The sequence below is a fragment of the Bos taurus genome, chromosome 15 (genome assembly GCF_002263795.3).
Source record: "Bos taurus isolate L1 Dominette 01449 registration number 42190680 breed Hereford chromosome 15, ARS-UCD2.0, whole genome shotgun sequence".
NCBI classification, from domain to species: Eukaryota; Metazoa; Chordata; class Mammalia; order Artiodactyla; family Bovidae; genus Bos; species Bos taurus.
The window spans coordinates 7,845,774-7,967,669 of record NC_037342.1 but is presented as its reverse complement, the minus strand read 5'-3'; the positions used below and the strand labels follow the sequence as shown (position 1 = coordinate 7,967,669).

General features: G+C 39.0%; 1 protein-coding gene across 3 annotated transcripts; it reads right to left on the bottom strand.

Moving 5' to 3' along the window:
• Positions 1-245: 245 nt before the first annotated feature.
• PGR (progesterone receptor) lies at positions 246-113,604 on the bottom strand. 3 transcript variants are annotated; one of them, XM_025002035.2, is made up of 8 exons: positions 110,887-111,077; positions 109,960-110,111; positions 56,372-56,488; positions 27,989-28,294; positions 17,631-17,775; positions 15,811-15,941; positions 3,643-3,800; positions 246-857 (listed from the first exon to the last, which is right to left on the bottom strand). In XM_025002035.2, the coding sequence occupies exons 1-8, from the start codon at positions 110,940-110,942 to the stop codon at positions 702-704; spliced, it is 1,221 nt and encodes a 406-aa protein (XP_024857803.1). In that variant the 5' UTR covers positions 110,943-111,077; the 3' UTR covers positions 246-701.
• Between the last annotated feature and the right edge of the window lie 8,292 nt (positions 113,605-121,896).

The following is a 121,896-nucleotide window of genomic DNA, read 5'->3' as shown; positions in this document are numbered from 1 at the left end:
CTCGTGATATACTTGTCATAACACTATGGCTCTCCTTCCTTAATAACCTCCTTAGAGATCTGTGTTTCAGATCTGGGAAACAGTCTTAACATATAAGCTGGTTTTCTTAGTTTGAGGAGCATCAATCTATTTTAAGAATTTTAAACTCTTTTTCTATATATTTTTTGCATTAAAAACCCTTTGGAAAATATGGTTAAGGTTATAAATTACCTTCTCACAAAAAAGTATATACACTCATATAGCTATAATTTTGCATACCAATTTGTTTCATTTTTGTAAATATAATCAGGGAGACAAAAGGAGCTATATAGAAAGAACATAGAACAGCTTTTTGTTTTTACGTGTAAGATTCTTCTTTTCTCTAAAGTAGCTTTGTTATATGTGAAAGATAAAAATGTCACCCGAATGATATGAAATGATATGGATAAGATTAACATTAACAATCACTTTAGTACTGTTTCAACCTTGCAAACTCTTAAGGAAAATATGGGTTCACAAAAACACTAAAAATCTGAATTATGCTTTATAAAGGAAAACAATTAAACCTCACAACTTTTCTTTGAAATTTACACAGTATGACACATTATAAATGTAAGGCTTAGAGAAAAACAGTAAAAACTCGTGACCTCATAAATCATGACCCCCCCAAAAAAAAAACAGACATAGCACAAAGTTTAATTTTTTAAAGATAAAAATGGCATTCACTTTTTATGAAAGAGAAGAGGTTTCACCATCCCTGCCAAGATCTTGGGTAACTGTGCAGCAATAACCTCAGACATCATTTCTGGAAATTCAACACTCAGTGCCCGGGACTGGATAAATGTATTCAAGCAGTACAGATGAAGTTGCTTGACAAGCTGTTGGTTTAACAAACAGATAAGAAACATGTAAGGAAAATAATACATTTCCAAACTATGTAAACATCAAAGCTTATTTTTCTAATAATAGAAATGCTTCAGATGTTGTTTTTTACCGAAATGAAAAAACTCCCTCCATTTCCAGAATAATATATAAGATACTACATACATATGATGAAACATTCTAATATATAGAAAGATTTCAAGAAATGAAAGTATTCTGTAATCCTATTGGATAAGCAGTGTGAACATTTGGTATATTTCAAGTTTTTCTGGTTACACATACTCAAGTATATGCATAATATATATATGCATAATAATATATATATGCATATATATTTCCATAAATGAAATTACTTTATAGTCTATTTCTTAATCCAGCTTTTCCCACATAACAATAGGCAAACTCTTCTATGTCAATACAAACAACCCAACCTGATTCATGTTAATCTAACTTTTTTTTGGCCACACTATACTGCATACAGGATCTTAGTTCCCCAACCAGGGATCAATCCCACACCCCCTGCACTGGCAGCACAGAGTCTTAACCACTGCGCTGCCAGGAAGGCATCATTTTAATCTAATTTTAATTCTGTCAAAATAATATTTTGCACATATTTTTGAAAGTCAGATAGTACTGCAAGACCTACAGGAGCAAAAACACAGATGCAACCACTTTGAATTACTTTAGTTTGGGTCATTTGATATTTACCTCTGTATTTCTAATAAATTATATTTCCCAAAGTTTACATTATTAAGATCCTATTAAATAAGGATTTAGCTTTCTTGTATTATACACCCATCTCCTCAACTACATATACTTTCTCTTCCTATTCTCTATATAGATATATCTCAATGTTTGACTAAATCAATATCTAGCATTTATATTATAAAAATTTTTATTGTTTCTTGCTGGATTACTTTTCCTTTCCTATATGAGTTACTTTAATTTTGCTAGTGCTAATCACCTCATGTTTTTCTGCTTTTTTTGTTGTTTTTTTCTATATTTATCACAAAGCCATAGTCAAATTCTCTGACAGAATTGTAAAAACGTACTTCAGTATGTTCATACAATTAGTAATATCTCAAATCTAACTTTTTTTTTCTTGGTGCTAGTACCCTGAAACCCTGTGCATTAATTACTGTGCTGGGACACCCCTTTGTGTCTCTCCTGGGTTGAATCTCATACTCCTTTGGCTTACACCAGGGTTCTGTTGTAAGAAATCCTGCAGATGCCCTTGAGAAAGGCTGTATTTGAGGTAAGGTCTAGGAGACCTTGAAAGTCTGAAAATACTTTCATGATGCCATCATATTTGTTTGATGGTTTGGCTGGTACAAAATTCTTTGAAGATTTTTCTTTCCTTCAAAATTCTCCATTATTTTCTGGGTTCCAGTGTTTTTGTTGAGAAATTCTACAACATTCCGAATCCTGATGATTTGATGTGACTTGCTTCTTTTTTCACTGGTATATTTTAGGATACCCTCTTTATTCTGGGTATGCTTAAATTTTACAATAATGTGCCTTGGTTCAATTGGGTTGAGTCTGTATACTCTTATGCTCAGAAAATTCATATCCTTCAGTTCTAGCAATCTTTCTTTTAAGATTACTTATGCAATTTCCTCTCCTTGATTTTTTCCACTCTTTCTTTTGGAGATTACTACGAACTAGAAAATGAAGCCCTGTGGGTTAATCCCCTAAATTTGCTATCTCTCTACATTTTCATATCTTTTTCTTTTTTGTTACTTTTATCTGAGTTTTCCTGAGATTTATATTTTCTGAGTTTTATATTTATATTGAATTTTTAATTTATGCCCTCCTTTAATTATCCAAAAGTATTTTCTCACTAAATGTTCTTTTTAAAATGTTTTCTAGTCTTTTTTCATGGATGCACCATCATTCTTACTTCTGTGAGTATTTTAATTTTTGATGCTTTCTTCTGTTATCTGCACTGGAGCTTTTTCCTTCAAGTTACATTTTTTTTTTCTGTTTATTTTGTTCTCTGCCTTACATTTGAGAGACTTTTATCTAAACGGCTAATAATTCTTGGCTGTTCACATTCAGCAGTGAGGCCTCATATTTGATCTAATGAGCAGAGAGATTTTTATGCCTTTATTATTTTAGCGTTTCTGAACACAGTAATGATAAAAGTTTGTATGCAATACATCTTGACTAAGATGTATTGCTGGATTAATTTCCAGAATTGTATTGTAATTGTAATTTCCAGAACCCTATATATTTATCCAGTTTGGTGTTAGGCATTTATAAGGTGTTTTTTTTTTTTTTTTCCTTCATGTTTAAGCAGTGAGGCATACATATCTTAAATACTTGCCTAATTATTTAAGATAAACCCTAAAAAGTGGGGATTTGAAAGAATGCAACCTTTAACTATTACCACACGCTGCTAGATTATCCATCAGCATTGTTGCTGACTTATAACTCCACCCAAAATGGTATGAGAGTCTTATTCTCCACGTCCCTATCTTTGCTTTTCCAGTTTACATAAAATATTTTCTAACTTAACATTTTGGAGCATTTTCAGGAATATGTATCACAATTCCTATCAACAAATTTCACAAATGCTAGTAAAAGGATATTTCAGTGATCTATACTGAAAATGAAAAAAGCACAATATAAATTGTGAGCGGTATGATGCAAGTACTGTTTTAAAGTCTAAGTACAAACAAATTTGATGAACACACATGAAGTAAACCTTGTACTTCACACTAAAGTAATAGATAGAATTCAGAAAACAATCACTGATATTCTAAAAACCAAAATACTTACATCATGCAAGTTATCAAGAAGTTTTGTAAGCTGATAGAAACGCTGTGAGCTAGGGACAACTCCTTTTTGCCTCAAACCAATTGCCTTGATGAGTTCTCTAATGTAACTTGATCTCATCTCTTCAAACTGGTTCTGACTTCTTAGTCCTTCTAAAGGAACTGTAAGAAGATAATTACAAGTGGCAGTTATGTTTAAAAAGATGACCCTAACACTTTATAATATAAATTTCTGAACTGTACAGTGATTTCTTTTGATATGCAACTCTAGAAACAAATACCTAAATAGAAAAGAGTGCTACTAACAGTTTTAGGACATGTAAAACTTCTAGGTCTTTTGAAGAATATGGTAACAACAACCAGGTAAGTTAAAGAACATCTCAGCTTATTTTAGAGCCATATTAATGGATTATGCATTTGACTTAGCATCTGCTCAAAAGAGCATCTGACATTATTGTACATTCCTGCCTCAAATATTTAGTTTAAGTTTACAACTACACAAATGCTGCATCTTTTTTTTTTCTTGTTTCCTGACTATTGATACAAGAAAAAGTCATTGATGTTTGCATTTTCTCTTATATTCAGCCACTTGGCTATACTTTATTTTATTTATGTACTCATTTATTAATATTGTTAACTCTAAGAGTTTTTGTTGGATTATCTTTTTTTTTTTTTTGGTATACAACAATATCATACTCAAATAATATCCTTATTTTCTCCTTTCCAACAGTTGTAGCTGTCATCTCTCCTTCATGGTTCAATACATTGTTTAAGTCTTCCAGAACAATATTAAATAATAACAGTAATGGTAAATACTCAAATTTTGTTGCTGATTTTATTGTTAAATGCCTCTCATTTCCATTATGATGTTAACTGGTAATTCACACTTCTACCTCAGAAACCTTTAGTTCATACATCCAAATCTTAGGCACAGCGCCCTGCTATAGCCCATTCTCTTGTTTCCACTACATAGTCAATAAACCTACAGCCTTTCTCCTAAGTCTTTCTGGTTCTTCTGTTGTGACCTGTCTGAGAGGTCCTGGTTGGTTTCTTTAGCAACTCTATTACCAGAACTCCCAGCTCCCTTATTTCCTTTTACTTCGGTCGCAACTGTCCCACAAACAAATCTTCAACCATAAGTGAAATTTCTGCAACTAGATCCAGATTACTGAAAGAAAAATCACATAATCTATGGATTTATGCATCTAGATATTTATGATCTTCACCTTTAGCAATATTTCTAGAGAGAAGTGTACTTCATTTGAGCAAAGTCAACTCTATGTCTCCAGCAAAGGTAGATAAATAAAGCTTTTAAAAAACCTCTTTCTTTATTCCCTGCATCCCAACAGACCTTGACTTCTACTTCCCTTGGTAAAAGAAGGCCAGAGATAATAAGCCAATAGAAACTAAGAGTTAACTCTGGTTTAGAGTCTTCAAGAGCTCAGATCCTCAGTATAAAAGGGACTTAGGTAATTTGGGCAATAGGACACTTTTGCGCCAACTGAAAACTTAACTGTATGTATATCATGTTGAAGCCTGTCTTGACATCAATGACTTTCTCTTGTATCAATAGTCAGGAGACAAAAAACAAAAAAGATGCAGCATATGTATAGTTGTAAACTTAAACTAAATATTTGAGACAGGAATGTACAATAATGTCAGATGCTCTTTTGAGCAGATGCTAAGTCAAATGCATAACCCATTAATATGGCTCTAAAATAAGCTGAGATGTTCTTTAACTTACCTAGTAAACTTAACTGTATGTGTATCATAACATATAGTGTTATAACATATAATATCATAACCTATTCCCTTTACTTCATATAGCAACTATTTTAAACATCCATAACTCTTTTTAACAATCCCAACCAATTTTCACATCTCCCTCACTCTTCACCATGACTATAAAATTATTTTTTCTTCTGATTACTGAAGTATTGTTTTCTCATTGGGCTTTAAAGAGCTGGAAAACTAGTAACCCAAAGCCTTCGACACTATCATCTACCTGTTGAGGACCAGACTTGAAGCAGTTATCCTTACTTCAGGAAAATCAGGCCTAATCTCATCCTGCCTCATGCTATTAGTATCAACCACTAACAACATGCTCCCAGGATATGATAATCTAATCACTAGGCTCTCATCCCATGCTCCTGGGATATCTCTGGAAATTATTCTCCTTTCTACTCTCTTCCTTAGATTTCAGATCTATGATGAACCAGCTGTAAAAAAGTTATTTCTATTTTATTTGAGCTCTTTATATTAATTCATTGTTTTCTTAATTATTACTCAGCATTACATGACTGGAGAATTTTCTCTGAGATTCTTATTGATTCCATATGTGGGTTTTCAGCATTTCTTATAAATATATTAGTGGCAAGTGGGAGAGAGTGAGTCAAAGGCAGTTAGCAATATGCTTGCTATTTTAGATGAGAATACTTTAAAAAATACTTATTTTTGATTTAGTTATTTAAAAACAGTGTGTATCAATTAGAAGAATTTTGAAAAATACTGAAAATACAAAGAAAATTATAAGTCATCTGAGATCCTACAATCCAATAGTTTGGGATATTTAATAATATTATATTGAGAATATTTACATAATTAAATCATTAAAATTGTTCATATATGAATGTTTTAATTCTCACATAAAATTTAATATCACAGAAATGTGTAGTAAATGCAAGTTATTTAATTATTTTATCATTCAACACTTGCATCATGCAATATTTTACTAATATAAACAATACTTGCACTCATCTCACACGCTAGTAAAGGAATGCTCAAAATTCTCTAAGACAGGCTTCAACAGCACGTGAAATGTGAACTTCCAGATGTTCAAGCTGGATTTAGAAAATGTAGAGAAACCAGAGATCAAATTGCCAACCTCAGCTGGATCATCAAAAAGCAAGAGAGTTCCAGAAAAACATCTACTTCTGCTTTATGGACTATGCCAAAGCCTTTGACTATGTGGACCACAAGAAACTGGAAAATTTTTGAAGAGATGGGAATACAAGACCACCTGACCTGCCTCTTGAGAAACCTGTATGCAGGTCAGGAAGCAACAGTTAGAACTGGACATGGAACAGCAGACTTGTTCCATGAAAAGGAGTACATCAAGGCTGTATGTTGTCACCCTGCTTATTTAACTTCTATGCAGAGAACATCATGAGAAACGCTGGGCTGGAGGAAGCACAAGTTGGAATCAAGATTTCCGGGAGAAATATCAATAACCTCAGATATGTTGATGAAACCACTGTTATGGCAGAAAGCAAAGAAGAACTAAAGAGCCTTCTGATGAAAGTGAAAGAGGAGAGTGAAAAAATTGGCTTGAAGCTCAACATTCAGAAAACTAAGATCATGGCATCCGGTCCCATCACTTCATGGCAAATAGAAGGGGAAACAGTGGAAACAGTGACAGACTTTATTTTTGGGGGCTCCAAAATCACTGCAGATGGCAACTGCAACCATGAAATTAAAAGACACTTGCCCCTTGGAAGAAAAGCTATGACCAACCTAGACAGCATATTAAAAAGCAGAGACATTATTTTGCCAACAAAGGTCCATCTAGTCAAAGCTATGGTTTTTCCAGTAGTCATGTATGGACGTGAGAGTTGGACTATAAAGAAAGCTGAGTGCTGAAGAATTAATGCTTTTGAACTGTGGCGTTGGAGAAGACTCTTGAGAGTCCCTTGGACTACAAGGAGAACCAACCAGTCCTTCCTAAAGAAAATCAGTCCGGAATATTCATTGGAAGGACTGATGCTGAAGCTGAAACTCTAATACTTTGGCCACTTGATGGGAAGAACTGACTCATTGGAAAAGACCCTAATGCTGAGAATGATTGAGGGCAGGAGGAGAAGGGGACAACCGAGGATGAGATGGTTGGATGGCATCACCAACTCAATGGACATGAGTTTGAGTAAGCTCTGGGAGTTGGTGATGGACAGAGAAGCCTGGCGTGCTGCAGTCCATGGGGTCATAAAGAGTCGGACACTATGATGTCATTTCTGATATTAAAGGATATATTCTTATAAGTGGAATTATTAGAGTAAAAGGTATTAACTTTCTTAACACTCAAAATATATATTTCTAAATTATCAACACTTCTTACTATTTATGTTGGGTGGTTGGTTCTGAGCAATTTTCATTTAGGGTAATCTTTTTTTTAGAGAGAAAAATAAAATATCATCTCATTTTCATTTCTCCAATTGTTAGTGAGGTTGAATAATTTTTTAATGCTTATGAGTAATTTGGTTTTATTTAAAATTTTTTTCTGTTTTGTACTCATTTTTTTTTGCACTAAGATATTTTTTCTAAGTTTGTGGTTTAAAGCCCAGTTTTAAAATATTTAATCAAAAAAAATAAATAAATAAAATAAAATATTTAATCAGTGCTGTAACTTTATTAAGGCAAAGAGTCCTACCTAGGCAACCCCAATTTTCCCATGCTCAGAAAGCCAATGCTTTCAATTTTTTCAACTATTTATTTTGGTCTTTCCTTCTTAAGTGACACCCTTATATTGCTGTTATTTGAATTCTTAACAGTATGGAAAATAGGGCTAAAGCTCTATTTCCATATTCCAGATCATCACCCCTATGCTGCGGCTAAGTCGCTTCAGTCATGTCCGACTCTGTGCGACCCCATGGATGGCAGCCCACCAGGCTCCCCCGTCCCTGGGATTCTCTAGGCAAGAACACTGGAGTGGGTTGCCATTTCCTTCTCCAATGCATGAAAGTGAAAAGTGAAAGTGAAGTTCCTCAGTTGTGTCCAACTCTTAGTGACCCCATGGACTGCAGCCCACCAGGCTCCTCCATCCATGGGATTTTCCAAGCAAGAGTACTGGAGTGGGGTGCCATTGCCTTCTCCGATCACTCCTACACCACAATCATATACTCACATATGAAGAACTTCCTGTTCCTCATCTTCCTAATATAAATTTCATAATATTTCTTAGCTAAATATTCAGTGTTTATTATTTTAGCTATGTAAAATGTTACCACAGTCAAGTCATATAGAATTAACTAGGATTTCTTTCCAAGCATAATTTTTTTGTTTTACTGAGAGTAAGTAATCATACCGATGGGTGTGAAGTGGTATCCACCTGTGGCTTTTGTGCTTCTCTAATTATTAGTGATGCTGAGCATCTTTTCATGTGCTTAATGGCTATTTGTAAATCTTTAGAGAAATGTCTATTAAGGCCTTTATTTTTAAATTGGTTTATTTTTTGTTGTTGGATTGTAAAGATTCTTTATGTCATCTGGATATTAATACTCTTACTTTAGCAGATATCTTTTTCAATATTTTCACCAAATCAATGGATTAACCTTTCTTTGTGTTGGGTCCTTTGATGCACCGAAGTTTTAAATTTTGCCAACATCTATTTAGGGCATCCAAGGTGGCTCAGTGGAAAAGATCTGCCTGCAGGAGATGCAAGTTCAATCCCTGGGTTGGAAGATCCCCTGGAGAAGGAAATGGCAACTCATTCCAGTATTCTTACCTGGGAATTCCAAGGACTGAGGAGCCTGGTGGGCTACAATCAATAGGGTCACAAAGAGTTGGACATGACTAAATGACTGAGCATGCACACAAGCACACTTCCTTTTGAATGGTGATATTTTTTCCTCTGCTTTTGAGAGGTTTTCCAACTTTCAAAGTCTCTGCAGCTACTGCTGCTAAGTCACTTCAGTCGTGTCCAACTCTGTGTGACCCCATAGATGGCAGCCACCAGGCTCCCCCGTCCCTGGGATTCTCCAGGCAAGAACACTGGAGTGGGTTGCCATTTCCTTCTCCAATGCATGAAAGTGAAAAGTGTAAGTGAAGTCGCTCAGTTGTGTCCGACTCTTCGCGACCCCATGGACTGCAGCCTACCAGGCTCCTCCATCCGTGGGATTTTCCAGGCAAGAGTACTGGAGTGGGGTGCCATTTCCTTCTCCAATGCATGAAAGTGAAGAGTGAAAGTGAAGTCGCTCAGTCGTGTCTGACTCTTTTCGACCCCATGGACTGCAGCCCACCAGGCTCCTCCATCTGTGGGATTTTCCAGGTAAGAGTACTGGAGTGGGGTGCCATTTCCTTCTCCAATGCATGAAAGTGAAGAGTGAAAGTGAAGTCGCTCAGTCGTGTCTGACTCTTTTCGACCCCATGGACTGCAGCCCACCAGGCTCCTCCATCCGTGGGATTTTCCAGGCAAGAGTACTGGAGTGGGGTGCCATTTCCTTCTCCAATGCATGAAAGTGAAGAGTGAAAGTGAAGTCGCTCAGTCGTGTCTGACTCTTTTCGACCCCATGGACTGCAGCCCACCAGGCTCCTCCATCCATGGGATTTTCCAGGCAGGAGTGAGTCTCTAGGCACTTTATATATATATATATTTCCAAGGATTCTTTTCTTTGTGTTATTCCTTTTTCATATACTCAGTATTGTTTCATGAATAGAATATGTTCTTTTATCTTTCTAAAGAAGAGAAGTGAAAGGCAAAGGAGAAAAGGAAAGATATATCCATCTGAAGGCAGAGTTCCAAACAATAGCAAGGAGAGATAAGAAAGTCTTCCTAAGTGAACGCTGCAAACAAACAGAGGAAAACAACAGAATGGGAAACACTAGAGATCTCTTCAAGAAAATTAGAGATACCAAGGGAACATTTCATGCAAAAATGGGCTTAATAAAGGACAGAAACGGTATAGACCTTACAGAAGCAGAAGATATTAACAAGAGGTGGCAAGAAGACACAGAAGAACTACACAAAAAAGATCTTCATGACCCAGATAATCACAATGGTGTGATCACTCACCAAGAGCCAGATATTCTGGAGTGCGAAGTCAAGTAGGCCTTAGGAAGCATCACTACAAACAAAGCTAGTGGAGGTGATGGAATTCCAGCTGAGCTATTTCAAATCCTAAAAGATGATGCTGTGAAAGTGCTGCACTCAGTATGCCAGCAAATTTGGAAAGCTCAGCAGTGGCCACAAGACTGGAAAAGGTCAGTTTTCATTTCAATCCCAAAGAAAGGCAATGCCACAGAATATTCAAACTACTGCACAACTGCACTCATCTCACACACTATCAAAGGAATTCTCAAAATTCTCCACGTGAGGCTTCAACAGTACACGAACCGAGAACTTCCACATGTTCAACTGGATTTAGAAAAGGCAGAGGAACAACAGATCAAATTGCCAGAATCTGCTGGATCTTAGAAAAAGCAAGACAATTCCATAAAATCCTCTACTTCTGCTTCACTGACTATGCTAAAGCCTTTGACTGTGTAGATCAAAATAAACTGGAAAATTCTTAAAGGGATGGGAATACCAGACCAACTTCCTTCCTTCCTGCAAAAACTGTATGCAGGACAAGAAGCAACAGTTAGAACCAGACATGGAATAATGGGCTGGTTCCAAATTGGGAAAGGAGTACAAGGTTGTATACTGTCACCTTGCTTGTTTAACTTTCATGTAGTTGTCATGCATCATGCAAAATGCTGGGCTGGATAAAGCGCAAGCTAGAATCAAGATTGCCAGGAAAAATATAAATAACCTCAGATATGGAGATAGGGCTTTCCTGGTGGCTCAGATGGTAAAGAATCCCCTGCACTGTGGGAGACCTGGGTTCGATCCCTGGGTTAGGAAGATCCCCTGGAGAAGGGAATGGCAAACCAGTCCAGCATTCTTCCCTAGAGAATTCCATGGACAGTGGAACCTGGCAGGCTACAGACCATGGGGTCACAAAGAATCAGACATGACTGAGCAACTTTCACTCACTCATTCACTTAGATATGTAGATGACACTACCCTTATGGCAGAAAGCAAAGAGGAACTAAAGAGTCTCTTGATGAAGGTGAAAGAGGAGAGTGAAAAAGTTGGCTTAAAACTCAACATTCAAAAAACGAAGATCATGGCATCCGGTCCCATCATTTCATAGCAAATAGATGGGGAAACAATGGAAACAGTGGCAGACTTTTTCTTGGGCTCCAAAATCACTGCAGGTGGTGACTGCAGCCATGAAATTAAAAGATGCTTGCTCCTTGAAAGAAAAGATATGACCATCCTAGACAGCATATTAAAAAGCAGAGATGTTACTTTGCTGACAAAGGTCTGTCTAGTCAAAGCTATGGTTTTTCCAGTAGTAATTGTGGCTCAGCTGGTAAAGAATCTACCTGCAATGCCGGAGACCTGGATTTGATCCCTGAGTTGTGAAGATCCCCTGGAAAAGAGAAGGGCTACCCACTCCAGTATTCTGGCCTGGAGAATTCCATGGACTATATAGTCCATGGGGTCACAAAGAGTCAGACACGACTGAGCAACTTTCACTTCCAGTAGTCATGTATGGATGTGAGAGTTGGACCATGAAAAGGCTGACTGCTGAAGAATTGATGCTTTTGAACTGTGGTGTTGAAGACTCTTGAGAGTCCCTTGGACAGTAAGGAGATCCAACCAGTCCATCCTAAAGGAAATCAGTCCCGAATATTCACTGGAAGGACTGATGCTGAAAATGAAACTCCAATACTTTGGCCACCTGATGCAAAGACCTGACTCACTGGAAAAGACCCTGATGCTGGGAAAGATTGAAGGCAGGAGAAGAAGGGGATGACAGAGGATGAGATGGTTGGATGGCATCACTGACTCAATGGACATGAGTTTGAACAAGCTCTGGGAGATGGTGAAGGACAGGGAAGCCTAGCGTGCTGCAGTCCATGGGGTCGCAAAGAGCCAGACATGACTGGGTGACTCAACAACAACGAAGGATAGCTTTTAAATTTCTCCATGGTCTCTCTTTCCTCTAAATTATTTTTCTATTTTGTCTTTATGTTTGATACCAAAGACCTTCCTCAGATGCCCTTGTTGTTTATTTATATTCAAGCGTGGAAACTAAAAAGCTGATTGCTAGTTCTGTTTGAATGAGTAGTCATTATAGACTGTAAGCTTTAGTGTAGGGCATTCTGGCTGAGCTATTTCAAAGAGAAAGCCTTGCTATTAGCATATTTAGTTCTTTTTTTTTTTTCTAGCTTAATAAATTCTTTATAAAAGAATCTTTCATTTTCCTATCTGTCCTTCCAATGAATTTTCAGGACTGATTTCCTTTAGGATGGACTTGTTGGATCTCCTTGCTGTCCAAATCCTTTCATTTTCCTATCATTTTCCTATATAAACCTGGATGACAGTGTCCTAGAGGACTGGTGATTTTGGAGGGTGTTGTCTCAACATTTGGTATATAATCTTAATCTGTTCACACTATCCCCCTTCACCCTCATCAGTGCCTGCAGTCTACCAACCCAACTGCCTTCTGTTACATCCTCTTCACGGAATAAACCTACAATCTCTGCCTTAGTTGCAGAACAATTGCAACATTGGTGGATATTTAGAAACACATTTTCAAGAGAACTTGGTATTTTTAATTCTACTTTCACTCTCATTAAAAAAAAAAGATCACTGTTATCACTAACTGCAAAACATGTTAGAGGTTCAGTGATACAAATCACGGTACTTGCTTTTTGACTTTTCTTACTTCTGGCTTAGAAACCACTTTCTCATTCAGTCACATCTGACTCTTTGAGACCACGTGAACTGTGGCCTGCCAGGCTCCTCTGTCCATGGGTTCTGCCAGGCAAGAATACTGGAGCGGGTTGCCATTTCCTCCTCCAGAGGATCTTCTTGACCCAAAGACAGAACCTTGCATCTTCTGTGTCTCCTGGCAGGCAGGTTCTTTACCACTGAACCACCCGGGAAGCCCTCCACTTTCTCAGGTACACTAAATTAGTTTCTGCTTGCTGGCTTGTGGGATTTTATTGCTACTGATATTTCTTTCATTTTATTTACTTTATTTTATTTTTAAAGAAATCCCTTGACTAATAGTTTTATGTAGTTTAAAAGGAACAATTATTAAAGTGTGTATTCAACCTGCCATATTTTCCTGGATATCTGTATTTTAATTTTTAATGGCAAATGGGTGGTTTAAATTCTTATCAAGTCATTGAACTTTTCTTTGGCCAACTTTTCTATTGCATATATTTTTAAAAAGTATTCTTTGAGATTTCTCATTTTTATTCCTTTTAGCTTATTTTTAACAAGCTAAAGTGTTTACAACTATGAGCCACTTATTTTAGGATACAATTTGAGCTAAATATTCAAACTAAGTTTTCCTCAAACATAAAGCTTCTTTTCTCAACAATATTTATTTGTTCCATACTCAAAGACTTCTACTGTTTCCATTATAGGATATAAAGTTCTAGTATATATAGTCTGATTTGACTAAGAATTCAGAGTATGTATTTTCCACATTATTAATTATTCTAACTTTCTAATTCTCTCCCTATCCCCATTTTTTTGTAATACTTACCTATTTTTTAAGATTTAAAGATGAGTTTCAATAGCTGTGCCAAGTGTCTCCTCAAAATCCCATTAAAATTTGTGTAGATTTTATTACACAAATTATTACATATAATGCTAAATAATTTATATATGTTTATATACATAGTACTATTCACTAAGTACATGATTTTCCCTTTTCTTAAAGTTGCAAATGGCTGAAAGCCTTGCCTTCCATGGTATGTGAGTGGGAGTCATGTGTATCTCCCTTCCTTTCCTTACAACTGCCTTCCCTTAGCACTGCTCTAGTGATTATGGAGGCAGGTGTCAAGACGCTGCCTCCATCTGCCTGAACACCTGAGCGATAACAATGAGTCTCCCTGCAGATCTGCAGTGAAAATATAGTAAGAAGAATAAGTACTTAAGCTTTTTGAAAGCTACTGAGGTTTAGGGCTTGTTTGGTTCCCTGCATAATGTAGCCTACCCATAAATACAGTTTTATGTTAATGCTATCAACTAATTTGGGAGACCTAGGACCATCTATGATATATCTACTATTGAATTCATTACGACCAAGGAAAGAATTGACAGGAGTTAACTGCTGCATTATTAAAGTTCTTTCAGTTGACTGTTGGCCAGTCCCATATCAATTCCTTTGTCTACACTGTGCTTTTTTTTAATCAAATTATGCTTGAAGGTCTGTGTTCCAGATAGAGTTTCCAAGGGTCGGGTAAAGGGCTATGGTTCCCTAGATCCTGTATTAATCTGTGTCTGGGCACAGACTTCATGAGGTAAACTGCCTTCTTAAGAGTTCAGCTTTTCTGCCTTTCCTCTTGATACGCTCCCCCGGCCCTACCATGTAAGATTCATGCCCCTAGAAGGAAATCCTTGCAGAAATCTTTTCTGAGAAAGACTCCTGTCTCACTTTCTACCCTCAGTTCTTAGCTCTCTGTGGTTTCCTTTCAAATCACAATGACTGAAGGAGGAACCAATTCAAATAGTCAAGGCTGAGTCTACCTGTGTGTGGGAAGGGCACAGGAAAGGGTAAAAGGTGGAAGCAATTTAAAACGTTTTCCACTCAGACCCTGGGAGATCCATGGAGGCAGGGGGGCACATGTTCTTTTTGTGTGAGAATGAATGAATGAATGGACGTCTGCCCACTCTTGTGGTGACCAGCGCTATTTCTTGGGGGTACACAGCTAAGGGGCGTTCCCTAGCTCTCTTGCAATTAGGGTGGACCAAAGAACGTGGGTGGAAGATAGTTCCAGATCTAGTCTTCAAACCTTCTCTTACTCAGTGCTCATCTTCTAGTCAGATAAAATGGAAGGCTCCAAGCTGATACAAAGGGTAGAGCCTCTGGATGAAAGGAGCCTGGGTTTTCTTGGCCAGCCCACTGGAGTGACTGTGAGTGGTCCATAAACTGTTATTATATTATGCTACTGATTCTTGCAGTTCTGTGTTATAACTGTTAGACTATCCTGACATAAAGTGAACAGTTACAAATAAAACTGTGTGTTTTATAGAGTAAATCCTTTGTAGGGTGGGGGTGAAGGGAAGCATAGTCTGTGTTTATGCAGTATTAATTAGTTTATAATAGTTAATTGGATGAATAAGAAAAAGTTATTTAATCATGTTTTACCCAAAAAAGAATAGAAACTGGCTTACTTGATGGGCTATTTTAGTATTAGGTGATAGATAAAATCTGAGAAATATGAGGTAACTTTATTATAGTCTATAGATGCTTCTCTTTTGCAGTTTCCAACTCATTAAGATTCATAACTCATCTATAATCATACAATAGTACTGTTGTTTGAGACTTCCTTAATGAATTAAAAATTGAAAAAGTAAATCTCTTGCATTCAGTTACTTATACATACTCACTTGTATTAAGAAGTAGCAATACTTTCATACAGAGGAATTCTTCTTGGCTGACTTGAAGCTTCACAAACTCCTGTGGGATCTGCCACATGGTTAGGCATAATGAATAGAATGATGACTCCTTCATCCGCTGTCTTGCACCACACACAACACACAAAAGAAAAGCCAACAGTGGGAAAAAAATAAACACACACAGGGTCTTAGCTAGTTTAGGTAATTTATGAGCGATTATGAGTTTTAGTTATTACCTGATTTATTGAACATGACTTTTTATAAACAAACTCAATATTTGGAATTTTAAATGTCTTCTAAATTTACTCACACTACTGGATTTTGAGGTTAAAAATTTTTGAAGTTGGAAGTTTATTTTAAATACACATTAACTAAAATTAATGTTGCTATTCACCTTTACTATCACATTTTAAAAACTTAATCCAAGAAAGGAGAGCAAAGTTGTAGCAGTTAAAAATGTGGTGCAGGAGAGAGCAGCTGCGAGGACACTGGCAGAGAGACACGCGGGTCGTGGCTGGTTGCACACCCCAGCTTCTAGCAAATATTTTAAAAAAAAATAGATAAATAAATAAAAATGTGGTGCTGAGAAACACTCAGAAAATATTTATTTACTGATTTTTTTTCCTTGTGGATAAAATATATAAAATTTTGTGTGCAATCCAATGGGAGAGTGAATTCACAGAAATTGAATAGTGTAGAATACTTCGGTGCATTCAGTTTAGAATATTCGTGTAAAATGGCTACACTGTGAATGATTTTAGAGGAAATATATGGTGATATAGAAAAGAGAACATTAGTAGCATTAAATAATTGACAAGACAAACATGAATTCTGAAATACCGAGAGCATTTACTTAAGGTATTTTCTCAGCTATGTACTGTTTTGTAGTATCTGCATTAGTCAAAGAAGTGATCAGGAATGGTGGGAAAAACAAGACAAAACTAGATTTGACTCAGGAGAGATAAAATTAATCCCAACCATCACTTGGATTCTTTGGCAAATTACGAAGTCTCCTCTGACTTAGTTTTCTGAACTGTGAAATAAAGGGTGCTGATTCCTTACAAATTTCAAGGGACTGTGGGATAAAATAGAATAACATATATGAAAGTTACCTGCAATCTCTAAAGTTTAGTAAAGTTTGGTAAGTTTAGTAATTTAGTAAGTTTAGTAAACTTTAGTATAACTTATCATTTTATATAATTCTGAGTCAACAGACTCAATTAAGGACAGTACAAATACTTTCATGAAAAGATTCTTATTCAGTTTAAAGTTATATGTAGAAAGTTAATTATAGTAATTCCAATATAATCAAGCAAATTGGATTCGATTTTTATTATCTTTCAATGTTTTAAATAAATTACCAGTCTAATTTATCCTCTAGGAAGACAAATAATATTTTCACTTTTTGAAGGTAAGTCAATACTTTTAAGCAAAATTATTCCTCTTTTACTTCATTATCTTCATTACTGCCAATGTAAAAATTTTAACTTGATAAACTAAACATTTATTTGGTCTTTAAGAAGACCAAATGTATTTCTTGATACATTTCTGAAGTTTAAGAAATTTTTATTTGTGACAACTACTATATATTTAAATAAAACAAAAAGCTCTAAATAGCAAATCACGGATAATACATTTTTACTAATATTGTCAGTTCAAGTTATATTTTGAGGTAGTTTCATGAAATATTTCAGGAAATTTTTATTATTTAGGACACTGGGTGTATGATCATCTACTGAAATGTAGTTTTCAAGATTATCCTACGTATACATTTTGATAACAATAACAACAAAAGTCAAGTTACTACTTACTCATTTAGTATTAGATCAGGCGCAAAATATAGCATCTGTCCACTGACATGCTTATAAGATCTCCATCCTAGTCCAAATACCATTAAACTCATCCAAGAATACTGGATGAGAGTTATTTGGTCATCAATATGTAAGTTCCGAAAACCTACAAAACAAATTTAAGAATAGAATGATCCCTGTGTCAAAAATCACTATGTCAAAACCTGAAAAATAAACATTTGAAAACAGATGTAAGTAGGGTATGCTCCAATACCTTGGCTACCTGATACAAAGAGCTGACTCACTGGAAAAGACCCTGATGCTGGGAAAGATTGAGAGCAGGAGGAGAAGAGGGTGACAGAGGATGAGATGGTTGGATGGCATCATTGACTCAACGGACACGAGTTTGAGCAAAAGTCTGGGAGATAGTGAAGGACAGGGAAGCGTGGTGTGCTACAGTCCATGGGGTTGCAACGGGTTGGACACGACTTAGCAACGGAACAACAACAACAAGGATAATGTTTTCAGTCAAAATGTTTATATACAAAAAAAAAATCAGGAAATAATAAAGTCAGAAAAAATTAAAAAGGATAAGAGATTGGAATTCATTAAAATTAGTCATTGTGATTTAGCATTTCTGGGAACTCACTAATTAAATCAAATGCATCATTCATTCATGCAACATTTATTTATGGAGAGTCAATTATGGACCAGGCACTGTGTTAAAATGCTGCGTTACAAAGATGAGTAAGACAAAACCCTTACCCTAAAAAGAATCTTAAAAGATAGAGTAGGTAAGAAGGAATCCACCAGGCAGTAGAGCAAGTAGGAAAACTGCCCCAGACAGAGATAATGCCAGAAGAAAGTCAGACTGCTGAGGAATCTCAATTCTTTGGGATTTAAACATAAATTGGTTTATTTTGTAAAACCCCTGTTTTCAGTTTTGCTACCTCTAATTTCTCTTTAACAACTCTTAATTAAAGTTTGAGTGGATTCCACAGGTTTCTGATCACTTTTGCTTTCTGAAACTTAATCCAGTTTCATTTTAAACTCCCCTATGGCTTAAGAGCTTTAAAGTCTGTATGTATATGGGTGTGTGTGTGGGTGTGTGTGTGTGGTGTGAGTGTCCTGGTCTTTCACACCTTCACAACCTCTCCCTTTTAGATTTTTCTCTGGTTTTGGTGGCAGAGGAAGAATGGCAGGAAAAGGGCAAATGCATCGTGACTTACATAGTCAGCGTTTTTTCCCAGCTCTTTCCAATTCTCTTTTTGCCTGCTTGGGGAAAGATAACCAGTTCAGCACTGATAACGTAAAGGAGGGTAAGGCAAAGAGGTGTTTGGAGGCGTGGGCTGGTGTTGGATCATGGGTGGTCTTGCATGCCTATGAAGCAGCAAGGGGAGTGATATAGCCTGATTTACACTATGCAGGGCTCACTGGCAGCCATGTGGAGGATGTGTTCAAGGGAAAAGGTCTGAAGTTAGGGAGAGAAATTGGGAGCTATTGCCAAAGTCCAGGAGAGAGATGATAAAAGCTCGAAATAAGTCAACAGGTAGGAGTAGAGAAGATAGAGCACATAGGAGAAAGGTTTAAAGAGTAAAATTAAAGAAATTGGCAACTGAATATATACAGATTGGAAAAAGAGGAAGTCAAATAGATGTTTCAGTTTTTACTTGAATGGTGCATGATGATGATAACAGCATTACTGAGACAAAATAAAGGAGAAAAAACAGGCGAGAGAGAAAATAAGAAAGCTTTGGACCTGTTTGAGGGACCAGTGGAAGATTCATTTCCATAGGAATTAGAGGTATGGGGACATATGGAGCAAAAGATATAAAACTCTAAATTATTTGTACTTGAGTACTTGAAACAGTAAAAGTGGGTGAAATATTTCATTAAAGGTATAAAGAAAACAAACATTTTGGTAGGATCATCAACCACGTTCTATAAAACTTTTTAAATAACATCTATTCCTTCTAAGACTCTGCTGAAGTCCACTTACAAAGGACCTATTTCAAGAGTCAAACTTAATTCTTTAGATCTCAAGTATAAAATAATTTTATTTCCTGATTTGGTTAATAATCTCAAAGTAAACAGAAAAGGCTATCTTTCCTTCATGTACTTCCTGCTATTCCCATCTTCGTATGACTAGCAGGAAGACTACTCTTTTCTTCCTGGAAATTCTTAGTCTCAGAGAGACTGAAAACAACCTTAGCACATATTCATAATCAGCGGTACCACGGCAGGTATTTGCCCCTTTAGAGGCAGCGGGACTTCCCTCCCACTTCCCGTCTCTTTTTCCCTCTATGCGAATAGCTTCCCATCGTTTGGTCAACCAAACTACAAAAGCAAGTACCCTACGTTCCCACAAGGAGGCTGGCTAAGGCCTCTGGTTCCCTGGGCTTGTGATCTAGGTCTGATCCATAGAATACCTACTATCTGGACTTTGAAGCAAAAAATAGTAAAACAAAGATCAAGATATGGGTAGGCTTTACTTATGATGGTGGTGGTGCCTAACGACAGTGGGATCCAATGGGGTCATTTGTGATTCTTGTCTTGGCCCTCCAGAGAGGCCTTGGTTTCTGTCTCCTCTTCAGACTTGTCCTTCTATTCAGTGAAGCCCTGACGTCTTTTCAGAAAATTATGTTTTTCTTTTTTGTTTGGTTTTTGATAGCAGGATGTTTTTGGTTTTTAAAACTTAGTAGCTGCTAAGTCACTTCAGTCATGTCCGACTCTGTGCGACCCCATAGACGGCAGCCCACCAGGCTCTGCCGTCCCTGGGATTCTCCAGGCAAGAACGCTGGAGTGGGTTGCCATTTCCTTCTCCAATGCATGAAAGTGAAAAGTGAAAGTGAAGTCACTCAGTTGTGTCAGACTCTTTGCGACCCCATGGACTGCAGCCTACCAGGCTCCTCTGCCCATGGGATTTTCCAGGCAGGAGTACTGGAGTGGGGTGCCATTGCCTGAGTTGGTGTTTATTGCTTACTTCCTGACTGACTCAGGTACAGAAAGACTCTCTAAAAATAACTAGCCAAGAAAAACTTGGCATGCAATTTTCATAATTCTCTCTTTATTTTCATGTCATACATGCATCTTGAAGTTCATGTGTATATATTACCTGTTTTTTTTTTTTAAATTATGAGTCACTCAATACATCTAGTACAGAAATGCCACTTGTAAACTACATACTTTATAGGCTTTAAAAAATGGGTAATTACTTCTTCCATTAAGTTTAGGATCATTTGATAAGAGATAAATAATAAAGTTTCCTAATTCCTGAAAAGCAAGACTCCCTCAAGGGAGGCACATATAGACTTGGCTTATTTTGGGTATGTTATAATATAAAAGGCAAATCTTGGTGAAATAAACTATAAAATTACCAATATTTATAGCAGAAAGTATATTCTATGTAACAGAATGAAAAAAAAAATCAGAAAAATAGCTTTATTTACTCCCCCTTTAAGTGAGTTTATCTGAGATAAGGGTACAATGGTAAATTGACTTTAACATGCTTAGTACAGAAGTGCAATTTTTTGAAGCCATTAACTGTAATATCATTCATTACTTTATACTGAAACAAAGACGGGAACACTGAGATCAAATTCCCATTGATGATAATGATCAGGTAAACTCAGTACTTTTGAGATGAGGATCAAAATGAAAACCTTCACACAGAGAAGTGATGGATGACCTGTAATTGTGTTCAACAAGTAGTAAAGAAAAATGCTCTTTCCTTTTAAGTGACTTGACCTGATAATTTCTGTCACAAACTGTCCAAGCCTTAATGCCTAAAACAAACTGAAAAGAAAGTGTACAGTAACACCTGGCCTACATGACCTTCTAGGTTCTCCTGGCTTAATCCCAAAGATTTGATAAAATATACCAGCTGTGCTCCTGTCAAAACTGTCATGTACTGAAACAGTTCATCTATAACAAGGGAAGAGCATCGACTATCTCAGCACCTTCCCACACAAGCACAAAGAAGCTTCAGCACAGCAAGTGTAATCACTACCATACGTTTGATGAACTTATGCACAAATGCGAACTTGAGTGTAAAGATTTAAGGCAGCATAGTTCTCAAAAAAGCTAAGGGACCTTCGACTCAATCTGGGGAGGCTTGGGGAAATCTTCCTAGGGCAAGCTGATTAGCATCCTGAAGACTAGTTAGGGACTAGCTAGGGGAAAATGTGGGAGAAGCGAAGGGCCACCAGGTAGGGAAAACAAAGTGGATGAAGAAAGGCTGGAAATTGAGCAAAGAGCTTTGTGGGAACCAAGCCTCAGAGGTGCTTGGAGTGGGGGAGTGAGAAAGAATGTAAATTCAGGAGCCGGAAGGACCTGAAATAGTAAGGCTAAGAAGTTTGACGTTGTTCTGGAAAGGGATGGGAATAATATAACAGATGATAATTGCTTTTGAAAAGATGATCCTAGTGGCAGAATTGAGGACTATCTGCGGGCAGTGTGAAACTGTGATAATAGTGTCAGTCGGGGGCTGTGGCTGAAACCTAGGGGAAAATGATAAGGACTTAAAATAGCTCAAGGTAGTAGCAGTGTAAACAGCATGTATAATGAATCATACATATAATAAGCAGAGTTGACAGAGGTGAAGGAGAAAAGTGAGCAAAGGATTATAACCAAGATTCTGTCTGCAGTGCCATTTCAAGATACAGAGAAAGGTTTTAGGCTCATGAAGTAGAAGGTCATGCTGGCTTGGAAGCTCATGTAGGTAGAAATGTGTAATAAGCACAATAAATATATAGTCCAATACTTCTGTAGAGGATCTAGGTTGTCACCATGTAAGTAGGAATCATGAGAATATAATGGGAGCTGAAGACAAGGCCGTAAGTGAGCAAATCCAGCCCTGCAGACTGAGAAACTACTGGAATAGAAGATGGAAGCAGGAAATGCCAAATTCATGGGAGAACAAGTCCACAAAGGAAACAGATGTGTAAATCGAGAGAAACATATCTGCCTGGAAGGGAATGAACGCTACAGGAAGAGTTTCAGCAAGACACGGCTCCTCCGTCATGGCTTCAGAGGTACGCGAAACATGGTAAGGGCTGAAAGTACTCATTTGATTTGACAAAAGATTTTGGTGACATTGACAATAGTAGTTTCAGTGAAATAGAATATTAGAAAATCATTTTTTAGTGTCTTCATGAAAATACTATCAAACCCTGACCTTACTCCAAGAGGGCTAATCTCATTTCTTTTCCATCACTTTTTTTTGGGAGAAGTAGTTTAATTTATTCATTGATTTGGGGACAGAGACAAAAATATTTTGTCATGCATGCAATGGCTATTACTGACTCAAAAGATATTTTGGCATGCTTCAAAGGCAAAAAAAAAAAAAAACAAAAAAAAAACAGGCAAAGGACTGTTCTAGTCTTCTGATACTGATGAATGCAAGTAGTCTGGCTGAAAAGTCAAATATGTTTACAAATGTCAAAGCATTGGCCAGAATATTTTTTTTTCAGCAAATAAATAGAAGAATCAAGGCAAAATTTATGCAAAGGAAATATTTCTCCTGAACCTCTCTCTCACATCAATTCTGCTACGATGTATTCTGCTAAATACACAGAATAAAGAATAAGGATGAAGTTGGACTGGGAATGAGTACTTAAACATTTAATATCCAAAGTCTACCCTGACTCAGCCCACAATGTACACCTCTAAATTTACTTTCTGCGATTCTCTCCGATATAATTTTCTCAGCGATTTCTTAATTCTTGGATGAGGAAACCCCCAGAACGCCAGTGGTGTTTGAGAAACCATATGCAAGTTGTATTCTCTCAATCAGCAGCTATTAACAATTTTAATTACTATACTGTGGGGGGAAGGTATGATAACATTTTTATGTTACTAAGGGACCTTCACTCTTCTAGAACCATTCTTATGCTGGTCTAATTCATTATTCACCAAACACACCTCATGATTCCCTTGTTTTACACCATCAGCCACACTATTCCTTCTATCCAGAATGCTTTCTCTTCTTAACACTATTTATCAAAGTTTCACTTCTCCTTCACGGTGTACTTTAACTGATGCCTTGTCTCTGAATCCTTCTCTTGTCCCTAAAGACAAGTTCTTCTGTCTCCATTTTTTAAAATCCGTACCTTACGTCACTTTCACACACTACTACAGTTGATCTTTGAATAACACAGATTTGAACATGGGTCCACTCACCCAAGATTTTTTTCAGTGCTATAGTACTATATGATCCATGGTTGGTTGAATCTGTGGGTACAGAACTGGTCCAATTTATTACTCACCAAACAAACCTCTTGATTTCCTCATTTTACAGTATTAGCCACATTATTCCTTCTATTCAGAATGTTTTCTCTTACCTATATGTGGATTCTTGGCTGCTTGGACAGTCAGTGCCCCTAACTCCCTCGCTGTACTAGGGTCAATTGTATAGCTGTTTGAGGCTTCCCTGATGGCTCAGATGGTAAAGAACCTTCCTGCAATGCAGGAAACCTGGGTTCAGTCCCTGGGTCAGGAAGATCCCTTGGGTAAGGGACTGCTACCCACCCCAGTCGGAGAAGGCAATGGCACCCCACTCCAGTACTCTTGCCTGGAAAATCCCATGGATGGAGGAGCCTGGTGGGCTGCAATCCATGGGGTCGCTAGGAGTCGGACACGACTGAGCGACTTCACTTTCACTTTTCACTTTCATGCATTGGAGAAGGAAATGGCAACCCACTCGTGTTCTTGCCTGGAGAATCCCAGGGACGGGGGAGCCTGGTGGGCTGACATCTCTAGGGTCACACAGAGTCGGACACGACTGAAGTGACTTAGCATAGCATACCCACCCCAGTATTCTTGCCTGGAGAATTCCATGGACAGAGGAGACTTGTGGGCTATAGCCCATGGGGTCGCAAAGAGTCAGACACGACTGATCAACACTTTCACTTTTTTGAGTATCTTTCATTACACTGTTTTGAATGTTCCTTAACAGAGGGAATACATCTTGCTCATTTTTTAAATTTTGCAAATATTATGCTACTTCAAGTTTCAAAAAGGAAAACATTACCCACTGAAGTTGGAACTAAGTGTCAATGTAAAATCATTCATATATAGATACAATATGTCAGAGACAATGTAACCTCAGAGATCACTTGTAAATGGACTGTCATGAGGCATATTTTGTGAGTCTCCATTAAATAGAAAAAGAAAGGTATTTCTGAAATAGTATGGTAAAGATGTCAGATATGCTGTGATCACCGTGACCCGTCGAAGACAAAGGAGAGCACAGACAAAGATGCAACGGGAGTCCCTGAGCAGGCAGCACAAGTCCTCTCGGGGGCTTGCAGCCACGCGTCCTGTGGCTCTCATGCGTGCTGACACCTTGGTGATGATCATCAGCCTGCATCTGATCTTTTTCCTCTCCCAGAGAGGTGTTTAAAATTATCTTTTTTTTTTCTTTGCAAAGTTAAAGGGCATTGGTTTCTTTGGATAAACATATATACCCAAGGAATTTTAGGTCTTGAACAAACACTTATTACATATGGTGTTTTCACTTCAAATCCCTACAGGTCTACTATTCAAACGAGCCTAACCAGACAACACAGGATATTGTGAATAAGTGCTGTCCCTGTTTAGTTTAGGGCCACGATTCCTTTCCCCAGAGCTTTGGGGCAGATTTCTCTTCTCTGATGCCTCAGAAGGCCTGAAATCTTAAGCTGACTCCCAAAATACACTTTCTGTTTGTGAAAGAACTGCCTGATCTACCTACATGTTTTCCGAGCAATATCTTTTTTTTTTTCCACTTTAAATAAGTAAACTATCAATAAGCTTCATTTAACTAAGTCCATCTTTTACAGACCAATAACCCTGTGAGTGGATAGATAAAAGAAGTTTCCCTTATGGACAAAACTGATGACCAGGTGCGAGGATGTGCTGCATGGCAATGCAGTGCCATCACGAGCCCAGCCTGCTGGCTCCTCTATCACCACTGAGTGAGGGTTGCGTCTTGCACAAAGGAAACGTGCAACAGACATTTCTCAAGTGACTCACGTGAACAAAGTTGGAGGTTTTTGAGCAGCTAGTAGTTTTGAGAGCAAATTGTTATACACGTGTCCTTCTGAGTCCTCCCACAGAGGTCAGTATGGTCACTCTGCTTCACTGACTGCTTTCATCATTCATTCAAATTACTCTCAGCATTCAGACCATAAAAATATGGTTTGAAAGACCATGGGCCACTCAGTACTTTGATAATTTTAATGCTTCCCTTATTATACAGTTAATGAAAACAACATGTGTAATACTGGTGATGCCATCATTCTTGTTTACTTATACACAAATTACATTTTGCAACATTAAAAAAGTCATCACCAAATGCAATGTGAAAATTTTCTCTCACTCTTTTGGAGGGTGTGTGGGGATCAAAAATCTAGACAGATAGTTGTATTTCAACTAAGGGGACTCAATTAGTTTTTTTCCAAAATGAATAAATTATCTTTGTAATTATAATTGGTTATTTTCTAACTTTGCCAAATGATAATAGAGTCTTTTTTTAACAGTAGAGAATCTACAAAATGAAAACCAAAGAAATATGAGCTATGTCAACAAAAATCAAAGAAAGAACCTTTCCAAATAATAGAAAAACATAAATGTTTAAATACATAAACACTCATATTTTAAAACTGAAAAAGTTCACCAATGTTATTGTAATATTTTAATAAAAATCTATTAAGTTTGATAACCACTTTACAGTAAACTTTAAAAAGAATTCAGAACTTTTCTAATAAAAAAAAAAATTACCTGTCCAAAGCCTTTCAACAAGAGTGAAGCTAATAAGAACCTGGGCGTTTTGATTTTTGATGTTACTTTATCTTCACTAGAATAGTGAGTTTAATTAACTTTCTCAACATGTATTTTTTTAAAGAGTCAACAAACAGGAATCTATTTTTCTTTCTGTCTCATGTAAACTTGACTTTTCAATAACAATTCATCTATTATATTTCAAACCTTTCAGGTAGAAGAACTGAGAAATAGTATTAAGGCAAATTGGGAAATGAATTCTTTTTTTAAAAAAAGGCTATTAAATTTACTTGGAGACTAAAATGTATATGTTTAATTCTTGATCAGATAAACTAGTCTAAAGGAGTATAAGGTTACTATCAGTGTGAAGAGAAAATAACTTTAAAAAAGGTTTTATTTCTAATTATGGGATTAATGCCTCCACAAGTAACTGTGTACATGCGTGTGAAATTGCTTCAGTCATGTCTGACTCTTTGTGACTCTAAGGACCGCAGCTTGTCCAGCTCCTCTGTCCACGGGATTATCCAGGCAATAAACTGGAGTGGGTTGCCATGCCCTCCTCCAGGGGATCTTCCCAACCCAGGGATCAAAGCGGCATCTCTTATATCTCCTGCATTGGCAGGCAGGTTCTTTATCACTAGCACCATTTGACAAGTAATTACTACGAATGTATTATTCTCTTAGCTCTGCAGTCCAAGGTTTAGCAGGTGAGAACTACATCCCTGTAATTCTTTCAGTCTCTTGGCTTCCAAGGAACTATGCTGAGAGAGCAGAAGTAACTAATAAAGTGACTAAAATCCTTTCATGACGACATAATTCAAATTGTCACTGTCTGAGTATAAATTCACAAAAATAGTGACTGGAGGTTTCTCTGTGTCCAAATTATTTGTTTTAGGTTTAGCAACTTTATTTCTTAATTGACTTTAGATACTCTGCTACACTCTGAATACTATTTTGACTTGTTATATGAATAGATACATTCAGTCTTATTTTCAACCACATGAGGTTGGTTAAATTTGGATTTGGAAGAATCCCATGGATGGAGGAGCCTGGTAGGCTGCAGTCCATGGGGTCGCTAGGTGTCGGGCATGACTGAGCGGCTTCACTTTCACTTTCCACTTTCATGCATTGGAGAAGGAAATGGCAACCCACTCCAGTGTTCTTGCCTGGAGAATCCCAGGGACAGGGGAGCCTGGTGGGCTGCCGTCTATGGGGTTGCACAGAGTTGGACACGAGAAGCGACTTAGCAGCAGCAGCAGCAGCAGACATTTCTGAGAAGATGGTCAATTTGTCTTTCTGTGAACTATGATACTATCTAGTAGATAATACAGAGTTATACTATTCCTTAACTGCTTCATATATGTAATTCTTGATTCATCAGCAAGACTCAAAATGTTATCTATGTCTTTTTTATTTCCATAGCACACAGTAGGGTCCTAGACAAACAGTATATAATATAGGGGCCTAGATAAATATTTTGAACTGCTGAAACACACACGACAACCCCCTGTTTATACTCCATTTAATTTATTGCGTGGCCTGTTTTATTTAGCCACCCACTAGTATGAAGCCATAGTAAAAATTTTTATTACATGCTATTATATACAAATTATTATTACCTGGCAGTGATTTAGACCACTTGACCACTGAAAGAAGTTGTCTCTCACCAAGCTGATTCAGACTTGTCAGCAGAGAGCTGGAGGTATCAGGTTTGCTGTTGTCATGTCCTGCATAGACCACATCTGGTTCAATGCTCATGAGCAAGTTGATCAGTGGGGGGATCAACTGCAAGTCTTGACTTGGTGAAAAAGTGATTCTCTGGCTTAGGGCTTGGCTTTCGTTTGGAATACCCACCGGCTGTGGGAGGGCAACAGCATCTAGTGTTCTCATAACTCTAACTTTATTGAACTTTTTAAACTTTCGGCCTACAGAGAAGGAAAAAAAAAAAGAAGAAGAAGAAAGAAAGGTCATGTAAATACACAGAAACTAAATATTCCAGCAGAAAATTATTTCTAATGTCTTAAAATTACAGCATTATAGCGTTATAGGTTTTGGTTATCAGTCTAATACAATGAGACCTAGTAAGTAAAAAGGTTAGGTCTCAGACATGGATTAAAGAATTAATTACAGCAGCATTCACTGGATAGGCTTGGGGAATTACACCAGTATCCAAGGCAAGGTTATGGAGCTTTGCAGTAAAAAAAAAAAAAAAAACATGTAGAAAAGACAAATGGCTCTTAGTAGAGACTAAGCTCAGTTTGGGGGGCTTCCCAGGTGGCACTAGTGGTTAAGATCCCGTCTGCCAATACAGGAAACATAAGAAATGCAATCCTTGGGTCTGGAAAATCCCCTGGAGGAGGGTACGGCAACCCACCCCAGTATTCTTGCCTGGAGAATGCCATAGACAGAAGAGCCTCGTGGGGTACAGTCCATAGGGTTGCAAAGGGTCAGACATGACTGAAGTGAACTTAGCACACACGTACGCAAGTTCAGTGTTGGCCAATATTCTGATAGGAGTATTAGAATAGTTATTACTATTCTGACCAAATTGTCCCAAAATTATTGCTAAAAACTGCATTAATTAAAACACAACCTTTAGTAGATGTTGAGTATTATTTTAAATTTTATTCTTTTAAGAATCTGTTAAAGGATATGCATATACACATGCAAACCCCACAAAATCTTGTACACAATTTCAGTGAGTTCACGATCAGTTGAAGTTCCCTGAAATCAATACATGGAGTAGTATGAGATCTAAGGACCCAAAATAAAGAACCTCATTTCTAAATTAAGGGGGGAGAGAGTCCGCATCTTGTGCTGGTCAGACCACATTTGTATTTGTAGACCATTTGTAGAATTTCTATTTCTAGAATTCTTTCCACTGCTGAATTGTGATGTGTTAGGAAGAAAAACGGGCTGACAGGAAGATGAGTAGAAAATCCGCCGTGTGAGGAGTGGTTGAAGGGGACCAAGATATAAAACTGGGCCACTGCTAGTTCCCAGAGGCCCTGGAGTGATCAGAGGGCAGGCCAGACTCCAGCCCCTGCCGACTCTTTGCCAGGCATGGGCTGCTTAATGGTATCAAGTGTCTGTGCTCTTCCGCCTGGAAAAAAAAAAAGGCTAAAGGAGGCTTGATAACGCTTTGCAATCATCTAAGCAGAGGTTGCAGTCGGCTGTCTTCAAACGCCTGTTCTGGCTCACAGACGTGTTTTCTTTGGCTCACACAATTCTTCCCAGAGTTATGAAAACATTTCTGAATTAGCTGGGTGGCAACAATCTGTTAAAGCCACGCTGCAGCTGCTGCTTTGGATGGGGCACAGACAGCCCGCAAACTGGTGGTAGGCCTTTGGTCAGGTTTCTTAAATTGAATCACTCTGCCCACTTAAATGACCTGCCTGGACTCGGCAAGCACTTGCTCTGGTGATTTCTCAGCTCAGGTATTGTTATTAAGAAAAAGGATTTTATTTATTCTATGGAGTCCCCCCAAACTATGTTAAAATCTGCAGGGGACAGATAAGCAAATGCCAGTCAAAACACAGAAAGGATCCAGAAGTGTTTAAGGAGATGAAGCAGGTTTCTTTGTGAAGGAATGAGTTCTTTGAGGGGAAGGAATTAACGTTTGTGGAGTATCTGCTTTATATATGTATCATGTTGCCTCACAGTAAGTGGGAATTATTAATTCCATTTATAAATTAGAAAGAAGAAGAGTAGAGAAGATGGCATGCCCAATATTAGAGTGATAGAACTTGGATGATGTGGACTCTGAGTTCAAACTCTTTCTCACACAATCTCCCTGGGTTTTCAGGCAAGGACTTCATGGTCATCTGGGGGGATTCTGAAAAAGAAGTTTAGGTGAGAGATGCTGGAAAAAAGCACAAAGGTTTGATTCCTTCCAATCCTAAAATATTGTGATTAACAGAAAATAAGACTTACACCCTTACCAGACTCTTCTCTCCCCAACAACTCCAACATGGTTTTCTTTTTAATTTGCATTAACCGCCTTTCTCTTTTTTTCATTTAAAAAATTAATTAATTTTAATTGGAGGATATTACTTTACAATATTGTGATGGTTTTTGGCATACATTGACATGAAACAGCCACAGTGCACATGTGTCCCCCATCCTGAACCCCCTCCTACCTCCTTCCCCACCCCATCCCTCTGGGTTGTCCCAGAGCACCAGCTTAGAGTGCCCTGCTTCATGCATCAAACTTGCACTGGTCATCTGTTTTACACATGGTAATATACATGCTTCAGTGCTATTCTCTAAATCATCCCACCCTCACCTTCTCCCACATAGTCCAAAAGTCTGTTCTTTACATCTGTGTCTCTTTGCTGCCTTGCATATAGGATCATCATTACCGTCTTTCTAAATTCCATATATATGTGTTAATATACTGTATTGGTGTTGCACTTTATAACTTACTTCAGTCTGTATAACAGGCTCCAGTTTCATCCACCTCATTAGAACTGACTCAAATGCGTTCCTTTTCATAGCTGAGTTCAATTCTGGTTTTATCAGGATTTGATTACACTATGAAACTATGTAATTTTACTGAAAACCAAAGCAAATATTTTACACTTTGATTAGTGTAACAAGTCTTATACACAAAATAAATTCCAAGACAATTTCCTAACATGTTGATTATACAAAGTGCAATTTGAATTAATATAGAAATGTTCACATTTCTGTTTGTGATCCAGGCTTTTCATGAATCCCAGTGAAAAAGAAGGGGGGACATGCAATAAAAGCAAAATTGAAAGGTGAACTAACATTAAACTAGATTATTTACGTATCTATCTTATATAATTTAACTTGATGCTCAACCATTTGAAATAAACACTAGCATTTCCATTTTTTAATATGAGGAATAGGTTTATAGAGGCTAAGTAATTGGCTAAGTTTATAGAGATAATAAATGCCAGAGTAGAGATATTAATCAAGGGTTAATTTCTTTTAGTCTTTCTTTTACTTACTCATAAAACATTTATTGAGTGGTTTTATGTGCTAGGCATCATTTAAGGTTCTGAAACTGCAGCACTGAATAATCAGACAAAGTATCTGCTTTCGTGGGGCTTATATTCTGAGGGGAAGATGGAGAGGACCTGTAAACAAATAAAGAGCAAGATAATACCAAACAATAGTGTGCACTATGAGTGAAATGGATAACAGTGATAGAAAGTAACCTGATGGAACAGGACAGAATTAAAAATGGTCAGGGAAAGACTATGGTCTTTCCACCAGACCACACTGCTGCCCCTTCATATAGCCTTTATTTCTCTAAATCTGTAGGCTAATGACTCTTTCAGAGCAGATCAAACAGTATATGTTGAAGGAGAACTTTGCACACCAGGGGAATTAACAAGAATTGAATACATGTACAGTATTATTAAAAGATGCTTTCCTGAAGCACTCAGTTCAGTTCAGCTCAGTCGCTCAGTCATGTCTGACTCTTTGCAACCCCATGGACTGCAGCACACTAGGCCTCCTTGTCCATCACCAACTCCCAGAGCTTGCTCAAACTCATGTCCATCAAGTCAGTGATGCCATCCAACCATTTCATCCTCTGTCATCCCCTTCTGCTCCTGCCTTCAATCTTTCCCAGCAACAGGGTCTTTCCCAATGAGTCAGTTCTTCGCATCAGGTGGCCAAAGTACTGGAGTTTCAGCTTTATCATCAGTGCTTCCAATAACTATTCATGACTGATTTCCTTTAGGATTGACTGGTTGGATCTCCTTGCAGTCCAAGGGACTCTCAAGAGTCTTCTCCAACACCACAGTTCAAAAGCATCAATTCTTTGGCGCTTAGCTTTCTTTAAAGTCCAACTCTCACATCCATACATGACTAGTAGAAAAACCATAGCTTTGACTAGATGGACCTTTGTTGGTAAAGTAATGTTTATGCTTTTTAATATGCTGTCTAGGTTGGTCATAGCTTTTCTTTCGAGAAGCAAGTGCCTTTTAATTTCATGGCTGCAGTCATCATCTGCAGTGATTTTGGAGCCTAAAAATATAAAGTCTGTCACTGTTTCCCTTATTTCCCCCATCTATTTGCCATGAAGTGATGGGACCAGGTGACATGATCTTAGTTTTCTCACTGTTGAGTTTTAAGCCCATTTTTCCACTCTCCTCTTTCACTTTCATCAAGAGGCTCCTTTAGTTCTTCTTTGTTTTCTGCCATAAGGGTGGTATCATCTGCGTATCTGAGATTACTGATATTTCTCTTGGCAATCTTGATTCCAGCTTGTGTTTCATCCTGCCTGGCATTTCACATGATGTACTCTGCATAGAAGTTAAATAAGCAGGGTGACAATATACAGCCTTGACGTACTCCTTTCCCAATCTGGAACCAGTCTGCTGTTCCATGTCCAGCTCTAACTGTTGCTTCTTGACCTGCATACAGATTTCTCAGGAGGCAGGTCAGGTGGCCTGGTATTCCCATCTCTTTAAGAATTTTCCAGTTTGTTGTGATCCATACAGTCAAAGGCTTTGGCGTAGTCAATAAAGTAGAAGTAGATGTTTTCCTGGAACTCTCTTGCATTTTTGTTGATCCAACAGATGTTGGCAATTTGATCTCTGGTTCCTCTGGCTTTTCTTGAAGCACTTTTCCTGAAGCTCTAAATTGTTACAATCTTGCCACCTCTATACTCCACCCCCTACAAGACCTGTTTCTTCTTCCCAAAACACATCTTGCTGCTGCTGCTGCTGCTAAGTTGCTTCAGTCGTGTTCAACTCTGTGCGACCCCATAGACGGCAGCCCACCAGGCTCCTCTGTCCCTGGGATTCTCCAGGCAAGAATACTGGAGTGGGTTGCCATTTCCTTCTCCAAGAGATGTAATAACTCATCTATCTACAGCTCATGACTGTGTGGCATGTGGGAAAAATGGACCTTGGGTTGGCCATATCCGTGTATGAATCCTATTATTTAAGAGCATTATATGGGGGGTAGATTATTTTATTTATCCAAGTATCGGTTTATTCAGCTTTTAAATAGGGAATCTACCTCTCAATACTGTCATCTGTCTAGATAAGATACTGTGTAAGGTATGTGGTCAAGTGCCTGGCATATAGCAGACACTCACTAACATTAGCTCTGACTTTTGAAACATGATTAGAAAGAATTGAGAGGAAGTGAAACTGTAACTTTGTTTGAATTTTCTGATATTAAAACATGTTCCTCATCAGGTATATTCCTCTCCCTCCAAAACCCAAGGAAACAAACAAACAACACAGGCTTCTATGGGCATGTATGTTTAAGCAATGCTGTGTTAGTAAATTTAAAGTGATATCCTTACCTTACTTAGTCCTCTATCTGAGAACCTTCAATACATTGTTTGGATTATGGATCTCTAAGAGAAAAATGTTAATATACCATGTTTTCCAAGTCTATCTGGCCTTTTTACTTGATGAAAGATCTGTTAGTATCTCAGGGAATTCACAGTTTGGAAAACACTACTTCAGAATATTTTTCTGTACGAGGTTTGCACATGAAATCAAGCCTACAGCTCATACGGTAAAGAATCAGCTTGCAACGCGGGAGACCTGGGTTCAATCCCTGGATTGGGAAGATCCTCTGGAGAAGGGAACGGCTACCCACTCCAGTATTCTTGCCTGGAGAATCCCATGGACAGAGGAGCCTGGTGTGCTACAGTCCATGGAGTCACTAAGAGTCAGATATGACTGAGTGACTAACACTTTTACTTTTTCACTATGAGTTGGACCTCATTAGTTCCATTGTCCAGCATCCAGTCTCTGACTTTTCTCTTAGCAAGTTAAATAAAACAATCAGCTGTTATTAAAAATACAGTTAACCTTAACTCCTTTTGACATTATATAAAATGTGAACTGTAAAAACACAGGTACATCTGCACCAAACTTTTAAACTGCCTTTGTTTCATCATAGAGCAAAATATAGAAGGGAGTGGTGTTCTTTATTTCTGCCACAAATGGCAATTTTAAGTTAAGGTCCAGAGCCTCACAGAGGACAACATTAGATTAAAATTTGGATAGATATTTAAATTTAGATATACAATTATTGTAACCACATACAGTGTTGTAGAGACAAATCAGAGTCCCCAAGGGAAGATAATGTTAAGAGAAGAAAAGGGTTAAAGAAAAAGTTCCCTTGTTCTTTACAGTGATCTTCAAAGAAGAGATCGCCTCTTTGTCCGCTTTGTGTATTCACTCAGTGTCTGGTACTGCCTCAATAAATCTCTGCTGAATGGATGAAAGAATATATGATTATGTCTTTCTGTAGTTCTTCTCCATTGCTCTATCTGCTTCCTTCTGAGTACACAGCCGCCACCTCCACCAGGCCCCATGAGGACAAGGGCCAGGTCTCCTGCAGTTACCAACGCTGACCCGAAGGCTTCCAAACCGCCTACCGCACAGTGGGCCACCAGGGAATGTTTCTTGAGCTACTGAAGTTATTATTTTGGCTTAACATAGAGCTTGAAAAAGGAATATCCCAGCAAGAATACAAAGAAGAGAATGGGAACAGCAATGTGATTTTTTTTCTGATTTGCTGAATTTCATATAAGGTGGTCTTCTTTCAAAGAAGTGATTCCTAACCTTCATGTACAAAAACCACTGTTAATATAATGAACAAATCTATATAACTTCATGTGTTTGTTGACTGAGAAAAAAGATAATGGTAAAAGTACCCAGAATCAGTAAAATACATAATAACTCTGTATAATATGTAACATTATGTACACTGAAAAACAACAGTACCTGGTGGTTTGGTAACCTAAGTAGAGACTAGGTGTGTGAGCCCAGTAGCCACCCTCGACTCACCCCCGGCATCTATCTTCACAAGTTTTCAACGTTTTGCTGGAAGGAGGGAAGATGCTAAGGGATGGGCGTGGAGGTGTTAGAAATAATGTGGAGAGAAAGACTTGATAACTGTCCCTCATTCCACCTAATGGACATCATTTTGAGGATGGAAGCAGAAGCAGAGCAGCTAATATTTTGAGACTTAGGGAAACAGGAGATCCATCTAGAGTGTGTTTTCTTTGGAAAGAGGAGATCCATCTAGAGAGTATTTTCTTTGTAATCAATGTGCACTACTGGAAGCCCGATACTCTGCCTCCTTCCTGTTGCAACGAGTGGACTGCCTGTGCCCCTATCACTTCAGCACTAAATCTTAGTTTTCTTCTTGTACTCAAGGACTTTCCTCTGCAACTGTCTGCCCTTGTGCCTGCATCCTCTAATCCTCTCATGCACAATCTATCCACTGAAGTGAGATTATTCTCTCCCCTCCCATTCTCCCTGGAACCCATTCCAGTCAGATTTTTCTCCCTACTCCAATAGAACTGCTCTTGGCAAGCACACCAGTGATTTCCACCAGTCACAAAACAATGGTCAGTGCTCACTACTTATCTTAATCAAACCATCAGTGGTGCTCGACACAGTTGATCATTTCCTTCTACTTGTAACACTCTAGTCTCTTGGCTTCCACATAACTCTTGTGGCAATTCCTTTAGTCTCTCTGGCTTGTTCTTTATATCTTCCCAACTTCTAAATCGTGGAGTTCCAAACTCAGCCCTCAGACTTCTCCTACACAGATATACTCTCTTTATACCTGTCTGCATCTACTCATATCTTTATGCCATGTATATATGGAACAGCTGCAAATGTATAACTCCTGCTTCAACTTTCTCAGGGAACTCGAGACTCAACTATCTTACTATTCAGCATTTTTGCTTGTATAACTAATAACAGCCTCCCCAAGACTTAATGTTTTTAAAGCAAACTTTGATACACCTGTCCCCAAATTGAAGCTTCCACTTTTCAACTCCATTTACATTATTGCTCTGGAAAAACTCTGGTGTCATCCTTGCTACCTCACTTCTTCTCTCACTTCATATCTAATTCATCAGCAGATCCTGGTGCATTACTATGAAATAATAATCCGAATCCGATCATTTCTCCCCATTTCCACTTCTTCCACCATCGTTTAAGCCACCGTCATCAGAGCTGTACTACTGCAACATGTGCTGGCTGATTTCCCAGCTTTCATCCTTGTACCTCCACAGCCTATTCTCTACTCAGCTGAATGGGCCTTTCAAAACTCCAATCATGTACACACTGCTATAATTAAAATAAAATGCTTTACCATGGGGGGAGAAAAAAAACTTCATACGGATTATTTCACTCCTTGCTCAATACGCTCAGTGACTACTCATCCTACTTAGAATGAAGTCCAAATTCTTTATCAAACTCTACAAAGCCCAATATCATTCTGCAAAGAGAGGGTCTCTTACAGTGTCCCCAGCTCCATCCACCTGATGCCCATGTTCTTGGAACTCGCTGAGTTCTGAGGAACTTGCTTCTGTTCCTGCCTCAGGCCTTTATTCTATTTCCCTTACCTGAAATGGTCTTTCACCTAAATATGTACAAGATTCACTTCTCATTTCATTTAGATTTATGCCCAACTACCAGTTGACCAAAATTCCTTGGTGGCTCAGTGGTAAAGAATCCATTTGCCAATGCAAGAGATGCAGGTTTGATACTGGGTTCAAAAGAGCCCCTGGAGAAGCAAATGGCAACCCACTCTAGTTTTCTTGGCTGGGAAATCTCATGGACAGAGGAGCCTGGAGCACTACAGTCCATGGGGTTGCAAGGAGTCAGACATGACTTAGTGACTAAACAACAATCAGAACCACTTTATCAGATAGGCTATTCTTTCTCATTCTATAATTAGATATTTGTAACATATATATCCACACTATACAAAAGTGTCAGTAGCTCAGTTGTGTCTGACTCTTTGCAACCCCATGGATTGCTCCTCTGTCCATGGAATTCTCCAGGCAAGAATACTGGAGTGGGTTGCCATTTCCTTTTCTAGGCAGTATACAAGAATCCCTTAAACCATAGAGAAAGACATAAACAGATATTTTACAAAGGAAGAAAAAGTAAAAACAGGGAACAAAAATACAATTGATCTCATTAGTAACTACAGCAATGCAAATTACGGTCACCATGAAATACAACCTATCCAGCATGGCAAAGACACAAAAATAAGAACTTTCATACAGAGCTGATATGGGATGTGAATTGGTATAACTATTTTGAAAACAGTTTGGCAGTATCTAGTAAAACCAAGATGAACATATATTATAATCAGGTGCATACCTTACCTATAGAAACTTGCATATGAGCACTAGAAGACTCAAGAATGTTCACAGCTACACTGTATGCAATAGCCTTAAAGTCAAAACACACATAAGAATATACTGTTAAGGGACACATAGATAATCAGAAAGCCTACAGAATTATAAAACAGAACGAAAAACCTAAAATTCAAGCTAGAAGTTTCCTGGAAAAACTGAAAGGACCAGGAGGAAATATACAATCAGTTTCAAGAGCATTGGTAATAAACTTTCCTAAGCCAGATGAATTCATATGTGGATTTTCATCACATTGTTTCATATAGGTAATATGCATTATATGCATGTTGTTGTATACCAATAATATATTTTATAGTAAAATTATGACATTAAAACAGCATGCAAAGAAAGGATAAAGTCAGTTCAGTTCAGTCATGTCCGACTCTTTGTGACCCCATGGACTGCAGCATGCCAGGCTTGCTTGTCAATCACCAACTCCCGGAGCTTGCTCAAACTCATATCCATCAAGTCAGTGAGGCCATCCAACCCTCTCATCTTCTGTCATCCCCTTCTCCTCCCACCTTCAATCTTTCCCAGCATCAGGGTCTTTTCAAATGAGTCAGCTCTTCATATCAGGTGGCTAACATATTGGAGTTTCAGCTTTAGCATCAGTCCTTCCAATGAATGTTCAGGACTGATTTTCTTTAGGATGGACTGGTTGGATCTCCTTGCAGTCCAAGGGATTCTCAAGAGTCTTCTCCAACACCACAGTTCAAAAGCATTGATTCTTCGGCACTGAGTTTTCTTTATATTCCAACTCTCACATCCATATATGACCACTGGAAAAACCATAGCCTTGACTAGACAGACCTTTGTTGGCAAAGTAGTATCTCTGCTTTTTAATATGCTGTCTAAGTTGGTCATAACTTTCCTTCCAAGGAGCAACCATCTTTTAATTCCATGGTTGCAGTCACCATCTGCAGTGATTTTGGGGCCCAAGAAAATAAAGTCTGTCACTGTTTCCATTGTTTCCTCATCTATTTGCCATGAAGTGATGGGACCAGATGCCATGATCTTAGTTTTCTGAATGTTGAGTTAAGGATACAATACTGTAAAATTATTCAGTATACATAACTGAATCTGAATAGATGCTATTACCATGAGTAGAAATTTATAAGGTAAGTATTAAGAAAGGTTCTTGAGAGAGAAAAGATATATAAGAGTGGGGGAGAAGGAACAAAAGATTATGAACTTCTCTAGTATATGTTAATAAAACAATTGGTTAAATGATCAGTCACAGTTGCTGTTTAATTGTTATATAATAACAGAGGAATATAGATTTCATTATATTTCATTATATTCATTCATTCATCATATATTCATTAGATTTCATTATAGACATCAGGATGGGATGTAAGCATTAGCAAAATGGGAAAGCAGAGTAAAACTTACAATTTAATAAGGAGGATTGAATAGGGAAAATAAAATGAAGAGAAAGGTGACCAAGCCAGCAAAATTTTCATCAGAAATGCAAAAAAATATAGAAAAATAAGCTGAAAATTAAAATATGAGAAAAGATGCAGCAGGAAAATACAAAACATGGCAAGTAGAAGTAACAATATTAATAATGAAAAACTTAACTTCTACATAAAATGACTATAGAAAACTGAAAGGACTACTAATAATCTATCAATGCATTGAGATAATTAAGTTACATGGCTAGAAAGAACATTTATAAAGATCACTAGATTTATTGCTTCCAATAATTGCCACTTGAAAAATAGAAAATATTCTATCACAAGGGATGAAGTTTACAAAATACTCAAGAATATATTGAAGAAAAGCATAGGACCTGTATTAAAATTGTAAAATTCTGTCACAGGACACACAGAAAAATGTGAATTAATGAAAAGACATCTGTACCTGAATTGAAAACCTTAAAGTATCAATAAGTCCAAAGTAGTACATACATTTTATACTGCTTCAATCAAAATCTAACAATTTTTAGAATTAGGAATGATGGTTTTACTGTTCACTTAGAAGAATAAATCAGTAGTCATGTACGGCTATGAGAGCTGGACCACAAAGAAGGGTGAATACTGAAGAACTGGTGCTTTCAAACTGTGGTGCTGGAGAAGACTCTTGAGAGTCCCTTGGACTGCAAGGAGATCCAACCAGTACATCCTAGGGGAAATCAACCCTGAGTATTTGGAAGGACTAATGCTGAAGCTGAAGCTCCACTATTTTGGCTACCTGATGGGGTTGCAGAGAGTCAGACTCAACTGAGTGAATGAACAACAACAACTAGAAGGATAAATGTGTGTGATAGTAGACAAGGGGATTTCATTAAAAGAGCAACTGTGATTTTAATATATGCCATGCCACATATTAAAATTTACAATAATGCTACCATAACCAAAACTACTAAATTATTAATAGTTTCATGGAATAGACATATAGATCGTCAGAATAGAATGCAGAACCCAGGAACACTCAGGAAATTCGTGCAGTACACCCTAATATATGTTAAAAGTAGTGAGTGAGAGGACCTCCACTTGGGCACATGACGACGACAGGGAAAGCAGAGAACATAAGCCCTTTAGTCCATTTTCATAACAGAATGGCAACAGACAACTGAATCAGGACTATGTGGTCATATCAACTACTTAACCCCATGACTTAGTCTTCTAAATCTGAGGGGCAAACCAGGCAAGAGGTAGAGAGAGAAGCAATGGAAAACTGAGAATTACTTTTGGAGTTGCTGGTCATATTTGACTGAGCAGAGGCAAATGAACAGTAACCTTTTATGCCTTCAAACCTGCTTCCCTGTTTTATTTTTTTCTTAATATTTATCATCTTCTATCAGGATATAATATTTTATCTTATGTAGTTATTTTGATAATCATCTCTGCCTCAACTGAAACATAAGCTCCTTACTGAAAGCATAGCTCTTGCATACAGTACTACACAATCATTTTACTGAACAAATTAACAGCTGCACAGCAACAAACCAATTTGCTTCCACAAGGGCTTGAACAATAATCTGGCTTCCTGCCATATTACTTCCACTTCTTGAATAATAGGAAGAACTCTAAGTGGCATTTCCCTTTAGTAAAAGATACAATCTAGGCATAAAATGTAGTATATTTTATAGTAGAATGTTTGGGTTCACATATGCCTGCAAACCCGCTGTTGACAATCTTTCTAAAATAGCTACATTTATGTCTCTAAACACTGTTTCTCTCTTTCCATATCAAACCATACAGCTGGGACTTCATATCTTCTAGCTCAAATTATAAATGGACAGTCAAACAAGGAAGGAAAACAAGGAGAACCAGCTAGCAATTACTAAGTCCAATAGCAGGCCAAGTTAGAATTATGTAGACTTAAATGTGAAGTAAATAGCAAGCATATTTGGAATTTAAGCAAAAATATTTTCAGAAATGATAAAAAGGGAATATAAAATAAAAAATCAGATGATTACAAAGTAGAGTAAGAACTGTTGTAGGAAATGGCCTTATGCAATCCTTTCACTGTATTTCAAAGATAAAGTGGCATCTAAGTTTCATGAAATCAAAGAATAGAAACAAAAACATTAAATAAAAGATGAAATTAATTGTAAAAAAGAGTGAGATAAAATGGGAGATGACAGAGAAAAAGCTTTAAAAAATAAAGAAAAATTAATTTATAAAAACAATTTCTACACATTAACAACAAACTATCAGAAATAGAAATTAAGGAAACAATCTCATTTTGTGGCATCTATTTGTAAATTATATGAGGGATACGGGGCTAATATCCAATGTATACAAACAGCTCCAACTCAACATTTTAAAAAGGACAAAAAAGCAAACAACTCCATTAAAAAATGGGCATGTCTGACTCTGCAACCCCATGGACTATACAGTCCATGGAGTTCTCTAGGCCAGAATACTGGAGTGGTTAGTCTTTCCCTTCTCCAGGGGATCTTCCCAACCCAGAGATCAAACCCAGGTCTCCCGCATTGCAGGAGGATTCTTTACCAGTTGAACCACAATGGAAGCCCCAAAATGGAGAGAAGAAATAAACAGACATATTTCCAAAGAGGAAATGTAGATGTCCAACAGGCAATGGCACCCCACTCCAGTACTCTTGCCTGGAAAATCCCATGGACGGAGGAGCCTGGTGGGCTGCAGTCCATGGGGTCGCTAAGAGTCAGACACGACTGAGTGACTTCACTTTCACTCTTCACTTTCATGCATTGCAGAAGGAAATGGCAACCCACTCCAGTGTTCTTGCCTGGAGAATCCCCAGGATGGGGGAGCCTGGTGGGCTGCCGTCTATGGGGTCGCACAGAGTCGGACACGACTGAAGTGACTTAGCAGCAGCAACAGGCATATAAGAAGATGCTCAGCATCATTAATCATTGTAGAAATGCAATTCAAAACCACAGTGAGGTATTATCTCAAACCTGTCAAAATGGCGATGGTCAAAAAAACACACAAATAAATGTTGGCAAGTATATGGAGAAAATGGAATACTCAGACACTGTTGGTGGGGATGCAAACTGGTGCAGTCACTGTGGAAAATAGCGTGAAGTTGTCTCAACAACTAAAAATAGAATTATCACATAACCCAGCAATTCTACTCTTGAGTATATATATCTGAAAAAACCCAAATACACTAATTCAAGAAGTTACATGTACCCAATGTTCATAGCAGAATTATTTACAATTGCTAAGATATGTGTCCATCAACAGATGAATGGATAAAGAAGATGTAGTACATATATATATAATGGAATATTACTCAGCCATAAAAAAGAAAGAAATATTGACATTTGCAGTAACATGGATGGACTTGGAGGGTATTATGCTAAGTGAAATAAGTCAGAGAGAGAAAGACAAACACTGGATGATATCACTTACGTGTGAAATCTAAAAAGTAACAACAAACCAGTGAAAACAGAAAAAAAGAAACTTAATCCCAGATATGAAGAATAAACTAGTGGTTACTAGTGGGAAGAGAGAAGGCAAAAGGAGAAACATAGGGTAGGAGATTAAGAGGTACAAATAAGTATGTATAAAATAAACTATGAGGATACACAGCAAAACAGGGGTAGTATAACCAATTTCATAGTAACTATAAATGGAATATAACCTTTAAAAATTGTGAATCATTATACTGTACACCAGTAACTGACATAGTACTGTACATTATACTTAGATAAAAAATAAATTAAAAATGTAAATAAAATCATTGTAGATTTTAAAACCTGTCATAAGAATAAGAAAGGAGAACTGCCAGTGTGAAAACTAAACCACAGACATGAAGATTTTGAGAAAAATTGTCAAATGAATTTTCAAAGGATTAAAATGTTAATAGAGAAAAGAAGGTAGATATAAAAGACAGATAAATAGAGAATCAACATATAGATTATTCTTGGGGATCATGAAAAAGAGAAAACATGAAACAGGAAAAAAGATTAAAAGGTAATATTAAGAGAATACTTTGCTAATATCTAAGGAAACTCAAATTTTCAGACCCAGAGGAGCTTACTTTGTTTTAAGAAAATAGATTAAGCTAGAGCTAAATCTTGATGATCCAACCAGTCCATTCTGAAGGAGATCAGCCCTGGGATTTCTTTGGAAGAAATGATGCTAAAGCTGAAACTCCAGTATTTTGGCCACCTCATGCAAAGAGTTGACTCATTGGAAAAGACTCTGATGCTAGGAGGGATTAGGGGCAGGAGGAGAAGGGGACGACAGAGGATGAGACGGCTGGATGGCATCACTGACTCGATGGACGTGAGTCTCAGTGAACTCCGGGAGTTGGTGATGGACAGAGAGGCCTGGCGTGCTGCGATTGATGGGGTCGCAAAGAGTCGGACACAACTGAGAGACTGAAATGAACTGAAATCTTGATGAAATTACTGAAAATCGAGGATTAAGAAACACACAGTCAGGAAAAAGAAGCAGATGATCAATAAATAAAAATAAATTAGAATATCAGATTTATTTTCAGTTAAATTAGAAGCCTATGGACAATGGCATTGTATGCCCAGGAATGGGATTGCTGGATCCTGTAAGTAGGTCTATTTTTAGTTTTTATTTTTCCTTTAAAAAAAAAAAACCTCCATATTGTTTTACACAGTGATTACACCAATTTACATCCCCACCAACAGTGTATGAGGGTTCCCTTCCCTTCACACTCTCTCCAGCCTTTATTTTTGTAGACTTTTTGATGATGGTCTTCTGACCAATGTGAGGTGGTACCTTTTTGTGGCTTTGACTTCATTTCTTTAATAATTAGTGATGTTGAGCATCTTTTTATATGCCTGTTGGCCATTGGTGGAGAAATATTTATTTAGGTCTTCCGTCCACTTTTTGATTGGACTTTTTAATATTGAGTTATATAAACTGCTTGTATATTTTGGATATTAAGCCCTTGTCAGAAGACAAAAATTCTAATTTGAAAAAAATGCAAATGTTCATAGCAGCATTATTTACAATATCCAAGACATGGATGCAACCTAAATGTCCTTCAACAGATGAATGGATAAAGAAGATGTGATACACACACACACACACACTTTCACAGAGTGGAATACTACTCAGTCATATAAAGAATGAAATATTGTCATATGTGGCAACATGGATGGACCTAGGGAATATTATACTAAGTGAAGTAAGTCAGAGGAAGACAAACATATGATATCACTTACATGTGGAATCTAAAAAATAATATAAATGAATCTAAATATACAATAGACACAAACTATAGACACAGAAAACAAACTTATGGTTATAAAAAGGAGGGAGGGATAAATTAGGAGTATGAGATTAACAGACACAAACAACTGTACATAAAATAAATAACAAAGATTTACTGTATAGCACAGGGAACTATATTCAATATGTTATAATAACCTATAATGGAAAATACTCTAAAAAATACATGTTATTGAACCACTTTGCTATGTCACCTGAAACTAACACAATACTCTAAATCAACTACACTTCAATAAAAAAGACAATGGCATTACATACAGATTTCACGGGAAGGGCCATATACACATTTCCCACGCTTTAATAGAATCTTAGTGAAGATTTGGAAGGCCATGGGAAGTGGTACACGCAGTAAGCATCTCACTTTCACCTTCCCTTTTCACCTCACTTCTCCTACGTCCTTCTCTTCATCCTAAACCACACAAATTCTCCTCGTTGCCTTTGATGGATAAAATTAGCAAATATCTTCCATAACCCAGCATGCTCCTGGGGTCACAGGCTCTATCCCAAACAGCTTATCAAAGCACTTATAAAAATCAATATGAATAGGACATTCTCCTCTAAAAGAAAAAAAATCAAAACTCCCAAATCTTCAACTAAAGAATATTTTCAATCATTTAGAAAAATTTTTTGCCATGTAAAATATATATCATTCCTTTCAGCTCATGTTCCCATGGGAAACAAGGCTTAAAAACATTAAGTACATATGACGACTATTTAATAACTATTATGTTAAGTAAATACCTCTATTAGCTATGACTGTGTAAATTAATTTCAATTCCAAGATATCTGCATTGATTTTTCAAAGGTTCCTACAAAGAAATAATGAAACAATAAAAGAAATAAGAATAGCTTTTGCAGTAAAGTTAAACCCTTAGTCTGCCAGTGATAGTTTGCACTAAATGATGTTAAGAATAAAGGCTGTTTTAAGCTACCACTCAGAAATCTTTGCATGCCAGCCATTGTTCTGTATGCTTTAGATGCATCATTTCATTTACCTTCACAATAACTCTCACTAGGTGGTCACAATAGAAATGAAAATAGAGATGTGAAAAGCGGTGTAGGTGCCTGAGGTCCAGCAGCTGTTAGCGGAGAAATCGAAATCAAACCCTACTGTTCTGATGCTATACTCTAACTTCTACCTGCAAGGTATGGGGAACACAGAGGCAAAAAGTAAATGTGAAAAGTGGTCCTTTGCTGGTGAAATCCCTATCGTAACTGGAAGAAGAAAATGAAAATTCTCTCTGAGAGAAACTCCCTCAATTAAGGTCACACAGAATTTTACAAAAAATTAAAACTCATTGAGAAACCATATCCATAATCAAGGATATATTTTTAACCACCACACCAGAAGAGCACAACTATATGATGAGCTATGGGGCTCTGAAATTACTGAATACAAATATTTGCAATAGATATTTTATAATTATTAAAAATATATAATAAGTAATGAAACCACCAGAAATGGAAATGCTAGTTAAAAAGAAATAGGTAAATTTATAAATGAACCATGTAGAATGTTTAAAAAAAAAAAAACACTAAAATGAAAGAATGGTGAACTGGAAGCCAGAACTGATGAAATTACACAGAATATAGCTCAGAAAGACAACGAAACAGGAAAAGTGAGATACGGAAGACACATGCACTAACTTAATATATGTCTAAGAGGTAGTCTGGAGGGAGAAAGAGGCAATGAAAAGGAAGGAAATATTTGAAGGATACTGGGATGCTTTCAACGCTTCTGGTAGTTATAGAAGACATAAATTCCCAGATTTAGAAGTTACAATGATTTCCAGGAGAACAAATAAAACTAAATTTAAAACTAGTTATGTTAGAGTGAAATTGGAGAACCAAGTATAAAAAACATTGTCTACAAATTCAGAGAAATTATTACCTCACAGAAACAACTATTAGATACATGGGAGAACTCTCAGAAAAAATTATACAAGCAAAAAGAGCAGACTACGCTTGCCTGGAAAATCCCATGGACGGAGGAGCCTGGTAGGCTGCAGTCCATGGGGTTGCAAGGAGTCGCACACTACTGAGCAACTTCACTTTCACTTTTCACTTTCATGCATTGGAGAAGGAAATGGCAACCCACTCCAGTATTCTTGCCTGGAGAATCCCAGGGACGGGGAAGCCTGGTGGGCTGCTGTCCATAGGGTCGCACAGAGTCGGACACGACTGAAGTGACTTAGCAGCAGCAGCAACATTAGTTAGGGGTGGTATGGATACTCACTCAGTTATGTCTGACTTTTTGTGACTCTATCGAGTGTAGCCTGCCAGGCTCCTCCGTCCATGGAATTCTCTAGGCAAGAATACTGGAGTGGGTTGCCATTTCCTTTCCATTAGTAAGGAGTAGAGGGAAAAAAATTCAACTCTCAGTTTTATAACCAGCAAAATTATTAATTAAAAGTGCAATAGAGATATTTTCTGAAATATAAAGAGTGAATGAGTATCACAAATTCTTACAGAAGGAACTTATAAAGTTTATTTCAAAAATAAACTGGATGACTTTGTGAATTAGAAAAAAAATCAAGCAAATAGGTAAATATGTAGGTAATCTACTAGACTGAATAAAATAATACTGAGTATTATTTCTAGATCATGTTTGAAAATGAGTGCTGTTTACTTTGCTGGGACTTTCTTTGTGCTATTTGTCTTACTTCTGGCAAAAATATTTTATATTGAATGGAGATATAAAATCTCACAAGATAATCCTGGACCTGCTAAGTAGAAGTAAGTGAAGAATTTTATGTAGGATACTGAAATAGAAATTTTATGACAGCCAGAATGCTTTCTGAGAATCAAATGGGGAAATAGAGGGTAAAGATCAGTAGACAAGTAATGGTGCAAATCCTTTGACATTATGAGGATTATAGTAAGCATCACTGTTGTTATTGCTTAGCCGCTAAGTTGTATCTGACTCTTTGTGACCCCATGAACTGCAGCACACTAGGCTTCCCTGTTCACTATCTCCCAAAGTTTGCTCAAACTCATGCCCATGGAATCGGTGATGCCATCCAACCATCTTATCCTCTGTCGCCACCTTCTCCTCCTGCCCTCAATCTTTCCCAGCATTAGGGTCTTTCCCAGTGCATCGGCTCTTTGCATCAGGTGGCCAAAGCATTGGAGTTTCAGCTTCAGCATCAGTCCTTCCAGTGAATATTCAGGGTTGATTTCCTTTAGGATGGACTGGTTTGATCTCCTTGCAGGCCAAGGGACTCTCAAGAGTCTTCTCCGACACCACAGTTCAAAAGCATCAATTCTTTGGCACTCAGCCTTCTTTATGGTCGAACTCTCACATCCGTACTTGATGCTGTAGTTGGGTCAATTTACCAGCAACTACCCCTACAGTAGATTATGTCTAGATACATGCAGTTACTTTGGATTAGCATAAGCATGATGTTTCTGGGATCAGTTCACTGGGACTATGCTCTCACAACCCCTTGCAGCACTGACTTAGCTTGTCTTTCCTCCTTCAGGATCTAATTCTACTTCCCATATCAAAATACTTCAAAAATGCTAGAGAATAGGAAGTATAAGATTTAAATAGATACTTGCCAAACAAGTATATTAGAGTTGAATTTTTAAAAGAGTAAATGTCTCCATCTTTCAAACAAGCCAGACTGCAAATAGAAGGGAATCCTTGTACCCTTCAACCCTAAATTTTTACTGTGTCTAGAGAATAGGAGACACTGATAGACACAGCTGAACTGTCCAGGCTGGCAGCCACAAAAGCAGCCTTTCCAAACTCCCATAAAACTCGAAGCAAAGAAGTGAGAATGAATACTCTAAGGAATATCCTTACCAAGTGTGTATGGGATGAAGTTTAGGGCAGCGACCAAAATACATTATTTAGCTACAGGCTTCAATATGCCAACGTGGGGAAGCAGTGTGAGTACTGTCTCTGCAGGGGTTGGTGATGCAAAGACTAGGGTTTGGGTGGAAAAGGAGGTGCTCATCAGAGGAAGACCATGGGAGTTCTAAAGAGGTAGATGGCAGGCATCACCCACAGCAACTCCTGCATTAGAGAGGATAGATTTCATTTTTTAAATAGTAATCACAAGCATAGAGGAGGCATCTGAACTTCCAGAAAAGGTACTTTTCAGCGTCCCAAAGTCATGAATTTTGGAATTCTTCAGAAAATAAATTGAGCCTCTGTTGTCTTCAAGTGTAGAAGGAGGAAAAAACAAAACACTTTACCACACAATCTTGCAGCCCAGAAAGCTGCAGCTCTTTGCCAAGAGAATGAAGCCAATCTAGGTGTAGGAGGAGGTAAGAGAGAAACTGCTTTCAAACATAACCTTTTAAAATTTGAGGATAAGCCTCTCTACCAACAAAACAAAACAAAAACAAACCTATAAAAATAGTCTCCAGCTTTAAAAAATCAGCAATATAACCATGCATTTAATCATTCTTTTATGTAGAAGGCTACTTATTTTTGAAAGAGCTAAGTATGTTTATAAAAGTTTAACATTTTTACAATAAATACAAAATACAGAGCTACATTCATTTCAGAAAAAAAAATTTATGAGTTGTTACACAAAATATTTTCTAAAGGAAATAAGTTAGAAGTAGAACACTTAAACTAGAAGATATATTACCGTCCTTCAGAGTATAACTATCTTTCCTACTCAGTACTGTACAGCAATGAACAAAATGCAAAAGTTCACTGTGACCTAGTGAAGGTAAGGGAAGTGAGTCATTAAAAACAAGAATCATATGCAACTCAGAGGCCAAGTAACTCAAACATAATTCTCATAACCAGACCATAGCTGCTGAAGCAAACCTGCAAATCTACGTCATGACATGTAAGAAACACTAATATTTCTGACCTTTGATACTCTATCCTAAGATTTTGCTAACTGTTTTAAATATTTTCATGTTCTCTCTTTTTCACTGAGGCAAAATTGATATATTCGTTTTAGATGTATCACAGAATGATTTATTATTTGTGTATATTGCGAAATGATCACGACAATAAAGTCTAGTTAACATCCATCTCATACATAGCTACTAATCATTTTATTCTTGTGATAAGAATTTTAAAACCTACCCACTTAGCATCTTTAAAATATACAATACAGTATGCCATACAATATCGAGTATTAGCCTTAGTCACCAAGTTGTACATTACATTGTTGGTTTAGTTGCTGAGTTGTATCCAACTCTTTTGTGACCCCAAGAACCGTAGCTCACTAGTGTCTTCTGTCCATGAGATTTCCCAGGCAAGAATATTTGAGGGGGTTGCCATTTACTTCTCCAGGGGATCTTCCTGACCTGGGGACTGAACCAGCATCTCATGCATTGGAAGGTGGATTCTTTACCACCGAGCCACAAGGAAAGCCCTGACTTATTAATTTCATAACTGAAACTCTGTACCTTTTGGCCATTTTCACACATTTCACCACCCCCATTGCCTGCCTCTGGGAACCAACAATTTGTCCTCTATCTCTGAGCTCATTTTTTATGGTCCACATACAAGGGAGATAATACAGTATTTATCTTTCACTGATTTATTTCACTTAGAATAATGCCCTTAAGGTCCAACCAATCCATGTTGCCAAAAATGACATTTTTTATTGCTGAATAATATTTCACTGTGTGTGTATACATACATACAAATATATATATATATATATATATAATATACCTCATATTTTCTTTATCTACTCACCCATCAATAGACACTTGGGTTGTTTCCATGTCATAGCTATTGTAAATACTGTTGCATTGAAAAGGTTAAGTACTAAATGGGAGAAAATATTGGCAAATCATATATCTAATTGAAAAATAGTTAAAGGATCTAAATAGGCATTGTTCCAAAGAAGACATAGAGATGGCCAAGAACAGTTGCTCAATATCACTAATATCAGGGTAGTGCAAATTAAAACCCACTGAGACATTACCTCATACCCGTCACGATGCCTATCATCAAAAAGACAAGAAATAACAGTTTTGATGAGGATGTGGAGAAAAGGGAACTCTCACGCACTGTTGGTGGGAATTTAAATTGGAAAAACAGCATGGAAGTTTTCAAATAAAAACTAAAAGTAGAACTACCATATAATCCAGTAATGTCATTTCTAGGTATTTATCTGAAGGAAAAAAAAAAACTAACTAGAAAATACATGTTCATTGCAGCATTGTTTACAATAGTCAATGTTCTCTTCTGTTTCATCTATTGTTATTCAAATGACTCTATATTAGCATCTGGTCCCATCACTTCATGGTAAATAGATGGGGAAACAATGAAAACAATGTCAGACTTTATTTTCTTGGGCTCCAAAATCACTACAGATGGTGACTGCAGCCATGAAATTAAAAGATGCTTGCTCCTTGGAAGAAAAGCTGTGACAAACCCAGACAGCGTATTAAAAAGCAGAGACATCACTTTTCTGACAAACGTCTGTCTTGTCAAGGCTATGGTTTTTCCAGTAGTCATGTACTAGAACTGGATAATAAAAAAGGCTGAGAGCTGAAGAATTGATGCTTTTGAACTGTGGTGTTGGAGAAGACCCTTGAGAGTCCCTTGGACTGCAAGGAGATCCAACCAGTCCATCCTAAAAGAAATCAGTCCTGAATATTCATTGGAAGGACTGATGCTGAAGCTGAAACTCCAACACTTTGGCCACCTGATGAGAAGAGCTGACTCGTTTGAAAAGACCCTGATGCTGGGAAAGATCGAGGGTGGGAGGAGAAGGGGATGACAGAGGATGAGATGGTTGGATGGCATCACTGACTCAATGGACATGAGTTTGAGCAAGCTCCGGGAGATGGTGAAGGACAGAGAAGCCTGGCGTGCTGCAGTCCATGGGGTCACAAAGAGCTGGACATGACTAAGCGACTGAACAACAATTACATTAGGAATGCAAAACCTCAGAAAAGTGACAAACATGAAGAGGAAAGAAGAAAAGAAGGAAGGATGCATGGAAAGAAGGGAGGGGGAGAACACAGGCTCTATCTTCAGTAATGTCGAGGCAATTATTACTTCAGTGAAACTCTTCTAATTATTGAAGAATTGAACTTTGAGCACTTCTCATCATCATGAAAAAGAAGTTCTCATTCTCAAAAGACCACAAGTACATCCTCCCTTACTCCAGAATTTTAACACAGGGCTAGTAATTAGAATCTGATCCAGTGAATTTACTACCTTCTTCCTGATTTCCAGGAGTTGGATTACTGATTCCCAGACCCTTGCCACTGACTCTCTCAGGAAGAACAACATCAGGACAGACATAAAAGAGTGTGCTGCCAGCTTCTTTCTAATAAACCTCTGTGAAGAGCCACTTATGAAATAATTAAATGGTATTTCCCAGTTTGTGATGATGACCACAGGATTTAAAGATTATTTGATGGGAAAAAAAGAGGCAAAGAATTTTGATATATAACTAAGACCCAGGGGTTAGAACTCATGTTTTTAAGTGTTAGATACCATTGTGAATAAACCTTTTAAGCATCAAACTTTTTAAGTACAATTCAGAGGGCCAAGAAAAGCCAATAATTTGGAAAAAGTGCAATTTAGGGAGACTTATTCTACCAGGTATTGAAACACAGTTTGAGAGCTATACCACTTCAGAGTGTGTGGTAGTGGTTCAGGTATAAACAATGCAACAGATCAGAGAAACCAGGAAGAGAAGTAAATACATATGTAATTTTGATATACATCAGATATAGCACTACAAGTTCCAGTGGAATTTGTAACTGGAGTACTAGAAAAATACTTATATTTTAGTAAGGGAATAAAAAGAAATAAGTATCATTAATATATAATTTGATAGTAGTACATATGTATAATTTACTTGTGAATAGATCTGAGGCAGTGTGGAGGCTCAGAACATGTTTACTTCTATAGGACTGCAGCATCAAAAACTACTGAAAACCATTTATCCGTAAATGTGCTCTGGCAACTGGTTATCCATATAGAAAATAAAGTTTCATTCTTGTCTCCCTACATAAAAAAAAGATACTTGTAGGGAAGTTAAGGACTTGAATATAAAAATAAACTTTTAAGAGTTTAGATGATATTCAGTAAATTATCTATACAATTTCAGGGCTAAGAAACATAAAGGGAGAATACTGACACATATGACCATATAAAAATTAGAAAAAAGATATTATAAACAAGGTAAAAAGTCAAGACATAAATTGTATGTAGCTAATACAGAATTAGGAGAGTACAGATGTAAGTTGTATCAATCAGTAACAAAAAAGACAATACTGTTGAAAAATGGCCAATAACTATGGATAGCTAAATCATAGAACAGGAAGTACAAGCGGCCAAGAAATATAGCAATATTTTCTCTCACCATAATCTAGGACACACAAATTAAAACAAAATTAGATATAAATTTTAGGACCATCAAATTAGAAGAATTTAAAAGGCTGAAAACACAGGTAAGGATACATAACATCATAACAACAAGAGCTCTCAAACACTGGTAGAAGCAAAGATGCTGGAGGGTAATTTGGTGATTAGGTAACAGTAAGTTTAAAGGTACACAATATCCCAGTGAACCAGAAATTGACTAGCTTTCTAGATATACAGCCTAGAGGACTTCTCAGTTGGTACACACAAAGTCACAGGTACAAGGATGTTTGTTGCTGCTGACCCTGCTCTGATGCTGCTTTACGCTCTGTCCCTAGACTCGAACCCTCCCCCTGCATCCTGGTTCCGAGTCTTCTCTGAAGTTCTCTTCTCCTCATCACTCTGTTTCTTACTGAGCATCTATTTTGTTGCTGGTTGGAACCCCCAAATCTCTCTTCTGAACAAACTCAAGTTTCTCAGTGGCTAGGTGTCTCATCATTTTTACACTAGTTCATCTTAAATCACTTATCCATTATAACAGTTAAGACCAGTAAAATAAATTCAGTTATGGAATGGAAGACTGCTTAAGGGCTAGCGCCTTTCCTCAAAATGAAAAACACTACATGAAACCACATCCCCTTTGCCTCTTCCAATCACTCTTTCTTGAGTTCTAGTAATGGCTACATTGGACCTTATATTCAAGAATGCATGCAAGTACGTTGTGTGCGGAGTCAAGTCCAACTCTTTGCAGCCCCATGGACTGTAGCCTGCCAGGCTCCTCTGTCCATGTGACCTTTCAGGCAAGAATACCAGAGTGATATTTCATCGTAGTTTTGATTTGCATTTCTCAAATAATGAGTTGAGGTTTGACAGAAAACAGCAAAATTCTGTAAAGCAATTACCCTTCAATAAAATATAAATTAAAAAAAAAAAGACTACCAGAGTGGGTTGCCATTTCCTTCTCCAGGGGATCTTCCTGACTCATGGATCAAACCAGTATCTCATATATCTCCTGCATTGGTAGGCAGATTCTGACTTTAAAATAATCATCACAGATATTTAGTGAGCACTTCTTAAACAAGTACTTTGGTGCTGAAACACTAAAATGAAATTCCTGTTTGTAAACAACTCAAACTTGGATTAGGAGAAATCGTTGAATGGGATACAAGTAAATAGTTATAAAACAAGGAAGGAAGTACAAAGAAGAATGTAAATACAAGAAACTGTGGGAGGAGAGAGAGAAAGTGAATTTCCAGTCCCTCCTGTGGGCTGGGATGAGGGGGAACTGCTGGGTCTCATCACTCCCACTTGGGTCAGTCTCCCCTTGGAAGGGCAGGAATGCAGAAGTAAGTATCGGTAGTGCAAGGTCCAATCCAGGCTGACTCAAGGACGCTCAGCCTCCCCAGACATGAAAAGCACTACATTTAACTGTCCCCACCCCTATCTCTGCAGTGACTATGCAGATGGGAAGATTTCACAAAAAATATGATGCTTGAACTTAATGTGAAGGAAATACAACAGTTCACAAGGAGTTTAAGAACAATGCAGGCAAAAATCAAAAGTGTGCAAAGACAGGTGAGTGTTGGTGACTGGAGGGTAGGGTTCCCCCAGGACTGGTGAGAGAAGGGCTTAGAAAAAGAGAGGGCAGTTACTCGGTGCGGAAAGGGGTGGTGTGCTGCACTTAGAAATGTGGGCTCTATTCCATGGATGGTCCACAGTTTGTTAGAAAGATCACTGGTTCTACTGCATACAGAACAGAGTTCAACCTCCAGAACCCAGCTGGGCCAAGGTAACTTTCAAGCTTCATTTCTTGTTGTTCCCACTAAACAACTGACTTTCCAGAAAAATCATCACTACAGTGCATCATGTTTTTCATTGTAAATACTCTTCTCCATTTTCATTGATAACATTTGTATTCATTCTTTGAAAGCCTCCTCTCAGAAGCTTTTGCCAGCTCCCTCAGATAGAATTAATTCATTCTTTTGTTTTATCTGCATAATAATGTTTGGCGCCACTCTTAAATCACTCACTCTTCTGTTTAACAATTATTTATTAGGGATTAGACTGTACATGTTCACAGGCTGTAGAGACAGAACTAAGTAGGGTGCTTAACACAGTGAGCAGTCAAAAAATGCTGGTCTCATACACTCCTTCTCAGAAGGTAACAGATACCATTTATGGTATATGAACTGTGGCTGGTGGTTTATTAGATATGTATTCAATAAATCATGAATTTTAAAAGCTCGTTGTAGAAAAATTAGAACTACTACATCATATTCAGGATTTTAGAGATATTACTGCTTAGGAAATGACTAAAATGAAAATTTTAATCAGAGTAAAGGGTTCAGGAGTGAAGCCCCTCTCTGAGATTCCCATTAATGAACCCTGCTTAATACACTGCATAATATTTATCTTCACTTGATATATATACATCAGTTCAGTTCAGTCACTCATTAGTGTCCCACTCTTTGAGACCCCATGAATCGCAGCACGCCAGGCCTCCCTGTCCATCACCAACTCCTGGAGTTCACTCAAACTCACATCCATCGAGTTGGGGATGCCATCCAGCCATCTCATCCTCTGTCATCCCCTTCTCCTCCTGACCCCAATCCCTCCCAGCATTAGAGTCTTTTCCAATGAGTCAACTCTTTGCATGAGGTGGCCAAAGTACTGGAATTTCAGCTTTAGCATCATTCCTTCCAAAGAAATCCCAGGGCTGATCTCCTTTAGGATGGACTGGTTGGATCTCCTTGCAGTCCAAGGGACTCTCAAGAGTCTTCTCCAACACCACAGTTCAAAAGCATCAATTCTTTGGTGCTCAGCTTTCTTCACAGTCCAACTCTTACATCCATACATGACCACAGGAAAAACCATAGCCTTGACTAGACGGACCTTTGTTGGCAAAGTAATGTCTCTGCTTTTGTGTGTGTGTGTGTGTGTGTGTGTGTGTGTGTGTGTGTGTGTATATATATATGTATATGTGTTGTTCTCCTCTGCCTAGAGTGTAAGCTCCATGAAGGCTGAGATTTGGTCCATTTTGCTCACTGTAGAACTCCAGAACTTAAAATAGTACCTGGTAAGTGTAAGGGCTCAATATTCAGTTATTTAAAGAGAATGTGGAAGGGTCATCGAAAGGGAGGGGTTGATGGAGGCACGAAAAGATGGAGATTAAGGTACTTATTCAGTTCACAGAATCAGTATTTGAGCTGGAAGAGACTTCACTGCTCTCATTTTGCAGACAGAGACTGGTGCCCAGAAAGGGCTGGTGATGTACTCAAGGCCACATGGTGGGGAGCAGCAGAGCCTACACTTCAACCCGTGTCACTTAACGAGAGGCTGGTGAACTTCCCATGCTGTGCTCAGTCACATCCAGCTCTTCGTGTCCCTGTGGACTGTAACCTGCCAGGCTCCTCTGTCCATGGAATTTTCCAAGCAAGCATACTGGGGCAGGTTGCCATTTCCTACTCCAGGGTATCTTCCTGACCCAGGGATCTAACCCGTGTCTCTTGCATCTCCTGCACTGGCAGGCGGATTCTTTACCACTGCGCCACCTGGAAAGCCCGACCTTCCCATAACATCTACTTACAAGCAATATAGACAAATTGAAGTTTACTACATATCTATAACAAACTTCAATCTGCTGGAAATCTACAGTGTTAATAAAATGGTATCAGCTGCTTCATCCAGACACCAATAATCAAGATAGAAATAAGAAAACTAAGATTTTCTGACCCATGGTTTTATAATACAAACATCAGACAGAATTTAGTTAATATAAATATCAGACAGTTATTGATGAAAACATCATCATTACCTCCAAGAACCATGCCAGCCTGACAGCACTTTCTAAGGCGACATGCTGGGCAGTTTTTTCTGCGGATTTTATCAACAATGCAATCGTTTCTTCCAGCACATAAGTAGTTATGCTGTCCTAAAAAACAAACAAAAATTAGGGAACAATTATTTAAAATATCTAAAGACTGCTGGAAAGCTTATGCAGTGACAAGAGGAGAGGTGCACATTAGTAAGAGCATAACTGTCTCAGCTGGCCTCTTGCTTGGCATAGCTGAATGCTTGTAATGCTCTAAACTTGTGCAATAAACCTCTGCCTTCAGGAGCCTAAATGAGGGGAACACATCTTAGAAACTAATTCCAGAACTCCTTTAAACATCTTTTGTAAAATATTTCTGTGCATCTTATTAATGGTGTCAGCAGATCACCATGTCTTTAGATCACCATTATTTCAAGATTAGGTACATGTTGCTGATAAGCATTAGTGTGTTAAGATAGTCAAGTTCTAGTAAAACCTTTTCTTTTTAACATATAAACCTTCAAGAGAACAGATATAGACAAAGAAGTCTCTGTGATAGACTTTTTAATAAAACCTATGTGCTTAATTCTTTTGGAGAATCTTGGAGCAAATTCACTCTTAAAGAATCTCATGAACTTGAATAGCATGTAAAAACTATCACTGATTGTATTGACTTTACTGTCTTGTTTATCTTGGCTAAAATTAGAAAACAGGATGGGGAGAAATAATGATAAAGTGAGAGCAATTTAAAACAATGAGAAAAACTCAGTGAAGGACAGGAGAGAATTACAGAAGAAATGAGGGTAAAACATGACCCTGTGCTCATTTTGTGATGGGTTTTTGTATAAGTGGTTACTTATACCCTTCAAAAAGTCTGGGAAAAAAGTTTAATATTCAACAATGATGATTATTTAAACCAAAATATGTTATATTTAATAAGGCATGGAGCAATCTATTTAGGTTAAATAAAAATGAAAAAAATTGTCAGCTTAGACATATAAATATTAACTAGAATATTTACTGCTTTGGCACTTCTTATTTTCCATTGAATTCCTATGAAATAGACTGTGAGACTTTGAACATCATCAGATTGCTTAAAAATAATTTTAAAAGTTGAAATTTTCAATTTTAAAATACCATGGAATTTTCCTATACTATTTTATATTGTTGTTTACTTGTTAAGTCACATCTGACTGTTTTGCAACCCCAAGGACTGCAGCCCAGCAGGCTCCTCTGCCCATGGGATTCTCCAGGCAAGAATATTGGAGGGTGTCGCCATTCCCTTTTCCAGAGGATCTTCCTGACCCAGGGAGTGAACCCACTTCTCCTGCTTGGCAGGTAGATTCTTTACCACTGAAGAACCCAGGAAGCCCAGTATTTTGTATTAGTTGACATTAAAATCAGATCCATTTTTTTAACCAAAGTTTGTAGTAAAGGAACACAGAGATCCCTTAAATGTGTATTTAACTGAGCAAGAAAAGGCTACGCTGCAACGATAAATGGCACAAAGGCCGTGTTTTATGAGATAGCTAATAACAAAATGATTCTTGACCTGGGACGTTTTAGAAAATCAGATAGTCTTTGCTCCAAAACAGATTCCTCCACAAACTTCTATTCATGTACTCTCACATACTGGGCTTCCCTGGTGGCTCAGATGATAAAGAATCCCCCTGCAATGCAGGAGACCTGGGTTAGATCCCTGGGTCAGGAAGATCTCCTGGAGAAGGGAACGGCTACCCACTCCAGTATTCTGGCCTAGAGAACTGCATGGACAGAGGAGGCCGGTGGGGTACAGGGCATGGGGTTGCAAGAGTCAGACATCACTCAGTGACTAAACCACCACCACCACTCTCACACACTGGTGCTCGTTCCCTTGCCCCTCTCCAAAGAGCAGTTATGAAGCTCCACAACTATGCCCTCTAGGTTAGTGGAATGCACTGCATGCTACTTTCTAATTGGACTCCGGTTTAATTTATATATACATATATATATTTTTTTTTTCTTCAGGCTACAGGAATGACTGTGGGAGTAAAAGTGTTTGTGTTGTGCTGTGCTTAGTCGCTCACTTGCGTTCGACTCTTTGCGACCCCACGGAATATAGCCCGCCAGGCTCCTCTGTCCATGAGGATTATCCAGGCAAGAATACTGGAGGGGGTTGCCATATCCTCCCCCAGAGGATCTTCCTGACCCAGAGATTGAACCTAGGTGTCCCACATCGCAGGCTGATTCTTTACTGTTTGAGCCACCAGAGAAGCCCAAAAGTGTATGTAAGTTTATCTATTTATTTATGATAATTTATCTTGACTCTGCACTGATTTCTCATGAGAGAACAGAAAGCAAGATTTTTCTATTCTCTCTAGAGAACACACTTAAACGGTGCTCAGAGATGTAACTGCCCTTGTTTAAGGGCAGGCTGTTCTTCTCTATACTCCTCTGTCAAAAACATCCAGGAAAAAAGCCTGAACCATCTGTAGCTGGAATGCTTCTAAGCGGTCTCTTTTCCGTTTCTAAATGATTTACAATAGCACCTCCTTCAGTGTCTCAGAGAAGATGTCCCCATTAGAGGGTACTCACTGCATGTTGCTAAAACCATTCCTTTCTACCTGCTTTCAAACCTTCCCCATCAGTTTCCTCCTAAAATCTTCAGTTGCTCCCCTTTCAAGGATGTCTTCTTTTCTCCTCAAGCTTTTCCATTTCAAAAATTCCATAATCAAGAAAAAAAAAAAAAAAACGGAACTGTGTGTCTCACTCTTAATTCTCCTTGACTTCATCCCTTTCTTTGTTATCTAAGTTGGTGAAAAAGTCATCTGCACTTACAGCCTTTGATCAGTTTCCTTTACTTTTCAGTTCAGTTCAGTCGCTCAGTCATGTCTGACTCTTTGCGACCCCATGGACTGCAGCACACCACACCTCCCTGTCCATCACCAACTCCCAGAGTTTGCTCAAACTCATGTCGGTGATGCCATCCAACCATCTCAACCTTTACTCCTCAGCTTATTGGAACTGGGCTTATATGTCCACTGTGCTTATAAAACAGAGTAATGCCATCAACAATGTCTTCGTTCTTAAGTGCAGTGACTCTTTCTTGACTTTCTGTACAATCTGCCATGGGTAATTCTCTCTCCACCGGTCCCCCTGCCCCTGCTTTTTTTATGTGAAGCACATCTCTTCTGACTCTTCATCTTCTTTCCAACCATTCCTTTTAAGTTCCCACTGTCCATACCTTTGCCTTTGCCTTATACGTTGTATGCTGTGTGCTCTGCTGCTGCTGCTGCTGCTAAGTCGCTTCACTCGTGTCCGACTCTGTGCGATCCCATAGATGGCAGCCCACTCTGCGACCCCATGGACTGTAACCCACCAGGCTCCCCTGTCCATGGAATTCTCTAGGCAAGAATACTGGAGTGGGTTGCCATTTCCTTCTCCACCTTACATGTTGTATTCCATTGTAAACACCCTGTGGGTAATCTCATCATCTGTGCATGGCTCCAAAATCCCATCCTAAGCTCTGACCTTCCAACCACCTCCTGGTAGGTATCTCGAACTCAACATATGAAAAAGAATTCAGTAGTTATCTGGTCAAGTTGTTTCATAAACTGTGTCATTCAAGAATTTTTTTAACAGATTGCATAAATTCGAAAAAAAGAAATTATCTACAATCTCATTACCATGCAACTACTTTCATTTTCGGGTTTCCTTCCAGCCTATCTATACAGATCTAGAAGGTATTTAACATCTATTTGTTAAGTGAATATATACACACTTTTAGAAAATTCTCATTAATTCAACAAGTATTGATTGAGTGTCTATTATGTTCCAATACTGTTTTTTGAGTAATCCCTTTTCCCCACTTAACTGAAATGCATCTTAATTATTGATACTGTAGTGCAGAAGAGCATTTACTGAAATTAGATTGCTTGTTCATAGCTCATATCTGAAGATTACAGTCTCTAAGATGATAATAACAGCAACAATTACTAAGCCCTTACTATGTGCTGGCCACTGTTACAAGCTATTGCATGTATTAACTCAATCTTGGAGGTACTATCGATTCCATTTTATAGAGTTAACTGATGCACAGGGAAGTTAAGTAACATGTTTAATGTCACACAGGCAGTAATTTTAGCTTAATTCACCCAAAAGGTTGCATAGGAAATTAAGGATATGAACTTTGGAGCAATACTGTATCAGTTCACATTTCAGCCTCACTACCTGCTCGCTGGTGACCAATGGCAAGTAAAAGGAGGACACTGCTAGTATTTTGGGTCACATTTAAGAACTAAATGAGCTCACATAAGAGCTTGGAATAGTTAATCATATAGCAAGTACTTAGGGAATGTCTACTACAACTATGATTTACTGACACGTCCCTAAATCCCAAATACAGATAGATCTGTTTTAGAGGTGACCAAAGAAATGTTAAACTGGCCAATTTATTCACTTTTAAAGTAAACAGAAAGACATTCTCAAATATGCATAAAATCAGGAAATACGGCCCCGATACACCACTCTTCCAAAAGAGATTCCGAAATGCTTAGTTTGACTAACAGCAGGTAAGTAGCAACAGAGGATGCACGAGGGAGGCAGTCTGGTGTGAAGGATAGCAAGTACTAAATACACTGAAAGATATATTTAAGTAAAATATATAAATTATAGTTTCCAAATAGAATACAATTCTTATAACTCTTGAGGGAAAAACAGCTGAGCATTTTAAAATTTGATGTTTGATGGGAAGGAGAATCTCTGGTAATTAAGACTACTGGCATGAAGTCACTACTGTGAGGAACTGGCATGCCTCATATCATCACAGATTTCCATAAAGAATGGAAGATATCTGGAAGCTCCATGCATTCTAAGCTATGGTCATCTTCAACACGAATATTGGGCTGTCAAAACTGCAAAGCAGATATAGCATCATGCAAGCAAAATATAGGACATATATAGTTAGAGGTTAATCTCTACGAGATCTTTTGACCTAAGAAATGTTGCAGCCCGTCAATTCCAACTAGAGGTGACTAAGATAATTTGGCATGGGGCCCAGACCTGACTCTGTGTCACAACACTTGCCCAATACTCAGAGCCACCAAAAAAGGCAAGAATGCAGAAAGGACAACTCCATTATATGTATTAATCCATCAAATACCTGGCTGTACATGCAGATGAGGAAAATTCACGCCTAAAAGCACTAGCTCTGTTACAGCATTATCTGGGAAGTCTGCAAAAGATTAAACTGTGATGGTAGCAAATTCAGCATGATGTCTGCTGCCACCACTTTTCTTCAGACAAATTTATATCCTCGATTCAAAAAACACATTCATGTCCAGATCCAGCTGCTGATTTCTCATAAATCATAGACTGATGGTTCAAATTGCATACTGCCAAATTTATACACACTGTGGTTATATAACAAGTCTATAAAAGTCTCTCTATTAAACCACCCTGCAGTCTATGTTCTAACTTCCTTGCTGTTTACCCACTCTTTCATTACCAGGAATTACAAGACATTCAGAAGTATTTATAAGCTATCAGTTCAGTTCAGTTCAGTCACTCAGTCATGTCCGACTCTTTGAGGACCCATGGACTGCAGCACGCCAGGCCTCCTTGTCCATTACCAACTCCCGGAGCTTGCTTAAGCTCATGTCCATTGAGTTGGTGATGCCATCCAACCATCTCATCCTCTGTCATCCCCTTTTCCTCCCGCCTTCAATCTTTCCCAGCATCAGGGTCTTTTAATGAGTCAGCTCTTCGCATCAGGTAGCCAAAGTATTGGAGTTTCAGCTTCAACATCAGTCCTTCCAATGAACATTCAGGGCTGATTTCCTTTAGGATGGACTGCCTGGATCTCCTTGCTGTCCAAGGGACTCTCAAGAGTCTTTTCCAACACCACAGTTCAAAAGCATCAATTCTTTGGCATTCAGATATCTTTATAGTCCAATTCTCACATCCATATATGACTACTGGAAAAACCATAGCCTTGACTAGATGGACCTTTGTTGGCAAAGTAAGGTTTCTGCTTTTTAATATGCTATCTAGGTTGGTCATAACTTTTCTTCCAAGGAGTAAGTGTCTTTGAATTTCATGGCTACAGCCACCATCTGCAGTGATTTTGGAGCCCAAAAAAATAAAGTCTGACACTGTTTCCACTGTTTCCCCATCTACTTGCCATGAAGAGACTGGATGCCATGATCTTAATTTTCTGAATGTTGAGCTTTAAGCTGGCTTTTTCACTCTCCACTTTCACTTTCATCAAGAGGCTCTTTAGTTCCTCTTTGCTTTCTGCCATAAGGGTGGTGTCATCTGCATATCTGAGGTTATTGATATTTCTCCCGGCAATCTTGATTCCAGCTTGTGCTTAATCCATACTCGTGTTTCTCGTGCTGTATTCTGCAAATAAGTTAAATAAGCAGGGTGACAATATACAGCCTTGACGTACTTCTTTTCCTACTTGGAATCAGTCTGTTGTTCCATGCCTGGTTCTAACTGTTGCTTCCTGACCTGCATACAAATTTCTCAAGAGGCAGGTCAGGTGGTCTGGCATTCCCATCTCTTTCAGAATTTTCCACAGTTTATTGTGATCCACACAGTCAAAGGCTTTGACATAGTCAATTAATCAGAAATGGATATTTTTCTGGAACTCTCTTGCTTTATCTATGATACAGCGGATATTGACAATTTAATCTCTGCTTCCTGTGACTTTTCTAAAACCAGCTTGAACATCTGGAAGTTCATGGTTCACGTATTGCTGAAGCCTGGCTTGGAGAATTTTGAGCATTACTTTACTAGTGTGTGAGATGAGTGCACTTGTGCAGTAGTTTGAGTATTCTTTGGCATTACCTCTCTTTAGGATTGGAATGAAAACTGACCTTTTCCAGTCCTGTGGCCACTGCTGAGTTTTCCAGATTTGCTGGCATATTGAGTGCAGCACTTTTACAGCATCATCTTTCAGGATTTGAAATAGCTCAACTGGAATTCCATCACCTCCACTAGTTTTGTTCATAGTGATGCTTCCTAAGGCCCACTTGACTTCACATTCCTGGATGTCTGGCTCTAGGTGAGTGATCACACCATCGTGATTATCTGGGTTGTAAAGATCTTTTTTGTACAGTTCTTCTGTTTATTCTTGCCACCTCTTCTTAATATCTTCTTCTTCTGTTAGGTCCATACCATTTCTGTCCTTTATTGTGCCCATCTTTGCATGAAATGTAAAGATGGTATCTCTAATTTTCTTGAAGAGATCGCTAGTCTTTCCCATTCTATTGTTTTCCTCTATTCTTTTCATTGATTGCTGAAGAAGGCTTTTTTATATCTCCTTGCTATTCTTTGGAACTCTGCATTCAAATGGGTCTGTCTTTCCTTTTCGCCTTTGCTTTTCGCTTCTCTTTTTTTGACAGCTATTTCTAAGGCCTCCTCAGACAGCTATTTTGCTTTTGCATTTCTTTGCCATGGGTATGGTCTTGATCCCTGTCTCCTGTACAATGTCATGAACCTCCGTCCATAGTTCATCAGGCACTCTGTCTATCAGATCTAGCCCCTTAAATCTATTTCTCACTTCCACTGGATAGTCGTAGGGGATTTGATTTAGGTCATGCCTGAATGGTCTAGTGGTTTTCCCCACTTCATCAATTTATAACCTATCAGTTCAGTACAGTTCAGTTGCTCAGCTGTGTCCGACTCTTTGCAACCCCAAGAATCACAGCACGCCAGGCCTCCCTCTCCATCACCAACTCCTGGAGTTCACTCAAACTCATGTCCATCGAGTCGGTGATGCCATCCAGCCATCTTGTCCTCTGTCGTCCCCTTCTCATAGGCCACCACAAACAGGATAAGTGGCATGTGATCAACAATAGGAGTTACTCAAGTAGGAGATACCATCTCCATCTCCACTTTCACATATGCATCATTGACCCCTCTTGAAACCTGAGGAACTATTACCTGAAGTCTACAATAGAGAACCTTGCTTTCTTTCTCCTTGGAAAATCTCTTACCTCCTTTATGGTGGGAAAAGCAAAAGATAAGTGCTAACTACCAAGATTTCTTCTAAATCACATACTCCCTTTTATTTTCTTTATGCTCCAGTTGTACTGACATCACTGTCTTTTCCTAAACTCTTGAAATATGAGTTTAGGAAACATGTCTCTATGACTCTCCTCCCTTTTCAAATTTATCTGCTTGGCAAATTCTTACTCATCTTTCAAGTCTGGTCTTACCTGACTGATGATAGAAAGATCTGGCCATTTCTTTGTGCAATTGCATATTCAAGGTATTCCTCTTGTAAATGCTATGTGCCTGTTTCTCCCCACATTTTGTGAGAGTAAAAACTAGGTCTTTAGAGTTTTGTGTCTAATAAGAGTTTGATAAATATTGTTGGAAACATGCTTATCTAATTACATGCACTGTTTTACTGTCATATATATATATTCAACAACAATAGTCATAAAGATACTCAACAATAAAAGGTTTATTATAATGTTTCACTTAATGTCATATAAAAATCACTTGCTCCAGACTTTTACTTACCACCTTTCAATATTTACTATTACAGAATGACTTTTATTTCAGTAAATTCCTTGCCTTTTTATACTAGTAAACCATGAGGCACATGCAGCACCTTCACCAAGCTTATTTTTTAACAGATATCTTTGGAAAACCAGAGAATTTTTATTATTTTAGAAAAATTTGTTTAATGACATACAAAAAAGGGACTATTGAATGATTATATTTATATATTATTTCTAATTGGTCTCTATATTTACCATTTTAATATAACTTCCAAGCACTACTATTATTAAAAAATCACATTCTGTGAATATAAAAGTACTATTAAAATATGACCGTTTTACTTGCCTAGTGACATACAAAAATTTTAGATACCTGAAAAATAAAAATCCTTTTAAAATTTCTCTTAATACAGGCTTAAAATTCCATTTTAATTGAATCTCTTTATTATAAGCTAGAAAGAGATTTACCTTTAAAATAAGAAATCTGTATTATTTGTGTTGCCTCTCAGAGCACAAGTGAGCACATTTCACTTTGGTTTAAGTCAAGTCACAATTTTTCATGTCTTTTTATGATAAGAAGAGGGAAATATGTAGCAAAATGATAAGAGAAATGAGTATATGTTCAACAGATAAAGGACCAAAGGAAAAAAAATGTACAATATAACCTACAAAAATTTAGGCTTGAGGTAACATGAGCTGATGCTTATGAGGACACTCTTTCCACCATAAACACACAAATGCTGGGTAAATTATGACAGAGGCATGTCAACAAATTATAGTAAAGGAAGGAAGGAGGAGAGAAGGAAAGAGAAAGAGAGGAAGAGAGGGAAGGAAGAGGAAAAAAAGAGAAAATCTCATAAGTCAGAAAAAAAGAAAGATATGAAAGCCGGAGGGATAAATCCAATTGAACTTTGCAGTAGTCCAAAAATAGTTGCAGATACAGATAAGGGACCCAGGAGCTGAAAGCTAGCATTTTAAGCTCATGAGGGTCTGGAGTACGTGACATTAGGCCATCTGGAAGACAGGGACAGGAACTGAAGTCTCCGTAGGATGGAGACGCTCAAAAGGCTGCCTTATTCATGAAAATAATACCAAGAATACAATACTAAGAATACAATACCAAGAATACAATACCAAGAATATACCATTTAAGCCAGAAATGTGTCCAAAACTTTGACTTGGGAGAGGAATTATTCATGACTAAAAATAAAACAAATAAACAAAAATCTTGGCCTTTTTCAGAGGTGATTTTCACTACCATGTTATATAAACCTGCATCACAGAACAAATAGTCTAGGACCAGTGAAATTCCCAGGGTCCTGGGAGAGGTAAATGAAAAAACTTATATTGTAAGGATAGGTATACATATATATATAAAATCTGTATAAGAATTTTTATAGAAACTGTTCATAAATAGCCCCAAATTGAAAGCAATCGAAATTATCATCTATAGCATAATTTATAAACAAACTGTACTTTATTCATTTAATACATCATACCGTAATGAGAATGAATGTCTAGCCCATGTAAAAATGTGAATGGATTCCGTAAGTATAATGTCATGGGAAAGAAACAGACACAGGAAAACACTGTATAATTTCAGGCATAAAAATTTACAAAACAGTTAAAACCATCTATGATGTTAGAAGCTGGGATGATAGCTACTTTTAAGGAGTGATTGGACGGGATGCAAGGGGACTTTTAGAAAGCGAATGATTTGAAACATTTTTTGAGGGTGATGGTAACAAAGTTTCCGCGATTTGCTGTCCATGGGGTCACAAAGAGTTGGACATGGCTGAGTGACTGACAACAATTCATTAACATCTACATCTTTAACTAAAGTACTTTTTCTGAAGATATTTATGTCAATAAAAACTTTCCTCTTTCTTTGTAAAAATGTCCACCTATGAGGACAGCATGGAAGGCAGTGTGATCCAACAGAGAGAGTCTGTGTAGGGCTGACCACCAGAAATCCAGACCTGAGGAGTCCAGAAAAGAACAGAAACATCACCTGCATTACAGGATACAACTGGGGCTTCCCAGCGGCGTATCCCCCAGAGTCCCACCAAAGTATCTTGCCAGAGAAACAGTCAACTATGATCTTCCACCAAACACAGAGAACTCTAGGGACAGTCACGTGTGTACATGCCATGGACATCTGTTCGTCTCCCTTCAACCCCTCTTCCCATACCCTAGCCCTGAAAAGGTCAAAAGTAGCTCTAATGGTTCTCCCGAGAGTGAGCAGGGTGAGAAGGAGGTGACCTTGTTCTTTCTTCCCTACAGGCTTCAGGCCCCAGGCAGTGCTGAGCAAGCGCAGAGGAGAGACTCCAACTTAGATTAGAGTTTGCAGTTTTTACTGTATTGCTGGCCAGTTCATTTTGATTCGGAAATAAGATTTTTCTTCTGATTAAAAACTGTAGGATTGGACTAAGATTTCATGCAAACTATGGAAGAATACTTTGGTTACCTCATGCGAAGAGTTGACTCATTGGAAAAGACTCTGATGCTGGGAGGGATTGGGGGCAGGAGGAGAAGGGGACGAAAGAGGATGAGATGGCTGGATGGCATCACTGACTCGATGGACGTGAGTCTGAGTGAACTCCGGGAGTTGGTGATGGACAGGGAGGCCTGGCGTGCTGCGATTCATGGGGTCGAAAAGAGTCGGACACGACTGAGTGACTGATCTGATGGAAGAATAAAGTCATCCTGATAGTGGCATTTTGAAGAAAAAAATGGTGTGCATGGGTGTGAGTATAAAACAATTAGGGAGTTATTTAAACCTTGCTAGAAAAATAAGTGTAAACTAGTAATTCTCAACTAGAGGCAATTTTGCCTCTTTTCCCCACCTCCACTCTGGGACATTACACAGTGCCCGGGGACGCTGCTGTTTTACACAAATGAGGAGTTAGGTGCTGAGGAGAAACTGGGGTGCGGCTAAAGATCCTACGATGTACAGGACATTCCCCACAGTAAAGAATTAACTGGTCCAAGATGGAAATAGTGCCACACTTGAGGAAGCCTTGGTGCTAACTCATGATTGCCCCGTTTTTTTCAGAGATGTATTTTCTAGGTCTGTCCACTGAAAATGCCCAGAAGCAAAGACAATCACAGCAGCAATAAATGCTAGGATGCAGACTGATCGCCGAGTCTAATATCATTTTCATCTGAAAGCAATCAGAGCTCTGTGGAAAAATGGCTGATGCAGCACCAGGATGCGAAATGTACAAGTTGGGACTGGGATGTTCTATTGTGACTGAGTTTCATGTTACTGAGTTAATGAAGTGTGTTCACGTCATCCTGACCAAAGATAAGACAATTTCTACATCAAAAATAATTTAGTTTAAGTGGTTAAAACACTATCCTGCCTGCTAAGTAGCCTCATTTGTGATCACTCTTTGCGACCCCATGGACTGTAGCCCACCAGGCTCCTCTGTCCATGGGATTCTCCAGGTAAGAATACTGGAGCGGGTTGTCATGCCTCCTACAGGGGATCTTCCCAACCCAGGGATTGAACCCCCGTCTCTTACCTTGCAGGCAGATTCTTTAATGCTGAGTCACTGGGGAAGCCCCATTAAAGCACAGTGACTAGATAAAAAGCCATGAACACAAAATGAACTCAATGTAAACTACTGGAGGTTGCCAGGGTATAAACTTATTACATTGAAAACTGATAATTAAAAAGAAATAACTGAGCAACAAATACGTCTAAATTGCCTTTTGGAAGAGAGAATGAACTCTAAAAAATATTTTAAAGCTGATAAAATCAGAAGGAATAACAGAAGTAGAATATCACCCTTTCGCAATCTCTAAAGAAATGACCACCACCTGTGAAGGATGAAAAGACTATTAAAAAACTCCTCCTTTTTCCAATTACGTATCTGTGTGATGCTGCATTTTCTTCATATGCTTCAAGCAAAACAACATATTGCAACAGATTAAATGCAGACAAAGTTATGAGACACAGCTGCATTCAATTAAGACAGACATTAAAATGACTTAAAAATTTAAAACAATGTCACTGTTGCCATTAAATTTTTCTGGATTGGAAAATTAACATCTTATGGGGTTGCTGCCTTTTAAGTGAGTTAATAAAATGTTTTAAAAATTATCAGTTTTGATTCTAATATAACAAATATTGATAGATATAATTCACACAAACAAAAATTCTTTGGACTCCCCATAATTTTAAGCAAGTAACAAGATCAGGAGACCATAGTATTTAATAACTACTTTTTTTGTATATGATTCTTGTTAAAATATTTAACCTGAATCTAATCACATAGAAAAAAAAAATCAGACAAATCCAGACTGAGAATTTCTACAACAGTTTGCCAGAACTCCTTAAAAATGTCAATGTGATGAAAGACAGAAAAAAAAGCTGGGTGATCCTTTTATATGAAAAACTATAGAAACTTTTTACCCAAATGAAATACATAGTTTTTGATTGGACCTTGCATGGAAAAAAATTTTTTTATATGGGACATTTTAGGAACAACTGGGAAAATTTGAATAATGGCTATATACCAGATAAAATCATTATATCAATGTTAAATTTTGGGGTGTGATAAAAATATTGTGATTACTTTGTAATTGTCCTTTAGAAACACATTTGAAATCTTGAGAGGTAAAGTACTATGTCTGCAACTTATTTTCAAATAGTTGAGTACAGACATTCATTTACCAGTATTCTTCTGATTTTTTTTAGAAGCACAGTGTTCTGCAGACTGGAGAAGGCAATGGCAACCACTCCAGTACTCTTGCCTGGAAAATCCCATGGACGGAGGGGCCTGCTTGGCTGCAGTCCATGGGGTCGCTAGGAGTCAGACACGACTGAGTGACTTCACTTTCACTTTTCACTTTCCTGCATTGGAGAAGGCAATCACAACCCACTCCAGTGTTCTTGCCTGGAGAATCCCATGGACGGGGGAGCCTGGTGGGCTGCCGTCTATGGGGTCGCACAGAGTCGGACACGACTGAAGCGACTTAGCTGCAGCAGCAGCATTCTGCAGACACATATACAATGAGATAAAAGTTTGAACCAGTTTTTCGTATTAGCCAAACTGGGCTGGTCGTATAAAACCAGAGTGAAGAGAGTGGGAAAGAGTAAATTTCTGGCAGTGTGAAAAAGAGCTGGACAATAACAGAAGTTTTAAAGTATCTTAAGGTAAGATTCCAGGATTTTTAGTTAAAGTGAAGAAAAAAGGTGTTGGGGGAAGAAGGAAGGAGATAAAATTTTATAGACTCACATCATGGGTGAGTATATTACGAACTTAACTGGTTTATTTCATGTAATCCTCATAAACAAAAATACATGTCGTGTTGTTGTTCAACTGCTAAGTTGTGTCCCACTTTTTGCAACCCCCACAGACTGCAGCAAGCCAGGCTTCCCTATGCTTCACAATCTCCTGCAGTTTGCTCAAGTTCATGTCTACTGAGTCAGTGATGCTATCCAACCATCTCATCCTCTGCCACTCACTTCTCCTGCCCTCAGTCTTTCCCAGCATCAGGGTCTTTCCAATGAGTTGGCTCTTCACATCACATAGCCAAAGTACTGGAGCTTCAGCATCAGTCCTTCCAACGAATATTCAAGGGTGATTTCCTTTGGGATTGACTGGTTTGATTTCCTTGCAGTGCAAAGAGATCTCAAAAAGGCTTCTCCAGCACCACAATTTGAAAGCAACAATTTTTCAGTGCTCAGCCTTCTATATGATCCAATTCTCACATCAGTACATGACTACTGGGAAAAATACAGCTTTGACTATATGGACCTTTCTCGCAAAATGATGTCTGCTTTTTAATATGTTATCTAGGTTTGTCATAGCTTTTCTTCCAAGGAGCAAACATCTTTTAATATCATGGCTGCAGTCACCATTTGCAGTGATTTTGGAGCCCAAGAAAATAAAGTCTGTCATTTCTTTCACTTTTTCCTCTTCCATTTCTGATGAAGTGATGGAACTGGATGTCATGATCTTAGTTTTTTGAATGTTGAGTTTCAAGCCAGTTTTTTCACTGCTTTTCACCTCTTTCACCCTCATCAAGAGGCTCTTTATTTCCTCTTCACTTTCTACCATTAGAGCAGTATCATCTGCATATCTGAAGTTGTTGATATTTTTCCCAGCAATCTTGATTCCAGCTTTTGATTCATCTAGCCTGGTATATCACATGATGTACTCTGCATAGAAGTTAAATAAGCAGGGTGACAACATACAGCCTTGTCAAACCTGTTTTCCAATCTGGAACCATTCTGTGTATGGTTTTTACTGTTGCTTCTTGACCCGCACACAGGTTTCTTAGGAGATAGGCAAGGTGGTCTGGTATTCCCATGCCTTTAAGAATTTTCCATAGTTTGTTGTGATCCACACAGTCAAAGGCTTTAGCATAGTCAATGAAGCAGAAGTAGATGCTTTACCAGTATTCCCTTGCTTTCTCTATGATCCAACAAATGTTGGCAATTTGATCTTTGGTTCCTCAGCCTTTTCTAAATACAGCTTCTACAGCTGGAAATTCTCAGTTCACATACTGTTGTATCCTAGCTCGAAGAATTGTGAGTATAAATTTGCTAGCATGTGAAAGTGACTGCAACTGTATATTAGTTTGAACATTCTTTGGCACTGATTTCTTTGGGATTGGTATGAAAACTGATTATTCCAGTCCTGTGGCCACTGCTGAGTTTTTTAAATTTGCTGATACATTGAGTGCAGCACTTTAATGGCACCATCTTTTAGGATTTGAAATAGCTTAGCTGGAATTCCATCACCTTGACTAGCTTTGTTCATAGCAGTGCTTCCTAAGGCCCACTTGACTTTGGATTCCAGGATGCCTGCCTCTAGATGAGTGATCACATCATCATGGTTACCTGGGTCATTAAGACCTTTTCTGTATAGTTCTTCTGTGTATTCTTGCCACTTTTTCTTAAAACCTTTTCTGTTAAGTCCTTACCATTTCTGTCCTTTATGGTACCAATCCTTGCATGAAATGTTCCCTTGAAACCTCCAATTTTCTTGAAGAGATCTCTAGTCTTTCCCATTCTATTGTTTTCCTCTATTGCTTTGTATTGTTCATTGAATAAGGCCTTCTTATCTCTCCTTGCTGTTCTCTGGAACTCTACATTCAGCTGAGTATATCTTTCTCTTTCTCAATTGCTTTTGCTTTTCTTCTTTCCTCAGCTATTTGTAAAGCCTCCTAAGACAACAAGTCTGCCTTCTTGCATTTATTCTTCTTTGGGATGGTTTTGGTCACCACCTCCTGTACAATGTTATGACTCTCCACCCACAGTTCTTCAGATACTCCATAAGATCTAATCCCTTACATCTATTTGCTCTTTCACTGTATAATCACAAGGGATTTAAGTCACAACTGAAAGCTCTAGTGCTTTCCCTACTTTCTCCTATTTGAGCCTGAATTTTGCAATAAGGGGCTCATGATCTGAGCCACAGTCAGCTCCAGCTCTTGTTTTTGCTGACTGTATACAGATTGAACCCAAGCACTGCATTTTGCAATCTCAAAAAATGACCGAATGATCTCTGTTCATTTCCAAGGCAAACCACTCAAAATCACAGTAATCCATGTCCATGCCCCAACCACTCATTTGAAGAAGCTGAAGTTGAACGGTTTTATGATGACTTACAAGACCTTCTGGAACTAACACCAAAAAAAGACAGCCTTTTCATCATAGGGGACTGGAATGCAAAAGTAGAAAGTCAAGAGATACCTGGAGTAACAGACAAGTTTGGCCTTGAAGTTCAAAATGAAACAGGGCAAAGGCTAACAGAGTTTTGCCAAGAGAACACACTGGTCATAGCAAACACTCCCTTCCAACAACATAAGAGACAGGATTGAGACTGCACCCAAGTACTCCATTTTAAGGGCTTCCCTGGTAGCTCAGACAGTAAAGAGTCTGCCTGCAGTGCAGGTTTGATCCCTGGGTCAGGAAAATCCCCTGGAGAAGGAAAAGGCAACTCATACCAGTATCCTTGCCTGGAAAATCCCATGGATGGAGGAGCCTTGCAGGCTACAGTCCATGGGGTTGCAAAGAGTCTGATGTGACTGAGTGACATCACTTTCTTTCTTTCACTACATTTTGGACTCTTTCGTTGACTTGAGGGCTACTTCTTATTGAAAAATTCCGACTTAAATTAAGAAAGTAGGGAAAACCACTGGACCATTAAGGTATGACCTAAATCAAATCCCTTATGATCATACAGTGACAAATAGATTCAAGGGATTAGATCTGCTAGACAGAATGCCGAAAGAACTATGGATGAAGGTTCATGACATTGTACAGAAGGAAGTGATCAAGACCATCCCCAAGGAAAATAAATGCAAAAAGGCAAAAGGTTGTCTGAGGAGGCCTTACAAATAGTTAGGAAAAGAAGAGAAGCAAAAGGAAAAGGACATAAGGAAAGGTATACCCATCTCAATGCAGAGTTCCAAAGCAAAAAAAAAGGAGTGATAAGACAGCCTTCCTCAGTAACCAATGCAAAGAAATAAAGGAAAACAACTGAATACAAATATTGGAGATCTCTTCAAGAAAGTTAGATAACAAGGAATGCCGAGGACCAGCCCCGGCTGATCCAGGGTATTCGAAGGGGAGACGGCGTCGGCGACTATTTATTTATTTATCAAAGATATAAAGAGTAATAGAATGAGGATAGCTCAGTAGGAAAATTCAGTGGAGAAAAGAAGCTGAGTAGCTTGGTTTACGCGGGAGACCAATAAAACTTCAAGACAAGAAGTTTGCACCACTTACGTAGGCCGCAGGCGCCCTCTCGAATAGCGGAAGGTGCCTCACCCTAGACACCTTCTTGAGTGGGTCTTAGAAGCCCAGGCATAATTAGTAAGCGTGGTGGGTTCCGCGCTCCAGATGGAGACTCAGCTGGAAGTTAAAAGAAAGAATGACATGGGGAGACCAAGCATTGGTGAGCAAGGCCCGTAGCTTTATTTTTAACAGGGGCTTTTATACCCTAAGTTACACATAGAGGATAATAGGGGATGCAAAGTCAGCAGTCTTTGATTCTTATCAAAAACTAGGGTTTCTTTCCTGCAAATTTATCGTATACAAATGGTTTAGGTGATTTACATCATCTTCTGGCCAGAAGGCCTACTAACATTTTATGACTCTTGACAAAGACTTATCAACAAAGACTTATTTTCTCTAAGAGTAATTATTTTAAGGTTTGGCGCCATCTTCCAAAGATAAAATTGCATTCCTGTAGGGCGGATGTGTAATGGGTTTACAACAAAGGAAAGAATTTATTACCTTAAGGGTCTAAAGTTACTAACACCAAGGCCACTACTTATTTTTTCTACATACCCACTATTAATTAATACATATTCAAGGATACAATTCAGGGGATGTGAAAACTTGGCAACAAACATTGACTTATCAATGAAATCCTTTACTAGTTTATTCTGACAGTTTCTAACTCTCTGAGAGGCTCTAAGCTATTTGAATATCTTAAGCTTCCCGTGCCTCTGGAGGCTAGGAGACTGTAAACAATCGTATGCATAGCTGCAGGAGTCCCGGTAAACTTGTCAGGCGAGTTAGAGAGCCATCTGAGGGGTTTGGATTTAAACACTCCTAATTGCCCAGGAACTTTATTAATTGGAGCTGTAAGTTAACTCTTTGACAGAGAGAGCGAGATGGTGGTAGGGGACAGCCCCCAGTAAAGTCAGAGGTGAGAGCACAAAGCAATAAAGTAGGCAGACTCTGTTTTTTTTTTGGGGGGGGGGGAATGCTCGAGAATATCCGGGCGGACTCCTGAGGCTCGATCCCGCCTTTGCGTATGCCGAGCCTCCTTCCTCATGACCTTTGTCACGAGCGGAATGCCTCACCGGCTCCCGGCAAAGGAACATTTCATGCAAAGATGGGCACAATAAAGAACAGAAATGGTATGGACCTAACAGAAGCAGAAGGTAGTAAGAAGAGGGGGCAAGAATACACAGAACTATACAAAAATGATCTTAATGACCCAGAACAGAGAACTTTCAGATGTTCAAGCTGGATTCAGAAAATACAGAGGAAGCAGAGATCAAATTGCCAAAATCCGTTAGATCATCAGAAAAGCAAGAGAGTTCCAGAAAAGCATCTACTTCTGCTTTATTGACCATGCCAAAACCTTTGACTGTGTGGATTACAACAAACTGTGGAAAATTTTGAAAGGGATGGGAATACCAGATCACCTGACCTGCCTCCTGAGAAATCCGTATGCAGGTTAAGAAGAAACAGAACTGGACATAGAACAATGGTCTGGTTCCAAACTGGGAAAGGAGTACATCAATGCTGTATACTGTCACCCTGCTTATTTACCTTATATGCAGAGTACATCATGCAAAATGCTGAGTAGGATGAAGCACAAGCTGGAATCAAGACTGCAGTGAGAAATATCAATAACTTCAGATATGCAGATGACATCACCCTTATGGCAGAAAGTGAAGAAGAACTAAAAAGCCTCTTGATGAAATTGAAAGAGGAGAGTAACAAAGCTGGCTTAAAACTCAACATTCAGAAAACTAAGATCACGGCATCTGGTTGCATCACTTCATGGCAAATAGATGAGGAAACAACAGAAAGAGTGACAGACTTTATTTTCTTGGGCTCCAAAATCACTGCAGATGGTGGCTGTAGCCATGAAATTAAAAGATGCTTGCTCCTTGGAAGAAAAGCTATGATGACCAACCTAGACTGTATCCTAAAAAGCAGAGACATCTCTTTGCCAACAAAGGTCTATGGTTTTTTTTTTTTCCAATAGTCATGTATGGATGTGAGAGTTGGACTATAAAGAAAGAGCAGCACGGAAGAATTGATCCTTTTGAACTGTGGTGTTGAAGAAGACTCTTTCGAGTCCCTTGGACTGCAAGGAGATTCATCCAGTCCATACTAAAGGAAATCAATCCTGAATATTCATTGGAAGGGCTGATGATGAAGCTGAAGCTATAATACTTTGGCCACCTGATGCAAAGAACTGACTCATTGGAAAAGACCCTGATGCTGGGAAAAACTGAAAGCAGGAGGAGAAGGTTGGGGTGGTAACAGAGGATGAGATGGTTGGATGGCATCACTGACTCAATGGATGTAAGTTTTAGAAAGCTCTGGAAATTGGTGATGGACAGGAAAGCCTGGTATGCTGCAGTCCAAAGTGAAAGTTAAAGTCACTCAGTTGTGCCCGACTCTCTGTGACCCCATGGACTATATTCCATGGAATTCTCCAGGCCAGAATACTGGAGTGGTTAGCCTTTCCCTTCTCCAGGGGATCTTCCTAACCCAGGGATTGAACCCAGGTCTCCTGCATGGCAGGCAGATCCTTTATCAGCTGAGATAGCAAGGAAGCATGATGCAGTCCATTGGGTTGCAAAGTGTTGGACACAACTGAGGGACTGAACTGAACTGAACTCAAAGCAGATTATTACCCAAATTTTTCTTCTGTGTCTTTTAGCAAGTCAATTCATGTATGCTTTTTCCTAAAATTAAATCTATGTATTATTGATAGAGGTGTTAAACAACTAGAAACATTCTAGTGGAGGAATGTGACCGTTAAATGAGAGGTTGGAAGTCACCAAAGTTTGTTCAGGACATTCATTGAAGCTGCAAGTTACAATGAGTTGGATGAGTACAGTGAGTCAAGAAGTGAAATTAAAACAGAAAGAGCCAGTGGCCAACACCCTGGGAGCTGACTTGGATTGTCTGAGCAAACTAATAATGTGAGAGCTGCCCTAGTCAAGTGAGAATCGTGGTAGAGAGGAAGGTCAGAGTGTAAAGGGCCTCAGATCCTGAAGAGTCTTGGGGACCACTGTAAGAACTTCCATTTTTCTCTGAAAGAAAATAGTACCACTGCAGAGTTTTGATCAGAGGACTGACATGATGTAGCTTAAATTTTCACAGTATCACTTTAGCTTCTAGGTTGAGTATAAAATCTAGGAGGACAAGGAAAGAAATGAGACCAGTTAAGAGGTTGTTTCAATAGATCCAAAGGAGAATAATTGTGACTTGAAACCAAGTGGTCAGTGGAGACGGTGATAAGAGATCAGATTCTGGATATAATCCAAAAAAGGAACTAAGTAGTTTATAGAATCTAACCAGTGACATTCCAATGTTTCATTTTTTAAAGGCCTTGATGCTACTATTCAAAATTGCTTCTTCTTTCTTCTCTTCATCTCTTTTAAATTAAAATTCTTTCTGACAGTGGATCAGCTTTCATTTATTCTTCTCAAGGCTAGTTCTATGCTCTCTTTATAAACAAAATGATGCCTCTGGATCTGTTCTGAAGTCTCTCCTAACTATCCACATTTATTTTAAGTTTTAAAATACTAAATTTTATGCAGCATTCAACTAGCAACATCTGGTACTTCTAATTATCTATTTAGAAAAGTCATATGCATTTAGAGGTGGTAAGGGACTACATGGCTTCCCTGGTGGCTCAAATGGTAAAGAATCTACTTGCAATGCAAGAGACACAGGCTAGATCCCTGGGTCTGGAAGATCCCCTGGAGAAGGGAAAGGCTACCCACTCCAATACTCTCGCCTGGAAAATCCCATGGATGGAGGAGCCTGGCAGGCTGCAATCCATGGGGTTTCGAAGAATCGGACACGACTGAGCGACTTCACTTTCACTTTTCACTTTCATGCACTGGAGAAGGAAATGGCATCAGGATATGGATGATTTATCTAAAGTCATGAGCCCAGACAGCTCTAAGGAATTAGTTTAAAAACAGAAAGGAAAGTCAAACTCACTCAGTTGTGTCTGAGGACTCTTTGAGGCCTTTGACTCTTTGAGGCCCCATGGACTGTAGCCTGCCAGACTCCTCTGTCCATGGGATTCTCCAGGCAAGAATACTGGAGTGGGTTGCCATACACTTTGCCAGAGGATCTTCCCGACCCAGGGATCAAACCTGGGTCTTCTGTATTGCAGGCAGATTCTTTATCATCTGAGCCAAGTTTAAAAACAGAAAGGAAGGGGTCCAAATACAGAGCACTGAGCTCTCCAATTTTAAAAGCTAAAGAGGAAGTGGAGACTAACAGGAGCTAGTGAAGAAAATCAAGAGTGTCTTGTCCTGAAAGCCAAGTGAAGAAAGCATTTCCAGGAAGGTGGGGTGATCAACTGTTAAATGCCACCAACAGATCAAGTAAGATGGGACTAAGAATTGTTGGCCAGATTTTGCAATGTGGTAATTTTTTCCAGTAGTCATGTATGGATGTGAGAGTTGGACTGTGCAGAAAGCTGAGCACCAAAGAATTGATGCTTTTGAACTGTGGTGTTGGAGAAGACTCTTGAGAGTCCCTTGGACTGCAAGGAGATCCAACCAGTCCATTCTAAAGGAGATCAGCCTTGGGTGTTCTTTGGAAGGAATGATGCTAAAGCTGAAACTCCAGTACTTTGGCCACCTCATGCAAAGAGTTGACTCATTGGAAAAGACTCTGATGCTGGGAGGGATTAGGGGCAGGAGGAGAAGGGGACGCCAGAGGATGAGATGGCTGGATGACATCACTGACTCAGTGGACATGAGTTTGAGTGAACTCCAGGAGTTGGTGATGGACAGGGAGGCCTGGCGTGCTGCGATTCATGGGGTCACAAAGAGTCGGACACAAATGAGTGACTGAACTGAACTGAACTGAACTCAATTTTGACAAGGGCTTCCCAGGTAGCTCAAATGTAAAGAATCTGCCTGCAATGCTGGATACCCGGGTTTGATCCCTGGGTCAGGAAGATCCCCTGGAGAAGGGAATGGCAACCCATTCCAGTACTCTCGTCTGAAGAATTCCACAGACAGAGGAGTCTGGCAGGCTACAATCCATGGGGTTGCAAAGAGTCGGATATGTCTGAGTGACTAACAGTTTCACTTTCATTTTCAATCTTGACAAGAGAAGTTCTGGTGAAGTGAGTGGAAGAGACAAAGTCCGACTGGATTAGGCTTAAGAAACAAAGGGAGAAAAAAATTTATTGGAGGAATTGGCTGCAAAATTACTAGAGAAATGGTTGTTACCTGAAGGATTAGAAAATCAACAGAAATATCTTGGTTTTATTTTTAAGATGGGAGAAATAATAGCATGTTTACATGCTGAGAATGAGGATCAGTCAGAGAGAAAAATAATAATTCGGGGAGGGGAAAAATTTCTGGAGCCTGCCTATGAGTCAATAGAAGACAGGACCTCGTGCACAAGGGCCATAGGCTGTCTTGTGGAGGACCACAGATTCCCAGTAACAGGAGGAAAATTCAATTATGAGTTAGATGCCATGGGGGTACATGTGGTGGTAGCATTTTCTGAAAGTGTTTTCAGAGAGTTAGGAAGCACAGCTGAAAGTGAGGATGGGAGAGTGTTGGAAGGTTGAGAAGGAGGAGGAAGACAGTCATCCAGAAACCATGGACAATGAAAGGACTATTTGTAGGACAGATTATTTAGTCATAATATTCAGTTTCCAATTCCACCTATCAGTTATGCAAAGTACCCCCTCGCCCCACCTGAAATTTAGCTAGTGAAGTTTTACCCTCCCTCATGTAAATTAGTTTTCATTACAAACAATTAAGACAAAGAGACACTATATAATGGATAAGAAGAGATGTAATGGATAAGATAGAAGGTTCTCTGGGTTCCAGTCTCAGTTTTGCCATTTATTCATTATTGGCCTGTGCAAGTGATTTAACCACTTTGTGCTTCATGTAATACACTTCATGTAAAACACTTTGTGCTTCGAGTTCTTGGCATGTAATAAGTGTTACATAAATGCCTCCATTGTTGTTTAGTCATTAAGTCACATCAGACTCTTTTGTGATCCCATGGACTGAGCCCGCCAAGTTCCTCTGCTCATGGGATTTCCAAAGCAAGAATACTGGAGTGGGTTGCCATTTCCTTCTCCAGGGGATCTTCCTGGAGAAGATTCCTCCCAGGGATCGAACCCACGTCTCGCACTGGGAGGCAGGTTCTTTACCACTGAACCATCAGGGAAGCCCACAAATGCCTCTTACTACTACATATAATAACCACTGACACTCAGGGAAACTTTTATAATAAGTAGAAACTTCTATTTTAAAGTGTATATAGTTATGAAACCTTATATCTATAATGTACTCATAATGCCTTCACAATAAAATCATATAAGAGAATCATCTACAGACAAATGTTTTTCAAAATGCTCTTTAGATTGCAGCAGTCTTGCAAAAGGGAGACACTTTCATTCTTCTATCAAAACACTGTCTTTAAGTTGAAGGGGCAGACTAAGTGCCCCTTCTGCTAAGTAGCATACTACTGAGACACCTGTCATCATAGGAAAGATTAGCACTTTAGGATACATATACTTTTATACAGGAAAATATGTAGCTTGTTTTTAAATCCTACAATTTCTTTAAAATAATGTGCAATGAGAAAACCATTGTGTGGTAAAAGATTTTTGTTGTCATGCCTCATTAGATTGCAAAGTACCATTATGACTCCTCTGTATCTTAAGGGTCTTCTGTTAAAAATCAGTCACAGTAAAGACACCTTGCAGAGCTTTGTTCACTTAAAATTTCCACTTGTTTGTTTGCTGCAATGTCTAGCTTGCCTATGAAGGAAGTAGTAAGTCAGTTTCCTATATGAGGCTACCTGTAACCTTAACCTGGATTTGTTTTTTAATATCACAGTAAAAATCCTATCAGGAGTTTATGCAGTCTTTCCATAAAACATTCTTTTAGTAAAAAATGCAATTACTATTGAGACTACATCTTTGCTTTACTGACTCATCAAAAACACTTTTTTCTGTGTATTTCATTATTGAAATAGAACCTAGCAATCAGTAAAATCCCATCATAAAGCAACTGATGATCATGAGATAATGTTAATTCAGATAAACTCTCTCAAACAGCTTCAGTCCTCCACCAGCTCCTATTCTGAAAATCAAGAGGAGAGTAAGGCTGGGCAGAGAAAGGGCAGGCAACCACATCAACCTTTGTATGTGCTAGTGCCCCTGGGTAGATCAACAAAATGGGTAGTAACCACGAGGAGATTTCCTGCACTCTCTGCGCATGAGATCCAGAATCTCTTCCACTGGTGTAAAGCCACTGGTTTTAAACCACTGGTTTAAGCACGGTGTAAAATGACAACTCGGAGAAGGCAATGGCACCCCACTCTGGTACTCTTGCCTGGAAAATCCCATGGATGGAGGAGCCTGGTGGGCTGCAGTCCATGGGGTCCCACGACTGAGCGACTTCACTTTCACTTTTCACTTTCATGCATTGGAGGAGGAAATGGCAACACACTCCAATGTTCTTGCCTGGAGAATCCCAGGGACAGGGGAGCCTGGTGGGCTGCCGTCTATGGGGTTGCACAGAGTCGGACATGACTGAGTCGACTTAGCAGCAACAGCAGCAGCAGCAAAATGACAACTGAGACTACATGGATCTGGACTACTTGAGAGTCAAGTCACCAGATTGTGCAAACCTGCCCTAGTCATTTCATTAGCCTCGAGTAACATAACCACAAATTTTACTGAATTGAATTTTTTGGTGACTACGTTTTGGCAGTAACTCACTGTAATACAAACCAAGATGTGAAACTCTGTGTTCTTTCACTTGTCTGATGAAGCCTGGCATGCTGCAGTCCATGGGGTCACAGAGTTGAACACGATAATAAACCTCCAACACTATATTTTTCTAATATTTATTTATTTAGATCTTGAGCAATATTTTCTATCTATCTTTCAAAAGTATTTGCTGAATGCATTTTATCTGGCCATCCAGTTATTTTACATTTATTTTTTGTTTTGTTTCAGATGTAGTATTTCATAGGAAGAATAGCAAAAACCTGTGGTTTTTCCTTAGAAACCCTCAAAGGAGGTTTCTAAACATTTTTCATTAGGTTAAATGCAATTTGTGAATGATGAAATTGAGTATCACATGACCTTAATTTAAGCCTTTGTTTAAAAATTGTACAGGTTTGTCCTCAGGTTCAGAGTACTAAATTTTAAATGTTTAATTTACAGTAATGGTTTCACATAGTTATTAGCCAACATCTCTGGCAAAACATATACCTAAAGCAAGGTTCATTTCTTGATACCATTGATATAATTCATTTCTTATTTTTGTATAATAATAGATATAAATTATAATATTTCTTTCACTCATGTCAACGCACAGGCCCTGGGGTGGGTACACCATATCAGAAAATGGGTGGTATAGTGTGTTTGGGGAGAAATGCCTTTCTCCAGCTGTAGAAAGTGCTCATGGCTCATTATGCTACAGTCCTTTCTTTCTGGGTTTCTTGCCACCTATACTGACATCACCAGCTTCCTTCATTTCCCCAAAGCAACAGGAAGGCACAGTGATTATGTAAGGTGAAAGTTCACTTAAGGTTTCAGAGGAGCTGGAGGTAATGAAAACACAAGGCAGTGAATAACGCCAAATTTGTTGCCAGACGTCTCCATTCCTAAGGATTTAGCAAATATCCCCATGTAACAGGAAATTTCTCACAGGCATGCATTTCTCTTTGTACCCTAGATCTTTATTTTGCCATTGCTGCTGCTGCTGCTAAGTCGCTTCAGTCGTGTCCAACTCTTTGCGAGAGAGTTACTCACACATTACTCCTTTCATTACTCCTTTCTCTAGATCAAAGTTCCTCTATCTACATTTTTTTCTCCCAAATTTCTCCTGAAACTTTGGTTACCCTACTGATCTTGGCTCCTGTCTACCCAGTGAACACATTTTTCTGGGCCACCATCCTGGCCCAGATCCTCAGTGCATCATTTCCAGCCTGTTCTCATGGGCTTGGAGCTTCCTGCATCAATCCTCCCTGCTGTTGCCGCTGCTGCTGCTGCCGCTGCCAAGTCGCTTCAGTTGTGTCCAACTCTGTGCGACCCCACAGACGGCAGCCCACCAGGCTCCCCCATCCCTGGGATTCTCCTGACAAGAACACTGGAGTGGGTTGCCATTTCCTTCTCCAATGCATGAAAGGGAAAAGTGAAAGTGAAGTCGCTCAGTCGTGTCCGACTCTTAGGGACCCCATGGACTGCAACCCATCAGGCTCCTCCATCCATGGGAATTCCCAGGCATGACTACTGGAGTGGGGTGCCAATGCCTTCTCCACAATCCTCCCTAGATACTGTGAACATATTACATTTCCTAAGCAACATACTGGAATACGTCAGCACAGTGCACAAAAAATTTTAAGCGCATCTCATTCTCCCCGCAATTAACTGCCAAACATCACATTTTGTCATCCCATGTATTTTCAACCTTCCATTTAATAATACATTTCACCATTCCTCTATGGCAGTGGCGCCTAACTTTTGGGAGGAGTCACTTATCCCTCTGAAAATCTCCCTTTGAAAATCTCATGAGAGCAATACCCCAGGAAAAAAACCATCAAGTTGTTATATATATAAGGATAAAAGATCTGTGGATCCCTGACTACGTTCCATGCTTTAGCCAAACTGTGCTTCTGCTCCTACTTTTTGTTTATAAAGGCCATTATGACAACTCCTGCTATCAAAAGCCTGCATCCTCAGCAGTCCACCTAAAGTGCTATCTTCCCCACAAAAATACATTTTGGTTTCCCTAATTACATATGAAGTGAAGTGAAGTGAAGTTGCTCAGTCGTGTCTGACTCTTTGCGACCCTGTGGACTTTCCAGGCTCCTCCGTCCGTGGGATTCTCCAGGCAAGAATACTGGAGTGGGTTGCCATTTCCTTCTCCAGGGGATCTTCCTGACCCAGGGATCGAACCCAGGTCTCCTACATTGCAGGCAGATGCTTTAACCTCTGAGCCACCAGGGAAGCTCTAATTACATATGACACAACCCTTATGGCAGAAAGTGAAGAGGAACTAAAAAGCCTCTTGATGAAAGTGAAAGAGGAGAGTGAAAAAGTTGGCTTAAAGCTCAACATTCAGAAAACTAAGATCATGCTATCTGGTCCCATCACTTCATGGGAAATAGATGGGGAAACAGTGGAAACAGTGGCAGACTTTTTTGGGGGGGGCTCCAAAATCACTGCAGATGGTGATTGCAGCCATGAAATTAAAAGACACTTACTCCTTGGAAGGAAAGTTATGACCAACCTAGATAGCATATTCAAAAGCAGAGACATTACTTTGCCAACAAAGGTCCATCTATTCAAGGCTATGGTTTTCCCTGTGGTCATGTATGGATGTGAGAGTTGGACTGTGAAGAAAGCTGAGCACCCAAGAATTGATTCTTTTGAACTGTGGTGTTGGAGAAGACTCTTGAGAGTCCCTTGGACTGCAAGGAGATCCAACCAGTCCATTCTAAAGGAGATCAGTCCTGGGTGTTCTTTGGAAGGACTGATGCTAAAGCTGAAACTCCAGTACTTTGGCCACCTCATGCGAAGAGCTGACTCATTGGAAAAGACTCTGATGCTGTGAGGGATTGGGGGCAGGAGGAGAAGGGGATGCTGGAGGATGAGATGGCTGGATGGCATCACTGACTCGATGGACGTGAGTTTGAGTGAACTCCGGGAGTTGGTGATGGACTGGGAGGCCTGGCGTGCTGTGATTCATGGGGTCACAAAGAGTTGGACACAACTGAGTGACTGAACTGAACTGAACTGAATTACATATGATCTTTTTTCCCTTTGAAATCCCAACCACATTCTATATTATACTTAGTTATGAGGTTGTCATCTCCCTGATGAAATTAAAAACTCTATGAGGTTAGGTATTATGGCTCATTTATCTGTTGTAGCCTTCTGTAGAATCCAGCATGGTAGTAAAAGTATAGTGTTAATCGTTCAGTAGTGTCCGACTCTTTGTGACCCCATGGACTGTAGCCTGCCAGGCTACCCTGTCCATGGGATTCTCCAGGCAAGAACACTGGAGTGGGTATAAGAAGAATATCAATAATTGTTCAGTAAATATTCATTATAATTTTCAGGGCTGTGTCAGATGTTCAGTCGTGTCTGACTCTTTGTGTACCCATGGACTAGCCCACCAGGCTCCTCTGTCCATGAAGAGGACAAGCAAGAAGTTCCAGTCTTCCTTTCTCCAAGCAAGAAGACTGGAACACGTTCCTATTCCAGGGGATCTTCCTGACCCAGGGATCAAACCCAAGTCTCTTGCATCTCCTGTACTAGCAGGTGGATTCTCTACCACTGTGCCACTTGGGAAGCCCTCCATACTACACTTAGCTCAACCAAAAGGCTGAGAAGTGATTTTCCAGGCTGCTATACTACAAAACTGTGGACACTGTTCAACAAATTTATGAATCTTTTTTTCGTACACGTCCAAATCTCTTCACCAAAACCTTTTGAGGATATATTTCAGAATTCAGAATTATTTAGATTTTACATAGTTGATATAGAGCAAAACTTTGTAATAAAACACAGTAATATTTATGCAGGAAAATGTATGAATATTCACATAGCCTATAAAACATGAGTGTGGGTTAGGTTCTGCGGTCAAGTGAATTCAGGTCAGGTCAAATCAGGTATTACTGACAAGGGACTACAATGAAACTTTTGTTTGCATGTCTTTCTGAACACTGACATTGTGATGAGGAACTGTGGACCTCTGTCAGTTCTTGGCTCTGTCAGTTCAGTCACTCAGTCGTGTCCGACTCTTTGCGACCCCATGAATCGCAGCATGCCAGGCCTCCCTGTCCATCACCAACTCCCGGAGTTCACTGAGACTCAAGTCCACTGAGTCAGTGATGTCATCCAGCCATCTCATCCTCTGTCATCCCCTTCTCCTTCTGCCCCAATCCCTCCCAGCATCAGAGTCTTTTCCAATGAGTCAACTCTTCACGTGAGGTGGCCAAAGTACTGGAGTTTCAGGTTCAGCATCAGTCCTTCCAATGAACACCCAGGGCTGATCTCCTCCAGAATGGACTGGTTGGATCTCCTTGCAGTCCAAGGGACTCTCAAGAGTCTTCTCCAACACCACAGTTCAAAAGCATCAATTCTTCGGCGCTCAGCCTTCTTCACAGTCCAACTCTCACATCCATACATGACCACAGGAAAAACCATAGCCTTGACTAGACGGACCTTTGTTGGCAAAGTAATGTCTCTGCTTTTGAATATGCTATCTAGGTTGGTCATAACTTTCCTTCCAAGGAGTAAGCGTCTTTTAATTTCATGGCTGCAATCACCATCTGCAGTGATTCTGGAGCCCAAAAATAAAGTCTGACACTGTTTCCACTGTTTCCCCATCTATTTCCGATGTCAGGCTCAGTTCCTTAATTCATGCTGCAGGGTGACCTCTGGCTTTTCTCCTGAGTATTTCTGCCGTGTCACCTTTTGTCAGTTTCATTCAACTTCCTTGGGTGCCTGAAGGTGAAAAGTGGTGCACACTGCCATTATTTACTGCTCACGCTAGGTAGAGCTAGTGTGGAGGGAAGTCAGACACGAGGTGGATGTGCAACAGTGGCGTCTTCAGGAAATTTTTGCTTAAAGAACAAAACATATTATCGTATCATAACCCAGCAGTAAACAGCTCGGTGTATTTTTTCTCAGATAGTGTTCTATACACAGTAATATCAAATGGGTGAAATTATTTTTACCCCAAATGATATTGTTACTTTTTCTTCACAATATATTTAAGATGCTTTTTCATACTTGAAATATAGACAGCTAGCTCACTCTTTTAAAATGCCACAGTGTATTTTATTGCAAGGGTGTGTCATAATTTCTTAACCTATAAACAGACATTCGAACTGTTTTCATTTTCTCAGTATTGCAAATAATGTAGTACTCAACATCTACCTGGAGGTATTTTTACGCATTTTTAGAGTTCTTTTAAGGATAAGTTTCTAGAAGTAGAATTGTTGGGCCAAAGTAATTAATACTTTTAATAAATAATATCAAATTGCTCTCCAACTTTCAAAAGGTTATTATTCATTGTTTTATCAATATGATTTTTGGCATGCCCGTTATTTTAATCAGTAATAATTATTAGTACATTGAGCATTTTTCATACATCTAGACTATGTTTTATACATTGCTTTCATATCTATTGCTTGTTTTTCTTTTTAGCTTTTCATCTTTTTTCCTTTGTAACAACAAAAGTTAGAAAGAATATTCTGTACCTTAGCAATAACATCCTTCTGACTTATACATGTGTTACAAGTAGCTTTCCAGTCTGTCCTTTGACATTTTTTTTCCTTATAGAAAAAGTTTCAAATTCATTTATGTAGCAAAATTGACCATGTTTGATTTTGAATTCTGAGCTTCATGTAATAAAAGAAAGCTTTGCCATTCCAATATTAAAAATACATGCTTCCATCTTTTCTATGTTTTTTAATCCTTTTTTCCTTAAAAAAAAAAACAAAACAAAACTTAAAACTGTTGACCCACCTGAAATTTTTCTTTTTCACAGTGAGCCAGTAGTTCCAAGACTATTTACTGAATAACCCAGTTAAAATTGAAGCCTCTTAATTCCTACTCTTTATTCTATTGTGAATAAATCCTACTATTTCCCATAAGTCACCTTTTCTAACTATTACAGGACAAAATAAACAAGCTCTTCCACCATTACCTAGTAGTTTTGGTAATCTTCTTAACTTGTGAGTCTCTGCTTAGACACTAAAGAGTGGGGATAAGAAGAGAGAGAATGAATACACAGCATTTAGCATGGTTCCTGTCCCATAGGCAGTGAGTAATGACAGATACTGGTAGCTTCTCCCCTGATGTACTTCAGCACTTGTCCGCATCACAGAATGCAGTCAGGTACTAAACTATCAGCTGCCTGCAAGTTCCTTGAAATCAAGGACTGTACCTTCTACTGGAGGGGTCCCCAACCACCGGGCCTTGGATCAGTAGTGCTCAGTGGCCTGTTAGGAACCAGGCTGCACCACAGGAGGTGAGCAGTGGATGACAGAGCAAAGCTTCATCTGTATTTACAGTTGCTCTCCATCCCTCACATTTCTGCCTGAACTCCATCTTCTGTCAGATCAGCGGAGGCGATAGATTCTGATAGGAGCACAAACCCTACTGAGCTTGAATCATCCTGAAACTATCCTCCCATCCCGCGTCCAGTCCATGGAAAAACTGTCTTGCATGAAACTGCTCCCTGGTACCAAAAGGGGTTGGAGACTGCTGTTCTACTGTACAGGCCACAGGATCCGGGAAAGGGTTACAGCATGAACTCCAGGAACTGAGCTCTGCCCTACTTCTCACTAACTGGATGAACCTCATCTGTAAAATGAAGAAAGCAGAACCTGCCTGAGAGGATTGTTCTGAGGGTTAAATAAGCTAGCACATGTAGCTTATGAGCAGTGCCTAAATTTAATAAACACTAAATAAATAATAACCACTATTTTTACACTTTAATTTTTATTTGTTGCTGTTGTTTAGCTGCTAAGGCATGTCCAACTCTTTGCCATGTAGCCTGCCAGGCTCCTCAATCCATGAGATTTCCCAGGCAAGAATATTGGAGTGGGTTACCATATCTTTCTCTAGGTGGAGTCTTCGTGACCCAGGGATCGAATCCACATCTCCTGCTTGACAGGTAGATTCTTTACCACTGAAGCCCTACAAATGTTATAGCACAATGCTGAGCTCCTGGTCCATATTCACTACTTGCTTATTCTATTTCATAAATAATTCGTTATATTATAGAAGAGAAAATAACATAGAAAGTATTTTCCCCTTAAGAAATAATGATTATTATCAAGTACTATGCTTCAAAAAAAGATTATATGATTTCTTAAAATGTTACATAAAGTACATAAGACCAACACTGTAGCAGCAGTTGAGAATGAAACCAGAAATCTAAGTTAATTACATTAAAAAAATTGAACATGGAAAGTTACTTCTTTGCTTTGTAGAAGTCAAAGTAAAAAGGAAAACACAATGATAGATGATATAAAGTGTGCATTATGTAGTTTACTATACGAAGGTCATCCAGCAACAAGGAGACTGTGTTCATCTCCTTCCTACAAATCAGGTGGATAGAGAAGATTACTAGGGCTTCCCCTGTGGCTCACTGGTAAAGAATCTGACTACAATGCAGGAGACGTGGGTTCAATCCCTGGGTCAGGAAGATCCCTTGGAAAAGGGCATGGCAACCCACTCCTTTATTCTTGTCTGGAGAATTCCATGGACAGAGGATCCTTACGGGCTACAGTCTATGGGGTTACAAAAAGTTGGACACAACTGAGGTGACTAAGCAGAAACAGATTACAGAGGATGTGACTTTCTGACGTTTCAAATAAGGAAAAGTTGAAAAATCCAGGGGAAGTAAAAAATTTGTTTGCCTGATTTGAGGTCTCTGTCTTAAGAATGAACTATTTCAACCAGTCCTTTAAAGAATTTATTAATGAGACATTTCCTGCAGTTACTTTGTTCTGCTGACAAAAGATAGAGCTCCATAAATCAGATGTAATTTTCAGGTGACAATGTTGATATTCTCTTAAAATATTGAAGCGTTAGATTTGAAATCTTGACCAAACGTTCATCCTATCTTTGTACCGATGCCAAAAAGTTTTCAGCAAACAGTCAAGAAACTGTGTAGGATTGACTCAAGTACCTGAACAAACACTTGACTGAGGCTACCAGTTTCCTGTCATAATGCAGTGGTGTTCAACAAAAATGCTGGCAGAGAATTCTTTGTTCAAATAAAATGTTAAGCAGAAGAGTCAAACAAATAAACAAATAAAAGTAGGGTTGTTCTGGGCTAAGAAGGAATGGGACTAAGTTAAGAAGCACAACTTGAAAACCATTTCCCCATGAAATACGTTTTGTCTGAAAAATTATAAAGTAATTAGTATATATTCAAGTACAGAACAATCTGGAGAGACAGTACAGAAGCACACAAAGCACAGAAGCTGGAGTCAGATGCCCTGTGCTTGGCCCTTGGCCCCTACACTGTGTAGTAACCTTTCTGTATTCTCACTGGTAAAATACAAATAGTGAGAGTACCTTCACCTCATGGGACTCTTAGAGGAATTAACTGACTTAATACCAAAAGCACTCAGAATAGCACCTGATCACAGTCAAGTGTAGTAAGGTATTTGTTAAATGAATAAGGTTCTTATACAACAATAGGATATATTAGTGGAAAAAACTGCAATCCTTCTAGATTTATCTAACTTAACCCTAGGGGGGAATCATTCATTACTTTGGCATAACATATCAATGTATTCTTGTGTTCACTAATTTATCATCAGGGTTTCTGTTTGTGTTTTCCTCTTCTTGGTTTTGTGCATGTCAAAGACATGGACTGCATACACATTGATTCACTTGTATTCCCAGCACAAGTAACATTTAAATGCAGTTAAGTATCAATATATGCATCTGGAGTGAGAAATTAATGAATTAAATTTTTTAGCAGCAAGAAGCAAGCTAATATTTAATTTATACAGATTTATCTTAGAGTATAAAAGTACTTAATTATGGACCTCTATGGTAGTCCAGTGTTTCAAGAATCTGCCTGCCAATGCAGGGGACATGGGTTCAATCCCTAATCCAGGAAGATTCCACATGCCTCGAGGCAACAAAGCCTGTTGTCAACTACTTAGACTGCGCTCTAGAGCCTGTGCCCCTCAACAAAAGAAGCCACTGCAATGAGAAGCCCATGCACTGCAACGAAGAGTAGCCCCCACTTGCCACAACGAGAGAAAACCCTCACACAGCAAAGAAGACCCCGCACAACCAAAAAAAGAAAATAATTATATTCCAGAAAGAAGAGCAAGGCACATACCCAAGTAGTCAACTGCCAAAATGCTTACTCAACAGCAATGTCTTCATAAGAGGCTTTTCGTCTTATAAAGTATTAATGTAATAGTTAAAAGGACTGCAAGGAGATCCAACCAGTCCATTCTAAATGAGATCGGTCCTGGGTGTTCTTTGGAAGGAATGATGCTAAAGCTGAAACTCCAGTACTTTGGCCACCTGAAACTCCAGTACTTTGGCCACCTGATGCGAAGAGTTGACTCATTGGAAAAAACTCTGATGCTGGGAGAGACTGGGGACAGGAAGAAGGGGACGACAGAGGATGAGATGGCTGGATGGCATCACCGACTCCACGGACGTTGGTGATGGACAGGGAGGCCTGGCGTGCTGTGATTCATGGGGTCACAAAGAGTTGGACAAGACAGAGTGACTGAACTGAACTGAACTGAATAGTTAAAAGAATATTAGGATTACATATAAACATACCAAGCTTCCAGTCATTGTTTCATGAAACAAATAAGATGAGAAGTGATACACAAATTATGATATATGATATCATTTGTGTATCAACATATCTAAAACAACATATTACAGACACACATACACAAAAATGTAAAAAACTAAGATAGAAGTGTAGAAGAATGGTAGGCAAGAACAGATAAGAGGTAGTTATAAAGAGAACTTAAGTCTCATTGGCAATGTCTTGATACTTTTTAAGGAGACTGTACTGTTGCAAACTTGAGTACTTAAAGTAAAACAATCTAAAGTCTGGAGGAAAAGCACTACCTGTTAGCATTAGCATGCATGTCTTCACACCAATACCTACCCTTGTGTTTCTGCAGTAGGGTTAAGATGCAGGTTCTGAAGGAGAATAATAATTTGAGAATGCTACATAACCATATACTGAGCATGTCACCAAATTCCATCATTCTCATCATTTCTTTTTCAGTAAAGCAGAGGCTTACATCAATGGGTCATAGCACAAAACTGTGCCTGAAACCAGCTTACTCCTCATGCTAAATATTAACCTGAGGGACATGCAGTTTAAGAATAAATTATCTAATTTATTATCTTTAATAATAGGATGTATTATTCTTTACAGAATTTAGAAGTAAATTCCAGGGAATTACATGTTTACTTTTAGGGAAACAGGAAAACTGCCACAGTTTTCTTTGGAGAGAATATTAAGTAAGATTATTGGCAAACTGTCTTCTTAAAAGCCCAGATATAAGTCAAAGAAACTATTGTGGAAGGGAAGGTTGGATAATTTTGTGGACTAAAATAGGTGTAAAAAGCACCATAGAGCTCCAAATGCAGGGAAAAAAGTTCATGAGTCTGTCAAAAAAAAAAAAAAAAATTAACAAACAAAGCAGACTTCAAAGCAAGGAAAATTATTAGGAATAAAGAGGAGCATTACATAATGCTAAAGAGGCCAATTTTCCAAGAAGACATAACAATTATTAATGCATATGCATCTGACATCAGATCATCAAAATCTGGTAAGGTAAAAATGACAGAAATGAGAAATGGACTCATGAGAAATACATGAGTCCACTATTTGTCAGCCACTTCAACACCTCTCTTGCAGAAACAGAGAGATCTAGCAAGAAGAAAATCAGTAAGGACAGAGTTGAAATCAACAATATCATCAATCAATTAGACATAATTGACACCAATAGACTACTTCATTTAACAGCAGCAGAATATACCTTCTTCTCAAGCTCACATGAAATATCCATCAAGGTAAACCACATTCTATGTCATAAAACACACCTTAACAAATTCATAGAACAGAAATCATTCAATGTCTGTTCTTACACCACAAAGAAACTAAGCTAAAAATCATAACAGAAGGACAACTGGAAAATGTCAAAGTACATGGATATTTAACAACACACTTTTAAATAAAACATGATTTAAAGAAGAAATGTCAAGAGAAATTTAAACATATTTTGAACTAAATGAAAACACAAATATCAAAACCTGTGTGATACATCAAAATAGTGCATAGAGGGAATTTTTTTAGCATTAAATATATTAGAAAATAAAATAGCATTAAATATTACATCAGAAAAGAAAAAAATATCTAAAGTTAATCTTCTAAACTTTCACTTTATGAAACTAGAAAAAAGAGTAAATTAAGCTAAATAAGTAGAAGAAAAATAATACATTAGATCAGAAATCAATGAAATTGAAAAGAAGAAATGAATAAAGAAAATAAACAAAACCAAAAATTGGTTCTTTGAAAAGATCAATAAAATTAGTAAGCCTCTAGCCAGGATAGCTAACAAAAAGAAGAGAAAGGATACAAATTACTAATATCTCAAATGAAAGAAGAGACATCATTATAGATCCTGTGGACATGAGATGAATAATAAAGAATACTATGAACAACTCTATGCTTAAAAACTTGATAACTCAGATGAAAAGGGACCAATGCTTTGAGAGACACAATCTGCCAAATCTCACATACGAAGAAACAAACAATCTGAACAGAACTTTATTAAGGAATCTGAATCAATAATTAGCAACTGACCAAAACAGAAAGCACCATGCCCAGAGGTTCAATGATGAATTTTACCAAACATTTAAGGAAGAAATTATATCAACTCTCTACATTCTCTTTTAGAGATGAAAATAGAAAGAATGCTTCCTAATCATTCCATGAGGCCAGCATTATCTTAATACAAAACTAGACAAAAACATCACAAAAAAAGAAAACTATATACTAATATCTCTCATGAATGTAGATGTGGAAAATCTCATCAAAATCTTAGCAAATCAAATCCAAAAAAAGTATAAAAATAACTGTACATCACAACCAAATGGGGTTTAATTCACCTATGCAATACTGGTTCAACATTTGAAAATTAATGTGTTCCATTACATTAACAAGCTAAAAAAGAAAAATCACTTGATCACATCAACAGATTTAGAAAAAGTATTCAACAAAATTCAACACTCATTTGTGAAAAAAATCTCTTAGTGAATGAGGAATAGAGAGGCACTTTCTCAACTTGATAAAAAAGAAATCTACAAAAAATCTACAGCTAAGGTCATACTTAGTGGTGAGATACTAGAAGATTTTCCATCAAGTCAGGAAAAATCAGAGATATCTAATCTCACCATTTATTTTCAGCACTTTAGTAGAAGTCCTACAAATCCAATAGGACAAAAAAAAGAAAGAAAGAAAATAAGAGATACACTCACTGGAAAGGAAGAGATAACACTCATTGTTTGCAGATGATATATTCTTCTATGTAGAAAATCCAAAAAGGACTGACAGAACAACTCCTGGAACTAATAATTATAGCAAGGTCACAAGATACAAGATTAATATACAAAAGTCAGTTGCTTTCCTATGTACCAGAAACGAACAAGTGGAATTTTAGATTAAAAATACAATACCATTTAATTAGCATCCCCAAATATGAAGTACTTATGTATAAATATAACTATATATATATATATAATTTATATGAGGAAAATCACAGAACTCTAATAAATGAAATAAAAGAACTAAATAAATGGGAAGATAGTCCATGTTCATGGATAGGAAGATTCAGTACTGTCAAGATGTCAGTTCTTCCCAAAACAATCCACAGGTATAAGCCCAATCAAAATTCCAGAAGGCTATTTTATGGATTTTAACACAATGATTCTAAAGTTTATATGGAGAGGCAAATGACTCATGATAGGCAACACAATATGGAAGTTGGTGGATTGACACTACTTGACTTCAAGTCTTACAACAAAGCTACAATAATCAAGACATTGTGAAAGAACAGACAAATATATCAATTGAACAGAATAGAAAGCCTAAAAACAGAACCATATAAATACTGTCAACTTATCTCTAATAAAAGAGAAATGGGGAGGGGGTGGTCCTAAGATAGCAGAGGAATAGGACAGGAAGACCACTTTCTTCCCCACAAATTCATCAAAAGTTAATTTGAATGCTGAGCAACTTCCACAGAACAACTTCTGAATGCTGGCAGATGACACTAGGCACCCAGAAAGGCAGCCCATTCGCTTCGAAAGGAGGTAGGACAAAATATAAATGACAAAAAGAGAAACAAAAGAATTAGGGACAGAGACCCATCCTGGGGAGGGAGTCGTGAAGGCGAACTTTCCAAGCACCAGGAAACCCTCTCACAGGCAGGTCTTTGAGGAGTTTTGGAATCTCAGAGGCAACATAACTTGGAGGGAAAAATAAAAAATAAAAAAATAAAACCCATAAAATACATGCCTAACTGCAACTGCCAGTGGAGAAGTAGCCCAGATGCTTGTGGCCACCACCAGCCAGCGAGGGCTGGACAGGGAGGCACAGGTTGCATGCTTAGGGTAAGGACCAGGCCTGAATGTCCTGAGGACAATCTGAAGGAGCTAACATGAGAGAGCAACCCAAACTGTGTATTCCACAGCCAGGGAGAGAGAAAAGAAAAAGGGAGAGAGAACTTTCCCACGAAAAGCTCTAACCAAGGCACAGCTTGGCCTGCTCACAGAACAAAGGACTGAGTGACACCAAAGGAGAGCTAGCCAGCTGTGGACTGGCCCTCCCCTTCTAGAGGCAGAGAGGCAGGCGGGTGGCAGCCAAAGCCACAAGTCAAGGGGCAATCTCAGCCCCAGAAACACATCCTCCACCAAACTGTTAGCACGCTCCCAGTTGCTAACCAAGTCTTCTGGGATACTGGACGGTTGACATCTGCCAGGAGGGTTATAGCCAGAGATCAGCTCCTCAGAGGAGACACACAGAACACCTGGGACTGGGAAGGTGATTAAGATGCACTGCCCACCTAGGATAGTGTGCTTGCCAAGCACCTGGTCACCTGAGGTGCTCAGACCTGGAAAGGGCACAAAATGCATGCCCAACCACGTCTGTGCCCTTACAGAGTATCCAAGAACCTGAACCTGAGCAGCTTAGACCCGGGAAGTGCATGAAGTGTAGAGCCCACTTTGGACAGTGCCCCTGCAGAGCACCCTGGGCCTGAGCAGTGTAGACTGAGAAAGCACAGATGCTGTGAGTGGGGCAAACCCAGTGTGGTCCATACCCTGAAAGCATCCCCCACACATGCCAGCAATATTTGTTTGCAGTGTTCCTCCCTCCCCCCAGCACAACTTAACAAGAGAGCCTAAATAAGTGACCACCTTCACCCTCTTGTGTAAGGGTGGATATTAGACACTGAAGTGACTTGCAAACAGAGGAAGTCAAAATAAACAAAGAAGAGGGAACCACTTTGGAAGTGACAGGTTCAACAGATTAAAACCCTGAAGTTAACACCAATTAAGCATTGGAGGGGGCCTATAGACCTTGAGCAGAGAAGGGAATGGCAATCCACTCCAGTACTCTTGCCTGGAAAGTCCCATGGATAGAGGAGCCTGGTAGGCTGCAGTCCATGGGGTCCCTAAGAGTCGGACATGACTGAGCAAATTCACTTTCACTTTTCACTTTTATGTATTGGAGAAGGAAATGGAAACCCACTCCAGTGTTCTTGCCTGGAGAATCCCAGGGACGGGGGAGCCTGGTGGGCTGCCGTCGATGGGGTCGCACAGAGTCAGACACGACAGAAGTGACTTAGCAGCAGCAGCAGCAGCATAGACCTTGAGAACAAGTGCAAGCTGGAACAAGGAACTACCTGAAACTGAACTGACCTCCACTACCCACAACAGCTCCAGAGAAATTCCTAGAGATATTTTTACTATTATCATTTTTTATTTTTAAGTTCTTTATTACTCCTTTAGTTTTCATTTTTGTAACCTATTACCTTGCCAAAAAAAAAAAAGATGAGAACCTATTTTTTAAGCAAATTTCATGTACATGCTTTTTTATAATTTGTGATTCATTTTGTTTTGTATTTTTAATATTTATTTATGAGATTCTAACCTCTACTCTAGATTTTTAATCTTTGCATTTAGGTATTTGTTTTGAATTTTGTACCTTGAAGAATCTAGTCTTCACTACCCATTTCACTAAGGGGTGTGATTACTGGCTTTATTGTTCTCTCCCCTTTTGACTCTCCCTTTTCTCCCCCAGGTCACCTCTATTTCCTCCCTCCACCTTATCTTCTCTACTTAACTCTGTGAATCTCTCTGGGTATTCTGGGCTGTGGAGAACACTTAGGGAACTGATTACTGGCTAGATTGGTCTCTCCCCTTTTGACTCTCCCTCTTCTCCTCCTGGTCACCTCTATCTCCCTCCTCCTTCTTCTCTTCTCCATGTAACTCTGTGAACATCTCTGGGTGTCCCTCACTGTGGAGAATCTCTTCACCATTAACCTAGATGTTTTATCATCTGTGCTGTATAGATGGAGAAGTCTTGAAGCTACTGTAAGAATAAGGCTGAAAGCCAGAGGCAGAAGGCTTAACTCCAAAACTTGAAAACACCAGAAAACTCCTGACTCCAGGGAACATTAATCAACAAGAGCTCATCCAAAAGCCTCCATACCTACATTGAAACCAAGCTCCACCGAAGAGCCAACAAGTTCCAGAGCAAGACATAGCACACTAGCACACTAATTCTCCAGCAAAGCAGGAACACAGCCCTGAGCATTAAAATATAGGCTGTCCAAAGTCACACCAAACCCACAGATACCCCAAAACTTCCTATGGGACACTTCATTGCACTCCAGACAGAAGAGATCCAGCTCCACCCACCAGAACACCAACGCAAGCTTCCCTAACCAGGAAACCTTGACACACCACTAGTCTAATCCTACCCACAGGGAGCAACCTCCACAATAAAGAGGAACCACAAACTTCCAGCCTACAGAAAGGCCACCCCAAACACAGTAATCTAAAAAAATGAAAAGGCAGAGAAATATTCAGCAGGTAAAGGACCATGACAAATGCCCACCAAACCAAACAAAAGAGGGGGAGCTAGGGAGTCTACCTGAAAAAAAAATTCAGAATAATAATAGTAAAGATGATACAAAATCTTGAGAACAAAATGGAGTTACAGATAAATAGACTAGAGACAAGGATTGAGAAGATGCAAAAAATGTTTAACAAGGACCTAGAAGAAATAAAAAAGAGTCAATCAATAATGAATAATAACTGAGATCAAAAGGAGGGAGCCAACAGTAGAATAACTGAGGAAGAAGATAGGATAAGTGAGGTGGAATATAGAATGGTGGAAATAAATGAAGCACAGAGGAAAAAAGAAAAAGAATTAAAAGAAATGAGGACAACCTCAGAGACCTTTGGGACAATGTTAAATGCCCCAACATTCGAATTATAGGAGTCCCAGAAGAAGATGACAAAAAGAAAGGGCATGAGAAAATATTTGAGGAGATAATAGTTGAAAACATCCCTAAAATGGGGAAGGAAATAGCCACCCAAGATCATGAAACCCAGAGAGTCCCAAACAGGATAAACCCAAGGCAAAACACATATTAATCAAATTAACAAGGATCAAACACAAAGAGCAAATATTAAAAACAGCAAGGGAAAAGCAACAAATAACACACAAGGGGATTCCCATAAGGATAGCAGCTGATCTTTCAATAGAAATTCTTCAGGCCAGAAGGGAATGGCAGGACATACTTAAAGTGATGAAAGAGAAAAATCTACAACCAAGATTATCATTCCCAGCAAGTATCTCATTCAAATATGAAGGAGAAATCAAAAGCTTTATAGACAAGCAAAAGCTGAGACAATTCAGCACCACCAAACCAGCTCTTCAACAAATGCTAAATGATCTTCTCTAGACAGGAAACACAGAAAAGGCTTATAAACTCGAACCCAAAACAATAAAGTAAGTGGCAACAGGATAATACTTATCAATAATTACCTTAAAAGTAAATGGGTTGAATGCTCCAACCAAAAGACAAAGACTGACTGAATGGATAGAAAAATAAGACCCTTATACATGCTGTCTAAAACCCACCTCAAAATAAGGGACACAAACAGGCTGAAAGTGAAGGGCTGGAAAAAGATATTTCATGCAAATGTGGAACAAAAGAAAGCAGAAGTAGCAATACTCATATCAGATAAAATAGACTTTGAAACAAACACCATGAAAAGAGATAAAGAAGGACACTACATAATGATCAAAGGATCAATCCACAAAGAAGATATAACAATTATAAATATATATGCACCCAACATAGAAGCACCACAATATGTAAGGCAAATGCTAGCAAGTATTAAAGGGGAAATTAACAATAACATAATTATAGTGGGAGACTTTAATACCCCACTCACACCTATGGATAGATCAACCAAACAGAAAATTAGCAAGGAAACACAAACTTTAAATGATACAATGGAGCAGTTAGACCTAATTGATATCTACAGGACATTTCACCCCAAAACAATGAATTTCACTTTTTTCTTAAGTACACATGGAACATTCTCCAGGATAGATCACATCCTGGGCCATAAATCTAGCCTTGGTAAATTCAAAACAACTGAGATCATTCCAAGCATCTTTTCTGATCACAATGCAGTAAGATTAGATATCAACTGCATGGGGGAAAAAAAAAAAAAAACGATTAAAAATATAAACATATGGAGGCTAAACAATATGCTTATAAATAACCAACAAATCACATAAGAAATCAAAAAAGAAATCAAAATATGCATAGAAACAAATAAAAATGAAAACACAACAGCCCAAACCCTATGGGATTCAATAAAAGCAGTGTTAAGAGGAAGGTTCATAGGAATACAGACTTACCTCAGGAAACAAGAGAAAAATCAACTAAATAGCCTAACTTTACACCTAAAGCAAGGAAGAAATGAAAAACCCCAGGGTTAGTAGAAGGAAAGAAATCATAAAAATTAGGGCAGAAATAAATGAAAAAGAAACAAAGGAGACTATAGCAAAAATAAACAAAACTAACAGCTGGTTCTTGGAGGAGATAAATAAAATAGACAAACCATTAGCCAGACTCATCAAGAAAAAAAGGGAGAAGAATCAAATCAACAAAATTAGAAATGAAAATGGAGAAATCACAATAGACAACACAGAAATACAAAGGATCACAAAAGACTATTATCAGTAACTATATGCCAATAAGATGGACAACTTGGAAGAAATGGATGAATTCTTATATAAGTATAACTTTACAAAACTGAACCAGGAAGAAATAGAAAATATTAACAGACCCATCAGAAGCACACAAATCGAATTGTAATCAAAAATCTTCCAACAAACAAAAGCACAGAATCAGATGGCTTCACAGGTGAATTCTACCAAAAATTTAGAGAAGAGCTAACAACTATCCTCAAACTGTTCCAGAAAATTGCAGAGGAAGGTAAACTACAAAACTCATTCTATGTGGCCACCATCACCCTAATACCAAAACCAAAGAATCCACAAAAAAAGAAAACTACAGGCCAGTATCACTGATAAACATACATGCAAAAATCCTCAACAAAATTCTAGCAAACAGAATCCAACAACATATTAAACAGATTATACATCATGACCAAGTGGGCTTTATCTCAGAGATGCAAGGATTCTTCAATATTCACAAATCAATCAATGTGATATACCACATTAACAAATTGAAAGATAAAAATTATATGATTATTTCAATAGATGCAGAGAAAGCCTTTGACAAAATTCAACATCTGTTTATGATAAAAACCCTCCAGAAAGCAGGCATATAAGGAACATACATCAACATAATAAAAGCCATACATGATAAACCCAGAGTAAACTTTATCCTCAATGGTGAAAAATTAAAAGCATTTCCCCTAAAGTCAGGAATAAGACAAGGGTGCCCACTCTCACCACTACTATTCAACATAGTTTTGGAAGTTTTAGCCACAGCAATCAGAGCAGAAAAAGAAATAAAAGGAATCCAAACTGGAAAGGAAGAAGTAAAACTCTCACTATTTGCAGATGACATGATCCTCTACATAGAAAACCCTAAAGACACCAATAGAAAATTACTAATCAGTGAATATAGTAAAGTTACAGGATATAAAATTAATACACAGAAATCCCTTGCATTCCTATACACTAACAATGAGAAAATAGAGAAATTAAGGAAACAATCCCATTCACCATTGTAATGAAAAGAATAAAATACTTAGGAATAAATCTACCTAAAGAAACAAAAGACCTATATATAGAAAACTGTAAAACACTGATGAAAGAAATCAAGAAGGATGCAAATAGATGGAGAAATATACCATGTTCATGGATTGGAAGAATCAATATAGTGAAAATCAGTATACTATCCAAAGCAATCTATAGATTCAATGAAATCCCTATCAAGCTACCAACAGTATTTTTCAGAGAACTAGAACAAATAATTTCGCAATTTGTATGGAAAAACAAAACAAAAAAAACCCTCAAATAGCCAAAGCAATCTTGAGAAAGAAGAATGGAACTGGAGGAATCAACCTGCCTGACTTCAGACTGTACAAGAAAGCTACAGTCATCAAGAGAGCATGGTACTGGCAAGAGACAGAAGTATAGATCAATGGAACAAAATAGAAAGCCCAGAGATAAATCCATGCACCTATGGACACCTTATCTTTGAAAAAGGAGGCAAGAATATACAATGGAGAGAAGACAATCTCTTTAACAAGTGGTGCTGGGAAAACTGGTCAACCACTTGTAAAAGAATGAAACTAGAACACTTTCTAACACCATACACAAAAATAAACTCAAAATGGATTAAAGATCTAAATGTAAGACCAGAAACTATAAAACTCCTAGAGGAGAGTATAGGTAAAATGCTCTCCGACATAAACCACAGGAGGATCCTCTATGACCCACCTCCCAGAATATTGGAAATAGAAACAAAAATAAACAAATGGGACCTAATTAAATTTAAAAGCTTTTGCACAATGAAGGAAACTACAAGCAAAGTGAAAAGACAGCCTTCAGAATGGGAGAAAATAATAGCAAATGAGGCAACTGACGAAGAATTAATCTCAAAAATATACAAGCAGCTCATGCAGCTCAATACCAGAAAAATAAACAACCCAATCAAAAATGGGCCAAAGAACTAAACAGACATTTCTCCAAAGAAGACATACAGATGGTAACAAACACATGAAAAGATGCTCAACATCACTCATCATTAGAGAAATGCAAATCAAAACCACAATGAGGTACCATCAAATGCCAGTCAGAATGGCTGTTATCCAAAAGTCTACAAACAATAAATGCTGGAGAGGCTGTGGAGAAAAGGGAACCCTCTTACCCTGTTGGTGGCAATGCAAACTAGTACAGCCACTATGGAGAACAGTGTGGAGATTCCTTAAAAAACTGGAAACAGAACTGCCATATGGCCCAGCAATCCCACTGCTGGGCATACACACTGAGGAAACCAGAATTGAAAGAGGCACGTGTACCCCAATGTTCATCAAAGCACTGTTTATAATAGCCAGGACATGGAAGCAATCTAGATGCCTATCAGCAGATGAATGGATAAGAAAGCTGTGGTAAATATACACAATGGAATATTACTCAGCTATTAAAAAGATCATATTTGAATCAGTTTTAATGAGGTGGATGAAACTGGAGCCTGATATACAGAGTGAAGTAAGTCAGAAAGAAAACACCAATACAGTATACTAACACATATATATGGAATTTAGAAAGATGGTAATGATGACCCTGTATGTGAGACAGCAAAAGAGACAGAGATATATAGAACAGAGTTTTGGACTCTGGGAGAAGGCGAGGGTGGGATGATTTGAGAGAATAGCATTGAAACATGTATATTACCATATGTGAAATAGATCATCAGTCCAGATTCGATGCATGAGACAGGGTGCTTGGGGCTGGTGCACTGGGATGATCCTGAGGGATGGGATGGGGAGGCAGGTGGGAGGAGGGGTTCAAGATGGGGAACACATGTACACCCATGGCTGATTCAGTTTAATGTATGGCAAAAACCAGTACAGTATTATAGACTAATTAGCCTCCAATTAAAATAAATAAATCAATTAAAAAATAAAAGAGAAATTGTACTACAATAGAAAAAAGACAGTCTCTTCACAAATAGTACTAGAACAACCCTGGACATCCATATGCAAAAAAGTCAATCTTGACACAGACATTACACCCTTCACAAATCTACTCAAAATGGATCAGAAAACTAAACATAAAATTCAAAACTATAAAACTACTAAAAGATAACCTAGGAGAAAATCCACATGACCTTGAGTTCAATGACATTTTTCAGATATAATACTAAAGTCATAATCCATGAAAGAAAGAATTGAGAAACCATATTTCATTAAAAATGAATTTGTCTACTATGTAAAATACACTAGCAAAAGAACAAAAAGACAGAGTGGGAGAAAATATTTGCAAAATACCTAGGATAAAGGTCTGTTATCTAAAAAACAAACAAAAATAATCCACAAAAAAACCTTTTAAAACTCAACAGAAAAAAAAATGGGCCAAAATTGTAATAAACACATCACCAAGGAAGATGTATAGATGTCAAATAAGCATATGAAAATATAATTCACATAATATGTCATCAGGGAAATTTAAGTCAAAACAACAATGAGCTAGCACTACATTCCTGTTAGAATGGAGAAAATCTGAAGCACTAGAAACACAAATGCTGGCAAGGACATGGAATAAGACAAACTCTCAATTATTGCCAGTGGGAATGTTAAATGATACAGCCACTTTGGAAGACAATTTGGCGGTTTCTTCTAAAACTAAACATACTCTTACCATACGACCAAGCCACTGCACTCTGGTATTTGCCGTGCTGCTGTTGTTTAATTGCCAAGTCATGTCCAAGTCTTTCTCGACCCCCTGGACTGCAGCCTGCCAGACTCCCCCAACCATTTCCTTCTCCAGGGGATCTTTCTGACCCAGGGATGGAACCCACACCTTCTGCTTTGGTAGGCGAGTTCTATACCACTGAGCCACCAGGAAAGCCTGGTATTTGCCCTGAGGAGTTGAAAACTGATGTTCACACAAATACTTGCAGACAAATCTTTAGAGCAGCTTTATTCATAACTACCAAAGCCTGGAAGCAACCAAGGTGTCCTTCAGTAGATCAATGAATAAACAAACTGCGGTATATTCAGACAATGGAATGTTATTCAGCACTAAAAAGAAATGAGCCTTTCACATGGAGGAAGCTTCAATGCATACTGCTAAGGGAAAAAGCTAATCTGTAAAGGCTTCCTACTGTATGATTCCAACTATATGACATTCTGGAAAAGGCAAAACTATGGGGACAATATAAATATTAGTGGTTGACAGGAGTTGGGGATGAGGAAGGGATGAACAGAAGAGCACAGAGGATTTGGGGAGGCAGTGAAAATACTCTGTATGAAACTCTAACCATGGATACATGTCATCATACATTTGTCCAGATCCACTCAATGGTACAAAACCAAGAGTGAGCCCTAATGTAAACTATGGATTTCCGGTGATTAGCATGTGTTGACGTAGATTCATCAGTTGCAACAAACATACTACTCTGGTGGAGGATTTTGATAATAAGAGAAGCTATGCATGTGCAATCACAGGAGGCACATGGGACATCTCTACACTGTCCTCTCAATTTTGCTATAAACTTAAAATTGCTCTTAAAAATAAGCATTGAAACATGAAAAATATCATGTATGAAACGAGATGCCAGTCCAGGTTCAATGCACGATACTGGATGCTTGGGGCTAGTGCACTGGGACGACCCAGAGGGATGGTATGGGGAGGGAGAAGGGAGGAGGGTTCAGGATGGGGAGCACATGTATACCTGTGATGGATTCATTTTGATATTTGGCAAAACTAATACAATTATGTAAAGTTTAAAAATAAAATTAAATTAAAAAAAATTTAAAAAAAATAATCTTTCACAAATTTGAATGTTCATCATTTCTGCTTTAGAAGTCATACCACAGAGAACGATGCTACTACACCAGTTTTCATTTTTAGACTATGACACCAGCTCCACTCAACTTCAGAAAGAAATATGCTATTCTTAAAAATACTTCATTTCTGTTCCGTTTCCTCTGTGGTCTGCTTATGATGTGCTCAGACGCTCAGCTGTGTCTGACTTTTTGTGACCCCATGGATTGCAGCCTGCAAGGCTTCTCTATCCATGGGATTCTCCTGGCAAGAATACTGGAGTGGGTTGCCGTTTCCTCCTCCAGGGGATCTTCCCAACCAAGAGATGGAACCCATGTCTCTTATGTCTCCTGCATTGGTAGGTGAATTCTTTACCACTAGGACTACCTCGGAGAAGGCAATGGCACCCCACTCCAGTATTCTTGCCTGGAAAATCCCATGGATGGAGGAGCCTGGTAGGCTGCAGTCCATGGGGTCACGAAGAGTCGGACACGACTGAGCGACTTCACTTTCACTTTTCACTTTCATCCACTGGAGAAGGAAATGGCAACCCACTCCAGTGTTCTTGCCTGGAGAATCCCAGGGACGGGGAAGCCTGGTGGGCTGCCGTCTATGGGGTCGCACAGAGTCGGACACGACTGAAGTGACTTAGCAGCAGCAGTAGCAGGACTACCTGGGAAGACTGCTTATGAAGGTGTCTTTCTAATTCTAAAGACTTCTCCACCATCCCCAGCATCTGTCAGAGGGGTCAAGTGACTAGTTGTCCAGGCATAACTCATTAATATATAATAACTTGTTAAACGCATGCTAACTGAGAATGTCCCTTTCCTCCACTACACTAAGAACTCCACTAGTGCTGCAGCCAGTTAGGTCTGTCCTGTTTCACTTTTCAACCAGCACCCAGTACAGTCCCCGGCATACACCAGGTGCTCAACAAACATTTGGTTAATTAATGCAAAAACAAAAACTAGCTGAACATAGAGCATATTATGCTAAATGAAATAAGCCAGACAAAGACAAATACCACAGATATCATTACATGTGGAATTTAAAAAATAAGTTGAATTTATAGAAACACAGAAGAGAAGTGGTTACCAGGGGCTGGAGGGTGGGGGGAAATAGGGAGAGATTGGTAAAAGGATACAAACCTTCAGGTATAAGGTGAATAAGGTCTGAGGATCTAATGTGTAATACTTTGACTACAGTTGATAACATTGTATAACATTATATAACTGAAATTTGCCAAGAGAGTAGAACTTAAATGTCCTTGCCAAAAAGAAAGGCAAATACCTGAGGTATGTTAAAAAACTTGATGGGGAGGAATTCTTTCACCATGAACCTATAATATCAAATCATTACAGGGTACACTTTAAATATCTTACAATTTTATTTGTCACTTTTACCTCAATTAAGAGAAAAATGAGGCATAATGTAATATAATTAAAAATCCATCAATATCTACTTAGCTTCCTATCTTCTAAACACTATGTTTCAACTATATTAACAATATTTCCCAACCCTATTCCATCAAATATATTCACTACAAATGCTGTCACACTATAAAATATGCAAAGAATAAAAGCTTGGCATCATTTGTTATGACTGGTTCATTTAGCAAACAATTATACACTAACTGTTTAGTATTCCTAGCATTGAGCGAGTCACAGTGCATACTGAGGTAAGCCAGTGAGAAATTATCTTTTCCTTCTTAATACAAGGCCTGCATTTATAGGACTGGCAGGTCATTATGACTTCTCCTTGAAAGGCATTAAGGCAATTTCTGACCACTTCCTGGTTCACTCCAAGTATTAGTAAAGGAATGCAATGGGCTATTCAAGCAACTATTTTTTAGCTAATATTTTCTTTCTTTTTCTTTTTTTTTTCAGCTTAAGAGGTCATTTCTCTCCTCTGTATACTCCTACTTCCTGAGGGATGTCTTTTTTCTCTGCCTCTTCTCTTTCTGTTTCATACCAAGAGAAATCCAGTTTTCCTGAGTAACTTCTCCATACACATTACGGTCTCCCACTTCTAACTTGGAGCAGGGGTGGAGAAACTGGCTCTTGGCTCCTGAATGTGTCTTTTCACTGCAGCCCTAAATGTGGTGTTAGTATCATCCATCCATTTACATTACACACTTTCAATCACCCTTGATATCGCATTCTTCGTTAGGATTCCCTTCTACCTTCTTAGATGTTTTCTCACTTGGCTCATATTTTTTCTTCCAACCCTCTATTGTTTCTTTGCGAAGCTGAAACTGAATTTCCTGTTATGAGAAAGAAAGTGTAGTGGTGGAAGGCATAGATTCTGGGGTCAAACACCTTGGATTTGAATCCTATTCCACTGCTTCTTATGATTTAAGGCAATTTACAAAGGCAGTTTCCTCATTTATAAACTGAAAATGATGATAATGTCTACACCATATGGCTTAAAAGGGTCAAGACCAATACAACATTAAAATAGTCACAGGCACATATAAAGCACTCCTGAAGGCCATTATCATCACTATCTTTGGTATTTAATATTCATATTGTTGACTATGACATTCAATTTCTGGACATACTGGCATCCACATATAGTTATACCCTGAAGTTGTTCATTACACAGCCCTATTTCACTCTAAGATTTCAAACTAGGTATTTCTCTTCAATTACAAATATTCTTCTACTCATCTTTCTCATCTTTGAAAACTCAAAGAACCTTCTATTTTCTTGCCTTAAATGACTGATTCAAGCAAACACTGGCAATCCAACTTCTTAACCTTTAATAATTTCCTAATATGGATCTTCAAGTCTTAGTTTAATCTTAATCTCATCAGTTTTCCTTGAATATATACACTTTACAAGCTCTTCTCAATGTCCAGAGGTCACTAATTTTACTCGTCATTTAACAGCCAAATGATTTATCAACTTTTATCTTGAGCTCCTCTTCGTAGACAATGTTGAATAAAGGTACTTCATTTCTACTACTCAAAATTAAAACAGAACCATGCCTAAGGTAGTGGTCCAACAAATACTTTGTCATTGCAAATTTGGGAAGACATCTTTTATGTTTAGGATGCTATTCTGATAATAATGATGTGAAAACATTTATATTTTAATTAGAGTATTCTTGGTCCTATATGCACTTTTGAAGTAACTTTCAAGAATTAAGTAGCATTTGTCATATGCCTACTTTTGCATACCATTTCTGATTTATAAGCACTGCAATGAAAGAAAATCTAACCTATGTTGACTAACAATCAGCTACCAACTAACTGTATGCTGTTTAGAAATTTAGATGTATGTCTTTAGGACTTGTGTATCTGTAGAAAGAGAGAGCTGGGCTAGAATAAACTAGCTTTGGGGAGACTCCAACAGGGGCATTCATTTAAGGATTAGACTAATAAAACTGTAAGTATAAAGAAAATCACATTAATGCAGAGGGGAATGTTCAGGAAACCAGGATCAAAGTCAGATGGGAACAGTAACTTCAATTACCCACTGGAGAATCAACTCTTCCACGCACACAAAGGGCTTCAAACTGCAACTATGACTAAATGATGTCAGTGGAAAGTTAAGACTACCCTCAGTTGTCCCATTTTCTCACATTTTCTCTTGTCACAGCACCTCAACTAATTTAAAATGCAATTAAAGTCCCCTTAAGTTTAATACATACACTCAACATCAGTTACATCCATCCATCCTTCATGAGAAACAATCATATTTTAAAAAGGCACAAGAGCAATTACTTTTTTTGAAGCATTAATTTCAGTAGGAGGGGTACACATACCATTAATAGATGAGAATCATTTTCACTAAAAGGGCATAATAGTTATGAAGAATTATATGTTAGCAATCTATAGGGATAGTGAATTTTTTTTGTTAAACATCTTTTGGATTAATCTTTTTGGTACTCTTTCTACCCCCTTCTGATGTCTATGTCAGAAGCTTTCTCTATCTCCTTTATACTTTAATAAAACTTCATTACACAAAAGCTCTGAGCGATCAAGCCTTGTCTCTGGCCCCGGATTGAATTCTTCTCCTCCGGGGGCCAAGAATCCTGGTGTCTTCGTGAGATTCAACAACAACCTTTCATCCTGGGGGCTCGTCCGGGATCCTTCAGGACAAGGTAAGGATGCTTGGAGCTCTAGTTCTTTGTCCTCTTAGCAAATGCGTTTTCTGCTGTGCTTTATTAACTCTACGGTGTACTTGTGTGAATGAATGACATGCCTTGCATGAAGCAAGTAAGGAGCCCTGCTCTGCGGTTCCATGGTGATGTCATATGGCTTATGGCAGAAACCTGTTGGGGGTTTATACCGACATGCCAATGCCAAGAGGCACCCAATGTCTCCTTTGGGAACCGACCAGAAATGGGCAGTGTGTGGACCGAACTCTCCTTTCTTGGTCAAACTTTTCGGTTTCTTTGACCATTTCTTAACTCCTTGGGAATTAGAAGTACTAACCTACAATGGCACCCCACTCCAGTACTCTTGCCTGGAAAATCCCATGGACGGAGGAGCCTGGAAGGCTGCAGTCCATGAGGTCGCGGAGAGTTGGACACGACTGAGCAACTTCACTTTCACTTTTCACTTTCACGCATTGGAGAAGGAAATGGCAACTCACTCCAGTGTTCTTGCCTAGAGAATCCCAGGGACGTCGAGCCTCATGAGCTGCTGTCTATGGGGTTGCACAGAGTCGGACACGACTGAAGTGACTTCACTTAGGGTAAATGTGTATTAAATATGCATGTCAACTCCTTTGAATGCTCCCTTAAGGTAAAAATTCCCCACTCCCTCCTTTCCTACTTACATGTAGAGGACTCTTGAAATCAGAAAACTCACAAACAGGAAGCAAAAAAGCAGACATTCAGATCTTGGTTCCTTGTCTAGGTGTGATCTCAGAACTCCAGAGACAACCATAAACTCATGTCTGCTTGTTATAAAATACAGTTATTGCTAGAATTCAAATGTGAAATGATGTCTAAGTGTATTTCTATCTTCAAATATAAATGTGCTTGGCAGCTTAGAGTTTAGTGTAGATAGAAAGGATGAAATTAAAACATATATTTTATAAAAGTTCAAATATGAAATACATTATGTAAGTCAATCTAAAATCATTAGGTAAATATGTAATTTGGATGATTTTTAAAATATGAAAGACTTACTTAAAGCAAAATATTTCTGCAGAAATTAAATTACTGTGGAGTCCAAATTTTTCTTTTGCTTTAAATTGTTTGCACTAAACAAAAAGGGAACTTTAACCATTTTTTTCTGTAATTACCATTATATAATTATTACATAAACATCATACAGGGAAAGGACATAATTATGAAGAAAACTTGTAACTGCATCATATATATGTACATATATAATTTTAATGACTTCTACCACTTTACTTTTAGAAGAAAATTTTAATTTAGTGTTATCTTACATAAATGTGATAGAAATATAAAAATTCAATTAGAATAAAGTTGTTTCTCTAAAGTTAATGAACAATGTTAGCATGTTGCAAGATTCATATGCTTTGTCTAATATTAAAAGTGTTAGTCAAATATTATGCAATTATAATATCCAACCACATTCAATACAGATTATTAGAAATAAAAATATATTGTTAAAATATCATCATATATTTTTAGTTGTATGGAAATACCATCATTTCTTAGAAGAAGCAAGGGCTAATTAAGATCTGTAAAATATTAGATGGTGTCATTTACAATTAAACCAACAAGAAAGGAGCCTACCTTCCATTGCCCTTTTAAAGAAGACCTTACAGCTTCCACAGGTGAGGACACCATAATGACAGCCTGATGCTTCATCCCCACAGATTAAACAAATCTTCTGAGGTAATGACTCAAAGCTGTACTGTGGGCTCTGGCTGGCTTCTGAATCCGGCCTTGAAATGCAAAACAAAGTACTCAATTTATTTTTAAGTGCACCACTATCTAATACTAAAGTTTCCTTAACCCAGAATAGACAGAGTGACAAGGTTTTTAAAAATTACAGCCATATATAAATACAGATCTGAAAAACATAGCAAACTGAACTTGATATACTACATGTTACTGGATTCATCAGACTTGCAAGGTATTAGCCTCTCATCAGGAGTACCAACAAAAGTAATAAATAATTAATATTTAATTTTATGTTCAGAAAAAAAAAAAAAACTTCCTGCAAAACTCATTACAGAGAATCAATTTAGTCTTTTGACAAATGTTATAACCTTGTTGCACGGTGGAAAACAATAAACGTGGTTTTGCTCTAAAAATACAATCATTTTAAAAAGTCATCTCTGTAATTAAACAAGTACCCGAGTTTGTCTTTTTAAAGCATTGTTCAATATATTGACACTGTTTTGACTATTCACAACACAAGATTCCAAATCCAGAGCACTTTCTTTTTTCTTTAAAACTCTGTAACTCTCGTATGTAAATTAAAATGTTTTTCAAAACTTGTATGCTAAAAGTAGTAGAGAACTTGAAACAATACTAGCCTACAGTGCACTGACGTGATTGATATTTAAAGCCATACTGTAATTTACACATAAATTAATTTCAATCTAGAGATTCGGGTGAAAATGAAGCGCTAAGTGTCCAGACCCCTAAGATGGTTCTGCTTTGGGTTCTGGCCGGGAACCCAGCGCCACCCCGCCCGGAAGAACGATGCGTTACCGTTTCTCCTCCGGAACGCACGTTCTCGGTAACTGTCCTTCTAGGAAGAAAAGCATTTTATAAAACCCCAGACTCGCCGCACCCTTTCGGCTCCGCGGGGCTACGGCGGACCCAGAGTGACGCTGCACTTTTAGAACTCAAGGCTGGTTCGCCTTGGGACTGCGCAGATCTGGAAAGTTTAGGAACATATTGTCGGGGACGCCTGCTCCAGAAACAGCATAATCTGGGCCCCCGCGGTGTCCTCCCCACCACCAAAAAAAAAAAAAAAAAAATGAGAAGAGGTGAGGAAAAGGAAGCCAAGCTGCGCTGCGCTGCGCCCCGCCCCGGCCACCCACTCCTGGCGGCCACTCTAGGGAGCCGGGCGCCGGGGGCCGGGGGCGGCCGGACAGGTCCTCGCGCGCCGCGCCGGGCCCTCACCTCAGGTAGTTGAGATAGGGCTGGTAGACCTGCGGCAGGCCCTCCTTGAGCACCGCGGCCTGGTAGCCGAGCTGGGGGAGCCCGTTGAGGCCGAGCGGCTGGTAGAGCGCAGGGGTGGCCCCGGCGGCGGCGGCGGCTGCGGCGGCCGAGGTGGACGGCAGGTCCCGCGGCAGCAGGCAGGCGCCCGCGGCCGGAGCCTTGCAGGGCGGCTGCGCGAACGGGCCCGGCTGGGGCGGCGCGCCCTCCGCCTTGTACAGGACGCACTCCAGGGCTGACCCCGACACGGCCGCGGACGAGCCGGGGGCCCCCGTGGCGGCCGCGGGCACCGCCACCTCCCCCGGCCTGGACGGCGGCGCCAGCGGGAAGTCGGCGAAGACGGCGGGGCTGGCCCCCGCCAGCAGGTACGGCCGCGGGGAGCGCGCGGCTGCCTCGGCGCCCCCCTCCTCCTCCTCCTTGATCTTCAGGGCGGGCGGCTGCGGGTCCCCGTAGAGCGAGAACGCGTCGTCCTTGGGCTCGGAGTCGGGCTGGTACGCGCAGTCGGGGAAGTCTCCGGGCGCGCCCAGGGCGGCCGAGGCGGAGGGCGAGCCCCGCGGCGGGGCGAAGGCGCCGGCGGCCCCGCCGTCATAGCTGTCACCCTCCAGCAGCTGCCGGGTGCGGGCGGCCAGGAAGGCTGAGTTGAGCGGCAGGATGGGCACGTGGATGAAGTCCATCACCGCGGTGGCCACCGAGGCGCGCCCGGGCGCGGCGGGTGCGTCATGCTCCGCCGGGGCGGCCCTGGGCGCCGAGAAGCGGGCATCTTCTTTGGGCACCGGGGCGACGCCTCCCGCGGCCGTCCCAGGAGCGCTGATCGCGTCTCCTCCCGCGGGCCGGGCTTTGCCCTTCAGGGGCGGCCCCGAGGAGCCCTCGGGATCCGAGTCGTCCTCCTCCAGCTCCACCACCGCGGGCTGCGGAGACGGCCTCGGCGCGGGCGCGGGCCAGGGGTGGCTCGAGGCCGTCGGGGCCAGCAGCTGCCGGCATGGCGCCAGGCCCCGGGGCAGCACCTTCTGGCCGGCGGCGGCCCCGGGGGTGTCGCCAGCCTTGCTCTCTGGGCGGCTCATGAGTGGGAGTAGGACCCCCTGGGCGGCTGGCGCAGCCCGGGCGTCTTGGACAAGCTCGGGGCCAAAGAGGCACCAAGGGCTGGGGGCTTCGCAGACGGCGGGGCTGGCGGGGCTCCGCTCAGGGCCCGGGGGCGCCAGCAGGGTGTCCAGGACGCTGTCCAGCAACCCGCCGTCCTTCTCTGGGGGTCTCGCAGCAGCGCCCTCTGCGGCTTCCCCTCCGGAATACGCCCCCTCCACGTCTGCCAGCGACTCTGGGTCCGGCGTCTTCCCGTCCAGGTCCTGAGCCTGGCAGGACCGAGGGAAGATCAGTCCGTCCAGGGAGAGGGGGAGGCCCGAGGCTGTGGGCGTCGGGCCCGAGGCCTCGCCCGCCTGGAAGGGGCCCGCGTCTGGGCGTCCCCGCAGAGGGGCTCCGGCCTGGGTGGGCGAGGGCGCTGTGCCCGCCACGTGGGGAGCGCGGGGACCCTTCGCCTTCAGCTCAGTCATGACGCCCTGGGCTCCCCTTTTCTCCTCCCCTGTCTCTGGGGAGGGGGGGATAGCGGGAGGACCAGGGGGCGTCAGGAGGCTCGGGGCCGCGGGAGGAGAGAACCGGAGTTGAATTTGGCTGGAGCGGACGGCGGAGAGGGGGGTGAACTCTCCACCTCCTGGGTGTGAAGGGGGCGGCCCCGATGGGCCTCCGCCCTCGCCCCGGGTCCGCAGGTCGGGGGAGGGGGTGGCAGTCACTCTGTCCCTGAGGTAGGTGGGGAAACCAGACGACGGCGGTGGTAGGGATCCCGTAGAGCTCTCCAGGGGTGTTCCCCGGCTTCCGTCTGCGGACAGGCGACGCAAAGTACTCACAAACCGCGGGGCGCACCCCAGGGGCGGCGGCTTCGCAAGCACTGGACAGAGGCTGTGGCTCTTGACTTTTGCGCCCGCTCCAGCGCCGGGATGCTCCCGGTCCCGGGCTGCGGTCCCCGTCCCTTCCCCCGGACACCCCGGGGCTGTATCGGCCTCTCGGCGCAGCCCATCCTCAAGAGTAGCGCCGTCTCTGCCGGCTCCGGGTCGCTCGCCACGAGCATCTCCACGGTGCTCACATCTCTTGGCAGTCCGCTAGCACGGAGCGCCCGGAGCTGCGGGGTCCACTGAGATGCCACGTGAAGCGAAGCCTCGCGGAGCACGCTGCTCGCGCAGCGGACCCTCGCACGCTCAGATACTACGAGGCTTCACTAGCAGACCCGCCCCCGGGCTTTCCCAGCACGCCGCCTCCCCCGCAGCAGGCCCCGCCCACGGCTCCGCCCCGCTCCGCGGAGGGACCAGATCTGAAATTCCAAGTGCCAGCCCGAATTAACAGGTACTGGGATGAGCTGCATAAGCACATTCGATTTTGTACTGCCAACTCAGTACCACTACCAGTCTAACTGGAAAAGTGAATGGATTGTATCAGAAGCTGAATTCTCAGCATTTCAGATTTGTAAAGATTTTACACAGAGAACGGTATTTGGCTATGTGTATTATTTTTTTTAGAATAAATATATCGAGGATGATTCTAAGTAACATGAGAGAGACTTTTCTCTTATGACTTCCATAAAAGTGAGTGCTTTCAAATGTCTCTCTCTGCAACCAACATGTCCTCTAGTCCTCTTGAACCGTCCTCAATGTGGCAGAGAAATTTGGGGACAGGAGATAGCTGAGAACACTAATTTACCTGTACAAGAAGTTTGGATGTTGTGTGTTTACACTTTGAATTGTCCTAAGAAGTGCGTTCCATTTTTTAATAAATAGCCCTTTAAGGAAAGTTTCCTTTAACTTCAGCTTCCATCCTGTGCTACATCATAAATTCCTCAATAGAGATGTCGAATACTACTTTTTCTCCCCTCAGCATTCTTATTCTGAAAAATAATCTTTGAATTTTTAAAGCAAATCACCTCTTCCTGAAGATGTAGAGAGAAGGGGAGTAGTGCAATGCATTTGAGATATAGGGTTATAAGCTAATAAATAGTCTCTGTGCTGAACCCAAGACCGCTGGGTATCCTGACATCTCTTAAAGATACCATGTTCAAAAATGACTTAATCATTTGGAAAATTCCTCGAGTTCTATCTGTGCTGATGCCCCACTGGTTTTCTCAGCCTGGTATAGAGAATACAGTGAAAGACTCCTGGGGGGGGGGGGCAGAGCTGACAGAGGTAAGGAGCCTGGATCCCTGAACACCTGGGGAGTGTCTACATGAGAGAGAAGTAAATTTTATCGTATTAGGTCACTGGGAATCAATCTTTTGGGCCATTAGCTTACTCTGATTGACTAGTTTTAAATATGAGGGAGTTAGGCAGGCAGAAGAGGGCTGAAGAGAACTCCAGGAAGCAGATATAATATGTTCACAGGACATCAAATAGCAAGACATAATATGGGAATTGCAAGGAGGCCATTATGGATAGAGCATGGGGTAAATTGGGGAATGGAAGAGGATAAGGCCAGAGAAGTAAACTAATTTATTATTATTAATACTGTTGTTGTTTTTAGCTTTCCTTTTTCCAGTTTATTTTAAACTACTTAACGTGCTTTATTGGCTATAATTCACATATATGGTTCACCTGTCTTAAAGTGTACAGTTCAGTGGTTCTAAGCTTATACACAGTTGTGTAACTATCACGACTATTAATTTTAGAACATTTACATCACCCCTAAAAGAAACTCCATATTCATTAGCAGTCACTCCTCTTTTTCCCTTAAAACCTTTCCAACAGTCCACTGAATCTACTTTCCTTCTCTGCATTTAATATAAATAGAATCATACCATATGTGGTCTTTTACACTGGGTTCTTTCACATAGCATGTGAAAGAAGGTTTCAATCACATGGTAGCATGTATCAGCACTTCACTCTTTTTTATTGCCAAGTAATATTTCATTCTATGAATATACTTTGATTTACTATACTATGATTTGTGAATATGCTATGATTTTGATTATCTGTTTAGAAGTCGTTGGACATCTGGGTTGTTTCTGTTTGGAGGCTATTATGAATAAGGCTACTATTAACATTCATGTATGAGTTTTCATGTGAACATGTATTTCCATTTCTCTGGGTTATATACGGAGGATTAGAATTGCTAGGTCATATAGTAACTCTCGGAGAAGGTAATGGCAACCCACTCCAGTACTCTTGCTTGGAAAATCCCATGGGTGGAGGAGCCTGGTAGGCTGCAGTCCATGGGGTCCCTAAGAGTCGGACACGACTGAGCAACTTCACTTTCACTTTTCACTTTCATGTATTGGAGAAGGAAATGGCAACCCACTCCAGTGTTCTTGGCTGGAGAATCCCAGGGACGGTGGAGCCTGATGGGCTGCCATCTATGGGGTCGCACAGAGTCGGACACGCCTGAAGCGACTTAGCAGCAGTAGCAGCATAGTAACTCTAGGTTTAACCTTTTGAAGAATTGCAGACTGCTTTCCAAAGTGACTAGACGTATTGTATTTCCACTGACAGTGTATAAAGGTTCCAATTTCTTCACTTTCTTGGAAATGCTTGCTACTGTCTTTTATTATAGCTCTCATAGTGTGTGAGATGAAGAGGTATCTAACTGTGGTTTTGAGTTACACTTGCCTGATGGTTAATGCCATAGAATCTGTAGATTTTGTAGAATCTGGATAGTACTGCCAGGTAGTCTTCTAAGACCTTTACATGTGTTACCTTGTTTAAACTTTCAACAGTTCCACAAAGTAGGTACTGTTATTTGCATTACATAGTTGAGAAAACTGAAGCTCTCAGTTTCCCAATGTTATAAATATAATAAGTAGCATAGCCATATTTGGCCCCAGGTGACCAAATGCCAGTATTCCTAGGAGTGTGATTTTTAAATAGCAGATGGCTCAGAATGGGGGTTCCAGGTTGCTATAGCCATAACGTTGGCACAAAGTCTCATTTTAAATGACACACTATATTTGACTTAATTTTGATTGACTATAAAAATTCCCTCAAACCAGACACGTCTGACTAAGATATTTCCACAAGATTGAAATTCCTGAAGTAAGAAAACAATAATAAAAATTCTCAACATGTCCTAAATCACCATTAGGTCATGAAATTTGATGCTGTGTGATTAGCGTTGTTGACAAAAATAATTCCTAAATATATTAATCTTTAAGTGAAACAAGCTCACTATTTAAATACACTGGTTAAAAGTAGGACTACCAAATGATCAAGCAGTTCTGCTACTGGGTATTTATTTAAAAAATCAACACAAACAATAATTATAAAAGATGTATATATCTGTATGTTCACTGCAACACTATTTACAGTAGCCAATATATGGAAGCAATCTAAGTGCCCATTAATAGATGTGATATAGATGTGATAAAGAAGATGTGAAATATATGTAATATATAATGGAATATCACTCAACTGTGGAAAAGAATGGAATCTTGCCATCTGCAACAACAAGGATGAACTGTGAGGGCATTATGTTACCTGAAATAAGTCAGACAAAGAAAGACAAATATTGTATGATTTCACTTATATGTGTGGAACCTAGAAAACTAATAAGCAAACATAACAAAATAGAAACAGAGTTATAGATACAGAGGTCAAACAGGTGGTTGCCAGAGGGTGGGGGATATTAGGGGTGGGGTGTGAAAGAAATAGATGAGAGAGATTAGGTGAAAGAAACTACCAGTTGCAAAATAAATGAAATGCACAGTGTGGGAAATATAGTCACTAACTATGTAATATCTTTGTATGGTGACATATCATAACTAGACTTATCACAATGGTCATTTTGAAATGTATAGAAATATTGAATCACCATGTTGTGTAACAGGAATTAACATAGTGTTGTAAGTCAATTATACTTTTAAAACAAACAAACTCATATAAAAAGAGATCAGATTTGTGGGTACCAGAGGCAAGGGGAGGGGTTTAATTGAAAAATGCAGTAAAAAGGTTCAAACTCCCAGTTATAAATAACCACTAAATGTACAACGTGGTAAGTTTAATTAACAGTGCTTGAGTTATGTATGAAAGTTGTTAAGAGAGTAAATCCTAAGAGTTCTCATCACAGGGAAAATTTTCTATTTCTTTAATATTATATCTATAAGATGGATATTCACTGAACTTACTGTGATAATTATTTCATGATGGCTGTAACTCAAAGCATTATACTGTACACCTTAAACTTAATGTAGTCCTGTATGTCAATTATATCTGAATAAAACTGGAAGAAAAAAGCTCAGTGGTTAAATTCAGGTGTGATGGGGCTAACTCCAAATATTACTGCAGACTATTTTTTAAAATACAATTAGTTAGTTCAAGTCTGGAAGTTTTAAAATTTTTTAAGCAAGGAAAAGCCTTATTAAAATAAAATTGTCATATAATAAGCTGCTTTTATTTAAAGTGTACATTTTGTTAAGCTTTACCATAAGTATATACTTTTGAAGCCATCACCACAGAAAAAGATGATAATTATACCGTCTTCCTCTAGAAGTTTCCTTATACTGCTTTTTAATCCCTTCCTTTTTTCTATCTCCTCCAATCTCTGTCACTCCTCATGAATCTCTAGGAAACCAATAATCTGCTTTTTGTCACTATACATTAGTTTTAAAAAATTTACAATTGATTTATTAAATGTACTAAATTATATACACATAGTTTTTTTCAGGACTAAGTATCTGATTTAATTTTTTAATTGACAGCCTTTTTAGAATAGCTTTACATTTACAGAGAAATTAAACAGATCGTACAGAGTTTCCCTACATCCTCTGTGTAGTTTTTCTTATTGCCATATTAATATGGTATATTTGTTAATTAATGAACTAATATTGCTATTAGGCTGGTGCAGAAGTCATTGCGATTTTGCATTGTTGAACTTTGCCATTTGATATTGGAATACATTCTTAAATGTGATTATATTCTGCATCATTTTAATGTGGTGCATTTCTCGCTTTTTGGTTTTTTGCTAATGACTTATTACTTGCTATTTATGTCATGTTTATTTTAGACTAGGGAAATGATGTTAGGCTTCCCTTGTGGTTCAGCTGGTAAAGAATCCACCTGCAATACAGGAGACCTGGGTTCAATCCCTGGGTTGGGAAGATCCCCTGGAGAAGGGAAAGGCTACCCAATCCAGTATTCTGGCCTGGAGAATTCCATGGACTGAATAGTCCATGGGGTCTCAAAGAGTCGGACATGACTGAGCGACTTTCACTATCCCTAATGATGTTAGACAAAAAGCAAATTTGAGCAGTTTTCTTATTCAAGTTCAAATGGATCATAAAGCAGCAAAGACAACTCACAACATCAATAATGCATCAACCAGGAACTGCTAATGAATGTACAGTGCTGTGGTGGTTCAAGAAGATTTGCAAAGGAGATAGAGCCTTGAAGAAGAGTAGCACAGTGACCAGTCATCGGAAGTTGACAGTGACCAATGAAAGGATCATTGACACCGATCCTCTTATAGTTACACAGGAAATTGCTAACCTTTCAATGGTCATTTGGCATTTGAAACAAATTGGAAAGGTGAAAAACCCGATGAGTGAGTACCTCATGAACTGACTGCAAATCAAAAAATATCATCATTTTGAAGTGTCTGTTGACTTCTCTTATTCTACATAACAACAAACCATCTCTCCATATTGAACAGTCAGGGCCTACTGTTGGGCTGAGCTCAGTGGCTGGACTGAGAACAAGCTCCAAAGCACTTCCCAAAGCCAAACTTGCACCAAACGAATCCTGATCACTGTTTGGTGGTCTGCTGCCAGTCTGGTACAGAACAGCTTTCTGAATCCCAGCAGAACCGTTACCTCTGAGGAGTATGCTCAGCACATCGATGAGGTGCACCAAAAGCTGCAGTGCCTGCAGCTGGCGTTGGTCAACAGAAGGGGCCCAATTCGGGTTTCCCTGGTGGCTCAGCAGTAAACAACCCGCCTGCAATTCAGGAGACCTGGGTTCCATCCCCGGGTCGGGAAGATCCCCTGGAGGAGGGCATAGCAACCCACTCCAGTATTCTTGTTTGGACAGAGGAGCCTGGCAGCCTATATCCATGGGGTCGCAAAGACTCAGACCGACTAAGCAACTAAGGACAGCACAGCACACACGGAGTTTTGCCTCGACCACCTTATTCACCTGACATCTTGCTAACTGACTACCCCTTCTTCAAGCATCTCGATAACTTTTTGCAGGGAAAATGCTTCCCAAGAGTTCCATGAATCCCAAAGCGAGGATTTTTATGCTACAGGAATAAACAGGCTTTTATCTCTCATTGGCAAAAATGTGTTGAGTGTAATGGTTCCTATCTTGATTAATAAAGATGTTATAATGAATTAAAATTCACAATCCAAAATCGAAATTGCATTTGCACCAACCTAGTACTAGTTCCCTCCTTTAGGGTGGAGTATCTATATAACTTACTTGGAATTCTTCTGCACGGGAGATTTACCTCTTCTCTCCCATTTACCAATGTATTCAGTGTTTTATTTATATCAGTATGAACTCATGGGTATTTATTTTATACTTTGACTTATGATCTATTTTATTTTTATGCTCAAGTTGTTCCATCTTTGGACATTGGAAACTCATGTATGTATTTGTTCATGTGTGTGTCTGAGCAATTTCTTAATTTCTGGCATTTCAAACTGTGCTTAGACTCAGCTCGTCTGTTTACTGCCCCAGTCCTAGAATCAGCCATGTATTGGAAAATGATATTAGAAATTAGTATCTGAGTCCTAAGTGCGTTCTACATTTATTTTTGTTTCTTAGACTCTTATAGCATATGCTTTTTTCATCTAGCTTCTTTTACTCAGGATATTTAAGATTCACTTATACTGTTCAGTTCAGTTCAGTCACTCAGTTGTGTCTGACTTTTTGGGACCCCATGAAACACAGCATGCCAGGCCTCCCAGTCCATCACCAACTCCCGGAGTTCACTCAGACTCACGTCCATTGAGTCAGTGATGCCATCCAGCCATCTCATCCTCTGTGATCCCCTTCTCCTCCTGCCCCCAATCCCTCCCAGCATCAGAGTCTTTTCCAATGAGTCAACTCTTCGCATGAGGTGGCCAAAGAACTGGAGTTTCAGCTTTAGCATCATTCCTTCCAAAGAAATCCCAGGGCTGATCTCCTTCAGAATGGACTGGTTGGATCTCCTTGCAGTCCAAGGGACTCTCAAGAGTCTTCTCCAACACCACAGTTCAAAAGCATCAATTCTTCGGTGCTCAGCCTTCTTCACAGTCCAACTCTCACATTCATACATGACCACAGGAAAAACCATAGCCTTGACTAGACAAACCTAAAAGCTCATTTTTTTAAATTGCTGAGTAATAATAATCCATTGTATGGATATACCATATTTGTTTTTCAATTTATATGTTAATAAACATTTCATTTTTTTTCCAGTTTTTATGTATCACAGGCAAAGCTACTATGAAAATGTGTCTACAGATTTTTGTGTGAACGTGTGTTTTACTTTCTCAAGGGTAGATATGCAGAAATGAAATGGCCAGATAAATTAATAGGTGTACGTTTAACTACCATACAATTTCCAAAGTTGCCATACCATTTTACATTCCCACTAGTAGTATATTACAGTTCTAATTCTTCTATATCCAAGATAACAATTAGTATGGTCAGTTTTAATTTTGACAATTCTAATAGATAATGTAGTGGTATCTCATTGTGGTTTTAACTGCATTTCCCTAATGACTAATGATGTTTATCATCTTTTAATGTGCTTATTTGCCATCTGTGTATCTTCTTTACAGTGTCTTTAAAAATAATTGTTTGCTTTTTAAAAACTATTTCCTTATTGTTGAAATTTATGAGGACTTTATGAATTCTGATGTAAGTCCACTGTTATATATGTGATTTGAAAATATTTTCTCCTAACCTGTACCTTATCTTTAAGTTCTCTTAAGAGTGTCATAGTTAAAAATCTTCGCCATCGTGTCATAGTTAAAAATCTTCGCCAAACTCAAGGTCACAAAAGTTTATTCCTGTATTTTCTTTTGGTTTTATAGTTTTTAGTTTTACATTTACATCTATGAATCATTTTAAGTTACTTTTTAATGTGGATTGAGGTGTAGATCAAAGTTTTCATTTTTGTTTTGTATAGGAGTATTGAGTTGTTCCAGCATCGTTTGCCTAAAAGAATATTCTCTCCCCACTTAGTTGCCTTTATAATTTTGTTGTAAATCAGTTAGTGGGGGTCTCTTTCCAGGTGCTGCATTTTTGTTTTGTTCTTCTGTCTGACAATCTTCATGTCAGTGACACACTGTCTTGATTGCTGTAGTTGTGTGACAGGTCTTAGACACTTTAAGTATTCTACTGTTCCAGCTTTATTTCTTTCTCAAAATTATTTTGGTTTTTCTGGTTCCTTTGCATTTTCATCTAAATTTTAGAATCAGTTTAACAAATTCTACAAACAAGTCTGCTGCCATATTGATTGGGATTGAATTGAAATAGATCATTTTGGAGAGGAATTGATATCTCATTAACATTAAATTATCCATTTTCCAATGAAGATGGTGTGTAT

Excerpts from the sequence above, each read along its gene's own strand:
- PGR (XM_025002034.2), bottom strand. The coding sequence starts at position 112,883 with ATGACTGAGCTGAAGGCGAAGGGTCCCCGCGCTCCCCACGTGGCGGGC. Across the intron at positions 15,942-17,630 it reads CCTGATCTAATACTAAATGA|ACAGCGGATGAAGGAGTCAT; the intron begins GTAAGTAGTAAC and ends GTGTGGTGCAAG. Across the intron at positions 858-3,642 it reads TTCTTGATAACTTGCATGAT|CTTGTCAAGCAACTTCATCT; the intron begins GTAAGTATTTTG and ends TTAAACCAACAG.